The sequence below is a fragment of the Lampris incognitus genome, chromosome 3 (assembly GCF_029633865.1).
Source record: "Lampris incognitus isolate fLamInc1 chromosome 3, fLamInc1.hap2, whole genome shotgun sequence".
Classification (NCBI taxonomy): Eukaryota; Metazoa; Chordata; class Actinopteri; order Lampriformes; family Lampridae; genus Lampris; species Lampris incognitus.
The window spans coordinates 84,997,762-85,141,940 of record NC_079213.1 but is presented as its reverse complement, the minus strand read 5'-3'; the positions used below and the strand labels follow the sequence as shown (position 1 = coordinate 85,141,940).

The 144,179-nt window shown below is 43.5% G+C and overlaps 1 protein-coding gene across 1 annotated transcript; it reads left to right on the top strand.

Moving 5' to 3' along the window:
- The first annotated feature begins 42,022 nt into the window (after positions 1-42,022).
- Positions 42,023-125,661, top strand: jak3 (Janus kinase 3 (a protein tyrosine kinase, leukocyte)). Its single transcript, XM_056276841.1, has 22 exons — positions 42,023-42,322; positions 42,611-42,844; positions 59,171-59,316; positions 60,415-60,724; positions 60,870-60,992; positions 61,109-61,266; positions 62,881-62,992; positions 63,568-63,748; positions 78,764-78,888; positions 79,504-79,635; positions 94,777-94,864; positions 103,730-103,854; positions 105,679-105,817; positions 107,039-107,190; positions 114,923-115,073; positions 117,071-117,201; positions 117,520-117,709; positions 119,930-120,054; positions 122,326-122,498; positions 123,645-123,762; positions 123,900-124,013; positions 124,362-125,661. Exons 1-22 carry the CDS (start codon positions 42,023-42,025, stop codon positions 124,464-124,466), a joined length of 3,432 nt encoding a protein of 1,143 aa, XP_056132816.1. The 3' UTR covers positions 124,467-125,661.
- Positions 125,662-144,179: the final 18,518 nt, after the last annotated feature.

Genomic DNA, 144,179 nt, shown 5'->3' with positions numbered 1-144,179 from the left:
ACGTGGTCGGCTAGGTTGCTGTCGTTTAATTATGACATGCAATACAGACCTGGCACAGAAAATGTCACAGCTGACTGTCTGTCCAGGCTCCCATTGCTATCTGCTGATCAGGGACAGGAGGACGAGCTGGAGGTGGTGGCACTCATGGGCAGCTTCTCAGCTGTGTCTGCAGATAAATTCAAGGAGGCCTGTCAAGCATGCCCTGTTCAGTCACAGCTGCGCGAGTTCACCGCCACAAGATGGCCACACTCAGGTCTGGATCCAACGCTGACACCCTACTACAGACTGAGAGCAGAACTGTCCATAGTGGATGGATGTGTCCTGCGGGGAGACCACCGTCTACTGGTACCACAGCAACTGCAGCCACAACTGATACGACTGGCTCACGAGACACATCAGGGCATCGTCAGAATGAAACAACATCTCAGGGACCTCTACTGGTGGCCTGGGATGGATGCACAAGTCGAAGCCACGATCAAATCTTTCCTCACATGTCAGCAGCATGACAAGACAGCCGTTACACATACTATGCCTATGCAACCTGTTCCATTCCCAGATGCTGCATGGGAAAAAGTAGCAATAGACATTGTAGGCCCTTTTGAGTCCACAGCCCTTGGTTGCCATTTTGCTATTACCCTCAAAAGAGTTAATCTCAGACAATGGTAGTCAACTGATTTCACAGGAAATGGAATCTTTTCTCAAGGACAGGGGAATTGCACACAAACGCTCCTCACTCTACTACCCCCAGGCCAATGGGGAAATTGAGAGATTTGATAGATGTCTGAAGGATAGTCTACTGACTGCGGAAATAGAAGGAAAAGAGTGGACAGCATCAACCAGAGACTTTCTCCAGGTCTACAGGGCAACCAGGCATGCCACCACTCAATGCTCCCCTGCAGAGCTGTTGCACGGACGTCAGATGCACACCAAACTCCATGTGACAGGCCTCCACAAACCACAGCCTGTCACATCCCTACAAGCACAAAACACAGCACAGACAGTGAAAGAGAAGCAGAGGAAGATGAAGGAATATGCAGACAAGAAGAAAAGGGCAAAAGCAGTGCACTTTCCTCCTGGGTCTTGGGTCAGAGTTAGGAGACCAGGTATACTACGCAAGAGACAGTCAAAGTACTCTTGCCCCCTTCAGGTGCATGAGCAAAGAGGCCAGTAAGCTACAGACTGTCTGATGGGCGCACCTTGAATGCATCCTATCTCACGTGAGCCCTACCCCTTCAGGGTCACGCGGACCCCGGGCAGGCCCATCCTCTCGGGGGGCCTGATAAAGACTGTAGCCGAGTCCAGCCTGACGCACTACATGCACAGCCCCCTCTGTGAGAGGTCAGGGTCAGGAGGCCGCCCGCTTGGGCACAGGACTATGTTATGTTGAGGACGGTAAACTAAAACAAGAGTAGCCTATTGTTGGTATGAAACTGTTATTTCGAGACTGTTATTTCTTATAGACCTAGTACTCTCTGTATGAAACTGTTATTTCAAAACTGTTATTTTTTAATGACCTAGTAGTGTCTGCATGAGACCGTTATTTCGAAACTGTTATTTGTTTTATGGTCAAGGTATTCTGTTGTTATTGTAAGACTGTTCATAGCTTTTACAGTTCAGCATAAGCACCGCAGTGATTGTATAGTTCGTGATGGAAATGTTATCTTTTGCAAAGGGGATATGTGATGTCTTGAGTTGATGCAGTTGGAGGGCAGTAGGGGGAGCTAGAGGACAAGATAGGATGTAAGTGACTGTAAGAGGGGAGAAGGAGTGTGACGTGGATTGTTCAAGTAAAGAAGCGTATGTTAACAGACGTGTGTCTTCGAGTGGTCCCTTAGCAACACACAACCAATGCCAGTGTCAATCCCATTTTCGCGTTCTAACTCCAGTAATCCATAATTATCAGAAAAAGGCCTGTTGTTACATGCTAAATAGTAAACAGAACGGAATACGGCACATGATGTACCCTTCAGGTACGCTGCATTCATATTACCATAATATTATCACATACTTTCTCCAGGGCGGCACGGTGGTGCAGTGGTTAGCCCCAGTGCTCGAATTGAGTGACCAGTTATGGGGGGGGGGTCCTCTATTTGCAGTTGGGGGCGGGGTGTTAAAACGCTAGATATGCTAGATATGTTATCTAGCTACCTTAGCTTCACATTGCACGCCAGTTAGTGAGTTAGCTAATTTCGGAAACATATTCTAACTCTAACTCATTTTGGAATGGACTTTGTTGCCCTCTAATTATCTTGTTGTGGACCCAATATAGGTTAATTGCTAGCCAGTATTTTCTCAATCTATGCACAAAAATCACTTTCTTGACCTGTCATTGTTTTCCATTGTTGGCCTTGTAGGAGCATTGTTGAAATTCTTTCAGCCACTGGAATCTCCATCTGCCACCCCTAAGACTGACTGTAAATTTACTGGCTTACTGGCCCCTTTTTGTTTCCATCTGTTCTCTTTCTCTCTCTCATATGTATTCATATGTATTCTTTTTCTTGCTGCAGTTCTATCAACTTCCAAACAGCCTGTGGTAGACAACGATCAGCTACCTCACCATGATAAAGAGGACACCCTGCCTCCCCATCATGTCATCATCATTCCGACAGAAGGTAGGCATGCTCCAAGTCCTTTCATAATTAGATAGGCCCACCTAGTGACTAGTTGAGACAAGTGAACACTGTTACTCTCCTCGAAGAAACTCATACCTCTCTCTCTCTCTCTGTCTGTCTGTCTGTCTGCCTGTCTGTCTTTCTGTATTTGTGTGTCTCTCTCTGTATTTGTGTGTATTATTGTGTGTATTGAAGTCTGGAAGGTTTGAGAAGCAGTGCCTGAATCTGGAAAAAAACTATGAATGACATCGATGGGGAGGAGATGGTGATGGAGATTAGGCCTGCTATCCACACATTCCCTGATGAGTGTGCCTCCTCCCCAAGAGAGATGTTGGGCTACATACACTACCGTTCAAAAGTTTGGGATCACCCAAACAATTTTGTGTTTTCCATGAAAAGTCACACTTATTCACCACCATATGTTGTGAAATGAATAGAAAATAGAGTCAAGACATTGACAAGGTTAGAAATAATGATTTGTATTTGAAATAAGTTTTTTTTTACATCAAACTTTGCTTTCGTCAAAGAATCCTCCATTTGCAGCAATTACAGCATTGCAGACCTTTGGCATTCTAGCTGTTAATTTGTTGAGGTAATCTGGAGAAATTGCACCCCACGCTTCCAGAAGCAGCTCCCACAAGTTGGATTGGTTGGATGGGCACTTCTTTGAGCAGATTGAGTTTCTGGAGCATCACATTTGTGGGGTCAATTAAACGCTCAAAATGGCCAGAAAAAGAGAACTTTCATCTGAAACTCGACAGTCTATTCTTGTTCTTAGAAATGAAGGCTATTCCATGCGAGAAATTGCTAAGAAATTGAAGATTTCCTACACCGGTGTGTACTACTCCCTTCAGAGGACAGCACAAACAGGCTCTAACAGGTACTATTTAATGAAGATGCCAGTTGGGGACCTGTGAGGCGTCTGTTTCTCAAACTAGAGACTCTAATGTACTTATCTTCTTGCTCAGTTGTGCAACGCGGCCTCCCACTTCTTTTTCTACTCTGGTTAGAGCCTGTTTGTGCTGTCCTCTGAAGGGAGTAGTACACACCGGTGTAGGAAATCTTCAATTTCTTAGCAATTTCTCGCATGGAATAGCCTTCATTTCTAAGAACAAGAATAGACTGTCGAGTTTCAGATGAAAGTTCTCTTTTTCTGGCCATTTTGAGCGTTTAATTGACCCCACAAATGTGATGCTCCAGAAACTCAATCTGCTCAAAGAAGTGCCCATCCAACCAATCCAACTTGTGGGAGCTGCTTCTGGAAGCGTGGGGTGCAATTTCTCCAGATTACCTCAACAAATTAACAGCTAGAATGCCAAAGGTCTGCAATGCTGTAATTGCTGCAAATGGAGGATTCTTTGACGAAAGCAAAGTTTGATGTAAAAAAAATCTTATTTCAAATACAAATCATTATTTCTAACCTTGTCAATGTCTTGACTCTATTTTCTATTCATTTCACAACATATGGTGGTGAATAAGTGTGACTTTTCATGGAAAACACAAAATTGTTTGGGTGATCCCAAACTTTTGAACGGTAGTGTACGTATACAAGGAGGACCTTCTAGCTCTTTATGGGAATCTCAGTATTGCCCTGCGGCTCCTGTTAACACTTCCTGTCACTGTCACATCTGGTGAGAGAAGCTTCTCAAGCCTGAAGCTTATAAAGACTTATCTGAGATCCTCCATGAGCCAGGAAAGGCTTCCAGGGCTGGCTCAAATCTCTGTAGAACAGGAGGTCAGAAGATCTTTGGACCTGGAAGATCTGGTGACAGAGTGTGCTGCAGCCAAGGCACGAAGGCAGCACTTCTAAAAGGTTAGGTCAGGGTTCAGACAGAGTGATCACACTCACTGTCACGTCACGTCTGCTTGTCAATCATCACTCTCTGTTTGGAGAAGCACTAACAGTGCCCTGTGAAAAAATGAAACGAATAAAAATTTGAAATGAATGAAAACAAATGAAGACCCTAAAGATAAACCTCAAGAAAACATGAGAGGAACAGAGAGGACAAATAAAGGGGAAAAATACAAGCTTGATGATCTAACTTTGATGAAAAGAAAAATCTTGTCCAACTAGAATGTCAACAAAAAGATACTGTAATATATTGTAATGTGATATTATAATGTTGAATATATTGTAAGATATTTTGAAGATACTGTAATGTGAAATGTCAAAGCCCATTTGAGATAACTCTCAGGCACTTTGGGGCTTACAAGCCTGATGATATAACCTTGATGAAAATGAAAGAACATGAGAGGAACAGAGGGGAGAATTTTTTTGTTTTATTTAATGCTCCTATTTTATTTTACATACTGTATTTAGATGTTGTTGCTCCTTTTGTACTACTGTTATTTATTATTTTTTAATAAATGATGTTTGAACAGCACAGTTGACCAAATGCATTTTTTTGACTGAATGCATTTTTATGGGGGCGTGTGTGTGGGGAGGGGGGCCTCAATGGTCTTCTTTGCCTGGGCCCCCACCCCTCAGAGTCTAGGATCGCCACTGCCCGAGGGCTGGACCGACGGATGCAACCGAACTGGAGGGCGACCAGGACGCGGGATTGAAGGGCGGAGCAGCTCTGGCGGACGGGCAGGAGGAAGACAGAGGCTGGTGACGTAGACAGGAGTGCAGCTCGGGAGGTTGGCGACGTAGACAACCGCGGGTGCGGAGGCGGGGCCACTAGAGCCACATGAAGCTGTGCCTCTGCAGGCACGGGAAACGGAGAGCTGGAACCAACCAAGGAACCTCGAAAGCCCAAAGGCGGGAACAGGCTGGGCGTCGGCAAAGGCGCCCGACGGCTCCGGAACAGGCTGGGTGTCGGCAAAGGCGTTCGACGGCTCGGGAACAGGCTGGGCGTCGGCAAAGGCGTCCGACGGCTCGGGAACAGGCTGGGCGTCGGCAAAGGCGTCCGACGGCTCGAGAACAGGCTGGGCATTGGCAAAGGCGGCGACGGCGACGGCTCCGGAACAGGCTGGGTGTCGGCAAAGGCGTTCGATGGCTCGGGAACAGGCTGGGCGTCGGCAAAGGCGTCCGACGGCTCGGGAACAGGCTGGGCGTCGGCAAAGGCGTTTGATGGCTCGGGAACAGGCTGGGCGTCGGCAAAGGCGTCCGACGGCTCGAGAACAGGCTGGGCATTGGCAAAGGCGGCGACGGCTCGGGAACAGGCTGGGCGGCGGCAAAGGCGGCCGACGGCGTGGGAACAGATTGGGCGTCGGCAGGGACAGGCCGACCACTCTGGAACCGGAAGGGTCTCCGTAGCGTGGTGCTGGGCAGGGTAGTGCTGAGCAGCTGAGGCGCTGTAGTGCTGGGAAGCTGAGACGCTGAGCAGCTGAGACACTGGGAAAACATGGGAGACCGAAATGACAAGCTTGGGAGTAACAGGTTCAGGAACAGGGCTGATGGAGTTTTCACCGGAAAAAAAGCCAGTTCCTGGTCATACTCAGGATCCTTCATCCAGATGGCCGTGAGGAGCTTAAAGAAGACGAGCTGTTCCCCGAAGAAAGTGTCCCTCGACAAGCCGAAATCCTCTCAAGTATACGGCAGACTAAGCAGATCTGTTGGATCCATTTTGGGTCGGGTTATACTGTCACGATAGTGTCACGGGGGAGAGCAGGAAGAGGACCCAAATGCAGACAGGCTGGGATAAAGCAAGGCTTTAATAAGACAAGGTACTTACAGACAGACGTGATAGGTACAAAAGATACGGAAGACGTGAGGTACCAGGCCAACACGAGCTAAACAAGGGACACGTTTCACTTATAACCCGAGCCGGGGCAACCGGGGGGAATATATTGTAACGTGCATGGATAAGTAGACACGTTGGTCCTTGACTAACGGGTCGGACCCTTTAAAATCAAAAATTAAATCAAATCAATTTTATTTGTATAGCCCAATATCACGAATTACAAATTTGCCTCAGTGGGCTTAACAGCAACACAACATCCTGTCCTTAGACCCTCTCATTGGATAAGGAACAACTCCCCCCCAAAAACCCTTTAACAGGGAGAAAAAATAGGAAGAAACCTCAGGGAGAGCAACAGAGGAGGGATCTCTCTCCCAAGACGGACAGCGTGCAATGGATGTTGTGTTCACGCAGGTTACATAATACAACATTGAAAGAGGATAACAGAATTATAATGGACATAAAATTTATGAAGAACATGATGCACAGGATGCCAAGCAGTGTCCACATGCCAACGAAACAGTCCAGGACCCAAGCCACGCGACCAGCATCATCATGTAAAAAAAGAAAGTCGACTGGTTAACGTTGTTGCTTGCGGTGTGGGAGCCACGGGTTCACGTCCCGGCTGTGGCGGTCCCAGATTGCCCCCCGAATTCGCTGTCAGAAGTGGGATGGTGCGACCGTGACGTCATCGGATGCGTGTGCGCCCAGAGGCGTGAAGTAGCTGATATGCTGACGCGCTTCCCGAAGGAGGGGGTAGTGTAACGTGCATGGATAAGTAGACACGTTGGTCCTTGACTAACGGGTCAGACCCTTTAGTCGACTGGTTAACGTTGTCACTTGCGGAGTGGGAGACAGGGGTTCGCGTCCTGGCTGTGGCGACGGTCTCCCGGACTGCCCCCCGAATTCGCTACAATATGCTGCCGGAGAGCCAATCAGGGAAATGGGGAACAGGTGAGCAAAGCAAAGCGGGAACAGAAATCGCAAGCCAAATAAGGAAATGGGGAACAGGAGAGCAAAGCAGGGGCAGGAACAGATATGGCAAGCCAATCAGGTAATACGCCCATTTCACGCCGCGGCCATCTTGAATTTAAAAAAAGCAAGTGGTGGGAACTTAGCCACGCCCCTTCTTACTCAATCGGAAATCAATGCAGCCGGGGCCAGCAGCAAACATGGTTTGGACTACCAACCTCGAGCACCTACCGTCAATTACCACAATATGAAAACTAAGCTGGATCTTTTCTTTTTCGAGTACTTTCTGCCTCTCCTGTGCCAGTGAGGAGAGGCACACACACAGGGCTGTATTCAAAGAAGCTGTTTAATCACAATAAAATAAAAAATAAGATACATTTTACTTTTATACTGTACATTCAATATTTATACATTAGATGGTCCCATCTACAATATTTTCTTTTTTGTCCTTTAACTTTAACAAAACTGTTGGTTCATTTTAAACAAAAATATGTTCGGTCAACTGTCATTCTGTTGTAGCAATAAACTGGAACTGGCTACCAACTCAAATCATCAATTGTTTACTAATGTAACCAGGTTAAAATTAATGTTTTTATTTTATTTTGTTTGAGTATGAAATATCACCAAATCCTGTCTGTGTGCTGTTATTTGTGTTTACCACATTTTATTTTATGTCATTATTTACTTTTATGTATGTTTTATAACGACCGTCATATACTTGTACTGTCGCTTTAAGAGAGAGGTCTTGTGGGTACACGGAAGAGGGAACGCGGGAGAGGCCATTTTTGTCTTGTGGGAGGAGTCTCAAGCAGCGATCGAGCCGAGCCATGCGTGTTTCTTACCGTAGCACAGTTTTGCTGGTTGAGGAGAACGTAACCTTGAGTATCCCTGTAAGAAGATACTGCAAGCTGTGGGATAAAATACTTGTTTATCCTTTCTTACATCGGAGTCCCGTGGACGGTTTCTCCTTCTAATGCACACGAGTGAAGTCCGGGCAGTGGTTGAGCTTCAACTCCCACGTCCGTAAGAAACACCGCTCCCGCTGGAGGACTGGACGTTTGTTGAAGGGTTTGAAACCAAAATAAATGGCAAGGTGGGCCAAATAGAGTCCTGTGTGTCCCCCCTCCTTCTTTGATCATGATGATGATGATGATGATGAGAGACTGAGGGCCCCCCCCAACAACACCTGGGGCCCCACCCAAAATAGAACACAACGCAGAGCTAATGATGAGAGTGACGGGCGTGCAGCAGGCTGACCAGCATAGAACAGCATAGGACTGCCCCCGTTACATTGGTGCCGTGACCCTCCTGGATCCTGAGAGCGACATCAGTTGCTCGCCGCGGGAGGCTGCTGTCGTCACCAAGCCCCAGACGTCCTCAGGTATTTCTATAGACTGTACACTCATGTTACAGTGGACTGGAGTTGAGCTGTGTGGACACTGGACAGTCATAGCTGTGGTTACCATGGACTGGGCTTGTGAACAGGAAATTTGTATATATTGAAGGAAGAAAAACGCACGAAAAAAAAAGGAAAAAAAGTTAATGTTGATGTGATTGAAGGACTCGTGTGAATGATCTATTGATGTAAACTACTAGATATGTGCATATGTGATTAATCTATTGGTGAATTTGTTGATTGTGTGTGATTGTTTCAATCTCTTAGTGCTTTCTAGATTCAATTATTTAAATGAATTGAGCTTTTCACTTTTTTATTTTATTTTTTATTTTATCTGAGTGTTAGAGGTGGGAACATGGCGGAGGGTGGTTCGTACGTAGGTGGGGGTAACATTGCTGATCAGGATCTTTTGGATCGCCAGTGTGCTATGGAGAGGGGGTACCAGTTAGATGTGGATGGGGGTTTACGGGTAGGTGTAGGTAGGAGTTTTGGGCAGCTCTTAGAGGGCGGGGAACCAGACACCAGAGCACCAGGACCTAGAAACCCGACCACATTTGGCACTCCTCAGTTCACCTCCACACGCTACGTAGAACGGGCCAGGCCAGGTATCAGCGAAGGGGCTGTGCTAGGTAACAGCGAGCAGCCAGTGGGTGAGTTAGCCATGCTCATTACTCAGTTAGCAGAGAAGATAGGAGAGTCAATCACTGCTAAGCTGCAGGAAACACAAATGCTTAGAAACACACACACAGACAGTGCTAGGTCTGCTGAACAGTGTTCGGAGACAGTGCCTAGTGTTAGAGTAATAATGCAGACAGACGCTAGGGAGCCTCCTATTTTCAGGGGCGATAGCTCTGATAAGTTTACAGTTCATGAGTGGGAGAGCCTTATGACTTTGTATTTGAGGAAGCGAGCCATTCCAGTTAGTGAGCAGTCACATGAGATTCTAGCTAAGCTTATGAGGAAAGCAGGGGACGTGGTGAGGATAAAGCTGCGCAACACATCTGTCGACCACATAGCGAACCCCCACATTATTTTTGATGTACTGAAGCAACACTTTAGTGACCTCACATACTCGAGCATGCCCCTGGCGGACTTTTACAGTATGCTGCCCAAGCCAGGTGAGGACGCTATGGAGTATTGGATTAGGCTTAATAAGACAGTGGAGGTGGCTGACGAATGCTTGAAGTGGCAGGGCCGTAGTATTGAAGAGCCAAGCCACGAGGTAAGCATGATGTTTATTAAACACTGTCCAGATCAGTCTCTTGCCAATGTTTTTAAGTTCAAGTCCGCAGGGAAATGGTCTGCTAGCGAGATCCAAGAGAGGCTTGATGAGCACATGCTGGAGAGGAAGTCCCGTGTTGCTGCAGGTGGACAACGTGAAGCAGGCGCGGTAGAGTGTAGGTTCCATTCACAGGTTCATGTCCTTGTAGTCGACGTGGCTCCCGACTTGGAACACGACCGTGCCGTTGGTGCCATCTCCCGTCCCGGCTCATGCGTCATCTCCTACACCATTTTGTGCAAGGTCTCCTACACCGTCTCCTGCACCTGTCTCTGGCGGTGATGACTATATGAGGAGTTTGGTGAGCTTGCTAGACCGTTTGGTCACAATGCAGACTCAGGTTCCAGTTAGCGCTGCTGTGCGGACACCGACGCAGACTCAACCGCCAGCTAGCGCCGCAGGGCAGGTGCCAGACGCACCGCAGCGGTTGTGCAGGGTTTGTAAGTCTCCGGATCCCTCCACATTTTCCCACTGCAGCTGGGAGAACCGATGTATAAACTGTTTGTCTCCTGGTCATTGGAAGAGGGACTGTCCTCACCCTCAGCCGCCCAACCAGCTCCGTTCTCAGCTTGGTGGAAGAGCTGGTCATCAGTCTCGTCCGTTAAACTACTAAACCCACACCTAGAGAGGGATGGTGTGGGTAAAGTAGATGTATCCCTCACTGATGTCTCCGACCTGGCTCACTTGTATGAAGACAAGTGTGCCAAAGCACCTCGGGGTTCGCGTATGGTCATTCAGGCGACACAGAGGATTCAGGCTTTCAGTGACTTGTTCTATGCTCCTGTTCTTGTCAACCAGAGTGTGCAGCTTAATGGCATGTTGGATACTGGCTCTATGTCATGCAGTATCAGTGAAAATGCAGTAGAGAAGCTCCGCTCTGGGGGTGTTTTACCTGAGAAGCAGCAGCCTGAAGAGAACATTGTCTTGATTGGCTGCGGTGGTCTGGAGACTAGGCCTGATGGTTTTTATGACCTCAACATGCAGCTTTATGGTGTTTCCTTTGTCATACCCACTCTAGTCGTGCCCGGTCAGCATGATGATCTGATAGTCGGCACAAACGTCATTAAACATGTGGCCCATGTACTCAAGAGTGGTACTGAGTACTGGGACATCGCGTCCAGACAGGAACATCCGTCTAGTCCTGACGTTGAACAGTTCTTGTCCATGTTCATGAATGTAGAGCGCTGGAGGGGTGGTGCAGTTCCTGAGAAGATAGGTACTGTTAAGCTCACCCAGGCCGTGACACTCTTACCGAGGCACGAGCACTTAGTCTGGGGCAGACTTCCTGCTAAGGTGCCTATGTCAGCTGGAAGCACTGTTGTTGTGGAGCCGACAGACTCCAAGGCCATGCCACGCAGTGTCCTCGTAGGTCGACTTTTCACACCGCTCTGGGGTGATAGGTGGGTACCCATGACTGTTGTCAATCCATCTGACAAAGCCATCACGCTGAAAAGGAACTGCAAGTTGGCTGATGTGTTTCCATGCTTGGCGATTGAGGACTTTAATGTTTTCCAGGGACTGCAATCAGTTGCAAGGAGGCATGAGTCCAATGCCACAGATAGTGCCTGTCCCCCTGTCCAGCCGGCTAGGAGTTTGTCAGAGCTCGGACTCAGTGACATTGACCTCAGCTCCTGTCAGGTTAGTGAGGCATGCAAGTCCCAGCTCACTCAGCTGCTCACCGAGTACCATGACATCTTCTCCAGGGACTCTCTGGACTGTGGCGAGGTCACAGGATACACACATCGCATCCATCTGGTGGATGAGCGCCCCTTTCGCTTGCCCTACAGGAGGGTTCCCCCAGCCCACTATTAGAAGTTGAGACAGGTTCTCACTGATATGGAGGAGAAAGGGATTATCCGGAAGTCCTCGAGCGCATACGCTTCACCGCTGGTTATGGTGTGGAAGAAGGATGGCGGGCTTCGGATCTGCACTGATTTCAGATGGCTGAATGCTCGGACCTTGAAAGACGCTCATCCCTTGCCACACCAGTCGGACTGTCTTGCCGCGCTGGGTGGTAACTGCCTCTTTAGTACGATGGACCTCACCTCTGGCTTCTTCAGCATCCCAATGCATGAAGATGACAAGAAGTACACTGCTTTCACGACTCCCCTTGGGTTGCATGAATACAATCGCATGCCACAGGGCCTTTGTAATAGCCCTGCAGCCTTCATGAGAATGATGATTGGGATCTTTGGGGATCTGAACTTCACGAAGCTTTTGTGCTATCTTGATGATCTTCTTGTCTTCGCGCCGTCAGAGGTTGAGGCTCTGTCGAGGCTCCGCACTGTGTTTCAGAGGTTGAGGGAGAACAACTTGAAACAGGCTCCAAAAAGGTGTCATCTGCTGCAGAAGCAGGTGCAGTTTTTGGGCCACGTGGTTGATGGCGGAGGTGTGTCTGTCGATCCCTCCAAAGTAGAGGTCATCTCCAACATGACAGTGCAGGATCTCATGGAAGGTGATGGGTGCACGCCTTCTGTTCGTAGGATCAAATCTTTCCTTGGTATGGTATTTTACTACCAGCATTTCCTCCCGAACTGCTCCTCCGTGGCTAAGCCCCTGTTCGCCCTTACAGCTGGACAAAAGAGGAGGGGGAGGTCAGCTAAGGATAAGAAGCCCCATGGCAGCTTCCGTAAGCTTACCTCCGCAGACTGGACGGTGGAATGTGGGGAAGCATTTGATCTGTTGAAGACGATGTTACTGGAGTGTGTGGTGCTTGCCCATCCAGACTTTGAGGTGCCTTTCATTTTGTCGGTCGATGCGTCTTTGGACGGACTCGGCGCGGTGCTGTCTCAAGTGCCCCGAGGAGAGTCCAAGGCCAGACCTGTTGGTTTTGCAAGCAAGTCCCTCAGTGCCTCACAGCGGAAGTATCCAGCTCATAGACTGGAGTTCATGGTGCTGAAGTGGAGTGTTTGTGAAAAGTTCAGCCACTGGCTGAAGGGTCAAAGCTTCACCGTTTGGATAGATAATAATCCGCTGACTTATCTCCTAACGAAGCCGAAGCTTGACGCGTGTGAGATCCGCTGGGTGTCTAAGTTGGCGTCTTACACCTTCGATCTCAAACACCTGTCAGGGAAGAAAAACGTGGTGGCGGATGCCTTGTGTTGCGACCCTTTTTCCAAGCCCGTCAGTCAGAGGCCACTTAGGGAGCCCTACCCGGCCCTTGTTCAGGAAGCCGACGGGGTTGAGGGGGACTCTGTGCAGGATGTTTTCAGACTCAGTTGCAAGGCACTGTCTGGCATCCACGATCACGCTGGTCATCAGGGCCAGGACCGTACTCTCTCTCTTGCAAGGCAGCGTTTTTATTGGCCTGACATGGAGAGGGATATCAGAGCATATGTCAGATGCTGTCGGAGATGTGTGTTTGGGAAGACCCCAGAGCCAGCTGCTTGCGCGCCCCTGGAGAGCATTAAAACCTCCGCACGATGCAGCTTGTGTGTATGGATTTCTGGTCCGCTGAGGACAGTAAGCAGCGGTCGGTCGATGTCCTAGTGGTTACTGACCACTTCACTAAGCTTGCTCACGCGTTCCCCTGCGCCAATCAGACAGCGAAGCAGGTCGCCAAGAAACTCTGGGATCATGTATTCTGTGTTTACGGGTTTCCGGAGAGAATACATTCTGACCAGGGCACAAACTTTGAGAGCAACCTGATTGCAGAGCTTCTCAGGTTGGCGGGTGTAGCGAAGTCCCACACGACGGCCTACCATCCTATGGGTAATGGCGGGACAGTACAACAGACACGCCAAGGGCACTGTCCTGTCTGTCGGGGATCGTGTTTTGGTTGCGAACCAGAGTGAGCGAGGGAAGAGAAAGTTGGCTGACAAATGGGAGAACGGAGTGTACACGGTTGTCGGTGTCAACCCCAATATCCACGTCTACAAGATTTAGGATGCAGAGGGGCACACCAGGGTGGTGCACAGGAACCGTTTGTTGGAGGTCAACTTCTTGCCCCTTCCTGAGTTAGATCAGGGTGAGGAGTCCAGTACAACCAGTCAGTTGCTTGACTGCGCAGAGTCCGATGAGGAGGACAGTGCAGATGGCCTGACGGTCTCAGGGGATGCAGTGGGGCTAGCAGTCTCATCACTTGGAGACTCGCCTAGATCTGAGTGGGCAGAAGCGGAAGAGTTCACTCCGTCAGTCCTGTGGGGGCCACTGCTCAGTCTCCACCCAACACACACGCACCACACAACACACATGCACCACACATAGAGGCATCACACTCACTCGATGTAGGTGTTATATCTCACACTGATTCGCACACAGGGGCACCACCCTCACTCGATACAGATGTTGCAGCTCGCACTGTCTCATGCACACAAATAGAGAGCGATGGTCGGGTTAGGACACGCACAGGGAGGGTGGTGAGGTCAGTGAACAGGTTAATAGAATCTATGGCTCAGATGCCATTTCTACGGAGTGTGAGGGTTTGAACTTTGATGGAGGTTGGAGTCATTCAAACTAGTTTAATGTGAGTTATTAGGTGTCTATCAGACAGGGTTGTTTTGGGCCAAGTGCATGGTGTGGCGTATCAGGCGTCACAATGATCTAAGGGAATTCTGAGACTTGATCAACCTCATTATTTTCTGGACCTCGTAACCGAGGTAGCTCCTAAGTTGACTGGAGGACTAGGTCCTTCTTTTCACTTGTGCCAGTAGTCAGTGATGGGCTTTTCCTTTCCTCTTTCTCTTTTTATCCTGCTGTCAGGATGTTGGTGAATTTCAGGAGGGGTGAATGTAACCAGGTTAAAATTAATGTTTTTATTTTATTTTGTTTGAGTATGAAATATCACCAAATCCTGTCTGTGTGCTGTTATTTGTGTTTACTACATTTTATTTTATGTCATTATTTACTTTTATGTATGTTTTATAATGACCGTCATATACTTGTACTGTCGCTTTAAGAGAGAGGTCTTGTGGGTACACGGAAGAGGGAACGCGGGAGAGGCCATTTTTGTTTTGTGGGAGGAGTCTCAAGCAGCGATCGAGCCGAGCCACGCGTGTTTCTTACCGTAGCACAGTTTTGCTGGTTGAGGAGAACGTAACCTTGAATATCCCTGTAAGAAGATACTGCAAGCTGTGGGATAAAATACTTGTTTATCCTTTCTTACATCGGAGTCCCGTGGACGGTTTCTCCTTCTAATGCACACGAGTGAAGTCCGGGCAGTGGTTGAGCTTCAACCCCCACGTCCGTAAGAAACACTGCTCCCGCTGGAGGACTGGACGTTTGTCGAAGGGTTTGAAACCAAAATACATGGCAAGGTGGGCCAAATAAGAGTCCTGTGTGTCTCCCCTCCTTCTTTGATCATGATGATGATGATGATGATGATGAGAGACTGAGGGCCCCCCCCAACAACACCTGGGGCCCCACCCAAAATAGAACACAACGCAGAGCTAATGATGAGAGTGACGGGCGTGCAGCAGGCTGACCAGCATAGAACAGCATAGGACTGCCCCCGTTACACAAAACTAAGATAGTGATTTCTTATCTCAAGGTGTGGGCTAAAAAATGGGACTGTACTGAAATGAAGTTAAATATGTTTCAATCTATCTAAGGTTTGTGTGCACTATTTTCTTGTCAGCTGAATTTAACAAAGGTTTAAAACAGTGGTCCCTGAAAATGTGTTAGGAGAGCACACACAGTCCACAGTTGGTTGACTGTTCCACTTAGTGAAAGGGGTATGACTCCATCAAAAATGTGGTACTCCTTTATGCGTCTTATTGACTGTTTGACGTGTATTCTCAAGCCAGCAATACTCTGTGTGTCTGTGAGCTCATCACAGCTAAACTGTCCACTTGAGCCTAAAAATGCAGGGATGACAAGTTTTACATCTATTTCATCGAGCAGGTCTTTGATAAGGAAGCCCTTATCGGCCATGACCTCATCACCTGACTCTAAGAGGTCCAGAACACCGGACCTCTTAGTTATCTCCTTATCAGAAATACATCCTGTGTATAGATTACTTACCAGGCTAACTGACCCTGAGGGAGTGATCCCAATTAGGGATTTCAGTGTAGTGTTACTTTTATAATGGGAGTATGTCATGGTGTTCAAAACCTTTGAACTAGCTGTCTCGATGCAGATCTCTGTGCAGTCTAGTATCACTCTTGTGTTTGGGTAGAATTCCCTGAATACTGGTGGCATTAGCTCGTCTACTGCTGCTCTACTAGGCCATATTGGGAGGGTCCCTAACATAAAGAGCAAATAGTTGGCCCACGTCGTACAGTTCCTGCTGACTGTGGCCGGCGACACATTGAATCGTACAGACAAATCCAGAGCAAAAAAGCCCTGCCTCACACGGCACAAGAACAGGAAAAACTGATCAATCAGCGATAAATGCTCTGCATGGAAGCCAGACACAGAAATGTGTTCTAGGTTATGGCTGTTCCTTTGCATTTGAGTCCATCGCACCATGGACTCTGCAGTAGGCTGTAAAGCTAGGAAGAGTGCTTTGAGGGTGTGGTAATCCTTAAAACCAGTGTAAAACCTGATCAGATTGGGCACACACTGGAAGCGTTCTAGACCAAAACGCTCACTTTTCAGCTTTTTATTTTCGTCCTCCAGGAAAGCGATGCGTTTCTTTACTGCGTCAAGCTGGTCTTCCACAGAAAGGGGCTTCACATCGTAGTCATGATCAGGTAGAGTCGCCCAAACCTCACTGGACACATGAGGATATGTCATACATGTGGGAAGCAATATAAATCCACACATTTTCCTGTTATCAAGATGATGTGTCAGAACAGAGCTATCCACTATTGAAAGATTAGTGAATATATACACTACCGTTCAAAAGTTTGGGATCACCCAAACAATTTCGTGTTTTCCATGAAAAGTCACACTTATTCACCACCATATGTTGTGAAATGAATAGAAAATAGAGTCAAGACATTGACAAGGTTAGAAATAATGATTTGTATTTGAAATAAGATTTTTTTTACATCAAACTTTGCTTTCGTCAAAGAATCCTCCATTTGCAGCAATTACAGCATTGCAGACCTTTGGCATTCTAGCTGTTAATTTGTTGAGGTAATCTGGAGAAATTGCACCCCACGCTTCCAGAAGCAGCTCCCACAAGTTGGATTGGTTGGATGGGCACTTCTTTGAGCAGATTGAGTTTCTGGAGCATCACATTTGTGGGGTCAATTAAACGCTAAAAATGGCCAGAAAAAGAGAACTTTCATCTGAAACTCGACAGTCTATTCTTGTTCTTAGAAATGAAGGCTATTCCATGCGAGAAATTGCTAAGAAATTGAAGATTTCCTACACCGGTGTGTACTACTCCCTTCAGAGGACAGCACAAACAGGCTCTAACAGGTACTATTTAATGAAGATGCCAGTTGGGGACCTGTGAGGCGTCTGTTTCTCAAACTAGAGACTCTAATGTACTTATCTTCTTGCTCAGTTGTGCAACGCGGCCTCCCACTTCTTTTTCTACTCTGGTTAGAGCCTGTTTGTGCTGTCCTCTGAAGGGGGTAGTACACACCGGTGTAGGAAATCTTCAATTTCTTAGCAATTTCTCGCATGGAATAGCCTTCATTTCTAAGAACAAGAATAGACTGTCGAGTTTCAGATGAAAGTTCTTTTTCTGGCCATTTTTAGCGTTTAATTGACCCCACAAATGTGATGCTCCAGAAACTCAATCTGCTCAAAGAAGTGCCCATCCAACCAATCCAACTTGTGGGAGCTGCTTCTGGAAGCGTGGGGTGCAATTTCTCCAGATTACCTCAACAAATTAACAGCTAGAATGCCAAAGGTCTGCAATGCTGTAATTGCTGCAAATGGAGGATTCTTTGACGAAAGCAAAGTTTGATGTAAAAAAAATCTTATTTCAAATACAAATCATTATTTCTAACCTTGTCAATGTCTTGACTCTATTTTCTATTCATTTCACAACATATGGTGGTGAATAAGTGTGACTTTTCATGGAAAACACAAAATTGTTTGGGTGATCCCAAACTTTTGAACGGTAGTGTATATATATATATATTATACAATGTAGTAATCTACATGTTTGAAAAATTGTATTGTACTGACAGTAACAACTCACCTATCTCCCTCATGTCCCTCTTCATGTTCCTCTTCATCTTCTCCCGCTATTAAGTCACCAATGCGACTACAAACAGGAGCAAACATTTTTCAACGTCAAACTTCTGTCTCCCTTCTAATGTTTTAGTCACAGTGAAACTGGTCACCCCAATATTATTTAACTGGCTGTACATGGTGCAACCTCTGCAGCTCAATGCATACAGTAACGTTAAATGTACATGCAACCTCTGCAGCTCAATCCATACAGTAGGCCTACATGTACATAATGTCTGTTGCAATAATAGCAGGAGGAGTACACATTTAGCCATATGTCATCTTAATGTGGAATTTAGTTGTAAACATGAGTGCACAACTGTAAACGTTACTCACTCATCTGCTGACTCGGGTGTCACCTCCCCAGCAGGTTGACCACCATGAACAGGAACCCTAAAAATACAAGCTATTAATGGCAGGTATTATGTTTCATTTCATCAACATCCTAAAATCATTTGCATGACAACATCCAGCTAACGTTATTATAGCTCCGCATGACCTACCGTGATGTCTGTCTGCTAGTAAAGTTAGTAAAGTTAGCTACCTCCTTGGCGTAGGTTGATTTGACCATGGGAAAATGGTCGGTAGAGTTCCGGGTTTCAGTTTCGTCAGCCCAAGAAATGTCTTGTGCAGTGTTTTCAATGAAGTAAGAAGGGGGCGTGGCTAAGTTCCCACCGCTTGTTTTTTTTAAAAAAAAATCCAAGATGGCCGCGGCGTGAAATGGGCGTATGGGGAACAGATGAGCCTTGGAAATAACACGACAAAAAAACACAACCATGACAGTTTCGGGCTACCAAAATTACCCGCGTCGTTGCTGTTGGATGTTCCATCCATTATGTCCAGCAACTAAGGTATCTCTGGCTAGTTAGCACAGGCTAGCTAGTCAGTTAGCACTAACATTAGCAACGGGTTGTCCAATGGAAAAAAAAAACATTACTCACTGGCGAGAAGTCCGTACAGTATTCTGACACCATGTGGAAATTTGTTCACTTGTGTGTGAGTCAATGATCACACAGGATTGTAACCAGAAAACTGCTGGTTTATTAAAAACAGAAATAACCAGGTGGCATGAGGGGATAGCATTACATATCGAGTCTATTTGTATGCCACAACACATATATCCCAGAGCAAATAGAGTGATCCCAAGATACGGTGACTCATAATGAACAAATAGGGCAATCATTTAGCCGGATTATCTACAGTTATTTATCCTACCCCTGCTATATCTTCTTCTTCTTTCGGCTTATTCCATTTCCCAGGGTTCACCACAGCGCATTTTACAGTTTCCATCGGTACCCTGTGAGGGCACAGCAGCGGCCGTTGTTAACACCGTTACATTGATGTGACTCAGACATCGCTGTCGACTGAACAACCTGTTTTTTTTATTCAACAGACTTCCGTTTTCCAACTCTATGTCATGACATTATACGCACTCTGATGCTACATTTACATACATTACATCCCCAGCATGGTGGCGCAGTGGTTACCACGGTCACCTCACACCAAGAAGGTCCTGTGACCGAGCCCCGGCGTAGTCCTACCTTGGGGGCCTCCCGAGTTGTCCTTTGTGTGGAGTTTGCATGTTCTCCCCATGTCTGCGTGGGTTTCCTCCGGGTGCTCCGGTTTCCTCCCACAGTCCAACGACATGCAGGTCAGGTGAATCGGCCATACTAAATTGTCCCTAGGTGTGAATGTGAGTGAGTGAGTGTGTGTTGGCCCTGTGATGGCCTGGCTGCCTGTCCAAGGTGTCTCCCTGCCAGCCACCCAATGACCGCTGGGATAAGCCCCAGCATCCCCGCGACCCTGAGAGCAGGATAAGTGGTTTGGATAATGGATGGATGGATGGACATTACACCCTCCTTCTTAATATGTTTTCTTTCTTCTTTCAACACTGTTACTTACCCATAATAATGCCTCTATATACACCCTCTCACAGTTCAACTACCATGAAATAAAAGAAAAATATCTTAATGTCTTGTGGTGTATTCTCTTTGCTAACATAGAGAAATAAATCTTATTTCACACTCTGGAACCTATAACATTTGTGACCTTGTCTTATAATATGTGAGACTGTATGTGTCTAGTCTTTGTATCTAGCTGGAAGCTTAACTTGTATCCTAGACCGTGTGTAACACAACTGTGACTGTGCTTGTCCTTCATCAGTGTCTTGAGTGACCTCTGTGTCTTTGTGTGTCCTGTGTTACTCTTAGTGTCGCCCATTTCAATGCGCTGTGTATGTTGGAATGTCCTGCGGACCTGCAGGTGGAAACTCCCTCTCGCCTGTCTTTCAGCAGATGTTTGCTGTTCCTCCTGTGAACTCTTCCATCCGACGTGCAAACTATGAAGGATCTTGGCTGCTGATGTCTGTTCACCACCACAGCTGGCTGCCATGTGTCTCCTCTCTGTATTTTGACATTTTCACCTGTTTGCAGATCTGGCACCTGTCGTGTTTTGACTGTCATGGTAGCTCTTTTGCTTCATTTGCTTGTAGTTTTCCTTGTCATGTGCTTGAGCTTGGATGTTGGCAGTTTGGACTTCAGAGGACGTCCCATTAACAGCTGTGCAGGAGAGAACCCCACATCCTCAATCAGTGTGTTCTGGTATTCACGCAGCGCAATATAAGGGTCACCGTTGCTGCTTTGTGCCTTCTTTAGCATAGCTTTAATTTGTACAGTTCTCTCTGCCTGTCCATTGGACTGAGCGTGCCCTGGACTGGAAGTAACATGTTGAAATTCCCAGCTTTCAGAAAACAATCTGAACTCCCCACTGGCATATTGTGGACCATTGTCACTAATGACAATATCTGGAATACCATGTTTTGCAAATGTCGACTTTATTGCAGTAATGACACCTCGACTGGTCGTGTCATTCAACTTGGTGATCTCAGGATATTTTGACTAGTAGTCAACACAAAGCAGGTATTCTGCACCATTGTAGTGAAAGAAATCTGTGCCAATCTTCTCCCATGGTCTTCCTGGTAGTGTGTGGGGAAGTAGAGGTTCTCTTGGATTGCTGTTTTTGTTTTCATCACAAAGAGCACACAGACACAATGTACACTAACTGAGTTGACATGCCTGGCCAATAGAGAATGTCCCTTGCTCTTCTTTACATTTCACTATCCCCAGGTGTGAGTCATGAATTGTGTTGAACATTTTCTGTCTCATTTAGTTTGGTACGATGATTTTTGCAGTTTTGAACAGTAATCTTGATGCATAGCTGATTTCCTCTTTAAATGTCCAGTATTTCTGCATTTCCTTTGGAACATCCTTCTTTTCTGCTGGCCATCCCTTCATTGTAATGTCTCTTAGCATTTACATTTCCAGATCATGTTGCTGTTGCTTTCCTGAACATGTTCAACTTCTCTTCAGAGATGGGTAGCTGAGGTGTGACCCAGTTGACCTCCAGCTCTTCTCCTAGCAACTCTTCCTTTTGTTCTTTGAGGTAAGCATGGCTCAAAGCATCAACAATGTACCGTTCTTTTCCTGGCTTAAAGGTGACTGTGAGAGCATACCTCTGCTGCCTGAGAAAGCATCCCTTGTAGCCTCATGGGAGCTTGGGGGAGTGGCTTTCTGAAGATGCTCTCTAGTGGTTTATGATCACTTGCAACCCGGATTTCTCTGCCATATATACATATTGGTGGAATTTCTCACCCCTGTAAACTATGGCAAGTAACTCTCTCTCAATTTGAGCATATCTGCGTTGACAGTCCGTAGGTGCTCGTGATCCATACGCTACAGGCCTGCCATCCTGTAGTATAACAGCCCCTATTCCTTCCGAACTGGCATCCATAGACAATTCCACAGGTTTATTGACATCATAGAACTTAAGCATTGGTACATTGATAACCAACTGCTTCAATGTGTCAAAACTTTTCTTATGTTCGTTTTCCCACAGCCACTCAGTGTTGCTCTCTAACAGCTTTCAGAGTGGAGTGCTGACCTCTGACAAGTTGGGAATGAATTTGGCCAGATACTGTATCATGCCCATAAGCTGTACCATGGCTTTGACCTTTTCATCATCTGGTTTTAGCCCATCAGTGCTGAGTACATGACCTATGTACTTGATCTCTATAGTTCTGATTTTGCATTTACTTTTGTTCAGTTTTAGGTTGTACTCACGTGCTCTCCCCAGGAGCTTCCTCAGTCTTTGATTGTGTTCCTCAATGGTGTCACCCCATACCAGCAGATCATCGATTATGTTGACTACCCTGTCCAGGCCTTCAATCATCTGTGCCACAAACCTCTGGAATACTTCAGATGCAGAAGAAATCCCAAAGGGTAGACGCAGGAAACGATATCTCCCTAAAGGTGTTTTGAAAGTGCATAACTTGGAGCTTTCTTCATCCAGCTTGATCTGCCAGAAACCTTGACTGGCATCTAGTACTGAAAAGTACTTGGCAGTAGGCATGTGGGAGACCACCTCTTCAACTTTGAGCAGTGGGTACTGTATTCATTACAGGTAGTGCTCTTGCTTGATGGCTTGATTGAGATCTTGTGGATCCATGCATATCCTTGTCTTTTTTGTTGTAACCACTGTCACCGTACTATTCACCCAGTCGGTTGGTTTTATTTGCCTTGTTATGACTCCCATCTGTTCCATTCTGTGTAGCTCCTTCACTACTTGATCCCTGAGAGCTACTGGAATCTTTCCCGGGGTATGCACAACTGGTGCAATAGTTGGATCAACCTGGATATGGCGTTTCCCTGGTAAACATCCTAGTCCAGAAAAAAAGTAATCAAAGCCTTTTAGAATGTAATTTTCTGTTTCAACACCATAGGTTCACTTCTCCAGGCATAGCTTTATGCATGTTGATTTGCCCAGTATTGCTGGAACATGTTGCTGTACTATCTCAAACTATCTTGTGTTTTTGTCCTTTGTACAGACAGGTGAGCGTTTTTTTTCCTAATGGCGCCGTCTTGTGGCCGAAATGTGCAACAAGCTTGCAGGTGTTTTTTTTTTCTTCATTTTTCCTCTGTATATCCAAAGGAGTTGAATGAAGTGCAACTGGACTTGGTATATATCCGTGAAGACGTTTCGCCATATATATATGGCGTCCTCGATGTATATATATATATATATATATATATGGCGTTTATTCCAAAATCGTCAATGGTGTTGAGTGCTCGACTACTGAGGAGCAGAATATATATAGGCAAATAATAGAACAGTCTGGTAAATTCAGAAGATTGCAGATTTCTCCTCTATAACATCAGGAGGATTCGCCCATTCCTCACTGACAAGATGGCACAGGTGCTTATCCAGGCTCTGGTCATCTCCCAGCTGGACTACGGCAACTCCCTCCTTGCTGGTGCCCCGGCGTCGGCCATCAGACCTCTGGAGCTTGTTCAGAAAGCTGCAGCTCGTCTGGTGTTCAACCGCCCTAAGTTCTCCCACACAACTCCCCTTCTCATGTTCCTATGCTGACTCCCAGTAGCTGCTCACATCCAGTTTAAGGCTCTGGTGACTAATGACTAAATGACTAATGTAATGTAATTACTTCACTTTACTGTAATGCAGCATTTAAAACCAGGAAAAGATTACACTTATGCCATATCATAAATCTAAGGCAATATATCTAGTCTCATATCACAATATCTGATACACATGTTAACACATTGCCAATTGCTGGTATGAGAGAGAGAAGTAGCCGACTTCTCCCTCTACTAATTCCACTTATCCTTCCTCTCATAGCAGTTCACACACACACACACACACACACACACACACACACACACACACACACACACACACACACACAGACACACAGATGAAAGCAAGCCCTTTGCTTTGCCTAGTAAGTTATAGTGTCATACAGTCTAAATGGCCACAATAAAATGTCCAATTTCCAAAAACAAACTCATACAACACTGACAAGTGAAGCCTGCATGCATCCTTCTGTCCAGTGTTCCTCCACTCAGAAGTAGTGCAAGCATAAGAATATTGCACTAATCAATAACAACTGCAGATATTTAAGTCTGTTCTTACCCTTGAAACGACTTCCTCCTGGTTTTACGCGTGGCAAAGTCTTTGATTAGAGCGGTGAAGCCCAGGGTTCTAACAATGTCAATTTCCAATGACATCAATGTTAAGTGGCAGAGTCTTTCTTGTCTCATTGTAGAGCACAGTCTGTTCTTGACAAGTCCAAGTTTTGAAAACGAGCACTCTCCAGAGGCATTGGTTACAGAGAGTTAAAAAAAACCCTGAAGGCCATATCCATGTTTGAAAAAACTGATTCCAGTGTGTGTGGAATAATGTGAGCAACATGAATTCATGATACATCCTGGCTGCATTAATTCATGCATTAAATCAACACGAGTCATGTATTAGTGAAGCGTTTTATTAAGTATATGATTATTTATAAAGTGTCACCAGCACATTAATGTTAATGCTAGGCAACTAGGCTGGGACGGACGGTTATAAATACCGTAGTTAGCCCAGCACCGTAGCTAATGTTAACTAGCTTACAGATCAAATTCATAACTATCTGGAATTGCACATAATAATTGCTTTGCTAAATTCGCTAAGACCTAGCTTGCTATATACCTAACCCGTAGAAGCAGGTGGTAATTCCACCGGTGTCCTCGATGTTGTCGTTGTTTCACTTGAGCAGTTTTCAGCCTTGGAGTGGCAGCTCTGAAATATCCAGTCAGTTTGGGGATTTAACTGTGACTCCCGCTGCTCTTTCTCTCTTTGGTTTTTCCTTTTTTGAGCTCCACTTTCACATTTCTTGTTTCCAGACATGTATTTTTTCCAGACAGCAAGTTTCAAGCAGCAAGCAAGTTGAGTGGTAACGTTATTGCTGTATACAGTGGAAAAACCGCAAGTCATTCATTGGACAATAATAACAGCCTTGACAGGCATGTCATGTGTGTGATTGGTAGCCTAATGTCACTGTCAGAACCGTCAATCAACGGGTCTGACATTGTGATTTGTCAGATATTAAGCACCCCCCTGCCCCCGAGGGCGGCCAGCGGCCGCCACACACACACACACACACACATACACACACACGCACACATGACATGCACACATCAGTCGGGAGTACAGACACAGAAAACCCTGAGCCTTGTGGGCCCCCTCACGTCATCGGGCCCCGGGGCTTGAGCCCCGGTAAACCCTTGCATTAATACGGGCATGGGGACCTCAGATGTTTATCAGCGACACACTGAGCAGGGCAAAGGTGCAATACACAGGCAGAGGTACGGCATATCAGTGGCATGCCATCTGCTCACTTCTGCAGGAACAACAAGATGTTCAACAAATCAATCAGGCAGACTATTTGAACGTCACAGATCACCGCCTGGCCCAGGTCAGACAACACACGGACAAGGACGAACATCTGCAGTCACTGAAGTCCATGGTTCTCACCGGTTGGCCGGACCTGAAAGAGGAAACACAATTCTCAGTGAGAGAATATTGGCCTTTTCGAGATGAGACCAGTGCGCAAAATGGCATCCTGTTCAGAGGTCAAAAGGTCATTATCCCCAAAACACTACGACCAGAGATGCTCACCCGCATACACTCCAGTCACATTGGCGGCGACACATGCTACTGCCAGGCCAGGGAGATATTATATTGGCCAAACATGCAGGCAGAGATAAAGGACTTTGTCCGCAGCTGCACTACCTGCAATAAGTATGCGCAGGAGCAGCAAAAGGAAACCAGCACGAGCTACCCGCAAGGCCTTGGCAGATTGTCAGCATGGACTTATTCAGCCACAGACGAAAGGACTATCTTCTCATCGTTGATCACTACTCTGAATTCTGGGAGACTGAACTGCTCCCAGACTTGTCTGCAGAGACCGTCATAAAGCGCTCCAAGGCACAGTTTGCAAGGCATGGCCAGCCTGACAAGGTCATCACGGATAATGGGCCTCAGTTTAACTTCCAGTTCAAACATTTCACTACAGAATGGCAGTTTGACCACATGACCTCCTCTTCAAGGCACCCAAAGGCAAACGACAAGGCGGAGTCGGCCATCAGGATTGCTAAAAATCTTTTACGCGGGCTGCACATGATGGCAATGACCCCTAGCAGGCCATTTTACACTGGCGGAACACACCAACTGAACACATGGACAGCAGTCCAGCACAGCGCCTTCTGTCAAGGAATCTGAAGACTCCCATCCCCGTAGCAAATAAGCTACTTGAACCCTGCATCGTGGTTGGGATGACAAACTGCGTCACAGGAAACAGCTTGCCAAGTGCTTCTAGGACCGGATTGCTCATGACCTACCAGAACTGGAGGTAGGTGAGGCAATGAGGATGAAACTGCTGCCGATGAAACCACTGCCAAGACATTGGAGGCAGGACATGTGCCTACAAAAAGTCACGCCACACTCTTATCTGGTGGATGTCGGTGGCTCTCTCTACCGCCGCAACAGGGTGGCTCTGCGCATAGCAGAGCAGACATCAAACCAGGACAACACACCATGCACTCACCTGGATGAGCCAGATCATAGCCCAGACCCAAAGGCAAGGTGCACAGAACTGAGGCATGAGCAAACTGGGGGTTAGGCTCCTTCCCCACCAAGCTCACCAGTTCACAGCCCTAACCCTACGCCTGCCAGAGCCCACACTTACTCTCAGGTGGGATGGCTGTGCAAGACACTGGACAGGCTCAATTTGTAAGCAAGGACTGTTCTAAAATGTTGAATTGTTAAAACAGAAGAAGAAGAAAGCAAAGAAAAGTTAGATGACAACTTAAGGAACACTTGTTTGGTTGTTATGTTTGTGTTCAGGTTAGAATTATGTCAGAATTTATTTGTATTCTAAGAACTTAATGTGACGCTGTTGCGTTTGCCCTTTCTATTGAAAAGGATGATGTTACGGGGTCTAGGTGATAGGTAATCGACTAGCCAGGTTGTCATACACCGGAAGCAGCTAGGAAGCTATCAACCCTGCACACAGGGACTTGTATCTGTTCTAACATGGTTACTGAACTTGACACTACGTGTCTGTCTTCATTCATTATACTGAAACACAGTTGTGGGCAAATACACATCGAACTTAGTTAACAGCAGCAAAGCTTATTAATAAACCAGTCTTATCCTCACATCTTCCACTAAGCATTATCCATGTAGTACAGTGTTGTTTTGTGTTCATTTTAATATTAAGTTGCTTTATTACTTTCCAAAAGCAAAGTACCTGTGTGTCTGCTTTCCCTTGATCCATCCGTGTGTGTGTAACCTACAAAAAGACTCACTGGCCGATGTGCGATCAATCGATCAATCGATCAATCGACCAATCAATCAATCAATCAATCAATCAATCAATCAATCAATCAATCAATCAATCAATCAATCAATCAATCAATCAATCTATTTAACTTTTTTCCTCTAGTTCTTTTATTATTATATTATATTATTTATTTTATTATATTATTACCCTGTGATGGCCTGGCAGCCTCTCCAGGGTGTCTCCCCGCCTGCCGCCCAATGACTGCTGGGATAGGCTCCAGCATCCCCGCGACCCTGAGATCAGGATAAACGGTTTAGATAATGTATGTATGGATGGATAAATAAAAATCCCTGAATGAAGATAGAGGCGTTTTTTTCACATTAAGGTTCTGTTGAACTTCAGTTTGAATTTTTATTCTGTTAAGAGGTCTCATGCGTTGCATACAGCCATTCAAAACCTCTGTTGCTTTTCATTTTGATTTCGACAGGTGTCGTGTCAAAAAGTGATCGGCCGCCAAAAACTAATTGCTTTCTGCGGGAGCACACTCAGCATGTTAAAGCTGTATCAGTTTATATATTTAAATATTCAGTTTTTATATTCATTTAAATATTCATTAACAAGGTCTTGTCTTTGAAATTTAGACAAAGTTATTTTGTATGGAAGTTTTTTGGCCTCTTTATTCAAACGATAATGTACTGGGCTTTACATACCCCCTGGTGTGTGTGTAAAGCTACTACATTGTTGCCTCACACATAAGAGTGTACAGCAGCAACATGTTTCAATTTAGATGTACCGATCAGTACACATGTTAGGTCTCCCTTAATGACATGATATGTACCAATGTAATTTTATTCATTATTAAGTCCTACTAACTAAAGGATTTCAAAAAGTGGTGGGGATGAAATAGGCCATGAAAAAAAGTGGTAGGGACATGTCCCCAGCGTATGACGCCTATGGGAATATTCATAATTTACTGCTTATCATATAATGTTTCTAATGATGAGTATTTAGCAGCTTCATGATTGAAATATACATAATATCATTGTCAGTCATTTGTAGTTTTAATACCAGTTTGAGAGCATACAATCAACAGTGGTAAGAACTGACGATCTGACTGATCAGCATCACTGATTGATTGATTGATTGATTGATACGATTGGATCTTTGAGAAATAAATAAGACACAATAATCAGTCAAAGGGCGGGAATTACCAATAATCACCGAGGGGTAATAGCCAGTATTTGTGTAAAAAGAGCTGATCTTTTCTCACAGTCAGATGAACAAAGACAAGACTCATCTATGCTTTGTGCTGCCGTTTGACTACTTATTCTCTCTCTCTCTCTCTCTCTCTCTCTCTCTCTCTCTCTCTCTCTCTCTCTCTCTCTCTCTCTCTCTCTCTCTCTCTTTCTCTCGCTCTCTCTCTCTCTCTCTCTCTCTCTCTCTCTCTCTCTCTCTCTCTCTCTCTCTCTCTCTCTCTCTCTCTCTCTCTCTCTCTCTCTCTCTCACTCAGTGAATGTAGTCCTACTGGTGCTTTTGAAGTTGCTGCTTCTGTTCTAGCATCAGTCTGCTTATCAGTAATTGTTGATTGGGACAGACAGACAGACAGACAGACAGACAGACAGACAGATAGAGAGACAGGAGGTAATTTGTGTTTTGGTATATCTAAGAAGTGTATATTACAGCAGACAGACCAACTCTGTAAGGTCCATCTGTCATGATGGCATACAGGACCTCAAAAGTGTCACTGGTTACCTGCTTCAGTAGCCAAATGACAAATTTGACACAACTTTTTTTTTCAGTACTCAGCTGGCAGTTTATTGCCACCATTGCAATATTTTCCATCAATGTTGTGTTTTAGCATACCATAGAAAAGCTCCACAGAAATAACTGATTCTATAGGATGAACAAAATGAAACACAGTAGTGAAGTAGGCACAAGGGAGAGAAGAAAATGACTTATTTGTGCAGGTGTGCTAAAAAACAGCAAGGAACTTATTAAAGATTTCACCAGAAGACCAAAAAAACAAACAAAACAACAACAACAAACAACAGAAAGCAAAAGCCATCACAGCAGGGACCTTAAGCTCAGGCAGTTTTCTAACAGAGTAAAACAGGAAACTGCCAAAACCCCCTACTTCTCAACCAGGAAAACCACAGTTTCAAAGCTGCTTCTTTTTTTACTTCTATGTTGACTTAATTGATTTCTACTTGGCTTAATATGCATCATGACAGTCTCATAGGAGGGAACTTTCCCCTATGCAAGAAAGTAGTTATATTAAACATTAGGAAATTTATCACTGGCAAATGAAATGCTATTGTGCTACATCTTCACTTAAAAGCTACAGTGCACCTCTTCTCAATAAGTATCGTGCAACATTTCTTTGTTGACTTTTTTTGTCTTTTAATAGCCTTATAAATTGCATTTCATTAATCATTTAGACAGAGTGAGTTCAGTTTTAAAAAGTTTGCCAGGAAGTGTTGACGCTGTCACACTGTTGGTATAAAACAGGAAATCACCGTCATCTCTTCCTTCTTGCATGAAGCCCGAACACAAATGTGAAACTGGAAAAAAAAAAACCTGATTGAAAGAACGAACAGATCAAGACGACCATTTGTGCTAAACGTGTGTGAAGGTAATGGCACAACTATCACTATAAATTATACACTGATGATCTGTAGTTTGGTGAATGGCTATTATGTTAACATTTCCTGTGTCAAAAATGTGATAAGCAGTGTGCTTAGATGGTAAAGGTGCTGTATGTACACCTACTACACTGCTGTGTTGGAATTATTTATGTAAAATGCTTCAAAAAAGTCACTTTAACTTACGAAATAATTAAGCTCTATAGGTTTTTCAATACTGCCTCTTTGGCCATGTCTCAGTTGGATCTTTAAACTGTTCAGGGGGCCTGGGTAGTTTTCAGAGGATGTCGGTGAAATATTTAGTAAACAGCAGAACTGCTAATTTATATTTTTAATAATTGGTATAGATGACATTTTTATTAAGCTACACTTAGTGTTTGAAAAGTTTTTCTGAAATTTTGATTTCAAGCAATGTTTTCAGTAAACCCAGCAGTGTTACTTATACCAGCATGAAACAAGCAGAATTCTTCAGTAAGCTTTATCTGAATTATTTGAGTTTTACCAGTCTGACTGAAAACATACAAGGAAACGATCTGCAGAGTCAGTGACTCATTGTGACAATACCAGAATCAGAATCATGTTTATTGGCCATGTAGGTTTGCACTACATGGAATTTGACTCTGGTTTCGTGGCTCTCTCAGTGTACTTAACATAGAATAACAACACTACAACACAACAATCTTCAGATATATACACAAGGATTGACTTATACAGGCAGAATAAGAGGTGATTAAGTGAAATGGTGCAGAGAATATATCAGAGATGCTGAATACAATAATGTAATGTCCTATGACTGATACGTGTACAGCGGGATACAGTAAACTGCCTTGTCTAGTGTTTTTGAAAACTTGCATGACTTAAATTCCCGTTCATATGTTTTTGACATTTGAAAAACAGAGTTTACTGTCATGATTGGGTTTCCCCTTCCAGGTTATGACTGTGGTACATTGAATCCCGTGACTCTAACAGTAACTTTGAGATGTTGTCTGGTGACTGGTGGTTGTCTGGTGACTGGAGGGCCTTTGGTTCAAATCCCTAGACGCTGAGAATATCTGAGTGTGGAAAGTGAATGAGAAACTTTCTTTACTCTCTTTACAAATACCAATGCAATGCTTTTGAGCAAGGCCGTTAATCCTCCCCCATAGTGCCATTAGGACTGCATATCTACTTTTTGATGTCATGTAAGTTTGATTTTTACATGATCATTCCAGCCAGTCAAATCCCCTTTCTGTGCAAATCTGCTTGGCTAATAAACAGTTTATCAATTTTATTCTAATACTAAAATTCATAGTCAGAAACAAGATCATTGTACTTCCGAGGGAGATGTCAAATTTGGAGCGAAGACCTTTAATTTTTCCAGTACAGTTTCACTTGTTCTAAAAAGTTCTTATATCATGCCACATTCGTCTGAAGCGTTTCAGTCTGAAACTGAATCAAATGGGAATCACTTTTATTTGACAGATATTCTTCACTTGAAGAGAAATAGGATCCTATGGCTCAATGAAAGATTTCAATAAATTGTTGAGATGGGAGTTTCTCGTTTGTGTCTGAACAAGTGTATTGGTAATTTGTCCTCAGACGTTCCCATGGATCTAAGTGAAGAGGAGTCAGAACTACTGGTGAACAGGGACAGAGGGGCCAGCTTGAGGTCCAGCAACAGCACCTGTCCCAGTCTACAAGTCCACCTTTACTTCATCCCCACCACAAAGGATGCGACTACAATACACATAACCTCGGGCCAAATCTCGGCTGAGAACATCTGTATCCAGGCTGCAAAAAAGTGTGGTGAGACGTTTATGGAGTTTATAAGATTTGCTTTGATCTTACCTGAGCAGCTTACAGTAAATTCTATAGTGGAATAAACTTCACTTCTTAGACCTCAAATTTCACAAGGACCTGCTGTAACAGTTAGGTACCACACCCTGACCCAAGAAGAGTGAGAAACTGCAAACTAACTCTTCTGTCTCTGTTGCTTTTGGGAAATATTCTAGCTGAGAGAAGGCTGCTCAAGTCCTTTTCAGTTTGAATTTATAGAAACAGCACATAGTACATTTTTTTTGTAAATATATTTTATTGATTTTAAAATGTTTTATCTCACAAGAATTACAAAACATGTATAACGTCAAAGCAGCTATACATCCCCAGATACAAAGTATTATTCATCACATGTGTTAACAAATTGAAAACCCCATTCCCATCACTACCAACCTATCCACCCACCCACTCATAGGATCACAGGTTACAGAATAAATTTAGGTAAAGAAGGGAAAACATAAGACAATCAAATAATTGTATTAATTATTCAAACAAAAGGAAGGAAAGATGAAGGGGGGAAAGAAAAAACAAAACAAAAACAAACATAAAAACAAAACAAAACAAAACAAAAACAGAAAAAAAAACGGGAGGGGGGAATGCTCATTACTGTAATAGGACATTTATGGCTTCTACCCTACTCTTTCAAGGGGTTCCTGTAGAGAGTCATAGAAACCCAGAAAGGGCCTTCATATCTTAGCAAAGGTTCCTGATGACCCTTTTAGTGTATATTTAATTTTCTCTAAATTTAAGAAATTCATAACATCTTTGACCCAATGAGAAAAGGATGGAGGAGTGTGTTGTTTCCATTTTAAGAGGATCAAATGTCTCACAAGCAATATGGTGAAAGCTATGATCACATGGGCTTTATTTGGTAAGAGAGCACGAGACTGCTGCGATGTTAAACCAAAGAGAGCACAGATTGGGTCAGGGTCAAATTGGATTTCAAACATCTCACTAAAGGCTTTGGAAATTCTAATCCAAAAGATGGGGCGATTTGGACACAGCCAAAACATGTGCATTAAATCTGCCGGCTGGCCTCTCCATCAAGGGCATATAGGCTCAATGTTTGGATAAATCTTTGCCAATCTAGCAATAGTAAAATTTACTCTGTGTACAAGTTTTATTTGTATTAAGCCATGTTTAGCAGACGTAGACAATGTGTGTATCAAATCTAAAATAGAGTTCCATTGGTCACCTCTTAAAGCTATTCCAAGATCGGAGTTCCAGGCCAGTTTTAAATTTTCCATGGAATGTGGATTGATGTTGTTAATGAACTCGTAAATCTGGGATGTCAATCCTCTATGGTCTGAATTCAAGTCCAGGATATGATCGACATGTGATTTTATGAGTTTGTTTGGAAATGAGTTATATGTCTTTTGTACAAAATTCCTGATCTGTAAATAATGAAACAAGTTGTTCTTAGGTAGGTCGTAGACTTTGGATAACTGAGGAAAAGACGTGAATATGTCTTCTATGTATAGAATATGGGTTGATCTAATCCCTTTGTTAAACCATAAAGTAAATGCAGGGTCTGTACAGGAGGGAATGAACATATGATCTGACTTAATAGGGCAGAGGATAGAAGTTCTTTGTAGCCCAAAATGCCTTCTAAAATTAGCCCATAATCTTATTGAGTGATTGAATATTATATTTGAGCTCAGATTATTGATAAGAAGGGGCAAGGCTGCACCAACCACTGAGCCGAAATGATGTTGGCATGATGAGAACTCTAATCGTACCCAGTCTGTCTTTCCTGTAGTTGGTTTGTCTTCAAACCAGTGAATTATTTTCTGAATATTGCATTCCCAATAATAAAAAAGGAAATTAGGCAAAGCCAGGTCTCCTGAGCGCTTTGGTCTTTGGAGATGAGTTTTGCTGATTCGGGTGGACTTATTCCCCCATATGAACGAGATGATACTTTTATCAAGGATTTTAGAAAGGAATTTTTTTAATTAGGATGGAGATGTTTTGGAAGAGATGTAAAGACTTTGGTAATACTATCATTTTAATTAGGTTAATGCGCCCTATTAATGATAATGGTAGAGAGGACCAGCGATTCATATCCTGTTTACACATATTAAAAAGCAGTGAAGTTTTTTGTAAAAGTAGCTGGAAATGAGCGAGTGACCTCAATTCCCAAGTGTTTAAAATCATCTTGGACCCTTTTAAAGGGGAAAAGGCTAGGAGGAAGTGTATCTGCTTCAGCGTTTAAAGGGAAGAGTTCACTTTTTTTGCAAATTTATCTTATACCCTGAGATTTTTCTAAATTGATTCAGGATGTCTAGAATGCAGGGGAGTGATAAAGCTGGATCAGAGACATACAGAAGCAGATCATCAGCATAGAGAGAAACTTTAAACTCTATCCCACCTCGGTGTATGCCTTTAAAGTCCTTACAGTGTCGCAGTTCTATTGCTAGGAGCTCAATTGCTAATGCAAACAATAGGGGGGAGAGTGGGCACCCTTGTCTTGTCCCCCTTCCAAGGGGAAAGTAATCAGACTGAGTGTTATTAGAGATTACGGCTGCAAGGAGAGAGGAATAAAGCAATTTGATTCAGGCAATGTATTCGTCTTTAAAGCCACATTTTTGGGGGGTGAAAAATAGATATTTCCACTCGACCCGGTCAAAGGCCTTCTCATGACTTCTGGGCATTTTGACCGGTCTGAGTGGACAACATTGAATAGTTTTCTTAGATTTGAGTAAGAGTGCTGGCCTTGAATAAATCCTGTTTGATCTGGTGAAACAATATTTGGCATCACACTCTCCAGGCGCTTAGCTAAGACCTTGGACAGCTTCTTAAAATCTACATTTAGCAAAGGAAATAGGACGACATGGTGCACATAATGATAGATCTTTATCTTTCTTTGCCAGCAGAGACATAGAGGCCTGTCTCAAAGTCATAGGAAGAATGCCTGAGGAGAGTGTCTCTATAAACATAGCTTGAAGAATTGGTGCCAATTGGAGGGAAAACTTTTTATAAAATTCAGCCGTAAACCCATCAGGACCGGGCGACTTGTTATTTTGCATAGATTTAATGGACATAATTATTTCAGAGATCGAAATATCCGCACTCATCTTAGTATTTTGTTCTTCTGATACAGTGGGAATAGTCAAGTTTTCAAAGAAGGCATGTAGGGAAGCGGGGTCATCACTACACTCTGATGCATGGAGGCTACAGTAAAATTGCAAAAAGGCTTTGTTTATGTCATCATGATCTGTCAGAATCTCTCCTGTATGTGACTGAATCTTTGTGATTGAGTAGGTAGAAGCTGCTTGACGGGCTTGCAAAGCCAACAATCTATTCGCTTTTTCTCCAAATTCCTAGATGTTGTGTCTAGATTTCAAAATGAGATGTGTTGTCTCATCAGTGGATAAAAAATTAAATTCAGTTTGCAGTTTCAAACGTTCCTTATATATAGATCTGGGGTCGGGGACTGAGCATATTTTGAGTCAATATTCAGGATTTGTTGAGAAATATCATTTAATTTTGAGTTTTCTTTCTTTTTTAATTGTAGAAGAATAAGCTATGTTTTGCCCTTGCATGTACATTTTAAGAGTCTCCCATAGTGTGGCTTGTGAGATCTCTGGGGAAGTGTTTGTCTCTAGGAAAAATTGTATTTGGGCTGAAATTAAGTCCACAAATTTGTCGTCCGATAATAGAAGAGGGTTAATTCTCCAGATTCTATTTGGGGGAGGACGATTTGGAGGATCCAAATCAAATATGATGGCACTATGATCAGATATAATAATACTATTATATGAGCAAGTTTTAACCTTAGGCAGAAGTCTGTTATCGAGTAGGAAATAGTCTATGCGGGTATAGGTATGGTGCATGTTAGAAAAAAAGGAATAAGCTCTGGTGTGGGGAAACGTAAACCTCCAAATATCTGAAAGACCACATTGGTTCATGAAGTCACTCACAACTCCAGCTGACCTAGAGAGATCCTGGGGAGTGTTTGATGACCTATTTAAAGTTACCTCTAGTACAAGATTGAAATCACCTCCCACTATGAGAAATCCACTGTCGAGCTTAGGTATTGTCAGAAAGAATTTCTCAAAAAAATTACTGTCATCGCAGTTAGGGGCATATACGTTCACTAAAATAACAGGACTGGCAAAGAGTTGCCCAACAACAATAATATATCACCCGTTTGGATCACTAATGACTTCTTTGGAGCTAAAAGAAATGTTTTTGTTTATTAATATGTCTGACCCTCTGGCTTTTGCATTAAATTTGGAATGGTATACTTGACCAACCCAATTTCGATTAAGACCAGAAATATTGGCCTTACAAAGATGAGTTTCTTGTAAAAATGCTACATCTACCTTCAACTGCTGCAAATGAGACATAACTCTTTGTCTTTTCACTGGGTTATTGACCCCTTTTACATTCCAAGACTTAGTAGGGTAATCAGTCGCCTTTTTAGATTGACCTACCATGACAGTCTAAGAAAAGAAATAAAAAAGGGAGAAGCAAACATGTGGTAGCCCAAAGGTGATGTCCTGTTTGAAAGAGCACATGAATGGGGAAAAGAAGGTAATAAGAAAGCAAAGAGAAGAGGGGAGAAGAAAAAGAGGGGGGAGATACTCAAATCCCATGTACCTGTAAACCTGTCGACCCTTTCCCTTTTACTGCTATTGACTTTGTGCTTAAATCCTGCACTTCAAGCTCCGTCTTCATGGAAAATTGAGAAGAACAAAGAAATATTAATTTAAACTTACTTATATCTAAGCAATGATATAGTGAAAACGAACTTCCAACCGCTGTCTCTATCAACAGTTCTGTATCTCAACAAGATAAAGAATTTTTTTTTAAATAACATAAAAATTAGACATTTAAACCTATAATCGGGAATTGTGGTTCTGTCTAAGTCAAAGTAAGAGCCCTAAAACATTCAGTTAGACAGCTAGTTTTCTATTAACCCCCCCCCCCCCAAAAAAGTACTGAGCAATAAAGTTGTGGACATTGTAAAAGAAGGCACTCTACAAAGTGTTTGACGCAACCTCCGAATACGTGCAACAAACAACAGAGGGCAGCAACACACCGCAGCAGCCTTCGGTCTGCCCAATTCAAAAAAGAAGAAAAGACGACGGAACGTCACGTCTGTTTCTGTTCTACCTGGTCAGATTCATGTCGAAGACATAGCGAGGTGTTAGAAAAATACAATAAATAAATAAAAAACCTTGTGCTCCATGGCTATGCACAACAGTCAAGGCACACACGTAACATGACTTTGCTAGTCAGACCGAGTTCATCATCTGAGTGTTAAACCAAATAAAGGCTATTAAATATTCGGCTAGTATTGATAGCATGTGGGTAACCATTAGAGCTAATGGCTTAGCATTAGAGGCATAGAGTTAGCAATCACTGGACAACTGAACAGCGTTATGCAAACTGCTCACAATGCAGACCCCCCCTATAAACACACACATAGACTAACATCATATGGGAGATGTTCTTCAGTTTTCAAGACAGCTCTCTTTCTAGCTACCTCAGCACTATAATCTGGATAGATGTGGATCTCCGCGCCCCTGTAAAACAGGACCTTTCTCACGTGCAAGCTGCATTATTTTTTGCTTCATCTGGAAGTGGTGTATACAGGCTATGAAGGGACGAGGTGTTCCGACCTGTCTGCTCTGGATGGCTACCCTATGAGCTCTGTCTACAGTTATAGGGCGGGAGAAAGCATCGGCACCAAATATTTATTTGAGACAGGATTCAATGAAATAAGTTGATTGGGTGCCTTCAGCTCTCTCTGGTATGCCTGTTATACGAATATTGCACCTCCTGGACCTGTTCTCGAGGTCGTCAATTTTCAGTTTCAGTTGTTCATTCTCCTTCACAAGATGACCAGTTGTAGATTCTAGTGCAATTATTCTCACCTGGAAGTCATTCATTGACGTTTCAGTAGTCTGAATTGTCTGATCGTGTCTGGCAATGGTATTAAGAAGCATTAAGATTTCCCTTCACTGGAACTAAGGGGCCTAGACCAAACGCTGAAAAACAACCCCATACCATTATCCCTCCTCCACCAAACTTTACAGTTGGCACAATGCAGTCAGGCAGGTAATGTTCTCCTGGCGTCCACCAAACCCAGACTCGTCCATCAGACTGCCAGACAGAGAAGCATGATTCATCACTCCACAGAACACATTTTCCACTGCTCTAGAGTCCAGTGGCAGCGTGCTTTACACCACTCCATCTGACACTTGGCATTGTGCTTGGGGATGTAAGGCTTGCTTGCAGCTGCTCGGCCATGGAAACCCATTCCATGAAGCTCCTGTCGCACAGTTTTTGTGCTGATGTTAATGCCAGAGGAAGTTTGGAACTCTGCAGTTATTGAGTCAGTAGAGCATTGGTGACTTTTACGCACTATGTGCCTCAGCACTCGATGACCCCGCTGTGTGACTTTACGTGGTCTGCCACTTCGTGGCTGAGTTGCTGTTGTTCCTAAACGCTTCCACTTTTCAATAATACCACTTACAGTTGACCGTGGAATATCTAGCAGGGAAGAAATTTCACGAACTGACTTATTGCAAAGGTGGCATCCTATGACAGTACCACACTTGAATTCACTGAGCTCTTCAGAACGACACATTCTTTCACAAATGTTTGTAAATGCAGACTGCATGGCTAGCTGCTGGATTTTATACACCTGTGGCAATGGGTCTGATTGAAACACCTGAATTCAATGATTAAGAATTGTGTCCCAATACGTTTGTACATATAGTGTATGTATATGTATATTTATATATATACACATATACCTATACTCCCATACACATATGTATATGTAAACAGAACTATATACATTATCTCTAACAGTCGGGTGCTATATAGAACACGTTTTTATTCTATATTGACATTTTTTACATTTACAATTTCACAATTTTAATGGGGGAGGGACAATGAAGCATTAAGCTTAACTTTATGTGTGGATGGCACAGCTCCTACCTTAGCGAGAGGTCTGACCCTTGTGAGCGGCAGACAGCTTGTCTATTCTAGGGCAGATGCAGGTTGTCGGGCAGAGGGCCATATCAGCCTCAGGCTGCAGTCTTGACCTGTACTTGCTTTTCAGGTAGGTAAGGGAGGAAAATCCACTCTCGCAAAAATATGTTGTTGCAAAAGGCAAAAGGCTCCTCATTGCTTTTACTGTGGGATGTCTTTCTGGCAAGAGATCCAGTACTGGATGAGTGGTTTTGTCTCATACATGTTTCTTTTTTTGTTTTGTTTTTTGGATTTCCCCCCCGTTTTTCTCCCCAATTGTACTTGGCCAATTACCCCACTCTTCCGAGCCATCCTGACCTCTGCTCCACCCCCTCTGCTGATCCCGGGAGGGCTGCAGACAACCACATGCTTCCTCCAATACGTGTGGAGTTGCCAGCCCCTTCTTCTCACCTGACAGTAAGTTGTTTCGCCAGGGGGACATAGCCTATGGGAGGATCACGCTATTCCCTCCAGTTCCCCCTTACCCCCAAACAGGCACCCCGACAGACCAGAGCAGGCACTACCAGGACACATACCCACATCCGGCTTCCCACCTGCAGACACTTCCAATTGTGTCTGTAGGGACGCTCGACCAAGCCGGAGGTAACACGGGGAATCGAACCGCCGAGCCTCATGTTGGTAGGTCATAGAAAAGACCGCTACGCTACCCAGACACCCCTTGTCTCATACATGTTTCTGTATGTACTGTCAGTGGATAGTTCGATGAGCGGATCCTCCTCTGTCACTGTAAAGTTTGAGCCATCTGCTGCATGATGTTTGAATGGAAACCGTATCTATGTCTTGTCCCTGTGCCAGGAGTCAGCCTCAGAAAAGTATTTCCCAAATTGACCCCCGAGTGCCTCCAAATGTGCAACAATTGTGTGTGTTACGTGAGGCGAGAGCACTGCAGAATTGCCCAACACATCCACTGATGTAAACATGGAAAACATGCCCTCCACCTCTTGATTTTCTTCAGAAAGCCTTCCATTCTGTCATACAGCTGGATGCGATGTGTATTGCAGCCTTGCAAAGTACTGTTGAATCTGTTCAGCTCAGCGTAAACGTCTGCAAGATATGCAAGTTGAGTAACCCAGACATCGTCACTGAAATTTGCAGCCAGCTCTGCGCAGTTTTGGCAAAGTAAAAACTCCCGAATAGATGTACGTAACTCAAACATGTGTGACAGCACTGCTCCACACGAAAGCCATCGAATCCCATAATGGTAAAGTAGCGCAGTGTGTTCTTCTCCCGCAGCAGCACAGAGAGTGGAAAAGAGACGCGTTCGGAAAGCACTCTTCTTGACAACATTGACAGCTTTCACGACAGAGTCCATGATGTCTGGCAATTCAGCACTCATTTCTTTGGCAACGAGAGACTTCCTATGTTGCATGCAATGCGTCCAAGTCACTTGGGGAGCCGCACTTTGAACAAGCGCTATTAGTCCACTGTTTAAACCAGCTTTGGCTCTTGCACCATCAGTGCACATCGCAACAGATTTTGGCCAGGGTATGTCATCTTCTCTGAAAAAACCATCGATCACTTTGAAAATGTCAGAACTTGTTGTGCGTTCAGGCAGTTGCTTACAACACAAAACTTCCTCCTGCATTTCATTTCGTCGGCAAACCACACAAACGCCAAAAGTTGACCGTCGTTTGACACATCGGTGGATTCATCCAACTGTAATGCAAAAGCCTCTGCCAACCTCAGTTTCTCTACTAGTTGCACCCTCACACCAGATGCCATGTCATCAATATGGCAAGCAATGGTTGTGTCCAACAATGGAATGCTTTTCAGTTTACTAACATACTCATCATTCCCAAACATTATTTTGCACATATCACTGGCTGCAGGCAATATTAAATCTTCTGCAATTGTGCATAGCTTTTTGTTCTAAGTGATCCAAAGAGCAACTTGATAAGAGGCGTTCAAAGCTAGCTCACCAACTTTAGCTGATTGTCTCATCAATGTCTGTTGGCCTTTGAGATATTTGAGACGGGCCTGAAAGTATTCCACTGGTTTTTCTTTCAAGTGAGTATGGGTTGTCTCCAAGTGGTGCTGCAGCTGTGATGGCTTCATACTTTCATTCGACAGCACGGCAGAGCAGATGACACACACTGGTAATTCAACGCCCTCAGTATCTTTAAAGGGAAATCCAAACTTGAGATAATTCTCTGAATGTTTTCGGGTCTTCTCTCGTTTGTGCTTAGCAGCAGTTGTAGCATGCCTGTGAGCAGGTGCGTTAGTCTCATTCTCTGAACTTTCGTCAGTGGCTCGTGATGAATTACAGTGAGGGTCACTAACAGGCGGACCACGGTCCAGGTCCGGACCCAGAAGCTGTCCTATCCGGACCGAGTCCAAAACGAGAAATTATTGAGAATTACTACTGTAATGAGAGCTTTACTATTTTAACCTGCTCAGCTTTTCTAGCATTTAAGGTACTGGTTTATCATCTCACGTGATGCTATTAGCCAATCAAATTTGTGCATTCCGAGTCAGTCAGTGAGTGAGACAGGAGAGACGAGATGAGACAGTTGGAGAGAACAGAGAAGTGAATCAGATAAAAGAAGAATAATTTCACATGATGTGCTCGAAAATAAGAAAAGTAGACAGCGAAAATGGCTTTCAGGGCTTTCAATCAAGAATGGACAGACTCGTGTCCTGTTCATTCTTCCCACGGGCAGTTCAAAACCTGTATCTCATATGCTCCGAGACCATGGCGATTATTAAAGTGGGAACGTGAAGCGCCACTACGAGACAAAGCACAAAGCTTTTGAGCAAAAATACCCGCTGAAATCAGAACTAAGAGCACAGAAAATATATGATCTAAGAGCCCAATATGATCGATCCACAAGGATCCTAATCCATTCATTCACTGCCCAACAATGTGCTAACGAATGTTCCCTGAGAGTTGCTTGGATTTTGGGTCAACATAAGAAACCATTTACTGACAGAGTTGTTGTGAAGGAGTGCATGAATACTCGAGGGAAAACAAAAAGAAGAGTTGTGTGTAAAAATTAAGCAAATACCTATGTCAGCATCAACAGCCACAAAGAAAAGTGAAATATTAACAGAGGATGTGCTAGCACAGCTCGATGAAGCAATTCATGAGGCACCATGTGTAGGCTTAGCTGTAGATGAGTCTACTGATGTGCCCAGTAATGCTCAGCTGTTAGTCTATGTAAGATTCTTCAACAAGGAGAAGAGAGACTTCTGTGAAGACCTGTTAAGTGTACCGTCCCTTCAGACCACGACAAGAGGAGGGGACATCTACCTGGCCATAAAGGAGATGTTAATGACGAGGGGAATAGAGCCTAAACAAGTGATTTCAATAACCACAGATGGAGCCCCTGCCATGGTTTGGAGAGAGAAATGAGCCATGGCAAGAATGAAAGAGGACAATCCTGAGCTCATCTCTTACCATTGCATAATTTATCAATCGGTCCTGTGCTCCACCCTGTCGGACGAGTATGCCGAGCCTGAGGTGATGAACACAATGATGAGAATGATCAACTTTCTCAGGGCATCCTTTTCCTATCAGCATCGCGTGCTCAGGGAATTCCTCAGAGAAGTTGATGCAAATGCTGATGACCTTCTGCTGCACAATGATGTCAGATGGCTCAGCAAAGGCAGGGTGTTGGAGCACTTTTGGTCCACCCGAACGGAAATCGCAGCTTCCTTGGCACAGGTAAAGAACCAGAAGGCAAAACCATTTTCTCTCTTTTTAGAAGATGAGATGAAGATGGATATTGTGGCTTTTTTGGTTGATATCACTTCACACCTGAATGAACCGAATTTAAAGCTACAGGGCAAGGGCAATTCAGTTTGTGACCTGATGACAGCTATCCGCTCCTTCCAGAGGAAACTTGAAGTGTTCAAAGGAGACATACAGGGAGACTGTGGACACTTCCCAACAGTGCAGTAACAGGTTCAGGGTGAGAGAGCTATATCTTCTTTTGTTGACTTTGTTGACAAGTTGATTGTAAACTTCAGCAAACGTTTTGACAGCTTCAGCCTTGGACAGCAGCTCACCCTGTTCATTCAGAATCCATTCCTCATCACAGATATCAGTGTGTTCTCAAAGGAAGTCACACAGCACTTCAAATGGGCAAATGCTGGACCTTTCCAGATGCAACTGGTCGATCTCCAAGCAGTTGTGGCCCTGAAAGAGCATTTTGGAGGAACTGACCCTGCTACTTTCTGTGGCAGGGTCAGCGGAAAATACCTCCTTTTTGTGATCAACAATTTTTATTTTTAAAAAACAGGGCACAACACACAAACAACAACAACAGGGCAGCACATTAGTAACAATGTTTAAGGACCGAAATAAAGGGAAAACATTTACAGAATAAAAAAAATCCCGTATCCATAGTAGCTGTGAGTAAGAGACAGACATTCCCAAGGGAAAAACAAATAATAGTGGACTGAAAGGAAAGGGAAAAAACCCCAATAAAACAAAACTATACATTGTATATACAACTATCAATTTCTACTAACTTCCAAAGCTGGCCTGCTCCAGGTCTGATGTCACTCGGTGTGGAGGGGTGCAGGGAGGGGGAGATCCCTTCTTTTAAGGTAGTCTCTTATGGTCACAGCTATGCCTGATCATGCCTGCACAGTGGCAGGCTTAGCTCTATTGAGTCGTGCTGTTGTACACTCAAGAGACACTATGCTCTGGTAGGACGCCATCCAGCACTTAATTAAAGTAAGTTTGGGATTAAACCACAGTGTCAGTATGGTCGTTTTTGCTGCAATAAAGCCTGCCAGCATTAGTCTTCACTGATTTAAATTGAGAGACAAAGACAATTCGTCATTGAGCAGACAAAGGCAGGGATGGGGCAATATTGTTGATCCTAATAACTGACAACGTTGACATAACCTGTGTCCAAAAATCTCAGTGAGCAGTCCCAAAACATATGCATTGTTGTGCCCAGCACCTGAGCCCGGCAGTGAGTACAGTTAGGGCTGGTAATTAGTTTCATTTTAAAACATTTGATTGGTGTAGCATATGCTCTGTGAATCATCTTATAGTGTATAAGCTGATGCGCAAGATTTGTAGAGGTACTGCTTATGTTAAACCATATCGTTTGCCAATTTGGTTCCAGACCGACAATGCAGAGTTCCCTGGCCCACACCCCTTCAACTGCCAGTGTCTTAGTAGAGTGATCAAGCAGAGAGTTATATATACGTGTTACTGTCCCCCAAGTACCCTGCCCAGGACTGATCCACTTCTCCATAGGGTGCTCCGGCAAAGGCCCATTCCAGGGCACGCCATATGTTTTCATTGCAGATCTCAGTCTCAAGTAAAAAAAGAAAGCGGTGCCCGATAAATCATATTCCCCCCTAACATCTTGGAATGAACGGAGTTCAGCATTGTTACAAATATCATTGAGAGTGAAGACACCTTTTTGTGACCGTGAGGGAAATGTAAAAGGCTGCCCACCCAATTGAAGGTGATAGTTATTCCATAGTGGAGATGTTTGATGAAATAAACCTATTTTGCCCATCATCAGTTCCACTTTTTTCCATACATCAATAGAATTGGTTACAATGCTCCCGAATCGTAGATTAATGTTTTTGCGCCCCCCTGCCTGTATATAATAAGTCTTCCAGATGGTGTGGCATCACACATGCTGCCTCCATAGCCCACCAAGGGACCTCAGATTCCTGGTTTCTCCAAACATGCAGTAGTCTAATTTGAAAAGCAAAACAATAAAAATTAAAGCCGCAAGCGGCGTTGGGAGGGGTCCAAGCATTGGCACTGTTCCGCCCCCTATGGAGCAATTTGAATGGTTTTGTCCTCATGATCATATACCTTCACCCAACGTAAATAATTAACGCTATGATACGTAGGGGCCTTTTATACACCTAGCCTGTAATAGACTACTGTTTCAACATGAAACTAAACCGCTGTTGGTCCGCGGTGGCGTAGCGGTCTAAGCATCGGCTTGGTGTCGATGCAGTTGCCCACTGGGGACTGGGGTTCGCGCCCCGGTCTCGTCAGATCCGACTATGGCCGAACTCGATGAAGCAGCGATCATTGGCAACGCTGTCTTCGGGAGGGGGGCGGAGTCGGCTTGTGTTCGTCATGTGAATGCGTCTCTGTGTGTGTCGGAAAAACAGTGGTTCGGCTTGGATTCGCCTTGTCACGAAAGTGGGGAGGCGCTTTCCTTCGAGACTGCCGACCGGAGAGATGCAGTTGGCGAACGCATGCAATACGAGGGTGGGTGTTTGAATTAAAATAGGGATCAATTGGCCACTAAATTGGGAGAAAAAAGGGAAAAATCAGAAATAAATTATTAAAAAAAAGAAACTAAACCGCTGTTGGTAATGTAATAAAGATTGAAGAATCTTGCTTCAGAAACAGTAGCCTACCCGAGTTTCCAACTAGATATGACAATGTCGGATTACTTGGGTCGCCTGTGTCCTGGACGATTACCGTAATTTTTTAAAATGTCTTAACACTTCCATTGCTTCAGAAACATATGCCAGAGTTTCCAAAACTGGACCAGACAGTGTCTGATTTCTTGCGTCCTTGCCGACTGCCGTAAAAAAAAAAAGTATGTCGTTAAATCCAGGTGTCCTGGCGTGTGGTATGTAGAGCTGCAGCGCTTCCACACCAAATAAGTCAAAATAGCGGGCAAACTATATGACTGACATAGATGGTCCCAATAGTAAAGTTGTTGAGCACATTGTGATGCATGGGTCGATTAAGTTTTGTGTTGATCTGACTTATGCTGTGGGAGTTATGGCCTTTTAAGCATGACCCTTTGTTATAGCACCACCATCTGGCTGACATGGGTGATTTGTAGTGCCAGAGTAGTGGGGGGCCGTATGAATGCACCTACCAAAGTTGGTTGGTCTAGGATTTATGGTTACTGAGCCTCAGACACTTTTAGCTGAGAAACCGCGCCCAAACTAATACAAGTCAAAATGGCGGGCAAACTATATGGCTGACATATGTGGTCCTGATAACAAAGTTGTAGAGCACATTCAGATGCATAGGTCTGTGCAGTTTTGTGTTGATCTGACTTATGGTGTGGGAATTACGCATGACCCTTTGTTATAGCGCCACCATCTGGCTGACATAGGTGATTTGTGGTGCCTGAGTAGTGGGGGGCCATAGGAATCCACGTACCAAAGTTGGTTGGTCTAGGACTTACGGTTGCTGAGCCTCACACACTTTTAGCGGAGAAAAATAATAATAATCCTAACAAATACAATAGGGTTCCACCAGCTTCGCTGCTTGGACCCCTAATCGAGGTTTGGGACAGCTAAGCCTCCAGTGAGTTTGGTTCTTTGTAAGGTTGTAAATTTGATTTGTCCACGCTTTCCTCCCCAAATGAACTGTGATATGAGGGAGTGCATTTCCGTGATAAATGTAGGTGGTGGTGCTAGGGGGATCATAAAAAACAAAAAATTAATCCGAGGCAAAATGTTCATTTTGATAGTTGTAACTCTGCCTTGTAAAGACACATAAAGAGAGCCCCACCTCTTCAGATCATCTGTAATCTTCTTTTTCACAGCCAAAAAGTTTTCCTGAACTATTCTACTAAGACTGGGGTAAATCTTTATGCCAAGGTATGTAAAGGATGTACAGTTAGGGATGTCAGCAGTCAAACTGGTATTTAATGCAGTGGTATTCAATGGAAGAAGAGCAGATTTAGTCCAGTTGATTTTATATCCTGCCATTCCTTTAAATAGAAGAGTTTTATGCCCTGCAGTAGTGATGTCCGAATATTAGATATGAAAAGAAGACAATCATCTGCATATAATGAAATATAATGTCTAGGTTGGTCTATGGTTATAGGAGATATTGTGTCACTCTCTCTGATGGACTGACCCAGGGGTTCTAGGGACAAGGCAAAGAGCAGAGGGGAAAGCGGACAACCCTGTCTGGTTCCGCGATGTAAAGGAAAGGGTTGTGATTGATATGTTCCTGTGAGAACTGATGCTGTAGCATGACCGTATAGCGTTTGTGTCATGGAGATGAAGTTAGGCCCAAATCTGAATCTCTCCATAACCAGCCATCGGTAACTCAATTCCAGTCTGTCAAAAGCTTTATCAGCATCAAGAGAGAGAACAGCACAGTCCTCTGGAATGGTATCTGCAACCTCGATAACACGTAGTAGCCTCCTAACATTATCTGATGCTACTCCTTTCATGAATCCCGTCTGATCAAAGTGAATTAACTTCCCAATTACTGCCTCTATGCGAGTAACCAGTACCTTGGCATAAAGCTTCACATCTCCACAAATCAGCAAAATTGGGCGATAACGTGAGCATTCAGTGGATCTTTACCTTTCTTGAGTAAGATGGTGATGATTGCATTTCTCTGGTCCCTTTGAAAGGATCCCTGTTCAATGGCAAAATTTATAGAGTCCAATATAAGTGGTCCTACCTGATCCCAAAAGGCTAGATACAGTTCCGGAGGGAGGCCGTCCAAACCAGGACTCTTGCCCTTTTGGAGAGTTTTTACTGCTGTTTCAAGCTCTTCTAAAGAGATGGGGCTTTCTAATTTTAAGCTCTCTAAGTGGTCCAGACAAGGCAAAGCTAAATTTTGAAGAAACATCGTGCACTTCTCCATATCTACATGGCAGTCTGATGTGTAGAAACTGCTGTAGAATTTTTTTTAAAACATTGTTGATTGCACTGGGATCTGTAACAACATCACCTTCTGTTGTACAAACTGCATTAATCACTGCTTTGGATTAATTTTGTTTTAACCGGAGGGCTAATAGTCTACTCGGGCAGTCACCATCATAATAATATCTCTGTTTGGTTCTATGTAGAATAAACTCGGCCTTGCTTATGGATAAATTTCTATATTCTCCCCTTAATGCCTCGAGAATATTGGTGTTGGCTTCAGAGGGTGTTTCTCTCTGCGCCTTCTCCACTCTGTCTATCTCCTGCTCAATTTCAGAAAACCGCTTATTGTGCTCAGCTTTTAACCTAGAAGAAAAACTAATACATGTGCCTCTGATAAAACATTTCGCTGCTACCCATAATGTTTGGGGACTGTCACATGACCCAACATTCTATTGAATAAATTCACCAAGTAGTGTTTTCATTTGTAATAGAAAATCAGCATTGCTAAGCAGAGAGTCATTAAATCTCCATCTGTGTGCTTTGGGATAGTCAATTAATGGTGTTAACATGCATGACACAGGGGCATGATCACAGATTAAGATAGGGAGCATGTTAATATGGAGTATATTATTTATAAGAGAAGGGCTGACAAATATATACTCAATCCTGGAAGAGGTGTCATGATGACTAGAATGAAAGGAATAGGCTTTAACTTTGTCATTACGAATGCGCCAGAGATCCACTAAGTTCAAGTCAACCAGGAAGGATCTTAGAGCTAAGGATGAGGGAGGAGCTGTGTTAAGTGCGCCTGTAGATCTGTCAAGCTCTGGGGAGACTGTGGTATTGTAATCGACAGAGAAAATGCAATGAGGGTCTCGATAACGTAACAGAGTCGCACTGATGGAGGGCAAAAAGTTTTCATCAAAAACATTAGGTGCGTAGATACACGCTAATAGAAGTTTTATATAATTAATAGAGAGCAGCACATAGACAAATCTACCATCATTGTCATTACCATTCTCCATAACCACAAGCTGAAATTTCCTTTCCGCTATAATCAGGACACCTCTAGCTTTAGTTGACGCGCATGAATGAGCTATAATTTTATCGTGCTTGTTTTGGAACCACTGTACGTCCTTCGCTGTCAGGTGTGTCTCTTGAATCAGAGCCATAGAAACATGTTAGCGGTGTAAAAATTCCAGGCAACGAGTGCGCTTAAAGGGTGAGTTCAGACCTCGAACGTTCCAGCTCAAGATATTTAAGTTGGCCATTTAAATGGTGGTGTAGAAGTGTAGTAAAATAACATGTAAACAGTCCACTTTATATGAGTAGTAAAGAAAAGACTTAAACTGAGAATATGTCTCTTAATAGCTAATGGCCGCACAATACATTTAACATAGACAAATTTAAAGTTTACTATTACAAACAGGCAAACCGCAATGTCATTGTTACACCTAAGGTTTGCATGGAACATACACTAGTCATTCCGGTGGCACGCATACTGCAAGGCCACTCCTCACAACCCCTCTCCCCTCCTATGTCTCATGATGTTCAACAAACAACAGAAAACAAACAGAAAAAAAACCCCACAGAAGAGATGTTGAAATTGGCATAATACACGAAGTACAGTGGCTTGCAAAAGTATTCATACCCCTTGAACCTTTCCACATTTTGTCACATTACGACCAAAAACATAAATATATTTTATTGGAATTTTATGTGAAAGCCCAACACAAAGTGGCACACAACTGTGAAGTACAAAGAAAATTATACATGATTTAAAAAATGTTTTACAAATAAAAAAATGAAAAGTGCGGTGTGCAAAAGTATTCAGCCCCCTTTTCTCTGAGTGCAACCAATTGCCTTCAGAAGTTGCCTGATGATTGCTGAATGATTGAATGTTGGCCTAATGACTAAATAGAGTCAACCTGTGTGTAATCTAATCTCAGTACAAATACAGCTGTTCTGTGACGGCCTCAGAGGTTTGTTAAGAGAATATTGGGGAGCAAACAGCATCATGAAGTCCAAGGAACACACCAGACAGGTCAGGGATAAAGTTGTGGAGAAGTTTAAAGCAGGGTTAGGCTATAAAAAGATTTCCCAAGCTTTGAACATCTCACGGAGCACTGTCCAATCCATCATCCGGAAATGGAAAGAGTATGGCACAACTGCAAACCTACCAAGACACAGCTGTCCACCTAAAGTTACAGGCCGAACAAGGAGAGCACTGATCAGAGATGCAGCCAAGAGGCCCGTGGTGACTCTGGACGAACTGCAGAGATCCACAGCTCAGGTGGGGGAATCTGTCCACAGGACAACTATTGGTCATGCACTGCACAAATCTGGCCTTTATGGAAGAGTGGCAAGAAGAAAGCCATTGTTAAAAGAAAACCATAAGAAGTCCCGTTTGCAGTTTGCCAGAAGCCATGTGGGGGACACAGCAAACATGTGGAAGAAGGTGCTCTGGTCAGATGAGACCAAAATTGAACTTTTTGGCCTAAATGCAAAACGCTATGTGTGGCGGAAAACTAACACTGCACATCACTCTGAACACACCATCCCCACTGTCAAACATGGTGCTGGCAGCATCATGCTCTGGGGGTGCTTCTCTTCAGCAGGGACAGGGAAGATGGTCAGAGTTGATGGGAAGATGGATGGAGCCAAATACAGGGCAATCTTGGAAGAAAACCTGTTGGAGTCTGCAAAAGACTTGAGACTGGGGTGGAGGTTCACCTTCCAGCAGGACAACGACCCTAAACATAAACCCAGGGCTACAATGTAAAGGTTTAAAACAAAACATATTCATGTGTTAGAATGGCCCAGTCAAAGTCCAGACCTAAATCCAATTGAGAATCTGTGGCAAGATCTGAAAACTGCCGTTCACAAACGCTCTCCATCTAATCTGACTGAGCTTGAGCTGTTTGCAAAGAAGAATGGGCAAACATTTCAGTCTCTAGATGTGCAAAGCTGGTGGAGACATACCCCAAAAGACTTGCAGCTGTAGTTGCGGCAAAAGGCAGTTCCACAAAGTATTGACTCGGGGGGGCTGAATACTTTTGCACACCGCACTTTTCAGTTTTTTATTTGTAAAACATTTTTTAAATCATGTGTCATTTTCTTTGTACTTCACAATTGTGTGCCACTTTGTTTTGGTCTTTCACATAAAATTCCAATAAAATATATTTATGTTTGTGGTCGAAATGTGACAAAATGTGGAAAAGTTCAAGGGGTATGAATACTTTTGCAAGCCACGGTACATAAAGAGCTTCAACACTGTGGGCTATTCAGTCCATGATATAGAACGCGAAATAAAACACACAACAGAACATCATAAATATCAACCAACTTATCTAAACAATAGGAAAATTGCTCAAGAGTGAACACTGCATGATGTGAACGATTCAATCCCTATGACATAAACTATCAGATAACCCGCACAGCAGAATGTCATTAACTGTATCTGACTGTAAAGCTGTTATTTTCAATTGAGACATTCGACAGAAAGAAACCAGAGGAAACCACAAGGTATAAAACGTGTTCTTTGGAGTGTGTGACCCCTTTAACAGATTGGATGAAGTTAAAAGAATCTACAAGATCCAAAAAAATGCGAGGCAATGGAATGGCAAGGACAACACACATGAATATTAAAATCGCCAAGAATAAGCACCCTGTCATATTTTGGCATGACAATAGATAAAAGGTCAGAAAACTCAGAGATAAAACTAACTGAATTAGGGGGCCTATAAATTAAGATGCGGAGTAAAGGGGAAGGGCCAGTAAGTAAAAAACATAAAACCTCAAATGAGATAAAATTACCAAAATTAACAGGATTGCACTTAAGACCTAACTTATAAACAACAGCTAGGCCACCCCCTCTACCAGAGGGCCTGGGAATGTGAAAGTATGCAAAATCGGGGGGCTAGCCTCAATCAGGGGAACAGTGTCCCCTGGGGACAGCCATGTCTCAGTAATCATAAAAACGTCCAGATTATTGGAAACAATAACATCATTAATGATAAAGGATTTATTACCCAGAGATCTCACATTCAAGAGGCCAAAATCGTTTGGTGTCATAGCAGAATTAACACCAACAGGAGTACAACAAATAGGGTGTAAATTGCACTACCACCTTGTAAACCTTCCCTTTAACCCTTGCTGGTACCCTTCTGCTGCAAATCACTCCTGACACTCTTCTCCACCCACTCCACCTTGCCTGCACTCTCTTCTTCACCTCTCTTCCGCACTCTCCATTACTTTGAACAGTTGACCCCAAGTATTTAAACTCATCTACCTTCGCCACTTCTACTCCTTGCATCCTCAAGATTCTACTGTCCTCCCTCTCATTCACACACATGTATTCCGTCTTGCTCCTACTGACTTTCATTCCTCTTCTCTCCAGTGCACACCTCCACCTCTCCACGCTCTCCTTAACCTGCTCCCTACTCTCACTACAGATCACAGTGTCATCTGCGAACATCATAGGCCATGGAGACTCCTACCTGATCTCGTCCGTTAATCTCTTCATCACCATTGCAAACAAGAAAGGGCTCAGAGCTGATCCTTGATGTAATCCCATCTCCACCTTGAACACATCCATCATTCCTACCGCACACCTCACCACTGTCACACTGCCCTCATACATATCCTGCACCACTCTTACATACTTCTCTGCCACTCCTGACTTCCTCATACAATGCTACTCCTCCTCTCTCGGGACCCGGTCTTAAGCTTTCTCTAAATCCACAAAGACAAAATGTAGCTCATTCTGACCTTCTCTATATTTCTCCTTCAACACTCTCAAAGCAAACATCAAACCTATAGTGCTGTTTCCTGGCATGAAATCATACTTCTTCATCTTTTGGCTTGTTCCCTGTTTCTCAGGGGTTGCCATAGCAGATTTTATAGTTTCCATCAGTACCCTGTGAGAGCCCAGCACAAATGGCGGTCATTGTTAACCAGGGCTTCGACCAATCCGGTATGGTCTTGTCAAGCTACATGATGATTTGGCAAAATTTTATGTTGGATGCCCTTCCTGACACAACCACTAATCCTATGGATGGGGGCACAGGAAACACACTGGATGTCATCCCGGTATTCATGGAACTGCACCCATGCCATAGCATGAAACCATACTGCTGCTTGCTAATCATCGCATCCCCTCTTAACCTAGCTTCCACAACTCTTTGCCATAACCTAATGCTGTGGCTGATCAACTTTATACCTCTGTAGCTACTACAGCTCTGCACATCGCCCTTATCCTTGAAAATCAGTACTAGTACACTTCTTCTCCACTCCTCAGGAATCTTCTCGCTTTCCAAGATTGTGTTAAATAATCTAGTGATAAACTCCCCTGCCATCTCTCCTAAACATCTCCATGCCTCCACAGGTATGTCATCTGGACCAACCTCCTTTCCACTCTTCATCCTCTTCATAGCTGCCCTCACTTAATACTTGCTAATCCACCACACTTCCTGATTCACTATTCCCACATCACCGAACCTTGTCTCGCTCCCATTTTCCTCATTCATCAGCCCCTCAAAGTACTCCTTTCACCTTCTCAATACACTCTCCTCGTTTGTCAGCACATTTCCATCTTTATCCTTCATCACCCTAAGCTGTTGCACATCCTTCCCAGATTGGTCCCACTGACTAGCCAATCAATACAAGTCCTTTTCTCCTTCCTTAGTGTATAACCACTCATACAACTCACCATAAGCCCTTTTCTTTGCCTTTGCCACCTCTCTCTTCTCCTTACACCGCATCTCCATGTACTCCTGTCTATTTTCTTCATCTCTCTGGCTATCCCATTTATTCAATTCAATTCACTTTATTGTCATTAAAAACAATGTGCAGGCACATGTTAAAAATGAGATGAGGGCTGTGGCTTCACCAAACAGTGCAAGACAGACACAGACAAACACAGCAAACACAGTATAAGATATACACACATGAAGACCAAAAGCTAAAATAAGTTAAAAAAGAGCAAGAGTAAAAAATATTTTAAAATATCTACTGATCTTCGCCATCCTCTTCCTTTGTATACTTTCCTGTACTTCCTCATTCTGCCATCAATTCTCCTTGTCTGCCTTCCTTTGTCCAGATGACACACCAAATACCTTCCTAGCTGTCTCCCTCCCTATTTCTGCAGTGCTTGCCCAGTCATCCAGAACTCTTCATGATCACACAGTGCCTATCTTAGCTCCTTCCTGAACTCCAGACAACAGTGTTCCTTCTTCAACTTTCACCATTTGATCCTTGGCTCTGCTTTCATTTTCTTCCTCTTCTTGATCTCCAAAGTCATCCTACAGACCCACATCCGATGCTGCCTTGCTACGTTCTCTGCTGTCACCACCTTGAAGTCTCCAATCTCTTTCACATCGCACCTCCTGCATAAGATACAGTCCACCTGTGTGCACTTTCCTCCACTCATGTTCCTCCCTCTTCTTGAAATACATATTCACCACAGTCATTTCAATCCTTTTGACAAAATCCACCACGATCTGTCCTTCCACATTCCTCCCTCTTGAAACCATATCTACCCATCATCTCCTCATCACCTCTGTTCCCTTCACCAACATGCCCATTGAAATCCGCCCCAATGAAGAAAAAAAAAAGACATAAAAAAAGACATGCGTGTTATGGTTTATACTCCTGTCTGTGCCCTTGACCGAGGCATGGCAAGACGAACTAGAGTTGGTCCCCGGGTGCTGCATGGCAGCTGCCCACTGCTCCTAGCTACACAGCTAGGACGGGTTAAAAGCAGAGTGTAATTTCTCTATGGGGATCAATAAAGTATCTCAAAATCAAATCAAAATGACCACTCTCTTCCTTGGTTATGCTCTCCACCATTTCATCAACTCGCGCCAGAATTCTTCTTTCTTTCCATCTCACACCCAACTTGCAAGGCATCCAGTTTCATACTCATTATTCTGTCCAACACTCTCTTCAACTCCCAACACACTCTTGCTATACTCTTCCATCATGATTACCCCCACCCCTTTTCTCCTCCCATCCACATCATGGTAGAGGAGTTTGAACCCACCTATGATGCTCCTGGCCTTACTCCCCTTCCAGCTGGTCTGTTGCACAGTCAGTATAACTACCTTCCTTCTCTCCATCATATCAGCCAGCTCTCTCCCTTTACCAGTCACAGTGCCAACATTCAAAGATTCGACTCTCTCCTTCACACTCTTACCCTTCCTCCTCTCCTGCTGCCTCTGGACATGCCTCCCCCCTCTCCATCTCCTTCGTCCAACAGTAGCATAGTTTCCACCGACACCCTGCGGGCCATCAGTACTGGTGGTGGTTATTGGTAACCCGGGCCTCGACCGATCTGGTATGGAAATCTGATTTATGATCCACATATTTGATTTGGAAAGGTTTTATGCCGGATGCCCTCCCTGATTCTACCCTCCCCATTTATCAGGGCTTGGGACCGGCACTAACAATGCACAGGTTTGTGCATCCCCATTGGCTGGGTTGGAGAGTTTTATCATGTAAGGTTATAAAACAACACATCTAGTGGTCATACCTGAGATGCAGGTATGACCACTAGTTATGTTTTCAGAAAAAAAGAAAGAAACATGATACTTTCATAGCAAGAACATTTCTCTGAAGTTAACTAGTGTTCAATACATATCAATTAATTATTTTTTTAGCTTGTGATAATTACTTGAACTCTGACTTAAGGACATTAGGGGCAAACAGATAGAATATGTAAGTTTACTTCCAAAGCTGATAATCTTCTGCCATTCATCATTAATAAATTCAGGGCCCAATTCAAAGTCATAATATCATATTTCTAGTATTTATACGGAGCCCTAACATCAGCAGTGGAAGCTTCCGTTTTACTCTTTGAAAAGATGATTTCTTGGGATCCTCTTTCTCTGTCCGAGTATCTTGGATTTTAATTTCTGTTGAGTTTCTACTGAAAATCAGTGCCCTTTGAATGTGACACAATGTTGCATAACTTTGCTGGTCCTTCCCCAGGAATCCTGCCTGTGTACCAAAGCCTGTTTGCATTGGCTGCTGGTGATCTCTCATTTTGGTATCCGCCAACGCATGTGTTCAACACTGATGAAAATGTTCTGGTCCACTTCAGAGTCAGGTGGGTGAAAAATCATTGAGAACTAACACATCCAACTAACTCTATAGCTGCAGTAAATCGGATTAAGTCAGATTAGATTAAGCTTCCCCCCCCCCCCATGAGGACAGTGGTGCACTGCAAAGAATGTATTAGATACAGTAAAGAATAAGTTATAAATAAGGAATTTAACACTGAAAAAAAAATCTGACACCCACTACACCAGAAATAAGTTATGACAATAATTCAGTAAGTCAATAAATCTAAGAGAAGTGGGATTCTTGTGAAAAAAAAAAAGCAATGGCGATAATTGACACTTTTGTTAGACACAACTGCAGGGATAACTGGTGTTAGCTATGGACAGAAGATGGATGACAAAACTCAGTGAAACCTGCTGCGTCACCAGGCTATTTAAGAATTTTTTTTTTTAAAGAGGGGAGGTTAAAAAAGTTAGTAAAATAGAAAACCTAACAGAAAGAGTCACAGCTTGAAGGAACAATATAAGAAGATGGAGAATGACACCATATTCTTTGTCTTCTTTTGGCTGCTCAAGCTATTCTCCGCATAGAGTTTTATCATCTACTTTTCTTCTGTTTCTTTTCCTTCCTCCCGTTAGGAGTCACCACAGCGGATCACCCATTTCCATCTCTTCCTGTCCCTTGCCTCTTCCTCTGTCACACCAAGCACCTGCATGTCCTCCCTCACCACATCCATAAACCTCCTATTTGGTCTTCCTCTTTTCCTCTTGCCTGGCAGCTCCATCTTCAGCATCCTTCTCCCAATATTTAATTCAATTCAATTCAATTCAATTTATTGTCACTAAAAACAATGTGCAGGCACATGCTAAAAACGAAATGAGGGTTGCAGCTTTGCTGAACAGTGCAAGTCATAGACAAACATAGCAAACACAGTATAAGATAAATACAGATGAAGACCAAAGTTTAAGCAAAAAAAAAAAAAAAGCACAAGTATAAACATATTTACAGAATTCAGTGGGTAGGGGGGTTCTGACAGGTGGGTTCAGGTGGGTAACTGCTAGGGGAAAGAAGCTGTTTTTGAGCCTGGTAGTGCGGGCTCTGAGGCTCCTTCGAAGGCAGCATTTGTGATAAAGTCTTTTATGGCAGGGAGCTGGGTACCGGTGATATGCTGGGCTGCCTTGACGACCCGCTGCAGAGGTTTCCGGTCTACAGATGTGCAGTTGCTGTACCACACTGAGATACAGCTGGTCAGGACGCTCTCTATGGTGCAGTGGTAGAAGTTGGTGAGAATTTTGGGGGATAGATGGACACTCCTCAGCCTCCTCAGGAAAAGCAGACATTGATGGGCCTTTTCCACAAGGGTCTGGGTGTTTTATGTTCAGGAAAGGTCTTCGCTGATGTGGACTCCAAAGAATTTAAAGCTGGAGACATGCTCCACGTCCACCCCTTTGAATTGTATGGGGGAGTGGCTGCAGCTTCTAGACCTCCTGAAGTCCACAATCAGCTCCTTCATCTTCTGCACATTGAGGACAATATACCAAACATCTCTCCTCCGCATATGCCCAAATCATCTCAATCTTCCCTCTCTTGCTTTGTTTCCAAACCATCCAACCTGAGCTGTCCCTCTATTATAATCATTCCTAATCCTGTCCATGTTCATTGTTCCCAATAAAAATATTAGCACGTTCAACTCTGCCACCTCCAGCTCCGCCTCCTGTCTTCATGTCAGCGCCACTGTCTCCAAACTATACAACATAGCTGGTCTCACTACCATCTTGTAAAACTTCGCTTTCACTCTTGGTACACTTCTGTCACAAATAACTGCTGACACTCTTCTCCACCCACTCCACCCTGCCTGCACGTTCTTCTTCACCTCTCTTCTGCACTCCCTGTTACCTGTCCATCACCATTGCAAATAAGAACGGGCTCAAAGCCGATCCTTGATGTAATCCCATCTCCACCTTGAACCCATTGGTCATTCCTACCACACACCCCACCACTGCCACATCACACTGCCCTCATACATATCCTGTGCCACTCTTATATACTTCTCTGTCACTCCTGACCTCCTCATACAATACCACACCTCCTCTCTCATTTCTCCATCAACACTCTCAAAGCAAACATTGCATCTGTAGTGCTCTTCCCTGGCATGAAACCATACTGCTGCTCACTAATCATCACCTCTCCTCTTAACCTAGCTTCCACTACTGTTTCCCATAACTTCACACTGTGCCTGATCAACTTTATACCTCTGTAGTTACTACAGCTCTGCAAATCACCTTTATTCTAGTGAGTCTAGTCATACGTGGTCATTACATTACCCCCCCTCCCCTTCGGGAATCACGTCCCTGCGCTTCAGCATATCAGCTCCCTCACACCTCTGGGCACACATGTTTCCAATGGCCTCACGGTCTCAGCATCCTACTTCTGACACCAATGTAGTCTATTCAAGGGCAGCTGGGAATTGAACCTGGGTCACCTGCACCATGGGCGACTGCGCTAACCAGTCAACTAAAGGGCCCGACCCGTTAGCCAAGGGCTAGTGAGTCTAGTCATCCGTGGTTGTTACACTAACCCCCTCCTACAGGAATCCGTCCCCACACTTTAGCATATCAGCTCCCTCATGTCTCTGGGCACATGCGCTTCTGATGGCCTCACAGTTTTACCATCCCACTTCTAACACCAATGTAGTGAATTCAGGGGCAGCTGGGAAGTAAAACCGGGTCTGCACTAACCAGTCAACTAAAGGGTCCAACCCGTTTGCTATGGGCTAGCGAGTCTAGTCATTTGTGGTCGTTACACATAATTACAGGCTTTTTTTGTTGTTGAGTGCACCTTAGCAAAGTATGGCATTGTATTCCAACTCTTACCATAGATGCGCAGTCTTACACTGCTGTTTAAAAAATAATTAAGTCATTCACTGCAGCAGCATCATATATTTTGTAATAACCTCAGGCAAATTTGATTAATAGATTTCTCCTATCTATTTGAAGGTTTTTCTTTGGACACTGGTCTGGTCAAGGCCCAAGATCATCCTACCATTACAATTTGACAAGAGACAGAATCAGCGCAGTACTTGACTACTGTGTCATTGATTATTTCTTTGCCCAGGTAAAGTCCAAAATAATTCATAAACATGTGCTTTAAGGGTGTTCATATAAGTTTTAAATCCTCTTTTGTTTTTGTTTTTTTGGGTTGGGGGCGGGCTCAGGAGGTTTTTTTTAGCCACCGTTATTGCATCACAGCAAAAATGGTACATGCATCCATCACATCAAAAGGGTAGCGGATCTGATCCCTGCCCCCCCGTCCAGAGTCTTCATTTCCTTCCTGTGTTCACACAGATTTCTTCCCACAGTATAAAACATGAGGCTTTAGTTAACTGGAGACTACAATAGATTGCCCATTGTCATGAATGGGATGTGTATGGGATGAGTTAATGAAAGGTAGTAGGCTCTTCAATGAACTGGTGACCTGTCGAGTAGTCTTTCATCTGCTGAGTTTCTGTCCTATAACCACTGGGAAAGAACCCCCTTCGTCCCTGACCCCCATTGAGACCCTGAATTAGATTATGATGAAATGAAACATTGTGTATTACTAAACATGACTTGAAGTATGATATGACCAACATGTTAGCCCCACATAGCGACACAGAGAGCAGCCTTAACACTTTGACAGTTAAAGGTCTGATCTTTTTAGGTGCACCCATAGTTGATATAGCACTCTGAGTAATGTAAGCTGCTTTGGATGGGAAGCTGCTGCCATATTGGATCATTTTATGTTAATATTCTACAGTGTTTCAGAACCCTCTGGAGAAAAGCAGCATAATGTGTTAATCCATAAATTTAAGAACATGTTTCATGGCTCTCGTTATTTTGGCACATAGTCGCGCAATGACTTTGTGGCCAGTGAGGCAGGGGTCTCACCACCACTGAGTGCTCAGGAGGAGTGTCTCGGCCTTGCAGTGCTGGACTTGTGGAGAATGGCGAAAGAACACCACCAGAGTGTAAGAGAGCTCTGCAAGACTGTCAGGTATTTCAGTTTGGATCACAGTGTATATTTTTTGTTGCAGGAATTGATCATTTATTTTTATATGAGCCAATTCCATATGGGTAGAGTTCAACATCACAGAGGCAATAGAAGGTTGGACAGATCAGAGATTCTTGCATGATATCAATATCTGACTAGTGCCACTTCAGGCTACTCCATATGAGTTTTGATTAACTGCATGTTCATCATTAAAGGAAAAAAAGCTAGAATTAAGTTTGCTTAAAGATCCAGTTCAATGACTTTAATTCAGTCAGACAAGTTTTATCACGGAATATTAATGTTTGGAGTGTCATTTTTTAGCTTCAGAAGTATTATTTGGATAAGCAGTTTGGATAATGGATGGATGGAATAACTGTTTTAGCAACCCCTCTCTGAACACAGACAGTTCTCAGGAGGTTGAGGGGGCATTGCCCTGAGTTCCAAAGACTTTTTATTGACAGCTAGCTAGCTTGCTAACTTGCACAATGTTGCTAGGTAACTTTTTGAACAGACCAACTGACAGACTGACAATGAAAATTCATTGAAAATTGAAAATACACTGACCAATCATCCAATCAGATCAGGGCATTAGATGATGTCATTTATTACCAGCAGCAGATTAGTTTTCTAATGTTTGATTATTTTGACTATGAGGAAGAAAGTTTCTCAAGGAACTTTTTTTCACAACATCCATTCCATTCATTATCCAAGCCACTTATCCCAATTGGGGTGGCAGGATGCTGGAGCCTATCCAAGCAGTCATTGGGCGGCAGGCAGGGAAAAGCCCTGGACAGGCCGCCAGGCCATCACAGGGCACAACAGTTCTAACATTTTGGGTAACTTTACACTAACAAACCTTCTGTTCAAAAAATACAATGAGATTGGGAAATAGCCTTTTACTGGATCGGGTCTTTAAGTGTTCTGACAACTCTGGGCTTCTGAAAGTTATGACTGTATTTTAAAAAGTATTATTGTTTTGCTTTGCTCCATTTATTATTCTATGTCTTAGATGTCATGTACTAAGACATCTCATTGAGTGAAACTTTATTTGCTCCACTGTGTATTTGACAAAATCATACTTCTTTTCCCTTTCCTTTTTAGCTACAAATCATGCCTTCCCAAGATACATCGTCATGATATCCAAAAGCTCAGCCGCTTGGCACGCTACCGAATCCGAAACACGCTTAAGTATTTCTTGAAGAGGCTTGGCAGCTGCTCTGTGGACGAAGGCAGCCTTAAACTCAAATACCTGATAGAATTGGCCAGTGTAGCACCATCTCTGGGAATCGAGACCTTCCAGGTAAATCATTCTTCCTTCCAATCAACCACAGAGCCAACATTAACTTTAATCCGCGTCTCTGGAGAAGTAGGAATTCAAACCAGTGGAAATCCTCACCCTGATAACGCCCTGGTAAGAACTTTTTTTTTTTCAAATGTACGTTCTTACCAGTGAAAGACTGCAATAATGCATAATAATCTCAACAGGTGAAATTGTTGAGATATATAGATGGAATGTAGAACATGTTGATCAAACATTCAAATATTGTTTTCATTAGGAGTGGCAGACCTTCTGTGATTTCCAAGAAATCGTTGACATAAACATAAAAAGGGCATACCATGACCATGTGCTCCAAGACAGCAGAATGGTTACCTTGACCTGCAAAGATGACAGATGTTTGGTAAAAAACACATTCTGACTATTCTCAGTCAAACCTTACTGTCGATTAACAACATGCTCTCCATGTAATTTTGACTGTTTGGCCATTTTGTTTTGGTGATGATTTGCGCAAAACAGGAAGCCAAGTTTCAGAGTCTTAAAGAAGCGCTGTCTTTTGTGTCACTTGTGGATGGGTACTTCAGACTGACCACAGACTCCAGCCACTTCTTCTGTCAGGACATTGCTCCACCGAGTCTTCTGGAAAGCATAGAAAACCACTGCCATGGCCCCATCACGTGAGTCAATCTGAGATGAATTAAACCTACTAAAGGCGGTATGGGGGCTCAGAGCTCAGTACTGTTGCCTCACAGCAAGGGAGTTCTGTGTTTGAACCCCTTCTTCTGTGTGGAGTTGAATTGTTCCTCCCTTTGTTAATGTGGCTTTCCTCTGGGTCCTTTGATTTACTCCAACAGAGCTAAAACGCCCATGTTAGGTGAACTGGGACTTAAGCACCAAAAGGTTATGAAAGTAAATGTGAGTAACTCAGTGGTGAGTGGTGACCTTTGAAGCTGGGTGTGCTACCTCCAGTGGCGCCCCCAGAAATTTTTCATAGGGGTGGCCAACTGAAAATCTTGGGGTGGCACACCAAAACCAAAAGCCATGACTGAATTTCAGGAATTCTATTATGCTGTTGTAGTATACTGTATAGGCTAGATTAAAACTGTCAATATGAGAGTTAAGGAATTGCATACTGAACTAGACAATGTATATGTGTACAGGTGCATGCTCATGATTTGTCATTGCTGTATGGAGATTGTTTAAATCGCCATAACCTGCCGTGGTCCAGACTGTGCGTTCTGTAGAAAAAAGGAGACATGGCCAACAGAATAGTTTGCTAACCTTTGGGCAGCCAGCTAGCCATGTATGTTTTTCGTATGTGATAGCTTGAAAGTGACGGATGAAATTCTTCATTGAGTTTGTGATGCCAAGTTCGGGAGTTGGACGTCCTCCTGCAATAATAATCTTTTTCTCTTCAAAAGTCCTCAGAGAAAACGGGTCAGAACGTAACGATTATATAATATGCGAATTGTCGCTCATATTGACAAGCACTGAAACGTATGGCGGTGAGCTAACTGAGCAAGACAGACAAGTGCCAACTTACAGTAACTAGCTCGCTAGATGGCAGTGTTGAGCAAGTGTGTTTCCAGATAAGTTGGTTCGCAGCCAGCTTTTCTGCCCACCAAACTCCCACTCAGAAGATACTTTCAGAGCGCATGCGCGAAGTAAGCTTAACGCTTGGCAACTTTGCCATGAGCAGGATAGATGTGGCAGACTGCGGTAATGCAAGTCGGAAAACCAGACCGCAGTTGCCGTTTGAAAAGAAAACAATCAAAGAAATTGAGAAAAAAACATTTAAATGACACGTTTTAATGTAAATAATGCTGATGTTACTTATGAAAAATAGATTTCCAATTCATTATTATACTGTATGTAAATTCTCTCGTCATTTTCAAATGCCTTGGGCATGCACTGCATTTATAGCTTATGACCGCTCGCCACTGGAGTAACTGTCTGCGAACCCTTTGGTGGACTTGTGAACTGTCCAGGCCCAGGGCATTAACCTGCCTTCTCCCCACTGCCTGCTGGGATAGACCCCTGCCCCCAACGCCCATGATTTATTAATACTGAACTAAGCAGGTATAGACATGGAGTGAGTTTTATATATACTATATATATAACGTTTTTTTCTCGGAAACCGTCAATGGTGTTGATAAAAGTGCTCAACTAATGAGGAGCGAAATATCAATATAGATGTAGGGGAAAAAAAAAGTTAATATATAGCAGTACAAACTTGTTTCGTGCGTCATATATATATGATGTGTGGTTCTTTGAAACCTTTTTTTGACCAGGTCAGAGTTTGCCATTCACAAATTGAAAAAGTTGGGGCCAAAGGATGGTGTGTTCCTGCTCCGACAAAGTCCTAAAGACTACAACAACTTCTTCCTCACCGTTTGTGTCCAGGTAAAGAATCAACTACAAACTGAAGAAACACAAAAGAGCAGAGAAAAATTTTTCTTTTAAGAAGTTTCTAACGGCTGAAATATATGATGACTAGATCACAGTGTTGCAGAACAAAAGATGTTTAATCTCTCATCTTATTTTATCAATCTATGATGCCCTGTTCATTATGGGCAAAAAATGATCTTAGTTTTGTCACCTACTGAATCTGAAAATGGACATTCAATACTAAGTGTGCACAAAAGGACTAAAAGTGTCACAAGCACTCCAAAATATGACAATTTTACATGGAAATATGAAACTGGAAACAAGCTAAACATCTACTTGCAAGCTTATTATTTGATAAAGCTATTGTCAAGAATAATAAATCCCCTGCCCCGGGTGGGCAGGGGCAATAATTCTAATATGCCAATCATCCATAACTAATAGTGAAAATTAAAAAGGAAATATTCCAATATACATCACTAATTTTCCAGTTACACATCAGTTTACATCTTTGTAAACACTGTTAAAGATGTTAGCAACAATCGATTTAAATGCTTTGAAATTCAAAATGTCACAATTACATTTTCTTACAGACCCCACTTGGAATTGATTATAAAGACTGTCTCATTATTAAGAATCAGCACTACAGTCTCCCTGGTGTCCCGAAATCATTTGTCAGCCTGAGAGAACTCACCACATTCTATCAACACAACATGCTGCTTCTTGCTGAAGTTCCCGTCAAACTGGGATGTTGCTGTCCCCCACGACCCAAAGGTATATTACCCCAAGCTATAAATACAGCCACATAAACATATACTTATTCAATTAAACCTCAGTTTCACCCAGGCAAGTGTAATCATTTCCAATTAATTTTAGCTGTGCTGATAATACTAGCCATGCTTTAGGTAGATACCGAGGGACCTTTTTTGCAAGTTTTTGGTTTCCCGAGTTTTAGTCTGCATGTTCATTATGAAAGCTGTATCTTTATGCATGCTCAATAATCCAGGTAAGGAAATCATAGAAGGTGAATCAGTTCATCTGGACACAACGTTTAGTGGGAGAAACATTCCATCACTCATTCAAGTGATTTCATCAGTCTCAACTGACTGCAGATATCCCCCAACTGTATAAACAGCAGTTGCATAATGACCGAAACCAACGACTGGTTTCATATGCAAATTGGTGTGACCATTAAGTTTCTGTGACACACTAGGCAGAGGACTCAATTGCACGACACAAGAGACGAGGTCGGAGTTCAAAAGTAGTCTTTACTGAGAAGCAGGGTTCGGTACACAGAAAAGGCAGTCCAGTAATCCAAGCAAACAATATCAAAGGAGTAGGCAAAGGTGAGGTCCAGGGTCAAAGGAAGGTAATCAAATCCAAGAGTCCAAACAGATGATCCAAAGGGGTTAGGCAAAAGCAAGGTCCAGGGGCAGAGCAAAGATATACATGAGAAATACAAACACTAGAGAAAGGCTGGCACGAGTTGACACTAGGTACAAAACGAACTGGCACAGAGAGAGGGGAGCACATAGACTAAATACACAGGGCTTAACAAGAAACAGGTGCTTCCAATCTGGACAAGGCACGCAATCAGGCAGGAGGACACAGGGTAGGGAATGGCACTGCTAGGGCACAGAGTGCAGCGTGTCAGTTTCAATTGCCATGTGTACTATTCACAAAGATTGTGTCATATATATGTATTGTTAATTAGATTAACAGTGAGGCCACAGACTTCCGGTTATGGCGAGGGACTAGGAGGTCGCACATCTCAAGCTCTGCAGCTACCGTGTAAATTAATCCTACAATACTAATCTGAATCTTGTCTAAAGTCACGCAATACGTGTATAAGAGTACCCAGAACTAAAATGTCAGGGAAAAACCCGAAAGAAAAGGCAAAGAGAGAAAAAGAGACGGAGAAAAGGAAATCGCGACACGAGGAAGAGGCTAACGAAGAAGACGACCATGAGGAAGAAGATGGCGAAATGTTAGACACAGATAAGAATAGCAACCAAGATATCATGAAAGCCATAGTCTTTGAAAAGTGGACTTTACAAGAAAATTGATGGAGTGCAAGCGACAATTGCGGATGTAAAGAAACAAATACAGGAATGCATGGGTCGCATGGAACAGGCCGAACAACGGATTTCTGACGTGGAGGATGACGTGAAGAAGCTAACACCCCGAGTTAGCACGCTGGAAAGCACCGTCAAAAGCCTTACTGACAAAGTGGAGGACTTGGAATGCAGGAGTCGGCGAAATAACGTAAGGTTGGTGGGCCTACCGGAGAAAGAAGAGGGCCAGGATGCACCTGCATTTTTGGAGAAGTGGTTGCCGGAGGCTCTGAACATGGATCCGCGGGAGGGCTTGGTAGTGGAGCGGGCTCATAGAATCGGCGCTCCGGTAGACTCTCGCACGGGTCGTCCAAGGACATTGATCATGAGGTTCATGAACTTTAAGGATAGGGAGCGAGTACTAAAGGCAGCCAAAACCAAGGGACAGGTCCTTTACAAGAACACGCCGGTCCGTTTTCACATTGACCTCTCTGCTGGGGTGCACAAGATGCAGCGTGACTACGATCAGGTCCGGAAGAAGCTGAGAGACCGGGGGATCCACAAGCACAGAATCATCTTTCCAGGCTCCTGGTAACACACGACGAGAGACCCCACACCTTTCAAACCCCAGCAGAAGTGGAGAGGTTTATTCAATCCCTCGGATAAGGACTGACGCAGTAGGCTATTAAGCCCACTTTATTTTATTTTATTTCCATTTACACGAAAGATGTATGTAGCTACGTGTTCGGGCTGTCGCCATTTTGTTTTTGTTTAGGCTTTATTTTTCTACCTGGACAGGACAGAGTCTCGTTTATAGCTAGACTATTCAGCTTTTGTGGAATGCCCTTAACCCTGAATGAGAGACAATGTCCAAGCACCAGCCGAAATGACATGGGCACATGCAAGTAGGCCTAGGCCTAACGGACAGAGTCATCATCGGTTTATGCGCCTGTCGGAGGAAGGAAGGCCCAATGCATCGCGGACTCTTGTGACCAGGCTACAGACTTTTCCCTCTCCTCGTCTTCCAGTCTGCATGCACGGGTTCAAAGTTTGTGTATGTGTTCGGGTGGTTAATGTTATATATGCCTACATGTTGTAAGCGTTGCACAGTTCATTACTGATGTTATGTGTGATTAGTATTTAGAAAAAGTAAGATAGCGAGGCGAAGCGAGAAGAAAAGAAAAGGTAGAGAAACTCGTTTTAGCAGTAGTTTAACGTGGGATGGGAGGGGATGTCCAGAGTTCCTGGACTTTAGGTTCGTATGGGGTTGAGGGTGGGTTTTTGTGGTTTCATTTTATTATTTATTCTTTCATCAGTGGGTGTGGTTTGTCAAAGTACTTCTTCACTACGGTTCCTAATATAACATACCGGAATCAATGTCAGAGAGTTGCAAGGTAAAATTCACTTCGTGGAATTGTAGGGGTTTGATCAAACTCACAAAGGTGAAGCAGGTAATGAGCAGGATAAAATCCTTGAAATCAACAATCGTTTTTTTTACAAGAAACACACATGGTGGATGAGGACGTTCCCAAAATAGCAAGACGATGGCAGGGTCAAGTGTTGTCTGCTCCTTACACCACTCATGCTAGAGGGGTTATGATACTAATTCATAAATCGGTTCCATTACGGGTACAGCATGTAGTTAAGGACCCTGCAGGGAGGTATATTATAGTCCAGGGTAGGTTATTATCTGAAACCTTAACTTTGATAAATGTTTACGGCCCCAATGAAGATGACTCTAAATTCTATAATAGTCTGTTTTTGACTGCTTCAAATCATCCTGGGAAATACATAATAGCTGGTGACTCTAACTGTACGTTAGATCCTTCAAAAGACAGGTCAACTGGTTTAGATGATACCCACAGTAAGTCCAGAAAGACGATACACCATTTTATGAAGGAATTGAATCTGTTTGATGTTTGGAGGCATGGTAAACCGAACGCAGTAGAATATTTCTGCTATTCCGGTACTCATAGAACTCACTCACGCATAGACTACTTTTTGGTTTCAGCGCTACTTGTCTCCAAAATAGATGAATGTCATTATAGTAGTATAGTTCTGTCTGACCACGCTGCAGTACCCTTGACCTATGAAGATAATAACTTAGTGTGCGACCCCCCGAGATGGCGTTTGCAACCCGGGTGGCTTGCGGATCCTACATTCATAGATTTCTTAGATAAGCAGATTGACCTGTATTTTGAATGTAACAAGTCCCAGACTTCTGCTAGCACAAGGTGGGAGGCTTTCAAAGCCTTTATCAGGGGCCAAATCATTTCCTTCACTAGTTCCAAGAAAAAGGCTACACGACTTGAAATGAAGACATTAGATGAGGAAATTAAAAAACTGGAAACAGAAATATATAATAATAGAAATATACCTACAGATGTTCATACAAGACTGCTACTGCTTAGAGCACAGTACAATGAACTGGCAGCTAATAAAGCGGCTGCTGATTTAATGAGACTCAAACAGTCCTACTATGATCAGGGGGAAAAGCCCGGAAAACTTCTTGCATGGCGCATTAAACAACAACAAACAGAAAGGTCTATTAATTGTATTGAAGTCCCAAGTGGTAGAACTATAGTGGACCCGACAGAGATTAATGAAGCCTTTAGAGACTTCTACGGGAAATTATACAGCTCTGAGTGCTCTCCTAATCTGGACACGCAAACACAATTCCTAGACAATCTTAATATTCCTAAAATTTCGGAAGAGGAATGTAGAGTATTAGATCAAGATGTAAGATTGCAGAAGCAATTGGGTGTATGCAGGCTGGAAAATCAGCGGGTCCAGATGGCATCCCTATAGACATTTATAAAAAATTTCAAACCAAATTAATACCACCCCCTCTTGGAGATGTTTCGGGAATCCTTTGAGAATGGTCTTCTCCCTACATCTATGAGGGGCGCCCTAATCACTTTACTCCCAAAACCGGGGAAACCAAATACAAAATGTGAAAATATGCGTCCAATTAGTCTCCTAAATTCTGATACAAAAATAACTCTGTAAAATTCTTGCAAGAAGATTGGAGGATCTTCTACCTAGAGTAGTGGGGGAAGACCAGAATGGATTCATTCAAGGGAGACAGGGTTTTCATAACGTTAGACGAGTGCTCAATATTTTATACAGTCAGAGGGAGGCGCCTGACACGGCCTACTTTCACTTGATGCAGAGAAGGCCTTCGACCGTGTTGAATGGCCTTATCTGTTTGAGGTGTTAACACGATTTGGCCTTGGGGATACATTTATCAAATGGGTAAGATTGCTTTGTACAGGGCTTACTGCAGAAGTTTTGACGAATAGTAAGGTTTCTAAACCTTTTAACATTTGCAGAAGTTGCCCTCAAGGGTGCCCTTTATCACCTTTACTTTTTATCCTAGCGATAGAACCATTTGCTATAGCGGTGAGGACACACAGCGATATTTATGGAATCCGAGAGGGACATCTGGAGCACAGGGTAGCACTCTTCGCCAATGATGTGATATTAATGATTAAAAATCTGCACAAATCTATCCCAGCGCTCCTAAGCCTTATTGAATCATTTGGGAAAATATCCGGTTATAAAGTTAATTGCTCCAAATCATCTATAATGTTACTGAATGAAACAGAGAGGAAGAATGGTCTTGTTTATGCTTCTACCTTCAACCCAACAGACACATTTACATATCTGGGAATAAAAATTGTCCCTGAGGTGAATAAGATTGCTCAGTCAAATTATGAGCCCATCCTGGACGGTAGTATTGCTTCGATAAAGCATTGGACATCCTTACCTATTTCAATGATCGGCAGGATTAATATCCTAGAGATGAATATACTTCCCAAATTTCTTTATTTGTTCCAGAATATCCCCCTACCCCCTCCTTCATCTTTGTTCACGAAAATCAAGAAACTGTTTACCAACTTTATTTGGCAAATTAAACGTCCTAGATTATGTCTATCTTTACTTTATCTACCATATGATCGAGGAGGCCTGAAATGTCCAAATATCCAATGGTATTACTGGGCAGCACAATTAAGGTCGATTATGTTTTACTTCTCATCTGGAAGTCCCCCAGCTTGGATTGATCTGGAAGCCTGCTCTGTTAAACCGGGCTTACCATTGCACCTGTATTTGTATTCAGCAGACCGTAAATATCTGAAGAAAAATACAGACAACCCTATAATATTGAATATGATTGATGTTTGGTTTGATGCTTGTAAGTATTTGAATATAAATATGTCCCGGTCACGCTTCAGTCCTATTTGGGGTAATGCCAATTTCAAACCAGGGCAAAATGATAGGGGATTTAAATTATGGGCTGAAAAGGGGTTAAGGAAAGTCCAAGACATGTACAGGGAGGAGGATGAAGTATTCATGTCCTTTGAGGAAATATCTACCAAATATGACATTCCAAGGAATAATTTTTTCAAATATCTTCAGCTAAGGAGTTTTATATCCTGTCAAAGCCATTCATTAGACATTCCTACCATTTCTATATTAGAAGTTGCAGTCACAAAACACTGTTATGATAAAGGTTTAATTTCAACTATGTATGACTTATTTGTATCTGGATCTGATGAATCATCAGAGACAAAACTGAGATTATGGGAGGGAGATATAGAGGAGGAAATATCTTTAGAAGAATGGAGTGAGGCATGTAAAGAGGCCCAGAGACAGACAGTTAGCAGCAACCTAAAGCTTCTACAGTATAAATGGCTGATGCGTACATATATATAACTCCTGTTAAATTGCACAAGTTTAATGACAATATTCCTGATACCTGTATTAAGTGTAGTGAGGCAAGGGGGACGCTGTTTCACTGTATATGGGAATGTGTGGAAGTGAAAACCTTCTGGCAAGATGTTGTTGATATGATTGATCAAATTTTGTCAAAGAAATTACCATTGAGTCCAAAGCTTTTTATTCTTGGTTTATATCCTACCACCCCACATTTACATAGCAATGAGTTCAGATTTATAGATATGTGTATATTACAAGCAAAACGTGTAATTGCTCTTAATTGGAAAAGTGTTGATGGACCAAGAATTGGTATGTGGGTTAAAGAAATGGCTTCAAACATGTCAATGGAAAGGATAATGTATATTGTTAGACGTAAACAAAGTGTTTTTGATAAAATCTGGGGATTGTTTCTGAACTTCTTAAGACGTAATACTAATGTTGGTAACTTGCTTCATCAAGAACAAGCTCTGGGGGAGTAGAACAACTCTATCTGACTATATGCGTAAAAGCAACTGGAAAAAAACCACACCCTCTAATCAGTCTGTGAAAGAAATTATTGTTATTATTATTTTATTTTATTATTTTTATTAATTTAATTTTTATCTTTATTATCTTCTTTAACCCTGCTTTGAATTGTATTACTTGTTATAGGGACGGGGTTATGGGGGGGTAGGGTGAAAATGTTTGCTGTACTGTGCTATTACTTGTTTTGATGTAATTTGCAAACAAAATTCAATAAATATATTGCTTAAAAAAAACAGTGAGGCCACACAATAACTCAGACGGATAGCGCGTTGATTCAGCTTGGCACTTTTTACTGAATGCCTTCTTTTATGGTGTTACATGTCATTCAACAGGTGCGTTACAGCAGCAGCGCCACCATAGGCTAAGCCTATTTACTACACATCACATCTCCCTCTTTCCAGCAGAACACCTAAATATGTAAACAAAGCAAATAAACCTCAATCATGTAATAATAACCTCAATAACAATCTAAGTATTGTTAAAGCATTTATGTGCTTCATCTTACAGATGTTTATCCTTAACTTAAAGCCATTAATTTTCCGTTCTCTTTTTTTTCTCACTTGGCTTATTTTACTAATCAACAAAACATATGCAATGTTACTTTCAACTCAGTACAAATATTAAACAAGTATGTGACCTGTAATGTAACAACAAGAATCCACCATTACATTCACTCTACTTCACTTCTTCTTTTTTTTTTTTACTGTGAATAACATTGTTGAGGTTTAATCACTCTCCCAGAGTGTGAGATCTTTACTGGACCCGTTGTAGTTGTAGTCACCTCCGGTGTAACAATCTCTCTTATAGGAGAATCGACAGGTGGCATCACTGTGATGTCTGCTGGTTCAATAGCAGACGCTGTGAAGTCCTCCTGTTCCTGACCTGTTCTGTCCAGTTCTGGAAGTCTGTCCTCTACTCTTTAGCAGATGTCGCCTGTTTCTACGAAAGGTGCTGCCTTCAGGTGTTTGGCTCACAAAAGACCTTGGCTGAACATGGCAATGTTTCACAACAGCTGGTTGCCATGAATTGCCCACTCTGAATCCCACAGTCTCACCCTCCTGTAGTGCAGGCAGGTCTCTCGCGTCTCGATCAAAGTAGTGTTTGTGTTTGAACTGTATTTTCCTCATTTGTCCATGCACTTCCTTGTACAGCTGAGGCTTCAACAGCTGCGTAGTTACTGGTAGTTTTGTCTTCAGTCGCCGACCCATTAACAGTTGGGCAGCAGACAGTCTCACTCCATCCAAAGGTGCATTTCTGTACTCAAGGAGAACAAGATATGGGTCTCCTCGGCTTTCTTGATCAGGTTTTTTAAGGTCTGGATTGCTCATTCAATTTGACCGTTGGATTGTGGGAATCCTGGGCTTGATGTAGAGTGTTTAAACTCCCACTCTGCTGCAAACTGTTTACTCGCAAACTGCGGTCCATTGTCTGACATAACCTCATCTGGGATTCTATGTCTTGCAAACATGGATTTCAGAGCTACAATTACATGTTTGCTTGTTGTCTGGGGCAACTTGGCAATTTACGGATACTTCGAGTAGTAATCTACACAGAGTAGATAATCACTTTGATCAAAATGGAAAAGATCCACACCCAGTTTTGCCCATTGTCAATCTGGAATGTCATGGCAAAGCAGTGGTTCTTTCACATTGCTCTTTTTTGAAAGTGTTACAGATGCTACACTTCATCACAATGTCCTCAATTTGTTTGGACATCCCGGGCCAAAATAATACATCGCTTGCCCTCTCTTTGCATTTGACAATCCCTAGATGGGCTTCATTGATTTTTTTAAGCATTTCTGCTCTCAGTCTTTAAGGGACAACGAGTCTGGAGTTTTTGAAAACAAGTCCTTCTGAGCAGCTGAGTTCTACTCTGAACGTCCAGTATTTCTTTATCTCTGCCGGAACTTGGCCAACCTGACTGAACCGCTTTCATCATGAGCTGCATTTCACCATCCTCTGCTGTTGCAGTTTCGAACTGACTCAGTTTTCCTCTTCAAGTAGTTGTTCAGACTGTTCTTGCAGGTAAGCTCTGCTAAGTGTATCCGCAAGGTGCAACTCTTTTCCTGGTTTGTAGGTTACACACAAGTCAAAAGGCTGCAGTGCCAACAGCATCCTCTGTAGTCTGGGAGGAGCTTTGTGTAGTCCTTTTTTGAACACTGCCTCAAGTGGTTTATGGTCAGACTCCACCTGTACCTTTTTTTCCATACAGATACTGTTTGAATTTTTCACACCCATACACTATGGCTGACAGTTCTTTTTCTATCTGTGCATATCTCTTCTGTGTGTTGGTAAAAGACCTCGAGCCATAAACAACGGGTTGTCCATCCTGCATTATCACAGCTCCCAATCCTTCAGAGCTCGCAGCCACTGATAATGTAACATCCTTGTTCATATCATAATACTTGAGAACTGGGGCATTGCTTGCCAGTTTCTTCAGCTGCTCGAAGCCGTGTTGCTGCTGTGCATCCCAATGCCACTCAACATCCCCCTCCAAGAGCTTTCTCAGCGGAGTGCTTACATCAGACAGGTTCGGGATGAACTTTGAGAGGTACTGCAACATACTTAGGAACCTCAGCAGTGCAGCTTTGTCCTGTGGCTGTGACATATCCACTACTGCTCTGACTTTTTCTTGGTCTGGCTTCAGGCCATCAGCACTCAGAATGTGACCAATATATTGTATCTCTGTAATTCCAATCCTACATTTGTCTTTGTTGAGCTTGATATTTATGCTCCTTATTCTGTCCAGAAGCTGTCTCAGCCTTTTGTCATGTTGTTCCTTGTCAGCACCCCACTCTAGGATGTCATCAATAACGTTTACAACACCTCTAGGTCCTCCAGTCTCTGCACTATGCATTTTTGGAAAACCTCCGGAGCTGACGAGACACCAAAAGGAAGCCGTCTGAATCGGTACCGACCGAATGGTCTGTAGAAGGTACACAACTTAGAACTATCCCCCTCTAGTTGTATTTGCCAGAATCCATGGTTTGCGTCTAATACAGAAAATACTTTTGCATCTGGCATCTTAGCCACAACCTCCTCTATTGTCCTCAGGGGATAGTGTTCCCTCTTTATGGCTTTGTTGAGGTCTTGGGGGTCTATGCAGAGCCTTAGTTTTTTATTTGGCTTGTTGACAGTAACCATGCTGTGAACTCAGTCAGTGGGTTCTGTTTTTTTTTTCAACCACACCGAGGTTCTCCATTCTATCTAGTTCACTTTTGATTTTGTCCTTCAGTGCTAAAGGGACTTTTCTGGGCGGGTGGATAACTGGAGTTACTGCTGGATCTATTTGAATGTGAGGCTGTCCAGGCACACACCCCAACCCTGTGAACACATCATTGTAATCCTTTAGAATGGCTGTTTCCACTTCATTTTCCACCTTGTAGAGCCTTTTTATCAGTCCCATCTGAGCGCAGGAATCACCACCTAGGATAGCTGGGAAGTTGGGTTTTATTATCTGGAACTCCAACTCATGCACTTCAGTTTTGTACTCACTTTTAGCTTTGCCTTGCCCAATGGCACCACCTTGTGGCGGGGATATGCAACCAACTTGATGCTGGACTCAATTAGTTGTGCATCCTTTTCAGCCACCTGTCGATAGGTTGTGAGAGGCAAAACATTGCAATCTGCACCGGTATCCAACCTGAATGTAAGCTTTTTGCCATTTACTTTGAGTACTTCAGTCCATTTTTTCTGTTTTGTTTCTATGTTAGTTTCTTTTCTTTTCTAATTTTTCGTCTTTTCTTTCCACTTTTCTTTGACTCAAGAGCTCCAAGAAACATTTCACTCTCTTGTTCTTCAATTTCATTAAATATCGCTCCATTTTTTGATAGCCTTCTGTTGGTTTCTTTGCTTTGCACAAGCGACCATAGTGGTTTTTTTCTTTTGCACACTTTGCATGTTTGACCATAGACAGGACATTTGCAAGCCTCATGTTTGTCTCCATGTTTCGGGGTTGTGACCGAAAGGGAGCCTCATGTTTGTATCCATATTCCGGGGTAGTGACCGAAAGGGTGAGATTGCGGATACAAGCGGCTGAAATGAGTTTCCTCCGTAGGGTGTCTGGGCTCAGCCTTAGAGATAGGGTGAGGAGCTCGAACATCCAGAGGGAGCTTGGAGTACAGCCGCTGCTTCTTCACATCGAAAGGAGCCAGTTGAGATGGTTTGGGCATCTGATTAGGATGCCTCCTGGGCGCCTTCCTTTGGAGGTTTACCGGGCACGGCCAACTGGGAGGAGACCTCGGGGTAGACCCAGAACATGCTGGAGGGTCTACATGTCCAATCTGGCCTGGGAATGCCTCCCCCACCAGGAGGAGCTGGAGGGCGTTGCTGGGGAGAGGGACGGCTGGAGTGCCCTACTTAGCTTGCTGCCACTGCGACCCGACCCCGGAAAAGCGGCTGAAGATGAAATGAGATGAGATGTTTGTATCCACATTTACTGCAGTCATATTTATTATCACTGACACTGCTCTCTTTAGGCTTTTTGTTAGCTTCGTTTTAGTTAGCGTGCTAAATGCCACTTCAGTTTCTTCATGCAAAGCTCTCAGATGGCTTTGTGTAGGTTCTTTAGCTCTGCAGATATCAAACCGCTTTTGCCAATCCCACTTCTGACACCATGTCATATATGTATTTTTATTTAGATTATTGTTATTTAGATTAACTCAGATGGATAGCACGTTGATTCAGCTTGGCTCTTTTTACTGAATGCCTTCTGCTATGGTGTTACATGTCATTCAACAGGTACATTATAGCAGCAGCGCAACCACAGGCTAAGCCTATTTACTACACATCACAGATTGGGGAATAGTTCCAATCACAGTATTGTAACATGGTGACAGATTGTGAGCAATAGGACCACCCTTAACACTGACCAAGTGTGTCTGCTCCTGAAGCTGTGTCTTCAGTCCATGTACTTCACATACGGGGGGGGGGGGGGGCAGTACTATAGGCAGAGGCATGGGCGTGCTATGGGTTCCCCAGTTTCACCTATAGTGGCCAACTTTTATATGGAGGAAGTAGAAAAGAGGGCTCTGATGTCCTATCCAGGGGTACCACCTAGCCATTGGTTCAGATCTGGGGATGACATCTGTGTTAAAATTAAATCTCAGGACGTATCACATTTCACCGACCACATCAAGTTCGAGGATGTGAAAAATTACAGGTTAGCCTTCTTAGAGTGTGAAATTGCAATTGGTGATGGGATTGTTGATGTTTACCTTAAACCAACACATACTGATCAGTACTTAAGGTTTGACTCTCATCATCCACTGGAGCACAAACTAGGAGTCATCAGGACGCTGTACCACCAAGCTGACAATGTCACCACCGAAACAGCGGTCAGGGGAGGGGGAAAAATCCCACATTAAACATGCCTTGATTAAGTGTGGTTATCCTAACTGGGTGTTTGTCAAAGCCAGGAAGATGTCCAAACAGTATACCAGCCAATCGAAGAGAGAAGGACAAGAGCTGCCTAAGCGTAAACCACTGGTTATTCCGTATGTGGTGGGAGTGTCGGAACAGTTAAGACACATATTTTCCAAACAACACGTCTCGGTTGCTTTCAAACCCTAAAACAGACTGTGCCAGAAGTTGGTCCACCCCAAGGATCGGGTCCCAAACACAGCAATATAGTCAAGGCTCAGCGTTTTTGGTTTTTACAGATTTTCACCGAAAAATACCCAGATTTTTTAAAAGCAGCAGATCGGTTTAAACTGATTTTCACCTGGATTTCATGTTTCCACAGATCCAAAAGTTGTTCCTGTTCATGTGAGATTATTTAACAGTTTCCTCTTGTGGCGAAATTTGGCATAGTAGATGGCTTTGAAAAACAAAAACCGAAAACGCTGAGCCTTGAATATAGTGTACGCTGTTCAGTGCCAGGAGAATTGCTGTGACTTGTACATTGGGGAAACCAAACAGATGCTGGCCAAGAGGATGGCACAACACAGGAGAGCTAACGCATCAGACCAGGACTCTAAAGTCTACACCAGTGATGGCTGGTGGTGATATTGGGTGGGTGCGCTAACAAATATATTACACCCATCTATGTTGTTTGCATATGACATCACTAACTACAGATGGAGGGCAGGAAGTGATTTTCTACATAGGAAGCACTATCACAAACTTTCGAAATGCCTATGTTTGGCGTCATTAACTGAAAAACCACAAGGAGTTTTTATTGAGTACCAAAAGTTGTTGTTCATGAGGAGGGAAAAAATGCAAGAAATTGACCGAAAACGCTGGAAAAAATGGCATACGAACCGTCGTCTGCGGTCGGGAGGAGCGAAGTCGGATTACGTGCGTGTGTGCAGTGACCACTTTGTCAAAAAAAAAAAAATCCCTCTTCATAACAGCAGGATCATGCCCAACATATCTTACTTTTTGTTTATACCTTTCTCTCATAATATCGTCTAAACTAGCACAGTTCGGGCTAAACTAGCTCCATCTCGTCCATTCTGCTTTTCACTTCCTGCCCTCCATCTGAAACTCGCGCGTCATCAGAATCACGTGACTGCAAACAAGCTATAGTTCACACTGCAACAACAGCAACATAACATCTGAGATACCAAGTTTGAGCAACGACACTACATACCTTGTTATAGCAAGTGCTCTACAACACTATAGAGAAGTATAACAATGGCCTAATGCCAAAACTCTCTTCTCTCTCTCTCTCTCTCTCTCTCTCTCTCTCTCTCTCTCTCTCTCTCTCTCTCTCACACACACACACACACACATACACACACACACACACCATTTGACTATTTTTCTCTGTATACATTAGCACATGCCATTTTTAACAAGAACAACATATGCAAGAATGAGGGAATTATATGCTACATGATAGAACAGAATGCAGAATCACTTACCTACCATGTCAGAGAAGGGCTCACCTAAGGATGCACAACAAAACGTGTCTCAACTGAATCGACTGCCAATAAATACTGCAACTGTTTTTATCATAACTGTTTTGCAACACATTGTGTCAAACATGTCCCGAATAAAACAATTTGGTAAGCACAGCAAAAATAACAGTCATTATAGAAGACAGACAAGCAATGTGTACACAGGAAAGCTAAATGTGTCTGGTGGTCTTTTAAGAGGTCTATAGGCTTCGGCCTACCTTATCTAAACAGAAGCTTACATAGTGCGTCACTGTATGTACTGTCTGTGCTGTCATTGGTCAAAAGTCAGTGGCCTGTGGGCTGACTGAATTTAGCCAAAATGATCAGCAAATCAAGGATTTCGCAGTATAGCAGACCCCATGGCCAGCTTAATCCATCCAAAATCAACAAAAATACCTGTCTGCTCCAAATCAAGGTATGTTATATGGTTTGGAGACAGTGGCACTGATGAAAAGACAGGAGGCGGAGCTGGAGGTGGCAGAGTTGAAGATGCTAAGATTTTCACTGGGAGTGACGAAAAAGGACAGGATTAGAAATGATTATATTAGAGGGACTGCTCAAGTTGGACGGTTTGGAGACAAAGCAAGAGAGGCAAGATTGAGATGGCTTGGACATGTGTGGAGGAGAGATGCTGGGTATATTGGGAGAAGGATACTGAATATGGAGCTGCCAGGAAAGGAGAAAAGAGGAAGGCCAAAGAGGCGGTTTATGGATGTGGTGAGGGAAGACATGCAGATGGCTGGTGTGACAGAGGAAGACGCAGACGACAGGAAGAAATGGAAACGGATGATCCGCTGTGGCGACCCCTAACGGGAGCAGCCGAAAGTAGTAGTAGTAGTAGATCAGCAAATCCAGGGGGCGTACAATTGTCGCCATTTTACGATGCTGTGATTGCAAACATTCCCCAAACCTCTGTGAATAGTACACATTGCCACTGAAACTCTAGTTAATGGTCACAGAAATTTGCATATGAAACCAATCGTTGTTTTCGGTCGTTATGCCACTGTATTGTTTGTAAGTTTGGGGACACCTGCAGTCAGTTGAGACTGAAGAAGTCACTTGGATGAATGAAGAAACGTTTCTCCTACTAAAAGTTGTGTCCAGATGAACTGATTCACCTTCTGTGATATGAAAGCTGTAATTCAGAACACATGTAATAATAACTGCAATGTTATAGGACCTATACGACCTTACTGTGATAATGAGTACTTACTCATATTATGCTTACTACATTAGTTTCAATAAACATAGAACATAACTCATGCATACGTTATTGCTTAATTTAACATGCAAGTTGACTAAGGGCACTTCTTTATTTAAAGTAACTAACACAGCATACTGATTTAGAATAAAACAACAATTTAAAGGTAACATCATTACAGATTTATTTTCTTGTCAACTCAGTACAAAAACATATCACCTTAATGATGAGTTGAGATATAGGCATATCAATCAATTAATCAAGTTGCATTTTTACAGCGCTTTTCTAGCTGCAACAGCCACTCAAAGTGCTTTACCAATGCATTGTCAATACATCGTCATTCCCCCATAAGCAACTGACAATAAATGTCTCGCCTACTCTCCCTCCAGAGCTCACAAACTTGATTGTCATAAGAAACAGCAGTTCAGTAGAAAGCCATGGCTCCCCAACAACAGAAAGAAACAAATTTAACCATATTCAGTTTCACATGGTTAAATATGAGGATCTTGAATGGGTGAGTAGGGAGTAGATATATACGGTATACAACCTTTTCAAACATAATTACTCTGATCACTCGTTCACTTAATTTCCTTCTACTACTACTGCAATTTGTACCACCACTATTCGTTAAGCTATTTGTATGACAACTAAGTAACTACTTCTGGGCCTACTACCACTACTGCTATTGATGCTACTACTACTACCACCACTACTAGGCCTACTAGTGCTTCTACAACTACTTACCATTAATAATGCTACAATACCTCCACTACTAGGGCTACACTTCTACCTCCACTACTAGGTCTACCGCTACTACATGTACTATTACTGTTACTACAAAACCAACAACTGATACTGTTATTTCCACTTCCACTAATACTAAGACATTTACTGCTACTTCATTTCTAAAGTAAGATTAGTAAATGTACTGATACTACTCTTACTATAACCTTGACTACTACTGATACAACTATCACAGCTACTACTTCTGCACCTACCATTTCTACCTCTACTGCTTTGACTGCTACAATTCAAACTTTGCAATATTTGCAACTGGAAATGAATTAAAGGTGACGTTGTATTTATGATGAGAGACATCTTACTGTATATTCTGTATGGATCTCTTCAGGATGAATGCCTTGGCCAGGGATCCTTTACCAGGATTTTCAAAGGCAGGAAGGTGGACGACCATGATGGCGAAAAGCACGTGACGGAGGTCTTACTGAAGGAACTTGATGTCAATCACAAGAACTACTGGGAGGTTGGCCTCTGAGGAAGAAAATACATCACCAAACGAAGTTTTATGTGCATTATTGAAGAAAATAACCTTTTTTCACTGTAGTTCATTCATTCTAGATCCCCGGTCCCTAAGTAACTACAGACAAATCTCCAAATTGTCTTTTCTATCTATGGTTCTGGAGAGAGTAATTTCTTCACAGTTGGTTTCTTTTATGAACACTACTGTTTTTAATAGTATACAGTCTGGTTTGAGAGCACTTCATAGTACTGCGACAGCTCTAGCTAAGGTCCCTAATAACCTGTTGCTGGCTGCAGACAGAGATGACTGCTCAATTTTGGTTCTTCTGGACGTGAGTGCTGCCTTTGACATGGTCAATCACAACATCCTCTTAGATCGCTTAGAGACGGGTTGGCATCAAGGACTCAGCTCTTAGTTTATTATACTCTTACCACACCAACAGACTTTTTCTGTTGTTCTGAGTAACTTTACGTCCTCGGTGGCTGAGTTGAGTTGAGGTGTCCCTCAAGGCTTGGTTCTTGACTCCCTTCTCTTTTCTATATACACGCTGCCCCTTGGCCAGGTCATTCAAAATCACGATGGCTCTACGATTTTTATGCTGATAACACTCAGTTATACATGCCACTAAAATCCACAGATCCTAGCGCCCTAGCAAATCTCACAACTTGCCTCTCTGACATTAAATCCTGGATGTCCAAAATTTTTCTCAAAATTCTTTTTAAAAAATCTGTTTATTGGGTTTATGATTTTTTTTCCCAACATCACAAACAAACAATCAAGCATATGCATCCCCTCCCTCCCCTCCACCCCAGAGCAGAGACAAACAGGGAAAAAAAGGTAGTACTGGTGACAATCAAAGACAGAACTTCGTTCAAAGTCATGCCACCACAGCAGCACCAGGGCTCCTGCAAAACATGCATGGACCCCCAAAGAAAAAGAAAAAGGGAAAGAAAAAAAACCCAACAACAACACTGTGTGTGCATGCATGTGTATGTATGTATGCAGAATATTCTGTCTAACCTTCTGTGTCTTTAGCTATCCCCATCCTCTGGAGCAACTGTTAAGGTCTTTACATAGTCCAGAAAAGGTGACCATGTTTTTTCAAAGTTTCTCATTGAACCAACCTATCAGGGAAAATCTAATCTTCTCTAACTTGATGTAGTATAACACATCTTTGATCCATCTACTGTGGGTAGGTGGTGGTGATACATGTTTCCATTTCAAAAGTATTAAGACATCTAGCTAAAAGAGAGGCAAAAGACATAATTCTGTTCAGATACAGGGGAGTGTTTGTCCTGGGGGAATGCCAAACAGGGCCGTAAGAGGATCAGGTGGAACGCCTACACCAGATATATCCCCGAAGGATTTAAAAATGTCTGTACAGAATTTAAATAAGCAAGGGCAGGTCCAAAACATGTGAAGCAGGTCTGCAGGTGATTGTCCGCAATGGTTACATGCATCACTTATACCAGGAAATATCCTTGCTAGTCTAGCATTAGTATAATGAATGCGATGTAAGATCTAATATTGTATAAGACTACAGTTAGGTCCATAAGTATTTGGACAGTGACACAATATTTGTCATTTTTCCCCTGTACACCACCACAGTGGATTTGAAATGAAGTAACTAATATGTGATTGAAGTGTGGACTTCCAGCTTTAATTTAAGGGGTTGGACAAAAATATTGCATTAACTGTTCAGGAATTACAGCCAGTTTTATATATGGTCACCCCATTTTCAGAGGATCAAAAGTAATTGGACATTTGACTAACAAGTGGTTTCATGGGCAAGTAAGACCTTTTCCATCATTATTCCATGACAAATTAAGCAGATAAAAGGTCTGGAGTTCATTCCCAGTATTTACATTTGCATTTGGTAGCTGTTCATCAGAACTCTCAACACGAAGTCCACAGAGGTGTCAATACAAGTGATGGAGGCCATCATTAGGCTGAAAAAGCAAAGGAAATCTATCAGCTGGATAGTAAACACTTCAGGAGTGTCCAAATCAACATTTTGGGTACATTCTTAAAAAGAAAGCATGCACTGGTAAGCTCAACAACACCAAAAGGCTTGGAAGACCACGGAACACATCTACAATGGATGATCGCAGAATTCTTTCCCTAGTGAAGACAAACACATTCACAACATCTAGTGAAGTCAAATCACTCTTGAGAGGTAGGGGTATCATTGTCCAAGTCTAAAATCAAGAGACGCCTGCATGAAAATAAATACAGAGGGTTTACGACAAGGTGAAAACCACTGGTGTCACTTAAGAACAGGAAGGCCAGATTAGACTGTGTTTAAAAACATCTAAAAACCTACCCAGTTCTGGAACAAGGTTCTTCGGAGAGATGAAGCAATGATTAACTTGTACCAGAAGGATGGGAAGAGGAAAAGTGTGGAGAACAAAAGGAACAGCTCATGATTCTCAGCATACCAAATCATCTGTCAAACATGGTGGAGGTAGTGTTATGAAATGGGCATGTATGGTTGCCAGTGGAACTTGGTCATTGGTGTTTATTGATGATGTGACTACTGACAGAAGTAGCAGGATGGATTGTGATGTTTATAAGGATATAACATTTGCTCAGATTTAGCCAAATGTTACAAAACTGAGAGGTTGGCGCTTCACACTGCAGATGGATAATGACACAAAACAAGCTGAGAAAGCAACCCAAGAGTCTCTCAAGGCAGAAAAATTGAATATTCATCAGTGATCAAGTCAGTCACCTGACCTCAACCCAATTGAGCATGCTTTTCACTTGCTGAAGATCAAACTAATGGCCAAAAGACCCACAAACAACCAGCAACTGAAGGCAGCTGCCGTTAAGTCTTGGCAAAGCATTTCAAAGGAGGAAACTCAGAATTTGAAGATGTCGATGAGTTCCAGACTTCAGACAGTCATTGACTGGAAAGGATTTTCCTCCAAACATTAAATATAATTGTTATAATCCTAGTTATGTTTGTTTGTCCTATTACTTTTGAGCCTCTGAAAATGGGTGACCCTGTATATCCATGGTTGTAATTCCTGAACAGTTAATGCCATATTTTTATCCAACCCCTTAAATTAAAGCCGAAAGTCTACTCTTCAATCACATCTCAAATACTTCATGTCAAATCCAATGTGGTGGTGTACAGGGGCAAAATTACAAATATTGTGTAACTGTCCAAATACTTATGGACCTAACTGTATGTCTAGTGCATATTGAGGCGGTGTGAACTAGCCCCAACACAGTTCCCCACGTCCCATCCCTCAGCTCCACACCCAAATCCTGCTCCCAAGTAACTTTAAGATGGTTAGGAGTCTCGGACATAATGGAACCTATTTCAGTATATATAATTGAAATTAGGCTCTTTACATTGGGGTACAAAGAGAGAATGGAATCAATTTAAGAATGAGTAGGATGGTTTGGAAATTCTGGAAATTGTTTTTGTAAGAAAAGTCTAACCTGGAAATAGTGAAACAGATGAGATCTAGGCAAGTTGAATCTTTCAGACAGGTCTTAAAATGATGAGAAAGTCTCTTTGTTGTACAGATCTTTGACAGGTTTGATTCCCTTGTCAAACCAGGTTTGGAAGGTGAGATCAATACACGATGGCTTAAACAAGTGGTTCCGACATATTGGGGAATGAGAGAATGGTCTGTTACGAACAAATTGCCTCCTGAATTGTGTCCAAATCTTTACAGTGTGCGTAACAATGGGCATAGAGCTGACGACAGAGACAAGTGGTAAGCCTGAAAATATTAAAGAATAAAGAGACTGCTGGGAACAGGACATCTCCATTTGTGCCCAAAGAGGAGTGTTCTCTAGGTTGGGCCAGTAGAGAAGCTTCTGAATATTACATGACCAATAGTAATTAAGAAAATTTGGAAGGGCCATCCCACCTTTAAATTTAGGCCATTGGAGATACGCTTTCTTAATGCACCATGGTTTGTTTCCCCATAGAAAGGAGGATATAGTCTGGTATAATTTTGTGAAGAAGCTTTTCCTAATAAATACTGGGATATGTTGGTAGAGGTATAAGAATTGGGGTAGGACAACCATTTTGATAAGGTTAATATGGCCAGCCAGCGATAGCAACAGAGTGGACCAACTACAACAGACCAACTACAACATTCTAATAAAGGTAGGACATTTTCCTTAAAAATATGAGGGAATGATTTAGTGATGAAGATGCCCAAGTATTTAAACCCACTATCCCTCCATTTAAAAGGAAAGACTGAATGAGGCATTCTTGTGGCAGTTGGGTTTATAGGAAAAAGTTGGCTTTTCTGAAAATTCAGTTTATACCCTGAAAATCTGCCAAGCTGCTCCAGTACAGATATAATAATAGGAATGGGAGAGGTTAGATTAGATATATACAAGAGTAAGTCATCCGCGTACAATGACACTTTGTTGGTGATCCCAGCTCTCCTAGTAGACCCTTTTACAGTTGGTAAACAGTGAACATGTGATTTAGTATGCGCGCATTTTGGCAGCAAAAGATGGCGGAAGTGCGGTCATACCTAAAGTTGCTTAATCCGAAAGATCGCGAATGCTACCTCAATAAATTAACTTTAAGTGATGGCACCCGACTTCCCGATCCATATTCAATAAGGGAATGGGTGGATGAGGTGATAAATTGGCCAGCTATTGAGTGGCTGGATATTTATACATACTCCATTGAAAAACCTCGTGTTTACACGAAGGATAAACTGCGTGCATACAAGTCAATGGACGCATACAACTATGTTGTCTGCGGACATGCCCAGGATGTAGAGTACTGCGATCTTAATAACAATTTCTTCGCCCTGAAATCTGAGGTGCTATCAAGCCAACGACAAGGACACAAGACTGTAATGTACCAAGCGTGGGTTATTGTCAACAAAGCCAGCAGCTTCATCTCGACGGGGAATTGCACGTGCATGGCAGGGTAAGTAGACCTAATCATAAAGTTGAAGTTAGCAATTAATGCAAACGGGTGCATAGTTTGTTTGTAGCCACTAGCCAGCAAGCTAACAAGATGCTTGGACTCTTAACAGTTAAGTTAGCAAAACAGAATTAACTTAACGATACATAACGTTCAGTTTAAGCAACACCATTTTAAGTTAACATAAACAGAATTAACTTACCCGATATAAAATGGGCGCCACATACGTGTGCATTTTTAATGATGTCTTCGGTCTAGTCCAGTCGTTTTATTGCTTGTAGCCACAATCTTTTCCTGTTTGCATTGAACAGTCTTATCCCTGATGGAATGCGGTAGAAATTAATACCTTTCGTTTTGCTGGACCTGTTCTGGCAACCCACAACACAACAAGATGACATTTTAAAAATGTAAATATCAGTTGATCAAAAATCCACTTGCACTCTGCATTGATTGGAGATGGAGAAGTTGCCTCTTTTGCTGCCAAAATGCGCGTGCATACTATGCGTGACGTAGGTCATAAAGGTCTATACCCTCAAACCCTGCTTCACTACAAAGTCAAATAGCTAAGGGTTCAATGGCAATAACAAATAGCAGTAGGGATAGATGGCAGCCTTGTTTCGTTCCACGTTTGAGAGGAAAGAAAGGTGAGTGTAAGTCATTGGTGATAACTGAAGCTACAGGGGCTGAGTATAAAAGTTTAATCCACAAAATAAAATCTTTACTAAACCCAATTTTTCCCAGAAAAAAAAAGAGAAGTAAGTCCACTCTACCCTATCGAAGGCCTTTTCTGCGTCCAACGAAAGGATGAATTCAGGGGATTCTGAGCTTGGTGTATGAATTATGTCAAGAAATCACCTTGTGTTAAAGAAAGAATGTCTTTCCTAGATAAAACCTGTTTGGTCAGTCGATATCAGGCCTCGGACCACTTTTCAGAAATGGTTATAAAGGACTTTGGCTAAAATCTTTTGGTCCACATTCAGAGTGACATTGGTCTCCTGCTGCTAAAAAGAAGTGGGTCCTTATCCCTCTTAAACAACAATGAAATCGAAGCTTGACATAGTGTTTCTGGCAGCCTACCATTCAAAAATGATTCATTATACATGCTTTGTAATTCAGGGCAGATAAGGTGGAAAAATGCTTTATAAAATTCCACTGTATATCCATCAGGCCCAGGGGACTTGCCATTTTGTGATTTTATGGCTCCTTGGATCTCTAGAAGTGAAATTGATCCACCAAGACTGCTGGAAAGGGGTTTTATCTAGTACAGGGTAACATATATTGCCAAGAGGATTGTTGTGGTCCCAAATATCTGGGGCACATTCAGAAGAGTAAAGAGCAGAATAGAAGCTTAGAAAATTTTTGTTTATGTCTCTTGTGTCCGAAAGAACAACACCAGTGGACGATTTTATTTTAGTGATTCACCTACAAGCTGCAGCTGAACCAGCTTAGTACGCAAGAAATTTACTCGCTTTGTCCCCTGACTCAAAAATATGTTGTCTAAATTTAAGCAGAAGTAAGTCAGCCTTACTAGTTGATAACATATCAAACTCAGCCTGGAGGTGAAGGCATCTATTATACAGAGCAGAGGTTGGAGCTGTTGCATACTGATTGTCTTATTGTAAAATTTCATCAGAGATCTCAGACAGTTTGACTGCTTCTGACTTTTTGGCGTGTGAAATATAAGCGATTATCTGACCCCGTAGGCAGGTTTTAAATGCTTCCCACGTGGTGGACTAAGAGACATTTGGGTTTCATTAATTTCAAAAAAGAATCCAATTTGAGAGGTAATAATCTTAAAAATATTATCGGACAGCATTGGGGAATTAAAGTGCCACTGTCTTGAAGGAGCATAGCTTCTAGAAAAGTTGATCTCCACAGAGGTAGGGGTGTGGTCCGATATAACAATACTCTGGTACTTGCATGACTTAACCTTTGATAAAAGTCTATCATCCACAAGAAAAAAATCTATCCGTGAGTATGTCTGGTGTGGGTGGGAAAAGAATGAGTATGCTTTGGTTGATGGGAAGGTGAACCTCAAGGGGTCAGATAAGCCCAGCTGCTAAGTATGGGAGGCCATAACCTTAGCAGAGCCAGTAAGAGGACTGTGTGTTTAGTAGATGACCTATCAAGAGTAGTGTCTTGGACCATGTTAACCACCCCCCCTCCCCAGATAAAAAACTGTTGTCGGGACCTGGTAATGTAGAAAAGAATTTGGAAATAAATTGACTGTCATCCCAATTAGGTGCATATACGCAGGTAAGGACTACAGGAGTGTTTTGGATGAGACCTGATACAATAACATAGCGGCCATTAGGGTCAGCCATGGAGCCGAGAAGTTCAAAAGCAATGTTTTTCTGAATTAAAATGGCAGCACCCCTGGCTCTACCATTAAACATGGAGTGGAATAAATGCTCAACCCATCCCCTTTTGAGCCTTGGAACCTCGGAGGTGCACAGGTGTGTCTCTTGAAGAAAAGCTGTCAGCCTTCAAATGTTGTAAGTGGGACATTATTCTGTTTAATTTGGTGACCTTGTTTAAACCCTTGACATTCCAAGAGACAAAACGGATACTACACTGCGTAATGTTTAAATTTGCCATTTTGGATGTGGAAGAAGTAATGTTCCGTATATTGTCGTTGCAACCAAAGCCATATAGTAGCTACACACACATGTAAGGAAGAAGCGAAAAAAGAGTAAATAACAATAAAAAATACTCTGCCCCCAGTCCCACCCACCCACCCCAAGTGCCTTCCCAATTGAGGCATCGCTAACCCCAAACCCCGTCACAACAAATGCATGTGCATGTAACACAATTGTTCTCTGTCATGAAACTAACATAGTAACTCCACTGAACAACTGACAAAAGTAGCTTGAGTTTAAACATAAACGCTCGTAGCACTGGTCAGTCCTATTCTCAAGTGACAGAAAAAATAGTTAACGACATACAACTAACACAATCTGAACAAAACAAGAGCAGCCAACTTTGTGAGCAGCAGCATAAAACAAATGAAAGACAAACATTTTTTACAAGCTGCTACAAAATATGGAGTGGGCCACATCAGCAGAGGCCCCACGAAATATCCATCAATCCATTGCCCAAATTCGCTTATCCTGCTCACAGGGTCGTGGGGATGCTGGAGCCTATCCCAGCAGTCACTGGGCGGCAGGCGGGGAGACACCCTGGACAGGTCGCCAGACCATCACAGCAGAGGCCCCACGAAATATGTGGATATATAAACATTTGTTACGGGTCTTCGATGGCACTTCGCTGCCATCTGTTGGAATCTAGGTAGCGGTGCATTTCCGGCTATACGTCGCTGCAAAGGCATTGTACCCCGGATGTTTTTGTTCTCCGTGATAAGGAGTATATCAGCACATATGATTTGTCTCATTTGACACGGAAACAACCTTGACAATTTCTAAAATGGCAACAGACACAAAACAAATCACATAGTAAGCCGTGTTCTCCAACGAGAAGAATCATTAAAATATGTCCCATGTGGAATAGGATTTAAAAAAAAAAGTTACACCAAAAAATACTGCTACAGATTAACATGAGCGTCCCAAAATTTTTATAATAGACAGAAGAAGAAAAAAAATCCCTACACAGCACACACAGCCAAAGCCAAGATATACCCCTCTCCTTAGGTAGACTGCATTATCTGTTGTCCGGTCGCTCGGTCGAATTGTGGTCTGGAAGAAGAGAAGCGCCGCGTCGGGATTATCGAAAGTGTGGACGGTTCCCTGCCAAGTAAACCTTAGTTTGGCAGGATGGACCAGACCAAACTTCACGCTGGCTTGGTGGAGCAGAGGTTTCACGTCATTAAACTCCGCTCTGCGTCGGGCCAGCGATGCAGAATAGTCCGGAAATACATAGATCATTTTTCCTTTGTATGACAGCTGTCCACGTTCACGGGATGCGCGGATGATCAGTTTCTTCGTCTGGTGATTGTGCAGCCGCACCAGCAAGGCTCTCGGAGGTTTGGCTGTGAGGGTGCGATTTGCTCTGTCTATAACCGGCATATTGGCGAAAGTTGAAAGTTTCCTCGCCCAGGATTTCCTTCAGGAAGGGGCCCATGAAGGCAGTTGGGTTGGTGCCCTCTGCGCCCTCAGGTAAACTAACCCCGTATATGTTCTGTCGACGGGAGCGATTTTCTTGGTCATTCACCGCGGTTTTGAGTTTGACACTGCCGCAGCCAGGGCGGCACAACGCGTCTCCAGCTCCGACAGCCTGTCCGTACCTTCATTTTGGGAGGTTTCCAGGGCAGCGATTTTATTTGCGTGGTCAGTCACTGATGTCTGTAGTGAAGCTATTGGGGAACGAATTTCTTTTAACTATTTCTTCGCGCACAGTTAGAGCTGTTGTACGAAATTCAGCCACAATCTCTGCCTGTAGCGCTCTCACCTCTGTGCGGATGGTGGTGATCATTTCGTCCCGAGTGTTCAGCTCCGCCACATTTCCTGTTGTTTGGGTTTCTTTCTGTTCCGTTCTTTACTTGACCCTATAGAATGGACGGTTAAAGCTTAACTTGCTTACTTATCACTTTATTAACAGAAATCTTTAAGTCATACAGTTCAGTTACTTTCATCTCTAGCCAGCGTCACTCGCGGTCTGTGTCACACTCTAATTGCTCCCCGGAACCACAAACTAGGAATAACAATCCTATTTGTTACATCTTTTTTTCTTTGAAGCAAAGTCCCTTAGTCAACACATCATTTACTCTAAGTGGTCCATATTATCAATAAACAAAATAATTATTTTATCAACACATCAGTGAATAAATAAATCAACATATCACTCGTAAATAACTAAATTTATACTGTATTCTTATAATAATTTATTAACAACAGTATCTATTCAAATATCCATAACCAAACATTTTAAACTGTATAAACATCCCACTTCTATATCTCTTTCCTTCTTTTCTTTTCCCTTTTTTTTTCTTCTACCAAACCTTACACTATTCTCAATCTTTGCCAGAGTCCCAAACCCATATTCTTATCACAGAGTAAAGTCTTTCAGGTAGCGAGGTCTGATAATCTGACGACCCGACCTTGTAGTTATAGTGTGTTGGTTCCCTGCTTGACTCTGATCTACCCCTTCCACTCTTGGTGTGTGTCTCTCAGTCGCTATCTATGTAGACATGGCAGATGTGCAATGGTTGCATCTGAGATGACGACGATTCCTTCTCAGAACACCTCCTGACTCCAGCTCCACCTCATACGAGCTGTGGCCCACTGCTTTTATCATCTTTGCCACTCTCCAGACCTTATGTGGTTCAAAAGGTTGAACTCTCACACTGTCACCTTTTTTAAGAGGGTCCAAGTCCTTTGCTGTGCAGTTGTAGTACTTCTCCTGTCTCTGTCTGTTGTGCATCAGTCCTTGTGTGTTGTCCATTATCACCGGCTCCAACAGAGTGTCTGTGGTGGGAAGAAGGGTCCTTGTCCTCCTATTCAGTAGTCTCTGTGCTGGGCTTGTGTTAAGACCTTGACTTGGTGTGTTGCGATGGTCCAGTATAGCCAAATATGGATCCTGCCTTGCAGCCATAGCTTTGGCTGTTTTTACAGCTGACTCAGCTTTGCCATTGCTCTGGGCGTACCCAGGTGAGGATGTCCTGTGTTCAAACTCCCACATTTGACTGAATCACTGAAACTCCTGAGACACATATTGCGGTCCGTTGTCTGAAATGACAACATCTGGTATCCCCTGTCGTGTAAAGTGGGCCTTTAGCTTTCTGATCACTGTGCTGCTCTTAGTGTCTGGTAGATAATCAATCTCCCAAAAGTTGGAGTAGTAGTCTACAGTTATCAAGTAGTCTTTGTTATTAAATGAAAACAGGTCTGTCCCTACCTTGGCCCAAGGTCTGTATGCCATATCATGAAGGTGTAGTGTCTCTTTGTTGCTTAGGATCTACTGACCTGCATATGTCACATTTGGAGATGAAACTCTTTATGTGCGCATTCATTCCTTGCCAGTACACACTTTCCCTCGCTCTCCTGAGACATCCTTCTACTCCAAGATGGGAGGAGTGGAAAAGATGAGTGATATCAGCCCTGAGTGCATCAGGTATCACTGCTCTCTCTCCCCTGAATACTATGCCATCCTGAAAACTCAGTTCATCCTGGAATGAGTGGTAGTGCTGGATGTCTGCTGGGATGTCATTTTTGTTCTGTGGCCACCCTGTCAGAATCATGTTTGTCACCCTCTGTAACTTTGTGTCCTCTTTTGTAGCAGATCTAGTTGAGCTCAGTCTCTCTGTAGAGATGGGAAGGTAGTTAACCATGTTCATAGTCTCTAACTCTGTCTCAATTTCTCCCTTAGTGCTCTCTGGTAAGTATGCCCTACTCAGCATATCTGGCAGCAACATATCTCGGTGTGGTACGTAGATCACTCTGATGTCATACTTTTGCAGCCTCAGTAGCATCCACTGCAGTCTCTTTGGCGCACTGAGAAGTGGCTTACTGTGAATATTCTCCAGCAGCTTATGGTCGCTCTGTACAGTCACCTGTCTGTCATAGGTATATTGGTGAAACTTTTCCATCCCAAACACTATTGCCAAGCATTCTTTCTCGATTTGGGCATATCCCCTCTCAGTAGGTGTGAGTGCCCTACTACCGTATGCTACTGGTTTACCTCTCTGTGTCAGGGCTGCTCCCAGTCCTGTTTCTGATGCATCACACTGGAGCATCAACTCGTCGTTCTGGTTGTAGTATTTCAGAACCGGTGCATTGGCTATTTTGTCTTTCAGCCTCTGCAATGCTTCTTCCTGTACATCTGTCCATTCCCACATTCTCTTTGTGTGTGAGTTGTCTCAAAATCTCACAGTCATCTGACAGGTGATCATAGAATTATGACAGTTAGTTTACCATACCCACCAGTCTCTGTACCCCCTTTACATCTGTCGGCCTCGGCATCTCCCTGACTGCAGGTACTTTTCCTGGGTCAATCCGCAGTCCCTCAGTTGTCAGCAGGTGTCCAATGTAGGGTACTTCAGGTCGCCGTAGCTTGAATTTGTCTATGTTCAGTTTGATGTTTCGCTCTCTGCACCTGGTCAGAAAGCGTCTGAGTTTCTCGTTGTGGTCCTGGTTTGTCTCCTCCTGTGTCGCCCCTTCACCTGTGATCAACACATCATCCGCTATGATGTATACTCTAGGTAAGCCCTCAAGTGCCTGCATGAACTTCCTTTGGAAAACTTCTGACGCTGCACTTATGCCCATCGGCATTCTCAGCCAACGGTCTTGGCCAAATGGGGTGGAAAATGTGGTTAGGTAGCTTGACTCTTCCTCTAAATCGACATGCCAGAAGCCGTGCTTTACATCACAAACTGTGAATACTTTTGCCTTTGACATCTCTGGGAGGATATCATCTATCGTAGGTAGGGGAAAATGGCTCCTTTTAAGTGCTCCATTCAGTGGCTTTGGGCCTATACAGATTCTTGGCTTCCCATTCGGTTTTGTCACTGAGACCATACTACTTATCCAGTCTGTGCTCCGCTCTACTGGTGTGATGATCTCTCTTTTCTCCAGATCCTTCAGTTCCTCTTTAAGAGGTGCCATCATAGCATCTGGCACTCTGCATTTTGGCAGTTTCACTGGTGGTACACTGTTGTCTATTTCAATGTGATATTCCCCCTCCAAACAGCCATCCCCAGTGAACACATCTTCGAACTCTGTTTTGATTTTCGCCATTGTCATGTGTCTGCCACATCTCTCCTCACATGTTACATGACTCAGTTCTTTTTTCACTATGCTGTCAATGGCCAGGATATTTTCGTACTGTACCTTTATTAACTTCATGGCTTCGCTGGCCTTCCTGCCCAGTAAAGGAATTCTGCCTTTCTGGTCCACCACTTGAAACTCCAGTCTGTACAATTTATTGTTTCTGGGGTTTCTGACCTTGATCTTACATTTACCCAGTGGACTAAGCTTGGTTTTATTATACATCACAAGCACTTTCTCTGTGTGCTCCAGCTGTGTGTCTGTGTTTAGGAGATGTACTGGAATCACATTGCAGGTAGCACCACAGTCTGTCTGGCAGTTAACTAGTTTCTTGCCTATCATCATTCCTGCATAGATTTGTTAGCCTTTGCTGTGACTCCGTTCTACTTGGTTTAAAGTCTCCTCTGTTATGGTCATAATGTCCTCATATGTGTCACTGTCCTGCTCTGAGACAACATGCACTGGTTTATATTTCCTGATGTTTTCTGCTCTTGATTTGCATTGTAAAACAAAGTGATTTTCTTTCCCACACTTCTTACACTTTTTTTCCAAAAGCTGGGCATTTGTTTTTGCTTCTCTCATGTGTTTTACCACAAAACTTACAGCAGATCTCATTTTCTTTGCTTTTCATGGCCGTCTGTTTCAGGGCATGCACTTCCTATACTCTCTGTCCTTGTAGTGGTTTGCTGTTCTCTTTTGACAGCTCTGTAGCTCTACATATTTGCAGACATTTTTCAAGTGTCAGATTCTCTTCCCCGAGTAATCTCTCCCTCATTGCAGAGCTATCTGTGCCACACACAACCCGGTCTCTTATTAGCGAGTCTTTAATGTCTCCAAAATTACAACTACTGGCTAGCATTCTCAAGTCTGTGGCGTGTTTGTCAACATTTTCTGTTAATCCTTGGTTTCTCATAAAAAAACCTGTATCTCTTAACAGTCTCGTTTACCTTTGGATTGCAGTGTCCGTTCTCCTCGCTGACGTCCTGTCACCTGCCAGAGTGTTCAACAGCGCTCTCCCACTCTCTCCTATGAGATAGTAGAATAGCTTGACTCTTGTACTTTTCTCTGCATCGGGCATGGTAAGGTCCGTGTACAATGTAACCTCCTCCTTCCAACTCTTCCCTGCCTTTGCTAAGCTGTTGGAGGTTTCAGTCCTTCCATCGCGACGTCAGCTGTTTTTTTTCCTTCCTTTTTTCGTTCCGCCGTTGCATTGGGTGGTTAGCCCTCAAAGCTAATTAGCTAGCTAGCTGCACTGCTACACTCGACTGCATCAAACGTCAACTAAAACGGTTGACACCGTTGCCACCAAGTTTCTTTCTGTTTCGTTCGTTACTTAACCCTACAGAATGGACGGTTAAAGCTTTACTTGCTTACTTATCACTTTATTAGCAGAAATCCTAAGGTCATACAGTTCCGTTACTTTCATCTCTAGCCAGCGTCACTCGCGGTCTGTGTCACACTCTAATTGCTCCCCGGAACCACAAACTAGGAATAACAATCCTATTTGTTACAGTTTGGCTAACTACCACAGAGCTGTCGGTCGGCTTTGTTGACTTGCCGTTTCCCACGCGGTTCTTATTTCTTTCTTTCTATTTGTAGGAAATATATGAACGTTCAGTGGAGAGACTTCGGAACACGTCCTCGCTTGGTCATGTCGAAACCGGAAGTCATTTCTAAATTTAACGAGATAAACCTGAGGTCATTCTGTTCGGTCCTACAAATTCCACCAGCCCTTTTGTTACTAATCTTGGCGGTCTGTCGGGAGTCTTAAACCGGCTGCTACGAAACTTTGGGTAATATTCGATGCTAACCTCAGTTTTGATAATCAAATCAAATATGTTGTTCAGTCATGTTTTTTTTCTTTCTAGCTCAAGCCTATCTCCAAAATTAGGTCATTTTTATCAATTGCCGATCTGCAAAAAGTTGTACATGCTTTTGTCCATTGTCGGTTTGACTATTGTAATGCACTTTATCACACCTGTGCTTGCCTCTCTACACTGGCTCCCTGTTATATTTTGAATTGATTTTAAAAATTTACTGCTCACTTTTAAGGCTTTAAATGGTCTTGCTCGTTCATACATTTGTGATTTATTGACTTGGTATAGGCCCCTCGACCGTTAAGCTCTGCAGATGCTCTGCTAGTTATTCCCAGGTCTCGGTTGGTTACAAGGGGTGATCGGGTTTTTGCTATTAGAGCCCCCATACTATGAAACTCTCTTCCTGTTGAACTAAGACAAACCAAGTCTCTACTAGCTTCTTTTAAATCTCGTTTTAAAACTTTTCTTTTTATGAAAGCTTTTTACAAATGTTTGATATTTGTTTGTATTTATACTGTTTCTAATTTTTACTCTTGCTTATTTGGTCTTACTCTTATTTTTGCATGCATTTATTTATTTATTTATTTATTTATTTAGGAAGCACTTTTAACATTGTTAGAAAAGTGCTATGGAAATAAAATTATTAAACATTTTTGTTTCTCTCTCTCTCTCCCTCTCCCCATTTCCTTTCACTCAGTCATTTTTTGAAGCCGCCAGCTTGATGAGCCAGAATTCTTACAAGCATCTCCTCCTGATTTATGGCGTGAGCATTCACGGAGCAAAAAGTAAGTCTTCAAAACAAATCTAACAGCTTTATCTTTAATACCTTCATCTCAATGACACAGCAACAATAGGGTCCTATTGAGGGCTCAAACTCATAAATTTATATTATCATCCATTTAAACTTATTTGAATTCTCTCTTGCGCTTAGCAGGCAGGTCCTTTAAAGCAGTTGTAGACAACCCTCCAACTGTTTTTATTGTTTGCATCGCTGACACAAAGACGACCAGATTAGCAGCCAAATTACTGTCCAAAAGAAGAAACAACCATAAGAATCCCAATTTGAACTAGAAACCCCAATCTCAGTGCTAAAATAAAGGCAGAGTAAAACAGCAAGTACTATTAATAAGTAAGCAGGTTGTGTTACTTACTGATTGAATCGGACTCGAGTTGAGACAGACAGCAGGTTAAACTGAACAAGATTGAATGAACTGCTCTCTTGAACTAGGGCGTCTGCTACTTGCCCCTCAAAAAGAACAACAGATCATTAGTCAGTGACATGTCTGTAACATTGTATTGAGCTTACATAGCCTACCTACACACAAGTGGGATACTGAATCAATGCATTAAAATGAATATTTTATCTTTAGTAATGTAAACTTATACATGATGGCTGGTAATTTAAATTTAAGCTTCCTTTATTAATCCCCTTGGGGAAATTCAGTTGCTGCAAATTAATCCATCCTAGCTGTGATCTGTGAAGCTAGGAGCAGTGGGCTGCCGCCTTCATGCTATGCCTGGCGAGCAACTCTAGTTCTTTTCCCATTGCCTTGGTCAGGGGCACAGACAGGAGTATTAACCCAAACATGCATGACTTTTTGATGGTGGGGGTAAGCGGAGCACCCAGAGAACCCACCGCAGACATGAGGAGAACATGCAAACTCCACACAGAGGACGGCCAGGGATGACCCCCAAAGTTGAACAACCCCGGGGCTCGAACCCAGGACCTTCTTGCTGTGAGGTGACAGTGCTAACCACTGGACCACCATGCTGCCCATAATGCAGTGAAGATAAGTTTTGTGGGGTGGGCAGCACTCGCTGTCAAACATGCATACACTATAATGGAGTGTCATGGAGAAACTAATGCCATATTTTGCAAAAAGTATCAAAACTTCAAGTTGATACATTTGCATGTATTAACCCGAAGTTTTGATAGAATCACAGAATTGGTCCATCCAACAGTACTCTCAAGTCCCGGGTGTGTATCGAACTCAGAGTGCCAGAGTTCGATACAACACCGGGACACTTGATTTACCTTAACCTAGCCTCAACCTCAACCTAACCATAACCTTAACCCACTTCAACCTAACCCTAAACTTAATCTAACGCATACCTTACCCTAATTGTAACTAACAGCTAACGTGTCCATGGAAACACTTTCATCGAGCTAGGAGGAAACAGATCTTGACAGGGAAACAGAGTTTGATGCAACACTGGAGCTCTCTCCATCATGTGAATGCCCATCCGAGGTTCACTCTTGTTTTAGCTCTGTTTCTATCACTCTCCCTCTTCAGCTTCTTTGCCTCCTCCGTCAACGGGGTTCTTTTTCGTTTGCCGGGTAAAGTTTCCACTGTCACTTCAGTTGTTCCACCATCCGCCATTTCTACTCCTGGGGATAGCTGCTAATAGCTACCAGGGAAAACAAAAGCGCTATCCTCTGCGTATTTTGGTTGTGCAATGGTTGACACAATTCGTCTCGTCTTGTGCCGTCTCATCTCATCATCAACCGCTTCTCCGGGGTGGGTTGCGGTGGCAGCGAGCTAAGTAGGGCACTCCAGATGTCCCTCTCCCCAGCAATGCCCTCCAGCTCCTCCTTGGGGATCCCAAGGCATTCCCAGGCCAGACTGGACATGTAGTCCCTCCAGTGAGTTCTGGGTCTACCCTGGGGTCTCCTTCTAGTTGGACATGCCCAGAAAACCTCCAAAGGAAGGTGCCCAGGAGGCATCCTAATCAGATGCCCGAACCACCTCAACTGGCTCCTTTCGATGTGAAGGAGCAGCGGCTCTACTCCGAGTTTCCTCCGGATGTCCAAGCTCCTCACCCCATCTCTAAGGCTGAGCCCAGACACCCTACAGAGGAAACTCATTTCAGCCGCTTGTATCCGTGACCACACCCTTTCAGTCACTACCCAAAGCTCATGACCATAGGTGAGGGTTGGAACGAAGATTGACTGATAAACTGAGAGCTTTGCCTTCCGGTTCAGCTCCCTCTTCACCACAACGGTCCAATACAACGTTCGCATTACTGCTGATGCTGCACCAATCCGCCTGTGAATTTCCCGCTCCATCCTACCCTCACTCGTGCGCAAGACCCTGAGATGCTTAACTCCTTCGCTTGAGGCAACAACTTGAGGCAACACACTTCGTTTGTGCTATAAATTGAGCTTTAATTTTTGCGCAGGGTCATACCTGCTGGTAGACAGAATTGCAAAGTGAAAGGGAGGCTTATAGGAAACCAATCTAAATGCTGATGGTGTCATTTACACAGTGCAATCAACATTTACTTCACAATGATAAGTTAAAGCAAGAAAGATGTCTACTGCTGCTTTAAAGTGAAAGACAAACATAACTAAAGGGGGGTAAAAGAAAAATATACAGTTCAGTATGTTGAGTGAATAATTGAATACATTTTCATCTCTTCAACGAGTACACAAATTTAGTTTAAAAACAGATCTGGTATGAGCTATAGCCGACCTGATCTCACAGAAATACGTGAAATGACCACGACCTCTTAACACTCGCATTACGTGGTGGTAGCACATAATGTGTTAAAATTACATGCTGGCACCACGGAAACAATGCCAATGGAAAGTCAATTAGGATCCTTAATCGTGCTGGACACACAAATTCCCTGATTCAACAACATCATGCAATGAGCGGTAGTTTTTTTTTCTCACTTAAGTTTTCAAAAAGATATAAACAGAACAGTACAACAGCAACAACAACTACTACTACTACTACTTTTGCCTGATCCCGACAGGGGTCGCCACAGCGGATTATCCGTTTCCATTTCTTCCTGTCTTCTGCATCTTCCTCTGTCACACCAGCCACCTGCATGTCTTCCCTCACCACATCCATAAACCTCCCTTTTGGCCTTCCTCTTTTCCTCTTCCATGGCAGCTCCATATTCAGCATCCTTCTCCCAACATACCCAGCGTCTCTCCTCCACACATTCAATTCAATTTATTGTCATTAAAAACAATGTGCAGGCACATGTTACAAATGAAATGAGGGCTGTGGCTTCACCAAACAGTGCAAGACAGATACAGACAAACACAGCAAACGCAGTATAAGATATACACACATGAAGACAAAAAGCTAAAAATAAGTTAAAAAAAGAGCAAGAGTACAAATTATTAAAATATCTATAGACATTCAGTGGGTAGCCAGGTTCAGGTAGGCAACAGCTTGTGGAAAGAAGCTGTTTTTGAGCCCGGTAGTGCAGGCTCTGAGGCTCCTGTAGCGCCCCCCAGAGCACGGGGGTGGAGGACAGTCCATGGTTGGGGTGGGTGGGATCTCTGCTGAGACCCCTTCGAAGGCAGCGTTTGTGATAAATGTCTTTTATGGCTGGGAGCTGGGTACCGGTGATATGCTGGGCCGCCTTGACGACCTGCTGCAGAGCTTTCTGGTCTACTGAGGTGCAGTTGCCGTACCACACTGAGATCCAGCTGGTCAGGATGCTCTCTATGGTGCAGTGGTAGAAGTTGGTGAGCATTTTGGGGGATAGACGGGCGCTCCTCAGCCTCCTCAGGAAATGCAGGCGTTGTTGGGCCTTTTTCACAAGGGCCTGGGTGTTTGATGGAAAGGAAAGCTCCTTGCTGATGTGGACTCCAAGGAATTTAAAGCAGGAAACACGCTCCACTTCCACCCCATTGATGTGTAAGAGGGAGTGGTTGCAGCATCTAGACCTCCTGAAGTCCACAACCAGCTCCTTCGTCTTCTGCACATTGAGGACAAGATTGTTGGTAGTACACCATGATGTGAGGTGCTGAATCCTGCCCTGTAGCCCGTCTCATCATTGTTGGTGATACGGCCAATGACTGTGGTGTCATCTGCAAACTTAACTATAACATTTGAAGCCATCTCAATCTTGCCTCTCTTACTTTGTCTCCAAACCATCCAACTTAAGTGGTCCCTCTAATATAATCGTTCCTAATCCTGTCCTTCTTCGTTACTCCCAGTGAAAATCTTACCATCTTCAGCTCTGCCACCTCCAGCTCCGCCTCCTGTCTTTTCGTCAGTGCCACTGTCTCCAAACCATATAACATAGCTGGTCTCATAACCATCTTGTAAACCTCCCCTTTAACTCTTACTGGTACCCCTCTGTTGCAGATCACTCCTGACCTCCACCCACTCCACCCTGCCTGCACTCTCTTCTTCACCTCTCTCCTGCACTCCCTGTTACTTTGGACAGTTGACCCCAAGTATTTAAACTCATATGCCTTCGTCACCTCCACTTCTTGCATCCTGACCATTCCACTGTCCTCCCTCTCATTCATGCACCGGTATTCCGTTTTGCTCCTACTGACTTTCATTCCTCTTTTCTCGATCAACATTCTCAAAGCAAACATCCCATCTGTGATGCTCTTTTGTGGCATGAAACCAAATTGCTGCTTGCTAATCGTCACCTCTCCTCTTAACCTAGCTTCGATTACTCTCCCATATCTTCATGCTGTGGCTGATCAACTTTATACCTCTGTAGTTGCTACAGTTCTGCACATCACCCTTGTTCTTGAAAATCGGTACCAGTATGCTTCTTCTCCACTCCTCAGACATCCTCTCACTTTCCAAGATTGTGTTAAACGATCTAGTTAAAAACCCCACTTCCATCTCTCCTAAACATCTCCATGCCTCCACAGGTACACTACCGTTCAAAAGTTTGGGATCACCCAAACAATTTTGTGTTTTCCATGAAAAGTCACACTTATTCACCACCATATGTTGTGAAATGAATAGAAAATAGAGTCAAGACATTGACAAGGTTAGAAATAATGATTTGTATTTGAAATAAGATTTTTTTTACATCAAACTTTGCTTTCGTCAAAGAATCCTCCATTTGCAGCAATTACAGCATTGCAGACCTTTGGCATTCTAGCTGTTAATTTGTTGAGGTAATCTGGAGAAATTGCACCCCACGCTTCCAGAAGCAGCTCCCACAAGTTGGATTGGTTGGATGGGCACTTCTTGCGTACCATACGGTCAAGCTGCTCCCACAACAGCTCAATGGGGTTCAGATCTGGTGACTGCGCTGGCCACTCCATTACCGATAGAATACCAGCTGCCTGCTTCTGCTCTAAATAGTTCTTGCACAATTTGGAGGTGTGTTTAGGGTCATTGTCCTGTTGTAGGATGAAATTGGCTCCAATCAAGCGCTGTCCACTGGGTATGGCATGGCGTTGCAAAATGGAGTGATAGCCTTCCTTATTCAGAATCCCTTTTACCCTGTACAAATCTCCCACCTTACCAGCACCAAAGCAACCCCAGACCATCACATTACCTCCACCATGCTTAACAGATGGCGTCAGGCATTCTTCCAGCATCTTTTCATTTGTTCTGCGTCTCACAAACGTTCTTCTTTGTGATCCAAACACCTCAAACTTGGATTCATCCGTCCACAACACTTTTTTCCAGTCTTCCTCTGTCCAATGTCTGTGTTCTTTTGCCCATCTTAATCTTTTTCTTTTATTGGTCAGTCTCAGATATGGCTTTTTCTTTGCCACTCTGCCCTGAAGCCCAGAATCCCGCAGCCGCCTCTTCACTGTAGATGTTGACACTGGTGTTTTGCGGGTACTATTTAATGAAGATGCCAGTTGGGGACCTGTGAGGCGTCTGTTTCTCAAACTAGAGACTCTAATGTACTTATCTTCTTGCTCAGTTGTGCAACGCGGCCTCCCACTTCTTTTTCTACTCTGGTTAGAGCCTGTTTGTGCTGTCCTCTGAAGGGAGTAGTACACACCGGTGTAGGAAATCTTCAATTTCTTAGCAATTTCTCGCATGGAATAGCCTTCATTTCTAAGAACAATAATAGACTGTCGAGTTTCAGATGAAAGTTCTCTTTTTCTGGCCATTTTGAGCGTTTAATTGACCCCACAAATGTGATGCTCCAGAAACTCAATCTGCTCAAAGGAAGGTCAGTTTTGTAGCTTCTGTAACGAGCTAAACTGTTTTCAGATGTGTGAACATGATTGCACAAGGGTTTTCTAATCATCAATTAGCCTTCTGAGCCAATGAGCAAACACATTGTACCATTAGAACACTGGAGTGATAGTTGCTTGAAATGGGCCTCTATACACCTATGTAGATATTGCACCAAAAACCAGACATTTGGAGCTAGAATAGTCATTTACCACATTAGCAATGTATAGAGTGTATTTCTTTAAAGTTAAGACTAGTTTAAAGTTATCTTCATTGAAAAGTACAGTGCTTTTCCTTCAAAAATATGGACATTTCAATGTGATCCCAAACTTTTGAACGGTAGTGTATGTTATCAGGACCAACTGCCTTTCCACTCTTCATCCTCTTCATAGCTGCCCTCACTTCCTCCTTGCTAATCCACTGCACTTCCTGATTCACTGTCCCTACATCATCCAAACTTCTCTCTCTCATTTACTTCATTCATCAGCCCCTCAAAGTACACCTTCCACCTTCTCGGCACACTCTCCTCGCTTGTCAGCACATTTCCATCTCTATCCTTGATTGCCCTAACTTGCTGCACATCCTGCACATCCTTCCTTTGTGTCTAACCTGTCATACAACTCACCATACGCCTTTTCCTTTGCCTTTGCCACCTCTCTCTTCGCTTTACGCTGCATCTCCTTGTACTCCTGTCAACTTTCTTCATCTCTCTGACTATCCCACTTCTTCTTTGCCAACCTCTTCCTCAGTATAATTTGCTGTACTTCGTCATTCCACCGCCAAGTCTCCTTATCTTCCTTCCTCTGTCCAGATGACACACCAAGTACCTTCCTAGCTGTCTCCCTCACTATTTCTGCAGTGGTTGCCCAGCCATTCGGCAACTCTTCACTACCACCCAGTGCCTGTCTTAACTCCTGCCTGAACTCCACACAACAGTCTTCCTTCTTCAACTTCCACCATTTGATCTTCGGCTCTGCCTTCACTCGCTTCCTACAGACCACCATCCGATGCTGCCTAGCTACGTTCTCTCCTGTCACCACCTTGCCGTCTCCAATCCCTTTTAGATCACGCCTTCTACATAAGATATAGTCGACCTGTGTGCACTTTCCTCCACTCTTGTACGTCACCCTGTGTTCCTCCCTCTTCTTGAAATATGTATTCGCCACAGCCATTTCCATCCTTTTCATAAAATCCACCACCATCTGTCCTTCCACATTTCTCTCCTTGACACCATAGCTACCCATCACCTCCTCATCACTCTGTTTCCTTCACCAACATGTCCATTGAAGTCCGCTCCAATCACCACTCTCTCCTCCTTGGGTACCCTCTCCACCACGTCATCCAACTCACTCCAGAATTCTTCTTTCTCTTCCATCTCACACCCAACTTGTGGGGCATATGCGCTGATAACATTTAGCAATACACTTTCAATTTTAAACTTCATGCTCATCACTCTGTCTGACACTCTCCTCACCTCCAGCACACTCTTGACATACTCTTCCTTCAGAATTACCCCTACCCCATTTCTCCTCCCCTTCGCACTGTGGTAGAAGAGTTGAACCCACCTCTGATACTCCTGGCCTTACTCCCCTTCCACCTGGTCTCTTGCACACACAGTTTGCCCACCTTTCTTCTTTCTATCATATCTGCCAGCTCTCTCCCTTTACCAGCCATAGTGCCAACATTCAAAGTTTCGACTCTCATCTCCACACTCCTACCTTTCCTCCTCTCTCTCTGCCTCTGGACATGCCATCCCCCGCTCCTTCTCCTTTGCCCAACAGTAGCATTGTTTTCACCGGCACCCTGCTGGTTAACAGTACCGGTGGTGGTCGTTGGTAACCCGGGCCTCAACCAATCTGGTATGGAAATCTTATTTATGATCCGCATATTTGATTTGGCAAAGATTTTACGCCGGATGCCCTTCCTGATGCAACCTTCCCCATTTATCCGGGCTTGGGACCGGCACTAAGAATGCACTAGCTTGTGCATCCTCAGTGGCTGGGTTAGAACAGTACAACAACATCAACACAAAAAAGAATACAGTCAGATATACAAACAGATAATAATAATAAAAAACAAAACAAAAAATAATAATACATTGTTGTCTGGATATAAATATTCACACAAATAAAAGCGGACATGCATTTTGAGAGTCCAAGAGAATCTATTTAAAAAGAACTGGGAAAATTGAACATTTATATGGGAAATGGCAGAGTGGTATTTAATATTTTATATTTAACATTTTATTTTATTGTTATTTTTATTGTCATTTGACTGAATTTATTATAGTGCCTTAGTTACTATTTTTTGTTCTCTAAAAACCCTAACTTCAATACATCAAAATGAGTTATCACACACAATTCAGTGTTTTTAGAGAACAAACAACAAAATAAAATTGAGTTAGCTAGTAAATATTAAACACTGCTCATTGCATGATGTTGTTGACTCAGGAAATTTTTGTGTCCAGCAGGACAAAGGATACTGATTGACTTTCCATTGGCATTGTTTCTGTGGTGCCGGCATGTAATTTTAACACATTACATGCCACCACCACGTAATGCAAGTATTAAAGCGGTCGTGGTCATTTCACGTATTTCTGTGAGATTATGTTGGCTATATCATGATCTTCCTCATGCAGGCCACAGCTCTTTTACACAAGATGTTGAGTGCTGCTGACTCGGTATTTGCTCTTGTTTGCTCTCTCTGTGCTGTCGGGATGGTGTGCACGCCTTACAGACATCATGGTGCAGGAGTTTGTTAAGTACGGGGCCCTCGACGTGTACTTGAAGAAAGAGAGATCTGTGTCAGTGAGCTGGAAACTTGACGTAGCCAAACAACTGGCATCTGCACTCAACTTCCTGGTAAATGAAAAGTTGCAGATTGATTAATATATACATTATTTGATTGAAAAGACTTTTGTTGGGAGTCTGTGGCAGACTTGCCGCTCCTACCATGGTGCTTGAATCATCAAAGAATCATCTGGATGTACAAGAAAATGTCAGTATACATTTGGAAAAAAGTTCTATTAAACGGAGGTGTCTGTTTTTGGAGTTTTAAAACATTTTGTGTTTTCATGTGGGGTGTTCTCATGGTGATTTTTGTTGCCAGAACATGGGTGTAATAAAGTTAAAGTGTTATTTGGTTTTCAAAGTGTTGCTGAATTTTTCTAAAACCATGTAGTTAACAGTGACCCAAAGATCATCTTTTGAAATAGGATTTTATTTTCTATCAATTTTTTCTGTATGTTGAAACTTAAAATGAAAAGTTCAAGAAAATTTTTTTACTCCATGTCTTTACTAATCACGTCTCTATCACACGTGATCATTCCTGGGAAACATGGCAGATCTGTCAGCATGCTGGGGCTTTGACAGTTTTTCATGTTAATAGCTGACTTGTAACTTTGTAAATGTAAAATCTTTTGGCAGCAGTAGTGAAGTAGATTGTTTTGAGAAGGCGCACTCCATTGAGTTATATAAAAGTTGACATAAAACAGTCATTAGGTGAAGAATTTCTCTTTACCTTGTCATTCCCCAGTGAAAAACCTCTTGTTCACTGTCAAAGCTTTATCTTGTTGGATTTATTTGAACTTATTTTCAAATCAGAAAACAACAATTTGATTCTGCGCAAACTTTTCCCAAGGTCCCCATAATTTGAGATTGACTTCAAGTCTGTCCAGAGAAAATGAACACCGGTGTCCAGGTAGCGTAGTGGTCTATTTCGTTGCATACCAACACGGGGGTCACCAGTTTGAATCCCCGTGTTATCTGCGGCTTGGTCAGGCATCCCTACAGACCAACCCGGTATCACGCCAAAGCATGTAATACACCTGCCGGTCCAACGTGTCAGTGTCACGGTTTGCCTTGCTCAGGTGTGAAAAGTACACGTGTGTATGAAGATACAGTGCCAGCAGGGGGCGATGATTTAAGCGGTGAAGGCAGGTTAAGGTTAGGGTCAGGGTTGGGTTAGGGTTAGGGGAAGGATTTTGGAAAATGCTGTATGCTTCTTCTCCTTCTTGGAGAGTTGCTGGCATTGAGTTAATCATCGGCCCCTGCTGGCACTGCACCTTCATACACGTGTGTACTTTTCACACTTGAGCGAGGCAAACTGCGACACTGACATGTTTGACAGGTGGGTGTATTACATGCTTTGGCGTGATACTGGGCACAACTGGCCGTGTCTACTGGTGGGAAGCCAGATGTGGGTATGTGTCCTGGTTATTGCACAAATGCCTCCTCTGGTCAGTCGGGGCACCTGTTCAGGGGGGAGGAGGAACTGGGGTAAATAGACCCAGGACTGTCTTGCTATGAGGCGACCGCACCAACCACTGTGCCACTGTGCCACCTGGCCGGATACAATTGGGGAGAAAAAAGGAGGACAATTCAAAAAAAAAAAGAAAGTGAACACAGTGAGACAGTTTAGAGGTTACAGCATAAAATTAAACAGATATATATGTAATGCACGATTAGTGTCTGAGAATTTGTATTCCTCTTGTTTTTGAACAAACTAAGACAAGAAGCAGGAAGAGTACCAGTCTGAAAATTCAAACATTGATCACTTTGAGATAAACTTGTATTTGTTTCTCAGGCGATTGATTTATTTGAGATGAATGTGAAAATGCTCTAAGTGTTGAAGAATAATAAAGCAGATATCTGATTTGGTGGGGTTTTTTTCTATGGTTCTTACAGGAGGAGAAGAATATCGTCCATGGAAACATCTGTGCCAAGAACCTGCTGTTGGCAAGAGAAGGTGACTCGTCTCAGGGAAGCTCCCCCTTCATCAAGCTGAGCGATCCAGGCATCAACGTGGTTATGCTGGGAAAAGATGGTAAAACAAAGAGAGGAGGGTTTTCACTCAATCCACCTTCCATAAACTCCCTTCTGAATTGGGACAGTACCAAAAAGAATAGACGGACAGATCGAACTTCTCATCGCTCAGTTAAAAGTGAAGCACATTGTATCTCTACAGGCACAAAGGCTCTTCATACAGCAGAAAATGACATTTTAAAGCAGGCCATGATACGTACATGGGTAGCCTTCTGAGGAAATGCAGTTTTTGAACAACAATAGTAACTGTTTCTCAATAACCACTGGGATGAGACACCATAAAGATTACTTTGGAGGTCTTAAAAATGTGATAAGGTTAGAAATGAGCCAAAGCAAAATAGTATCTTCATTTTAAACATTCATATGAGATTCCTCTTGTACAGTATAACTCAAAACCCACAGTTGACCAACAATTAACCAAAGATCCATTGTACTGAATCAATATCCCATATCAGGCTCTACCTTCTAAACACCGACAACTCTTTCTTCCCTTTTCACCAATATTGGTCTGAGATCAAGCAATCAGACCTGCAGCAGGGTGGCAACCACCTTGGCTGCCCTGCTGCCTGTTGGTGCTGTAGTCCATTATGGGGTGGAATGTAGTCTTTGCTGGAGTCATCTAGTGGGGATATATTGTATCTCCCCTCTGTGACTATGACTACAACTAATGACACCACACCATAAAAAAAAAGATTAAAATCTCTATAGAGGGGTCTGTGGTGGTGTAACAGTCTAAGCATCAGCTTTGTGTCGATGCAGTTGCCTACTGGGGACCGGGGTTTGCGCCTCGGTCTCATCAGATCCGACTATGGCCGGACTCGATGAAGCACAGCAATAATTGGCAACGCTGTCTTCGGGAGGGGGGCGGAGTCGGCTTGTGTTCGTCACATGAATGCGTCTCTGTGTGTGTCGGAAATAGCAGTGGTTCGGCCTGAAGTCGCCTTGTCACGAAAGTGGCGAGGCGTCTCCTTCGAGACTACCGGCCGGAGAGATGCAGTTGGCGAACGCATGCAGTACAAGGGTGGGTGTTTGAATTAAAATAGGGAGCAATTGGCCACTAAATTGGGAGGAAAAAAAGAAAAAAGAAAAATCAGAAATAAATTTAAAAAAAAAAATCTCTATAGCTATACTATAACACTGTGGATACACTGATCAATAGCCTGTCTAACCAACTATCACAACAGGTAAATTATTGCGTGCATGTGTGTGTGTGTGTGTTTAGTGATCCTGGACAGAATTCCCTGGGTGGCCCCTGAGCTGCTGGAGGCCCCTGAGAACCTGACTCTGGAGTGTGATAAGTGGAGCTTTGGCACCGCTGTGTGGGAGATCTTCAACAGTGGAAATACTCCGCTGCAGGGCTGGGACCTGGACAGGGTGAATAGTGTCTCAGTCAGCTATCAAATACACATGCACTGGGACTGCATACAGACCCCCATACACTGAAGTGAGAAGTTTTGTAACAAAGCTCCTAAACCAATGATACAGATCACATAATATGATATTGATGATAATACTCCATTTTTATTATGGCCTGTTCATTACAAAAACAATCTCAGAGTGCAGCATATTGAAAGCAGATTCTGAAGGGGTAGCAGTCCAACAAAGTAGAGAAAAGTCCTCCCATATGGAGCTAATCTGTATGGAGAACAAACCTGCAGAGAACAGTGACAGATTTGTACTTACACAAATGCATCGGTGATTACCCATAAAATGGGTGTTGTCTTCCATAATTTTATTTCAAGAGTGCAGAACTTTTCCAGGAATACAGAATCTGAACTAAAGTTTCAGCCATTCAAAAATGTTTCCACATCCATATTTCTCTGAGTGAGAATATTTTATGCCGTATTTAAAAAAAAAAGGCGGGGCGTGGCCGGGACGTCGAGGATGTAGCACACGTTTCTCTATTGCTCCTGAGTTAGTGACCAAATTTATATATTTAATCTCGCTAAATCGTGCATGTCTTTGGTGGTCAAGCGTCTAAAGAGTCCTTTAAACGATTCACACTATATTTGAGGACTTTGAAGGTGAAATGACATCTAATCGACCGAAAACGGAGTCTGCAAGAGCAGGCCGCAATAAGCCTGCGCCCTCTCCTGAATCTGATCCGCTCCCAACATCGGGTGCTACAGCTAGTGCTGACAGCATGACAGTACTGACCGCGGAAATGCTACAATCCATGATGGGCTCCCTCAAAACCGATATTTTCGGTAAGATTGACACTTCAGCTACCACTCTCAGATCAGAGATGATACTGGTCAAAGACGAGCTTAAAAGATCTATCGAGAGGATCCAGAATAAACTCGACGCACATGGAGTCGTTTTATCAGAGCTGGAGCGCAGTGCTACAGATCACAGCACTCGGATTACCGAGCTAGAGGCGAACGTCGGCTCACTAACAACTAGGGTGACATACCTGGACAACAGATGCGAGGACCTGGAAGGTAGAATGCGGAGGAACAACATCCGTCTTCTGGGAATACCGGAGGGAGTGGAGGGCCCGCGACCGACAGAATTCGTAGCCGGGCTGCTTCAGGAGCTGCTCGGCCTGGATGAGAAGCCGCTGCTAGACCGGGCCCATCGCACCCTGCGGAGCCGACCCCGGGAGGGTGAACCTCCGCGACCATTTGTCATCAGGGTGCATTTCTTTCACGTCCGGAACGACATGCTGAAGAGATCTGGAGATGCGTCTCCTCTCCTCTACAAGGGCAGAAGAGTCTCGATATTTCCGGACTACACCACGGCTGTGGCCAAGAAGCGGGCTAGCTTCGGAGATGTTAAGCGCCAGCTGCGCGCCTGTCCCGGCGTGAAATATGGTCTCATCTACCCTGCGGTTCTGAGACTGACCCTGCCGGACAGCTCCACACACAGGTTTGAGGACCCGGCTGTTGCGGCCGATTTCATCAAAAACAGGGTGAAAAAAGCTGTCATGCCACCGCCGGGTCTGTAGCTCAAAATATCAGTTGGCTGGTCTGGTTAGCAGGCTAGTTAGCGGGCTGGCTGGTAGGCAGATTAGCTAGTGAAGTTGGTCTTGCAGTGCTCATTGTTGACATTTGAACGCAGCTGTTTTTTTTATTTTCAGTACATGTTGGAGAGTGAAGCTAGCCTTGCAGTGTTCATTGTTGACACTTGAATGTAGTGGGTTTTTTATTTTTATTTTCAATACATGTTGATGAGTATACAGCGGACTACTCACATTAAGGTGATATAATGTGGAGATATATTTTATTCCACTTACATTACTGCCTACTATTTGTGTCATTCTCATTTCATTTTGTTTTGATCTGAGCTGCCTGCACTGCCAGTATTTGGTTGTTTACATGGTTGAAGTTCAATTTTGCCACTTTATAGATTTTGTACCTCTCTTAACTGAGTTAGTTTTCCTCGGGTCCTAATGTTATTGGAGACCGACTTATGCACATTTGCTTTATTCTAGTTCAATGGTCACAAATCTCAGGTAGCTAAGAGTAAGCTAGCTAAGTTGGTATGCGTTGCTCTAAAGGTTTTTTGTATTTAGGGGTTTGCTTGCATCTCAGTTGGGGAGATGCTTCGGCAAGAGGGATTTTGTGGGAGGGTTTTTTTCCTTCTGTATTTGTGTTTTGTTTTCTTGTGTTTTGTCACTTGTTTTTGTTTTTTGAATTTGCACTATTGAGGTCAGCCAAAATATTTAATTTGCATTATGCCTTGTCCTTAACATGTACTCTCTCTCTTAAGACATGACTCAGCCTGACGTAGCTCATCCTGCTGGAGGGAATGGTTTTAATTTTCTCACTTGGAATTGTAGGGGCATTAACAACCCAGTTAAACGCAGTAAGGTTCTCCACCACCTCCATCAGTTGAAAGCTCACATTATCTTCCTCCAAGAAACTCATCTCAAGGTACCACAACACTCAATACTTAGGTGCAGATGGGTGGGTCAGGTGTTCCATTCCTCATTTCAGAGTAGGTCAAGAGGGGTGGCTATCTTACTTCACAAATCAGTACCTTTTACATGTTCTAATGTGATAGCTGATCCCAATGGTAGATATGTAATTGTCAGTGGTAGGTTATTCGATACGAAGGTGGTTCTTGTTAATGTTTATGGTCCTAATTGGGACAATGGGGATTTTTTCAAATCGGTTTTCTCCACACTCCCTGATATGTCCTCCCATATGCTGATCATAGGCGGTGACTTTAACTGCTGGTTGGACCCACATTTGGATCGATCCTCCACTAAATCTACTACTTTATCAACCTCAGCTGGGGTTGTCCGTACCTTTATGTCTGATTTCGCTGTTTGAGACCCTTGGAGAACATTTAATCCATCTGGGAGGGCATACTCTTTTTTCTCTTCGGTACACCACACTTTTACGCGCATAGACTACTTCCTTGTAGATGATAGACTTCTCCATTCCATATCTTCGTGCTTATATAATCCAATTGTGGTTTCGGACCATGCCCCTGTCACTATGGGAGTAGTCTTTCAAACAGCTAATAATCAGAGACCGCCTTGGCGGCTTAACACTCAAATACTCAGTAGCGAAAATTTTATTAACTTTGCTTCGGCCCAAATTGACTTTTTTATGGATACAAATAGAACCCCAGGTATCTCTGCGTCTACCCTATGGGAAACTTTGAAAGCTTATCTTAGAGGTGAAATTATTTCCTACACCACATATGAGAACAAACTTAAAAAAGATAAATTGTCCATGCTAACACGCCGCATTGCCCAATTAGATAACGCATATTCCGTTTCACCATCTCCAGATATTTATAAGGAGCGCTTAACTTTGCAAGCAGAATTTGACACTTTGCTAACAGATCAAGTTACTGAGCTGCTTGTCAAGTCTAGGAGCACCTACTATGAACAGGGAGACAAAGCCAGTAAGTTATTAGCACACAAGTTGCGTCAAGTTTCATCATCACATCAAATTCCCAAAATTCATACATCATCCGGAATATCATTAGACCCTAGGGAGATAAATGATGAGTTCAGAAGTTTCTACCAGTCTCTATATACTTCTGAAGGTGATGCTGATTTATCAGAATTTGATGACTTCTTCCACTCCCTTGATGTACCTTTAGTCAACCAGGATTTGGTTAAAGAATTAGAACAACCAATCACTGTTGAAGAACTGTCTAGAGCTGTCAAATCCCTTCAATCCGGGAGAAGCCCAGGGCCTGACGGTTACTCGACAGAGTTTTATAAAAAGCTTCTCCCCAAAATAGCCCCTATTCTAATTGAAATGTATAATGAAGCATTTGTTAATGGTATTCTTCCACAGACTCTCACTCAAGCGACTATCTGTTTAATTCTTAAAAATAATAAAGACCCTCTTGAATGTGCATCATATCGTCCAATTAGCCTGTTAAATGTTGACTATAAGATTTTAGCCAAACTTCTGGCAACACGCCTGGAAACAGTTCTCCCATCGATTATCTCTCCTGATCAAACAGGATTTATTAGAAATAGACATTCATTCTTCAATCTTAGGCGACTATTTAATATCATGTACAATTCCTCTGACACCAACACCTCGGAGGCCATTATATCCCTGGACGCGGAGAAGGCGTTTGACAGGGTGGAGTGGAAGTACCTTTTCTATACACTAAATAAATTCGGCTTTGGTTCAAAATTCACTACTTGGGTAAGACTTCTGTATGCGTCCCCCCAAGCCTCTGTCAGGACTAATAACACTCAGTCAGGCTGTTTCCCTCTGCAACGGTCAACACGCCAGGGTTGCCCTCTAAGCCCTTTATTGTTTGCTCTCACCATAGAACCCCTTGCAATAGCACTTCGTTCCAACCCTCTTATCAAAGGTATAGTTAGATACGGACATGAGCACAAGGTGTCTTTATATGCAGATGACTTATTGCTATACACATCTAATCTTTCTGTTTCTGTTCCTGCTGCCCTTGCTACTATTACATCCTTTGGTCATTTATCAGGGTATAAACTGAATCTCAGTAAAAGCGAATTGATGCCGCTTAATGTGACTGCGGAAAAATTCCCATTACATACCTTGCCATTCAAAGTTGCTCATAGTTGTTTCACTTATCTTGGTGTACAGGTCACGAGTCGATTTGAAAACCTTTTTCGGGCCAACTTTTCCTCGCTTTTAACCCGCACTAAGGATGATTTTGAACGCTGGTCAGTGATGCACCTCTCTTTAGTAGCGAGAATTAATTCTGTTAAAATGAACACACTCCCTAAATTTTTATATCTCTTTCAGTGCCTACCGATTTTTCTTCCCAACACATTTTTCAAAAAAATAGACGGCCTAATTCTACCTTTCATATGGGATAAGAAGACTCCTAGGATACGAAAACAGCTCTTGCAGAGACCCAAGTCAGACGGAGGTATGGCGCTACCAGATTTTAGATTTTATTATTGGGCGGCTAATCTTAGGGTCATTCAGTTCTGGTTGCGAGGTGGAGAGATGTCCCCGTCCCCAATTTGGTTAAAGATGGAAGCTGCTTCGTCTGTACCGGCATCATTGTCTTCCCTCGCTCACTCCTCCATTACAGGCCCTTATTCCTCTTTCACCAAGAATGTGTGTGTCAAAACAACATTGAGGATCTGGAATCAATTTAGACGCCATTTTGGGTTTCGGACAACCTCTCTTTCTGCTCCGATGGCCTCAAACCCTGCTTTTGCCCCATCTATGGTTGATAGTGCTTTCTCAATATGGTCTAGTCTTGGTATAAAAAGGTTTAAAGATCTCTACATTGACAATACATTTAGTACGTTTGAGCAACTAGCAGTTAAATTTGGTCTTCCCAGGCATCATTTTTTTAGATTTTTACAGATCCGGAGTTACGTCCGCAATTTGGATCCTCATTTCCCCACCCTTCCTGGTGAAACACAGTTTGACACCTTTCTTACCCCGCTCCCCACTCTGAAAGGTACCTTGTCAATAATTTATAGACAAATTTGTTCTTTAAGAATTGCCTCACTTAATGACATTAAATCCTCATGGGAGGAGGAACTGGGGGAGGGAATATCTGATGGGCTGTGGGAGAGGGCACTCGGAAGGGTACATACCTCTTCGGTCTGCGCCCGACATGGTCTCATTCAATGCAAAATCATTCATAGGGCTCATTGGACCAAAGCGAGACTAGCGAAAATTTACAAAGACATAAATCCTAACTGTGTGAGGTGTAACCAGTCTCCTGCTAACCATGTGCACATGTTTTGGTGTTGCTCATCTCTTGATGGTTTTTGGAAAGATATTTTTAGCACACTTTCAGAAGTATGTGACACACAGATCAAGCCAGACCCTTTTATTGCGCTATTTGGGGTGCCCTCGCCCACATTGCAACTGACCAATATTAATAAGGATTTTATTGCCTTTGTTACCCTGTTGGCGAGACGATTGGTTTTGCTTAGTTGGAAATCCTCTGCACCCCCTTCTCATGCTCTTTGGATTAAGTCTGTTTTAAATTGTATAAAGCTGGAAAAAATTAGGCACACCCTCAAAGGGTCCCTAAACAAATTCTGGGCAATGTGGACCCCCTTCTTTTCTTATGTTAAGCGACTTCATTTCCCTGTTATTCCAGAGTGATGTGTGTGTATATATATATGCATATTTTTTCCTTTTTATTGATGTCCTTGTTGGATGGAGGTGGGGGCGTGGCAAGCTCCGGTGATGAAGGAGGTAGGGTGTATGTGTACATGATGTCTGTGAGGGACTGTGCTGGGTTGGCTGGCCTGCGGACAAGTGCATTGGAATATGTGTACTTGTATTTATTTAGTTATTTTTATTTATTTTTTATTTTTTTAATTATTTTAGTTAATTTGTTTTGATTTGATTTGATTTTTTTTTCTCCTTTGAGGGTGTGTTTTTATTCCTCATTGTATTCTGGTGTGTTAGTGTATTGTTGGATGTGTTTTGTGTTCATGCTGTACAACTTACGAGGACAATTATTTTGTAAATGTTGATTATGCGGAAAATTCAATAAACAAAGTTATAAAAAAAAAAAAAAAAAAAAAGGCCAGAGCCTGTCGAACCTTTGGGAGTTTGAGAAGGTGGACTAGAAACATAATTTGCACTTTAGCCGACTCTCTTATCTGGTGCAGCTTACAGTCAGGAGGGCAAACAGGGAATCTGTGTCTCACGTGGGACAAACGACCAAGACACAGGTCTGTTGTTATGGTTGTTATAGAAAAATCTGGACTAGTGCCAGTATCACACCAATGAAATGTTGTTAACAAGTTGGCAACTTTCATCACAAGGCTGATTTTCCTTCTTCTTTTTTTTTTGTCGAACCTCACCACATCAGTGTCAATATGATTTTGGTCAATAACTGAACTCTGCACGATGGAAAATGAGGATGGTTGTAAAAGTTTACTACTAAAGCCAAGTTTGACTTTTGGATTTTGGTTTAATATATTTAGAACCTCAATATGAATCAGTAAGTCTTATATTTCAAAAGAAAAAACAAAGAGAACAAGAAAAGAACAGCAAGTACAACATTAAAACTGTGAGTCAAAGAAACCTCTTGTTTTTGAAAAAAATACATCTCACATTAAGAGAAAAGACAACAAGACAGACAGCCAGACGGACAGACAGACAGACACAGATGGACAGACGGATAGACAGACAGACAGAGAGACAGACAAATAGACAGCCAGAGACAGACAGACAGACGGACACAGATGGACAGACAGACAGACAGACAGAGACAGATGGACAGAGACAGGCAGACAGACGGACAGACAGACAGACACAGACGGACAGACAGACAGAGACAGACAGAGAGAGAGACACAGACAGACAAGCAGAGTGAGACAGACCAATGGACAGACGGATGGACAGACAGATGGACAGACACGGACGGACAGGACAGACGGATGGACAGGCAGAGATACAAACAGACAAAGACGGACAGGCGGATGGACAGACGGACGGACGGACGGACAGACAGACAGACAGACAGACAAAGACAGACAGATGGACAGATAGACAAACAGGTGAATTTGGTTGGTTAAAACAGGTCAGTGTGAACAAATTCCCTGCCAAGCACAAGGAAAAACAAAATCATGACTACACAATTAAAGTGAAAATATCGTAGCGACTGGTTGTGTGTGTGTGTGTGTGTGTGATCCTTTTATCGTTGATGTGTGCAGAAGCGCTGTTTTTATGAGAGCTACCAGCAGCTGCCTCCCTCCCAGTGGACAGAGCTGGCTGAACTGATCAGTCAGTGTATGAGCTACCAGCCAGCTTTCCGACCCTCTGGCCGTAGCATCATCCGTCAGCTCAACAGTCTGATCCTTTCAGGTAAAGCTGCTCATCTAACCAATAAACAATACATTTACTTTTCAATTTGCTCAAGCATTGATGACTTGGACAAACTAATGACAAAGTTTTGGATGATTCAGAGCAGCACACACGAGAGTGGAGAGGTGGAGTTGCAGAGTAGGGGGCTAGAGAAATTTAGGATAAAGATAAACATGACATAATCTCAGTTTTCATTGACACGTTATTCATCTTCTTTTTTTTTTCATTTGCTCTCCCATAGTGCAGATGTTAAAACCTGCCCTTTTCATGCCTGTTAAAGAAAAGAAATATGTAAGAAACATTTCACCAGGAAACATGGATGACACCTGACTGTCTATAGGGCAGTTCTCAGGGTATCAGGCTACATCACCACCCAAAGTTCGAGGGAAATGTGGTTCACAGAAACTAATCACAGAAACCCACCCTTTCCATAAATGTTAGTGCATTGATTTTTTGCTTTCGAAATGAAGATATTACTTTATACAACCACCACTGCTCAGCAACGCTGTCAGACCAAAAACACACAATTTAAAAATTTCTCTAAAGTAATACTGTGGTAATCCGTACCTGACTTAACTTAAGAGTAGGTGAGAGGGGGTAGGAAAAACCAAGTGTATATTTCCTCTTACTCCTTTTCCAACATGTAACAAATAATCTGATGCATACGGAGATTTGTATGCTGAGTTTGATGTGTGGATTTGTTGATCACTTCAAATTATTGGCAATGGCTTATCTGTATGTTATATCCTGCTTATTTACACTACCGTGCAAAAGTTTGGGATCACCCAAACAATTTTGTGTTTTCCATGAAAAGTCACACTTATTCACCACCATATGTTGTGAAATGAATAGAAAATAGAGTCAAGACATTGACAAGGTTAGAAATAATGATTTGTATTTGAAATAAGATTTTTTTTACATCAAACTTTGCTTTCGTCAAAGAATCCTCCATTTGCAGCAATTACAGCATTGCAGACCTTTGGCATTCTAGCTGTTAATTTGTTGAGGTAATCTGGAGAAATTGCACCCCACGCTTCCAGAAGCAGCTCCCACAAGTTGGATTGGTTGGATGGGCACTTCTTTGAGCAGATTGAGTTTCTGGAGCATCACATTTGTGGGGTCAATTAAACGCTCAAAATGGCCAGAAAAAGAGAACTTTCATCTGAAACTCGACAGTCTATTCTTGTTCTTAGAAATGAAGGCTATTCCATGCGAGAAATTGCTAAGAAATTGAAGATTTCCTACACCGGTGTGTACTACTCCCTTCAGAGGACAGCACAAACAGGCTCTAACCAGAGTAGAAAAAGAAGTGGGAGGCCGCGTTGCACAACTGAGCAAGAAGATAAGTACATTAGAGTCTCTAGTTTGAGAAACAGACGCCTCACAGGTCCCCAACTGGCATCTTCATCAAATAGTACCTGTTAGAGCCTGTTTGTGCTGTCCTCTGAAGGGAGTAGTACACACCGGTGTAGGAAATCTTCAATTTCTTAGCAATTTCTCGCATGGAATAGCCTTCATTTCTAAGAACAAGAATAGACTGTCGAGTTTCAGATGAAAGTTCTCTTTTTCTGGCCATTTTGAGCGTTTAATTGACCCCACAAATGTGATGCTCCAGAAACTCAATCTGCTCAAAGAAGTGCCCATCCAACCAATCCAACTTGTGGGAGCTGCTTCTGGAAGCGTGGGGTGCAATTTCTCCAGATTACCTCAACAAATTAACAGCTAGAATGCCAAAGGTCTGCAATGCTGTAATTGCTGCAAATGGAGGATTCTTTGACGAAAGCAAAGTTTGATGTAAAAAAAATCTTATTTCAAATACAAATCATTATTTCTAACCTTGTCAATGTCTTGACTCTATTTTCTATTCATTTCACAACATATGGTGGTGAATAAGTGTGACTTTTCATGGAAAACACGAAATTGTTTGGGTGATCCCAAACTTTTGAACGGTAGTGTACATGTTCAAAATAAATCATCATCATGCTCTTTGATAACAGACTATGTCATACTGCACGCCGCGGAGCCCCTCCAACAGAGAGATGGATTTTGGCGAGTTCTTGGCCCTGTCTGCCAGGACCAGACAGTCTATGAAGAGAGATACCTGCGCTACATCTCCCAGCTGGGAAAGGTAAATATGCTGGGAGGAGAACACTGGAGGGCAGTTTTTCTCTAGGCAATGAGTGTGCCATCGAAACAGGAATCCAACTACTGCTGTCTGTGTGGAGGAGAATAGCTACGACTCAGTATTTGTTGACTGGCCCATAGTATCATTATAGGACTTTCTTTAGGGGAATGCTCCTCATTTTGAGAATACATTATCTCCGTGGTCATGAATAATCAAAGTAAAAAGTATAGATGGAAAGTGTAGAGTTTCTCTACAAAAAATGAACTGGTTTGTCTATATATCTATCTATCTATCCATCCATCCATCCATCCATTTTACTAGGGGAACTTTGGCAGTGTGGAGCTGTGTCGGTACGACCCGCTTGGGGACAATACAGGTGAGCTGGTTGCTGTGAAGAAGCTGCAGCCTAACAAGCAGTCCACCCCAGAAGACTTCCAGAAAGAGATCCATACCCTCAGAGTCCTGCACTGTGACTACATCGTCAAATACAGGGGTGTCTGCTATAGCACGGGTAAAAACCAAATAGATTACGAAAAGTAAATACTTTAACCGTAAATAGTGTCACAGTTAAAGAGTAGACAGCAAATTATGTGCAGCTTCCTTATCTATTATTAACCCTCATCTGTAACGTTCAATGGATGGTGCAAGGCATATTAGGCTGAGGGGTTTCATTTCGCTTTTGCAATGTCAACACAATTTGTATAAGATCAAGGCTACTCTGCCAGATAGGATCAGTCCTGTGGCTGCTACCTGGTCCGTCTCACCAATCTAAAGAAGTCTTACCAGAAGTGGGGTTCGAACCCACGTGGGCATATGCCCATTGGATCTTGAGCGCCTACTGCGGGCGGATCATCCGGGTGAAATGTTGACAATGTTGAGCGACGTTGAGTTTATCGTCAAATCACATTTCGGTACCATCAACATTCATCAACAACCTCTGCCAATCGTAACACCCATATCTCCCCCCTATCTTCCCCTCATGAAGATTTAACCAATCAGTTCAGAGGCAGGCGAGGGATGTTGATGCGGGCATTGAGGTGAACATACAACGCGTAGCCTATACGATCGACAGTCTCAATTCGTTTGAGCTGTCAAATATATAAATCCAGTTTTCATAACGGTGAGTATTATCTTCCCCTCATGAACTGAACATCCAACGCGAAGCCTATACGATCGACAGTCTCAATTCGTTCGAGCTGTCAAATATATAAATCCACTTTGCCGTAGCATTGAACGCCAGCTGTGTACGGTACAGTACAGTACAGCAAGGTTATGAAGAGCTACCTATTGCTCATGGTAAGCAATACTTTTCACAACATGATATATCTATTAATTTTGGTTATTGGAGGGGCTGCTCTCATACTGATGGGATGCACACGATCTCTCACACGGTCCCTATTTAGAAGCGTAGCCCCGTTGTGACTGATGTGTCGTGTTACGTATATTGACCCACTCCATAGCTAGCTAGCTAGGTGAAAACGTAGTAGTGACCTACGGTCAATTTCTCCCACATTATATAGCGGTTTCTTATGGATATGTGCACATTAGAGGATGTAACTGAAAGTATGAATCATTACAACAATTCTGGTATGGTGTCATGTCGATTTATTCAGCTATTCTATCATAAAACTAGGCTACAATTTCGCTAGCTTGCTTGCCGTTGCATTGAATGCCAGCTGTGTACGGTACGGTAAATATGTGTATTGTAAATAGTTACAGCCTACTGCCTGTGACGTCATTGTCAGCTCTGGAAACCCAGGTTTTTTTAAGGCAGCTTATATGACGGTCGTCGGATCGAATCCCGTCCGAAGTGTAAAAAACATAAAAGTTTTCTGACGTCGTTTCAACAGCTAACAACGCATTTATCAGAAAGATGCGGTTGGAAACAGTCATACTTTTCCTTTCTTTCTCTCCTTTTCCTCCCCCTTCTCTTCCTCCCTTTCTTTTCTTCTCCCCCCTTCTTCCCCTTTCTTCCCCATCTTTACCTGGACGAATGTTCCCCAGCCTGCGCTCAACACCCTAACCACTCGGCCATTCTGGTCAGTTGTACAGTGCATGCTGGAATGTGTGTATTGAGGCACCAACTCCATCAGCACTTGGGGCTCCACCTACACTGGGACCAATCACACTAAAATATGTACACACACAGTACTGTACAGTGTTTCAGATAGAGTTGTCCACCAAATGTCATGATTTATGTCAAGCCAGCTCTGACACGATGCACATTGCACGGAGGATGAGCAGAGCATTGGATAGTTGAGAACAAAAACACTGATGAGATTTATCTGCATTGTACAATACACATTGGAGCCTGTCACAGAAACACAAGAGGATACCCTGGACACACATCCAGTCTATCATAGTAATCACACAATCATTCTCATTCATAATCATGGGCAAAATTAAGCCTTTGAGTCAACATTGCAGAATAGGTTTGCAGTCAAACAATAGTACTGGTCAAAGGTCAGAGCACCATGACAAGAGCTTTACCCCATTGACCTCAGGATGGATGGAGCGTGAATGATATTGAGGTACTACAGGAAATAACAATGGTCATGAAGCTCTTCTCATATTATGTGAGAAAGGGTGATGCAATTTTGCAAATTAGTGAGGAAGGGTACATAAGGAATTGACTTCCCTCAATGAGTACAGACATGACCTTGCTTTCCTTGCCAGGTAAGGGAAAGTATTTTCCTCTTCTCATCATAAAGCTGTTGTATGTGTTTGGTAGGCCGCCTCAATGTGAGCTTGGTGATGGAATACCTTCCCCATGGCAGCCTGATCTCCTATCTGGAAAAAAACCGGTATAAAGTCAACACCAGACGCCTGCTGCTCTTTGCCTCTCAGATCTGTAAGGTAGGAAAGACAAATATGTTGTTTTTCATTGTTTCTAGGTTTTCTATTACAAATGCCATATCTGCTGTTTGTCACTTACTCTTGCAGAATGACTGCTGGCACAGAATTATTATCAATTATGGATCTCTTTATAGAACAGTGGGTAACTTATGGACAATGCTGTTTGCTCTTTAATATTTCATAGTATTTTAATATTCAAGTTAACTCAAATGATGTTTTCCCTCTCAAATGGATAGATAGTATTCCCTTAAATAGAGAGGAAAAATTGGCCAAAGGTCAAAACCATGCTCGGAAAAATGTCTGACTGCATCATGAAGGGTGGAATAAACATTTATTTTCACATCTCTGTTTCTATTTCCATTTTGGCAGTTAGCTAAGACTTAAATTTGCGATGGTAGAATAGGCTTACATAACCAACATGACAAAGCACCCATAACAATGGAAGTATGTAGTATCTGTTGAGTGACCTGACAGCAGATAGAACAAATGCTTCATATCCTTTTAGGGATGCCCCCCGAAACCCGGTTCTAAACGGGAACCGGTTCTAAATTAGTAAAAACCGGAGCATTTTTAAGATCTGACGTTTTCGGTTCTGCTATCGGTAGTCGGTAGGTACTCGAGAAATCATGGAGTGAGATTTATATTGTGGCAATTGTGTTTTTCGAGGAATTTAAACGTCGCGAACATAATCTTGTTTGCCGTTTTCTCCATCTCTCTGTCTCTCTCTCTTACTGCGCGAGGGGCGGGGCTGTGCTGTGCTCCACACACTCGCTCACACACGCACAGACAGCTCTGCTCAAGTACTCATCATGGCGGAGAGAACTAAACGTTCAAAAGTTTGGGGATATTTTTCAAAAGTCGATGACAACAACGCTCGTTGCCACAAGTGCAACAAATCATTTGCCAGTAAGGGTGGCAATACAAGCAATCTGTCGAAACATCTTTTGTTGAAACATGGTATTAATCTGCAGAAACGCGGAGTGTTCCACTGCTTTGCTCGTAGTGTTCCATCCACGTCCACTGCAGGTAAGCCGTATGAGCCATAGATACAGAGTTAGCTAGGCTAATAACGAATTATTACGAATAGGCCAATAAATAAAATATAATTGCTTAGCTAATTGTTTAGCTACAAATATATAAGCCATAGATACGGAGTTAGCTAGGCTAATAGCTGGGGACACTATAAGTCAGGAGAGATCACGACTCCTGCCGGAGAAGGCAGATGTGTTGATTTTTCTGCAGAACTGTTAGGATAATGTTCTAGGTTCTTGTTTGTTTGAACTTCCGTTAGCCTTTTGCTGTAAAAAATTATTTTTAATATATATTTTTTTCTTTATCTTTATCTACTTTTATTTTCTTATCTTATTTGTTGTTGTTGAATGTTGATTATAAAGTCTATAATTCAGATGCATTTAAAACATTGCTGCTGCTGTTGCTGCTGAATAAATAATATTTGTTTATATTTATATAAAGTTATATAATAGAATAATAAAGCAATGTCGATTCTGTTCTTAATTAAGTGTCTTTTTTTCTTGCATAATAATCAAAAAGAACCGATAAGAGTATCGATAAAGTACTGAACCGATAAGCAGTACCGATAAGAGTAGTAGTATCGATAAAATCCTAACGATACCCATCCCTATATCCTTTAGTGTTATACTGTATTACTATGCTATCTAAACTATATTGTAGTCACATATGATGCTATTTTATACAGGGACTATTAATTCTGATCAAAATTATGTTATCTTGGCGGTGTGGTGGCGCAGTGGTTAGCGCGGTCGCCTCACAGCAAGAAGGTTCTGGGTTCGAGCCCCAGGGTAGTCCAACCTTGGTGGGTCGTCCTCTGTGTGGATTTTGCATGTTCTCCCTGTGTCTGTGGGTTTCCTCCGGGGGCTCTGGTTTCCTCCCACAGTCCAAAGACATGAAAGTCAGGTGAATTGGCCATACTAAATTGTCCCTAGGAATGAATGTGTGTGTGTGTGTGTGTGAGTGTGTGTCAGCCCTGTGATGGCCTGGCAGCCTGTCCAGGGTGTCTCCCTGCCTGCCACCCAATGACTGCTGGAATAGGCTCCAGCATCCCTGCGACCCTAAGAGCAGGAGAAGCGGTTAAGATAATGGATGGGTGGATTCAGTTATCTTTGAGCAGATAGGCGCCAATAAATAGACTGTCTACCTCTTTTCTCCTCTCTCTCTCTGTGCTTTGTCTGTCAAATTTCCTACGGGCCAAAATGATTGTGAATTTTTAGCTTTTTTCCGTCTTCTCCCCAGGGACTGGAGTACCTGCAAAGCATGCGTTACGTGCACCGGGACCTTGCTGCCAGGAACATCCTAGTGGCCAGTGACGTTCAGGTGAAAATTGCTGATTTCGGCCTGACCAAGATCATTCCTTTTGACAAGGAGTACTACCGAGTCACGCAGCCCGGGGAGAGCCCCATCTTCTGGTAACCGTCTTTATGATTCAAAATACAATGTTAAGCACAGGTCAACATCAAGGTTTGAAGTGAGGGGGAACTGGTGTGGTCTCTTACCCCCACCAGAAGAGTTAGTGAGAGAGAAATTTCAACTTGTGGAGTCCCATGCCATTTTATCATATGAAACCTGAATTTCCTGCCTAAGTACATGCTTGACACAAGTCTCCTTGAGTGTTTCAAATTTCTGGAGTTCCCTTGAATGAATGCAGCCAACCCCATTACCATAGTTATTTTAAAGATGCATCAACCTGTGGGTGTGTGACAAGTCTCTGAAGTCTCATCAAGCATTTTTGCCAATTTAGCAACTTTATCATTAGAAATAACAACTTTTGTCCTACAAACACAATGGGCCGTGTCTGCAAGTGGGAAGCTGGATGCGGGTATGTGCCCTGGTCGCTGCACTGGCACCTCCTCTGGTCAGTCAGGGTACCTGTTCGGGGGGGAGGGGAAACTGGGGGGAATCAGTCATTCAATCAAGTTGCATTTTATGTAGTGCTTTTCTAGCGGCAACAGCCACTCAAAGTGCTATACATTTCTGGTCAAATCTGAATAGCGTGATCCTCCCATGCGTTATGTCCCCCTGGTGAAACTCCTCACTGTCAGGTGAAAAGAAGCGGCTGGAAACTCCACATGTATCGGAGGAGGCATGTGGTAGTCTGCAGCCCTCCCCAGATCAGCAGAGGGGGTGGAGCAGCGACCCGGACAGCTCGGAAGAGTGGGGTAATTGGCCGGATACAATTGGGGAGAAAAAGGGGGAAAATTTAAAAGCGACTAGCTGCAAATTTAACCACTTGTTCTGATTGCAGGAACATGTGTTGCTCACTGATACGTTAAGGGGTGAAATGGTATGACTGATGCCAGTTGAAGTAGATAGTGTCCATCCATCCATTATCCAAGCCACTTATCCCAATTGGGGTCATGGGATGATGGAGCCAATCCCAGCAGTCTGCAGATAGTGTATCTCGTTCAATTGTGAGAACTAACCGATATGTTCAGTAATGTAGGCTGTGAGTGTTTATACTGAACAACTTGGTGTTAGCCAATGATAAAGTCATTTGGAGATAAAATTATAGGCCGTACCCCCACACCCATCCCAAAACTTCTCATGTTATTCAGGTATGCTCCAGAGTCCATCACTGCATCGAAATTCTCCCACAGTTCTGACGTCTGGAGTTTTGGAGTGGTTCTACATGAGCTCTTTTCCTTCTGTGAGATGAGGTGCAACCCTAAAAGAGTGAGTTGTTGATGAGAGCAGAGTGACGGATAGATAGACAGATAAACACACAGACACATGATGTGATTCCTTCATTGAATTGCCATGCAGTTGCATTCCATTCCTTCATTTTTATCATGTGTGGTTTCATCTTTCAGTTGTACCTGCAAGCCATCGGAAATGAAATGCAGGGTCCAACCACCTCAATGCATCTTGTTAGTATTCTAAAGGACAACTGGAGACTACCTGCCCCTCCAAACTGCCCCTCCAAGGTGTGTCCAGTTCACATGTACAGTAATTTAACTAATCCATTCCAACAATGTTCATTTGTCAGTATTTACAAAAAATGTATTTGATGGCATTATATGAAATGCACATTTTTAAATGATTTGTTCGATAAAAAAACTACCAAATGAAGTTTTTAGTTTCCAGCCCTCAAACACGTTTAAACAAACCTGCAAAATGTTTAAAATCTAATTTAGAGGAGAAAATCTTCAATAAGACACCACAGATTTTATGTTTTCTTTCTATGGGAAATGATGCTAATAACAGGCATTATACTGTTCTTTTCATCCCTTCTGGCATGATAACATTTTGTATTATTCCGATTGTAATACCAGGTATACAGTTTGATGGAGCAATGCTGGGCATACAACTCTGAGGAACGGCCATGTTTTTCCAGCCTGAGCGATGAAATTGAAAGCATCACACCGGAGGAGAGGTAAAACCTGGAGGGCTAAGGCAGAGCATCTTTGGGCCCTGGAGTTCGAGCTCGAGGATGAGCACCACAATACAATACAAAAACCATTTATTGCCAAGGGGAGCAATTCAGTTTTCTCTGCCAGCAACAGTGAGAGTGCTTTTTGCAACGCTGAACAACATCCAACTTTAACACACAAACAGCAGGGACTGCATTCCAGGCAGGCAGTGAGGTTACTCCTAAAGATTTAGACTGCCTGAATTTTAATCTTGATTTATTTTAAAATGTTTACCCCTTTTTTCTCCCCAATTGCATTTTGGCCAATTACCCTGCTCTTCCGAGCTGTCCTGGTCGCTGCTCCACCCCCTCTGCCGATCCAGGGAAGGCTGCAGACGACCACATGCCTCCTCTGATACATGTGGAGTCGCCAGCCGCTTCTTTTCATCTGACAGTGAGGAGTTTCATCAGGGGGACGTAGCGTGTGGGAGGATCACACTATTTCCCCCAGTTCCCCCTAGTGCAGCGACCAGGACACATACCCACATCCAGCTTCCCACCCGCAGACATGATAAATTGTGTCTGTAGGGACACCCGACCAAGCCACAGGCAACACGGGGATTTGAACCGACGATCCCCGTGTTGGTAGGCAACAGAATATACTGCTAATCTAATCGGACCCCCTAATCTTGCTTTATTTGATCGAAAGTAATTCACATGGTTCTATTTCAGATGACAGATAATAATCTACACAAATGAGCACAAGTTATAGTACAAGCTTGTCCATAGATAGTCATGTCTGACATCCATGAACAGGACGGGAAGTTTCAGTGAAAGTTTATGGCTGACTCACATTTTCACACAGGTCAATAACAAATAAATGATTGCATCCTGTGAGCGAAGTGTTTTAGGACTCATTTATATATGTCGTAGCAGGATGGATGACTGTAAAGGCTTGCTTTTATATCCACAACTGTCAGTGAAGTGTCCTTTGGAGCCACCACAGAGGACGAGCTGAACAGCATAACATATTGGTGGCAGATGTCAATGAGAGCAACATGAAATGAAATCATTTTGATATTGTGATTCCAAAGCTACTATCTTTATGATGTTACATTTTTTATATAATTTTCTTTCACAATCAATAAATCCACCTGAGTAGTAGTTAATTATTTTGATAATCTGCTTTTTTTTCAAGACTGATTTTTGAAGAAAAAAAATTCAAGATGTCAGTGTTTTTCTTCTTTCTTTTGAATAATTTTTTGTTTTTGCTTAATAAAAAAGATCATTGGATAAGATGCACTTTATCTGCACTGCCTCTTCCTAACCAATGGAGAGCAATGTTACACATGCTAAGGAGAAAGGTCTGCTTACCTTGGATCTCAGGTGCAACTGCATGTTAGGTTCTGCTGTGCATCCCACAGGGTCAAAATATGGGGAAAAAAATCCTAATTTTTTGCTATACAGAAAAGCTTTGCAGTATGGAAACTGATACCTCCAAATTACCAATTCTCTCTATGAAGCTTAAATAGACCCTGGAGGTTGATATTGGAGGCACTGGGTCTATCAGGAGACTGACAGCGTATAACTAACACTGGATATGGTGTTTAATCACCAATGTTACAATTTCATTTAGCAGACGCTTTAATCTAAAGCAACATACATCTGACAGTTAATACAACACAAGCAAGGATCTAGTCAGGAGACAAAAAGGCAAGTAAGTGCCAAAAAAAACTAGGTTCAAGTCCGATAGGAGATTGGTGTCAACATATGGTGCATAGAAGCAATTTTTTCACCACGCATTTGTTTCATGCTCCTACCTTTTATCTTCATGATAACCTCTCTCTCTCTCTCTCTCTCTCTCAACATTTTTAACAAACATTCAGCTTGGTTAGCTTTTATCCAGTGAGTGCCTCTCCTCCTCAAACAATGGCTGTCGATGTGCTCCGGAGCAAGGCACCCCACTGGACAACTGCTCTGTGGTTAGAAGGCTGTGGTGGTGTTATCAAGGCAGCAGTTGATGATGTGTGTAGCTGAAGTAGTGTTAAGCATGCATACGCTCCCTCTGGGTAAATGAGGGTTTAAAAAGTGCAACTGGACTTGGTATATATCCGTAAAGACGTTTCGCCTCTCATCCAAGAGGCTTCCTCAGTTTCTTTCTGTTTCCTTTCTGACTATTCCAAGCTAGTAATAGCTCTGACAACGACTCCTAGAGGATACATTCTGAGTCTCATCACCAGCCAGTCAGACAGACTAGCTTGGTCTAGTCAGAAAGGCACGAACTGAGGAAGCCTCTTGGATGAGAGGCGGAACGTCTTCACGGATATATACCAAGTCCAGTTGCACTTGATTCAATTCCTTTGGATAACCATGACCTGGATGAATGTGAACATTCACAGACACGAGGGTTTAAAAAGGGAAAAAGAAAATACATTGTTGTTGATTAGATGTGACCAGACTCAGACTCCACTACCAACTCATTGACCACCCACCCACCAGGAGAAGGGGAGGGGGGTGTCAAACACACACATCTTTAAAAAGCTGGTTTAGAGTGCACACATCAACGGTAATAACAGGTGCAGGACGGACAGAGAATCAAATTGCACAAAGCAGAGTCTACACCCTTGGTATATTTGCTCCCCATGTGTATAATGGAAAGTTCATTAACATTCCACAAGGATCTTCATCCAGATAACTCATGAACAAGGGGCACAAGCAAAGGCTATATAAAGATAGGTGGAGATATTGACAAAAGCATAGTGAGTTCATGATATGACCGTATCAGCACATTATGCCATCAAAGTGTCAATTTCCTTGATCTGTCAAAAATCAGTCAGTTAATCAACCATTGGATTCACGGTGTACTGTTACCTCAAACACACTAAGTACACAATTTTTTTCTTTTGCAATACCAACAGTAAATTTGAACAGCTCCAAGAAAAGGGTGACCTGATTTGCACAAGACCTCCCCTAAGGATAATATGCAACAAGTTTTCTCAACTGTATAAGTAAGTACAAGGGGCCGTTCAGATGTTGCATCTCTGCTAGTCCACACGTACATGGGTATTTTTGAAAACAAGGGTTTTGGCTTGTTGTGGGCTGTTTTTCAGGCTTCTGATTGGCCAACATGGCTTTAGGGTTATATCGCCACCTGTTGGTTTGGCATGCTCTTGACAATGCATTTATTGTGTTGAGTAGCATGTGTTTTTGCGTTTTCGTTGGGACAGGGATTCTTTTTAAAGTGTGAGATTTTTTTTTTTTAAAGAACGAAGAAGGAAAAAAACTCAGTTTTTCCTGTCTACACGTCAACACTGTCTGACTTTCTGTCAGTTTGGAGGAATCCGATGACGACTTTATAATTCAGTGTCTTTATTTCCACGGTGATGGTTACAATCATACAGTAGCTAGCTCCACAGTAGTGACTCCTCTGAGTGCTAAACATAGACTGACTATTATGTGGTCCCCCTGCGTCCTCATGCGTCAGATGGACCAATCAGCTTGCAGCTAACTTAACAGCCAATAGGAGTGCTTGCATCACATCCTTATAGCCAAACGGGCTATTATATTCTAGATGATATTACATCCCCCTTCTTAAGAAATTGAAATCAAACATTAGACTCCCAACATTAGTAGCACATGTCCTATATCAAAAATATGAACAATCCAGACAAAAGAAAACACATTTTATAGTAATCACTGATAGAGTCAATACTCTTAATAAAACAGGTAATATCATTCATTCAATATTACTGTATGCATATTAAACTACGGCAAGTAATCAAACACTTAAGAGGTAATACAAGTCACAAGAACATTTACAATATTTTTTTTTTTTTTAGATAAGGGCAGCGATCCGCCTACACTCTTGTACATTACAGGTCCAGAACCTCTCTGGGCTTCACTGCTCGTCCATACCTTGTCTGGTAGGGGACAGTCTCTGAGGCTGTCTCAGCCGCTGCATGTGAGACGTGTGGTGTGTTGTGAATTGTGAGTTGACCATATTTCTCGTCAGTGCCTGTGTTGGTGTGAGTGTCAGTGTGTGTTTCTTTTGTGTCCAGGAGGTGACGTCTGTTTCGTCTGTACTCCTGTCCTTCAGCTGTGCGGACGTGGTAGGATCTGTTGGTATCCGCTGGCTGAATGACAACTGCTGGTTTCCAACAGCCATGCTCCTGGAGTCTGATGTGTTGTCCTTCGTGCAGCTGTGACATCAGCTTCGCTGACCTGTCGTAGTACCTTTTCTGCAGCAGCTGACGTTGGACTCTCCTAGCGTGCGTGTCTCTGTGACTGACGACCTTGGGCTGAAGCTGCTGGTGTGTGTTGGGTAGAATTGAGCGTAGACGACGACTCATGAGCAGCTGGGCTGGTGATCTGAAGCTGTCGACAGATGTGTTCCGATACTCAAGCAGACTCAGGTAGGGGTCTCTCTGGTCAGCCTTGGCCTTTTCCATCAGCAACTTGTCGATCTGTACTGTTTTTTCAGCGAGGCCGTTGCTTTGGGGATGATGCGGACTGGTAGTCATGTGGGTGAACTCCCAAGTCTTCGCGAAGGTCTCAAACTCCATACTTGAGTACTGAGGTCCATTATCCGAAATAACAGTCTCAGGTACGCCGTGTCTGGCGAAGGTTGCCTTCAGCTTGTGTATCACAGCTGAGGATGTTGTGCTGTGTAGCTTGTCGAGTTCGAAGTATCTGCTGTAATAGTCCACTGTGACGATGTAATTGTCATGATTCCAGGTGAACAAGTCAGTAGCGACTACTTGCCATGGCCTGTCCGGGATCTTGTGGTTGATCATGGGCTCTTTAGTGTTTGACGGTCTGTAGGTGAGACAGGTGGGGCACTGTCCAACCATCTCCTCGATCTGCTTGTTCATACCAGGCCAGAACACTATGTCACGGGCTCTCTGCTTGCATTTCTCCATGCCCCTGTGTCCTGTGTGTATCCAGGATAACATCTCTGCGCGGAGCGAGGTAGGTATGATGATTTTCTCGCCTTTAAACAAAATGTTATTCATCTCTGACAGTTCATCTCGGTGGTTCCAGTATTCTGCAACTCTCTGAGGGCATCTTCTCCTCTCCTCAGGCCTTCCTTCTCTGATTGTCTCTCTCAGCATTGTGAGCTGTGTGTCTGCGGCAGTCGCAGCTCTGATCTCTGTCAGTTTCGTGTCACTGACCGGCAGGCCACTGTACACTGTATGTACCTGCATGTCCATGCCTTCTCTGAGGCTGTCATCTTGGTCTGTGAGCGACTTGCGGGACAGCGTGTCTGCCACGTGGATCTCCTTGCCTGGTCTGTGCACGATGGTGAAGTCATACCGCTGTAGCTGGAGGATCATCCGCTGTAGTCTCGGAGGCGCTGCTGCGAGTGGTTTTCTCATAATGGACTCAAGCGATATGTGGTCACTCACCACGATGACATGACGACCATAGATGTATTGGTGAAAACGCTTGCATCCGAACAGAATAGCATACAGCTCTTTCTCTATTTGTGCGTAATTGACTTCACTGTCATTTAGTGATTTGGATGCATATCCGATGGGCTTTTCTTCCTGTAGCAGGACTGCACCTAGTCCGTACTTCGATGCGTCGACTTGTAGTCTGAGCTCTTTACCAGGGTCATAGTAGGCTAAGACTGGTCCTGGTTCACGTGTGATCACTTCTTTCATCTTCCTGAAAGCTTCGTGATGCTGCGCATCCCATCTGAATTCACTTGACTTCTTCAGCAGATGACGCATGGGTGCGTTGATGTCTGAGAGCATCGGGGCAAACTTGGACGGATAGTTAACCATACCGAGGATTGTCTCCAACTCACCTTTGTCCTTGGGTGGCTCCATGTCTCTCACAGCTGCAATCTTGGCTGGGTCAGGCTTGACTCCATCCTTTGTGATGCGATGCCCAAAATAGCTGACCTCGGTGGCACAGATCATGCTCTTCTCCGGGTTGAGTTTCATTCCTCGCTCTCTGGAGCGCTGCAACATGGCTCGGAGATTGCTGTCGTGCTCCTCCTTGCTCTTTCCATATACGAGGACATCATCCACTATGGCTGTGACTCCATGTAGACCTTCATAGGTCTCATCAACCTTCCGTTGAAACTCGTCCTGGGCGGAGATCAACCCAAAAGGTAGACGAAGGAAACGGTATCTTCCGAACACCGTGTTGAATGTTGTCAACTTGGACGACTCTTCTGCGAGTTTTATCGCCCAGTACCCTGGGCGAGCATCCATGACACTGAAATAGCAGGCCCCTGCCAGTTTGGAGGTGATGTCGTCGAGGGTAGGTAGAGGATAATGAGGTCGTTTCACAGCCTTGTTCAGGTCCTTCGGGTCGAGGCACACTCTGAGCTTTTCTGCTGCCACCATTGAGTTGACCCATTCAGTCGGTTCGGTGACTTTCACAATAATCTGTTGCTTCTCCATGTTCTGTAGCTCCTCTTTGAGACGGTCGCGTAAGGCTACTGGAACGCGCCTCGGTGGGTGGACCACAGGTGTTACATTTGGGTCAACGTGGATTATGCATTCACCAGGAAACAGTCCTATTCCTTTGAAAACATCTGAGTACTCCTCAATGAGTGATACCTCGGGTGTGTTGGATACAGACAGTATGAGCTTGATCAGTCCAAAGTCTAGGCATGCTTTTAATCCTAGCACAGGTGGTGCCTGTGTGTCAACAACATAGAACTTCAACACTGACTGTGTGCCTTTGTACTGGCATTTCAGGTCACATTTACCTTGAATGACGAGCCGCTCACCACCATAGCCATATAGTGGGCGAGTGGAGGGCTGCAATGCACTCTGTATTCCCAGTCTTCTGAAAGCTTGTGTGGGAATGACATTAGCTGAGGACCCAGTGTCTACTTTAAAACTGAGTGTGTTTTTGTTTGGACCTACTTGCATATCCGCGAAAACTTGATCCATATTTTTATTGTCTTTACCTTGTGTCAATGCGTCGATGAACAGTTCTTCATTGTCTGAGCATCTGTCAGACTCATTTTCCTCCACAGTGTGTACGCCTTTTCCTGGTCTGGAGAGACACACTTTAGCGAAATGGTTCCATTTGCTGCAGCTTTTGCATTGCTTGCCTTTTGCTGGGCAGGTTTCGTTTCCACTGTGAGTCTTGTTCCCACAGTATTTGCATCCTTTACTGCGGTTGTTGTCTCTCGCTCTCCATGAGGCATTGTCTGACGCTGCGCGCCATTTTGTGTCGTCCTCGCGCCTTTTCCAATGCTTCTTCTTTGTTGCATTCCGACCGATTGCATGCACAGCCTGTTCGCGCGTGCCCGTGCTGGTGCTAGCAATGGTTTTGAGCTGTGCTTGTGATAGTTCATGAGACCTAGCAACGTCTATTGCTTTTTCCAATGTTAGCTCGGAACCGATGTTCAGTAGTTTCTCTCTCACTCTCGGTGAATGGACTCCAAAAACTATACGGTATCTGATCTCCTCTTCACTCTCTCTATAATTACAGTCCTTCACAAGCAGTCTCAAATCTGTCACAAACTGTTCGAAAGGCTCGCTAGCTGCCTGTGCCCTTCCATGGAACTTATAGCGCGCGAAGATCACGTTTGCTTTGGGTTTTACATACCGTTCAAAACGACCGTAGTATGTTTCCAACAACTTTCCTTCCGCTTCTGAGAGCGTCCATGTATTGTAAAGGTCCCGTCCATTTTCTCCTACCCAAATCAGTAAGTAGCTGCATTTTTCTTCCTCCGATTTCCTCTTTAAAGGTCCAGAAAACATCAACTCGATGTGCAGTTTAAACTTGCGCCATGCTTCGGGCAGACTGCTAGCTTCCCAGTCCATGCGGGGTGCAGGAACTCCAGCGACGTCCATTCTGACTTTTTTGTTTCTTCTTTCTTCTCCTTTTCACGCTTTTACTCTGACAGCATGTCTGACTTTCTGTCAGTTTGGAGGAGTCCGATGACGACTTTATAATTCAGTGTCTTTATTTCCACGGTGACGGTTAAAATCATACAGTAGCTAGCTCCACAGTAGTGACTCCTCTGAGTGCTAAACATAGACTGACTATTATGTGGTCCCCCTGCGTCCTCATGCGTCAGATGGACCAATCAGCTTGCAGCTAACTTAACAGCCAATAGGAGTGCTTGTATCACATCCTTATAGCCAAACGGGCTATTATATTCTAGAGCAGTGTTTCTCAACCGGGGGTCCGCGGACCCCTAGTGGTCCGTGGTGTAATTGCAAGGGGTCCGTGAAAATAAAATATCTTTAAAAAAAGATCCTATGACATTTATAGAAATAGGATTATTTTACTCAAATGTGACTGAGACCTTTATCTACCTAAACCATAAAGGGTAACAGGACTTTTTTCTCTAATTACATCTGTTTCACAAGTGTAATTTATTATATTTTAATAAGAGATCTCGCTCCCATTTGCATTGTTAAAAGTTACTGCATACAAATTCTGTTCTTACATATATCTGAAAGTTACTGCATAAGAATTCTGTTTTGTTACATATATTTGAAAGTTACTGCATAAGAATTCTGTTTTGTTAACTATATCTAAGTTACAACTGAAAGCTCTTATTTTTGCCCCAAAGAGTGAATAAATGCTATAATGCAATTTAAAATGCAGTTTCTACTGTTTCTATCAAATTGCAACCCCCCTCCCCCAAGATCAGGTGGAGGGGTCCTCAGGGTAGATCAAAAATACGCAGGGGGTCCAGGACCCCAAAAACGTTGAGAACCACTGTTCTAGAGGATATTACAAACACTGAAAACGGAGTTTCTGAAAATCTTAACCCTGGAAGGAGTTTTCCAAAAGCTCCGTTTTCAGTGACCTAAAGCGCAGATTACGCGTGGACAAAAGGCCAAAACGCAAAGAAAATGCTACGTTTTTAAAAATGCCAATGTACATGTGGATTAGGCATGAAAATCCTTTTGTCATCCTTTTATCCAAGACGACGGGTCGGACCCTTTAGTCGAGCGGTTAGCGATTACTCGAGGTACGGGTTCGCGTCTCAGTCGCGGCAGTTCCTGTGGTTGCCTCCCGAATTCGCTACTATATATATATACCCACACACACAAGAACCACCAGAAACTACTATAGTAATCACTTATTTTAGGTTAAACTTTTTCTTATCTTTCTTATCTTATCTTTCACCACGCTTCGAATACCAAAAGGTACGATGAAGATTGGAGAACGGCTGAACTGGTGTTCTCTGATTGGTTAGACGGGTGTCAATCATTTTCAGGTCGAGGAAAGACTAGATGAAGCACTGTTTCACTGAGTGGGCATTAAAATGCGTCATAAACCATAACTGTCCACTCAACAACGTGTAAGGTACTACTCAACTTAAATTCACTTACATTGGGTTAGTGAAGCGGAACACTCCCCTGTTTCACCTGAGGAGGGCGCCCGTGTTGTACAATACCACGACACTTTTTTTTTAACAGTGACACTTTTGTTTGATTCACAGAGGAAATAGTCTTTTTAATGAAATGTTGGCATCTAAAAGAGATGTTTTATGTGATATGTGTTATGTTTTTTGTTTGTTTTTTGGCGAAGCACTGCTTCACCTGTTGTCTTATAGAAACCTGCTCTGGTACATACACACTTAAAGACTATAGCTTTGAGAATCAATGGGGGAATCATACACAGTGTTACAAAGTCAAAGAGGAGACATTAGAAAGGTATAACTTTTTTCTTCAAATTAAGAACTCCAAAGGCCCCCCCCCCCCAATATCTTATAGCCCCATCAGTTTGGTCTAGATCCAGGTCTTAAAGACCCAGTCACGTCTGGTGCCTTAAGACTTCATTTTCCATTTTGCAGGAGACCGTTCTGTTTGCCTAAGGGTTGAACATAGACTGTTTTTTATTTGAAATTAAATTTTATTTGTTAGAATGCTTTAAAATATTTTTAGAATGTGGCCTATTGGACTATTTTTGTTTCATTTACATTTTTTTTAGCATTGATTTCATTCTTTTTGCTTGACTTAATTTCCTTTTACTGACAATTAATACATTTTGGGATATTTTGCCCTTCATGAAGTATTAACAAACTCCCCCAAATTTTGTTGTTTGCCTATTCTCCCGTCAGATTCAAACAAGTGACATTTTAATTACTGGGCGGTAACTTGTTCAATATACCACAGTGCTAAAGAGTGAGGTGACATGATAACTGCTGCCAGGCAACTCAATACAACCGCTAAGAGATGACGTGCCTCTAAATGACTAGACATTACCGAAACCAACTGGGACATTAAGTAATGGAAGCTGCGGTGTGTGTGCGTGCGTTAGGGGAGGAGGCAGACAGCATGCGTAAGAATGAAAGAGGAAGTGTTTATCCATATGTGTATGTGTGTGTGTGTGCACATCCGTATGTGCGCATTTGTGTCTAAAACATAGTATGTGTCTGTGTATAGGTGTGTCTATGTGGCATGAACCAAAAAGGCAGGCTTTGTGCATATGAATGTGAAAGAGAGTATGTGTATGCATCTTTGTCTGTGTGTGTGTGTGTGTAGAGAAAGAACACATGTCATCAAATATGCAAATGTCTGAGACATGAAGTGGATATGGGGGAGACATGACGGGAACGTAGCGCGTGGGAGGACCATGCTATTCCCCCCGGGTTCCCCATCCATCCTCAACAGGCGCCCCGACCGACCAGAGGAGGCGCTAGTGCAGCGACCAGTACACATACCCACATCCGGCTTCTCACCCGTAGACACGGCTAAATGTGTCTGTAGGGACGCCCAACCAAGCTGGACGTAACACGGGGATTCGAACCGGAGATCCCCGTGTTGGTAGACAACGGAATAGACCTCCACGCCACCCGGACGCCCCCGGTAACATGAAGGAGACATGAAGTGGGCATGGAGGAGACATGAAGTGGACATAGAGGGAACATGAAGGAGACATGAAGTGGACATGGAGGGAACATGAAGGAGAGATGAAGGAGACATGAAGGAGCTTTGAAGGAAATTGTTCACATGCTTGTGATCCATGATTGTCGGATCACCTTTTTCTCGTCACCTATCCCTCACTAGGGAAATGAAGGGCACCACAGCGGGGATGGTTTGTTTACTGTTGCAGACGCTTCAACCTGGATCTTGCAGTTGAACACTTGGGTGTCCCAACAACAATCTGCTGGGCCGAAGCGACATTAGAAAAGAATTTATCTGTTTCAAACAAAGTTCTCTTTTCATCTCAGTTCTTCAGAGGTTAGGATCAGTGACAAAGCAGCGTCACACGCAGGTGGCAGTTGTAATCCAATATCTAAGGATATCTGATCTCGAAGGTTAATAAGCAACATTCTCATTTTACACAGTTACTATCTAGGTGTCCCTGTGCAACCAGCTCCACCTCAATAACCTTCTTGTATAGTCATCCACAGGTCCACCAAAAGGACTGTTTGCTCAAGAAAACACAGATGCCAGTCTGTTATGTGTTATGAGCGTGAAGCAAGTCAATAAACGTCCCTTGGCTAAATATTCACTGAAGAGGATTCTTAAACGTATTGCACATTATCAAGCATACATTGGTGACAGAACGAGGGTTGTGTAACCTACAACACACACGGAACTAAACGTCAGACTGATGAGCTTGGAAAACACCTTTTACAGCTCACAGCGTCACAGGTTACTTAAATAATGGTTTTGTTCCAGGAATGAGGAAAAACACCCCAGCAGGACTGTGAGCTGGGGGCGTGGTTTAGCCTCTAGTGTCCGCCACAGTTTATTGTTATAGGTTTCACTTTATCACGTGATAGCTGTAATGGAACGGTTTCCTTTATTTTTAGACCCTCCCTGCCGCTAAGGGCATAGTTCCATTATCTTGAGTCTGTTGCCTTCTAGTGGCATAGATAAGTACCGCAGTTTCAGCTACTTCCTTTTCCTGTGACAACACAGCAATATTCAAGCTCCATCATTAGCCAGCCCATCACCTAGTTTCTACCCCTTTGAGTGGCAATATCTGTAAGTAAAGCTATTATCCATCATTTCTAGAATCTTTATTTTGAAGTATTTTTTACATATTTGCTACAGTTTGTATAATTTTGGTAATATGTATGACAGCACATTTTAATGATGGCATTCAGGCTATACTTTTGATGCTAGCGTAAATACAGTGTTCAATGCTATACGTGATTAGTTACAACTTACATTTTATTCCTGCAAAGAAAATGTTAGTTTTATACTTACCTTTGTTTCCTGAAAAATAGAGGATTAGTTATCCTAACTGTAACTCTAGATTGAGTAAGCTATTTTGTATCGTATACTGATGTATGCTTTTCTGTATGTTTATTTTCAGTTTCACACTTCCTTGTTATTAAATCCCGTCCATATACAACACTGGTCTGTTCCTTGGAGGATATGATGCAAGGGAGAGATTAGCTGGCTGTAAAACCTAATATAGTAGGACAAGAGTCACATTGGGTGTAGCAGGACAGTGAAAATATAGCACTCTGCGAGGGACATCAACTAGCTGTCGGACTCAGCCAGAGGTCAGTAACTGACAAAGCCTTTTCAAGTCAAGCACTCATCAACATAATGGAACATTTAGAGGCTCAAGGTCAAGACAGTGAGGAGAATAAGTCACTCTCCGCTCACTCCTTAAAGTCCTCACAATCTTCAAGAAAGCTGAGTGTTAGATCGTCAGCAGGATCTTCAAAAAGATCGTCTGCATCAACTAGAGCCAGTATGGCAGCAGCACTAGCACTGGCTGAAGCACAGGCTGCTAAAGCCAGAGCAGCCTACGCTGACCAAGAAATGAACATTAAATTAGAAAAGCTCACATAGAAGCTAATGCAAATGTTGAAAAGGTCCGCTTAGAGGCAACTCTTGATGCACTTCAAGCCAAGAAAGAAGCTGACGCTTTCACGGCAAAAGCAGAGGTAATGCAGTCTGCTACTGCTCAGCTTATTGCAGAGCGAAGTGAAGAGTTAGAGTTCTTGCCCATCCAAGTAACCCCAGAGCAGAGAGTGAGTGAGTACATAAATAAACACTCGATCAACTACACTGAGCTCACTTAAAGACAGAAAGACATGTCCACTCAGCATGATGACGTCACCCCTCAGCAAAAACAAGTGAAACTTTCACCAGAGTTCACATCTTACTTCAGACAAGATCCAAATCAGTACCACTCATCACCACCAGAGGGCAGTAAACCGGCTCCGCAAAGAGATACACCTCAACAATGTCTTTCCTACAGCGAGCCACAACCACAGTGGAGGTGTAACCCAAACCTTGCACCTGCTGAAAACACCACCAGTGACCTCGCCAGGTTCCTAGCAAAGAGCCAGCTGGTAACTGGAGGACTGACTAAGTTTGATGACAAGCCGGAGAATTATCTCAGCTGGAAGGCTACCTTTCAGAGTACCATTGCAGACCTTGGTCTTACTGCCAGTGAAGAAGTAAACTTGTTCATCAAGTGGCTGGGCCCAGAGCCTTCAGAACATGCTAGAAGGGTCAAAGCAGTCAACATATGTCATCCATCTGTTGGTCTAGGTATGATCTGGACAAGACTCGAAGAATGCTATGGCTCAACAGAGGCAATAGAAAGAGCCTTGTTCTCTAGAATAGAGAACTTCCCAAAGCTCTCCAGCAAAGAGCCTCACAAGCTCCGTGAGCTATCAGACTTGCTGTTAGAGCTGTCAGCTGCAAAGCTAGATGGATATTTATCTGGTTTAAGTTACCTCAACACAGCCAGGGGAGTAGGTCCAATTGTGGAGAAGCTACGCTTTCACCTCCAAGAAAAGTGGACAACAGTTGGGTCAGCATTTAAAGAAGAGCATAGAGTGGCCTTCCCACCTTTCTCTGTCTTTTCTGAGTTTGTGCAGAAAGAGGCCAGAGCAAGGAATGACCCAAGCTTTACAACAGCTTCTATCTCCTCTGTCAGCTTCAAGAAAGAAAAGCCCCTGGGTAATTACAACAGAAAGCCATCAGTTACGGTGCACAAGACAGACATGTCAGCAGAGGTAACCACAAAAGTAGAGTTGAAGATCTAAACAGACACTGTCCTATACATCACAAGCCGCACCCACTGAAAAGATGTAGAGGTTTCAGGATGCTGCTGCTTGGAGACAGAAAGAAGTTCATCAAAGACAACAACATCTGCTACCGTTGCCTTGCATCCACCAGTCACCAGGCAAAGGACTGTAATGTCACCATCAGGTGTGTGGAGTGTGAGAGTGAGAGGCACTTGACAGCTCTTCACCCTGGCCCAGCACCACAGACAACTGAGCCCCTCTCTGCCCCTAAACAGCATGGCAGGGAGGAAGCAAGCTCATCAAAGCTGGATGTTACAGCAACGTGTACAAAGGTATGTGGAAATGGATTCACAGGAAAATCCTGCTCGAAGATTTGCCTTGTGCATGTCTTCCCTGAAGGTCAGCGACACAACAGCAAGAAGATGTATGCAATTGTGGATGACCACAGTAATCTGTCCCTTGCAAAGACTTGAGTTCTTTGACATGTTTGACATTCAAAGCACAGTTGAACCATACACCCTGAAAACCTGCGCGGGCATAGTAGAAACATCGTGTAGAAGAGCTTGCGGCTACACAAGAGTCAGTAAATGGGAAAACGAGTTTTCCTCTCCCTACGCTCATTGAGTGTAATGCTATCCCTAACAACAGGGAAGAAATACCTACTCCTGAAGTTGCACTACACCACTGCCATCTGAGGTCAATAGCTGCTGAGATACTGCCCCTCGACCTAGATGCAGACATCCTCCTGCTCATTGGACGGAACCTTCTGAGCGCTCACAAGGTGAGAAAGCAGCTCAGTGGCAGAGACAATGACCCATACGCACAGAAGCTCGACCTGGGCTGGGTTATCATAGGCGATGTGTGCCTCGGCAGTGCTCACAAGCCAACTAAAGTGAGTGCTCTAAAAACGCATGTATTAGATAATGGACGCCCAAGCCTTCTCACCCTCTGTGACAGCCCCATCAATGTGAAGGAGAGGTTCAGTCTGAGTTACTCGAAAGCCACTCCCCATCAGCTTCAAGCTTCAAGCCCATACTCAAGAGCCACTGAAGAGAGTTTAGGAGAGACAGTCTTTCGCTGCACTGATACCGACAACCAGCTTGCACCATCTGTTGAAGACATGCTCTTTCTGAAGAGGATGGAAGGAGTCTTCAAAGATGAAACTAACAGCTGGGTCGCCCCATTACCGTTTCGCAGCCACATACGTCTACTCCCAAACAGACCCTATGCCTACAAGTGGCTTATGTCTCTTTGAAACCAGCTGGACAAGAAGGAAGACATGAGAGAACACCTTGTCGAGTTCATGCAGAAATTGCTCGATAACAATCATGCAGCGCTGGCACCACCTTGTGACAAAGATAAAGAGAGATACATTCATGTGGTGTTTGACTCGAGTGCACAGTTTAATGGAGTGTCTCTCAACGACGTGCTGCTTTCGGGGCCAGACCTCAACAACACCCTTTTGGGTGTGCTTCTCCGCTTCCGAAAGGAACCTGTTGCTGTCACAGCAGACGTAGACCAGATGTTCTACTGTTTTGTTGTTCAGGAAGATCACAGACATTTTCTTCGCTTTCTCTGGTATCAGGATAATGTCCTCAGCAAAGATGAGGTAGTCAGGAAAGTGGAGGTCAAGCTTACCCGTCACAAGACTACTAAGACTTTCTCCAGACAAATCTCAGAGTGTATTCTTCTATTGTCTCCAGAAGATTAGATTATGTAAATGTTTATTGTGGCATTTTAAATAATGCCAGACGGGGATTGTAATGGAACGGTTTGCTTTATTTTTAGACCCTCCCTGCCACTAGGGGCATAATTCCATTATCTTGAGTCTTTTGCCTTCTAGTGGCATAGATAAGTACCGCAGTTTCAGCTACTTCCTTTTCCTGTGACAACACAGCAATATTCATGCTCCATCATTAGCCAGCCCATCACCTAGTTTCTACCCCTTTGAGGGGCAATATCTGTACGTAAAGCTATTATCCATCATTGCTAGAATCTTTATTTTGAAGTATTTTTTACATATTTGCTACAGTTTGTATAATTTTGGTAACATGTATGACAGCACATTTTAATGATGGCATTCAGGCTATACTTTTGAGGCTAGTGTAGAGGAGCTCAATCAGGAGTCGTGACGACTTTCTCTTTTGGCTACACAACGTGCACCATTTATTCCTTAACCATTACAACCACACAAAAAACCCGCGCAGCGGAAGTGTACCACTGTAAACCCGAACCGAGAAAACAGCAGCTGTAAACAAAGGTTCCTACTAGCTCAATAAGGGGAATTATGTATCCCTATAACCACTACACACGTCCCCCCAGAATTCACCTTAATACGAAAAGTCAGTGTGGCGAGGGGGGCGGATCACTTTGCCCCAACGGCTCCGCTGAACAGGAGTTGGGGGCTGGTTAACCGCAGGCAAAGCAGCAAAGTCCTCACAGCTGGACCGGGGAAAGGGAGGGGCTGGGGAAGCAGGGGATGGCTCGCCGGGGGAGGGGGGCAGGGCCGGGGGGCGCCCCCGCCGTTGGGGAGGGCCAGACCAACAGGGCGGTCTAAGTCCAGGTGAGCAGGCTTGAGGCGGTCCACAGAAACCCGCTCCAGCCTGCTGCCAACGTCCACCACAAAGTGCTTATCTCCAGTGTCCCGTACCCGAAATGGGCCGTCGTAGGGTGGCTGCAGAGTTGTCACAGCCGTTTTGGGGACATCAGCGGGATGAACGGGCACCTGGTGGTATCCACGGACGAGGGCCACCTTGGAAAAGATCACTTTCCCAGCCAGGTGGGCGGAGAAATCTTGGATGTGAGGGACCGGGTTGCGGTCCGGTGTTGTTGCGTCATTGAGCCGACGGTAGTCACCACAAGGACGCCACCCACCGCCAGGCTTAGGCACTATGTGGAGGGATGAAGCCCACGGGCTGCTGGAGCGACGGATGATGCCGAGGCGCTCCATGTTCTCAAACTCCGCCTTGGCGACAGAGAGCTTGGTCGGGTCGAGGCGCCGAGCTCGGGCGTGCACCGGCGGGCCAGTGGTGACGATGTGGTGCTCAACCCCATGTTTGGTAGTAGATGACGAGAATGTGGGCAGAGTGAGGTCAGGGAGCTCAGAGAGAAGACGGAGAAACACGTCCTCGTTGGAGAGCATGCTGGACAGCCTGACGGAACCTGTATTGCTGAGTGCACACGCGTGTGAAGCGAAGGGGACGGCGTCAATCAGGCGTCGATTCCTGACGTCCACCTGCAGCCCATGAGCACAAAGGAAATCTGCACCGAGGAGGGGCCCTCTGGACTCTGTATGTACCACGCTCGATTTGGTGCGAAAGCTAAACGGTGCCGTTCCCCCTGCAACTACAGGCCGACGGGAAACGGGAGGGCCAACACTCAGTAGTGGCCATGAGCGTTGGCGATACGAGCAGGCTACTCTTCATCCTCGACACCATCTCCGGTCGGCGATTTCTCTGTGACACGGGCGCACAGAGAAGCGTGCTCCCTGCTACTGACGTCGACATCATGGGCGGGGAGCGGGGCCCCCAGTTGGCGACGGCTGACGGCAGCCCTATCCACACCTACGGCGTGCGGTATGTAGAACTGTGTTTTGGTGGACAACGTTTCACCTGGGAGTTCGTCATGGCCAATGTAACGCTTCCCCTCCTCGGAGCTGATTTTTTGTGCGCTTACGGTTTGCTAGTGGACATTCAGAACAGCCGTCTGGTCGACGCCTTAACCTTCTCCTCCTTCGCATGTACGCGGGGGGAAGCGGCCTATGCAGGTCTAGCCAACTCTCTCTCAGAGGCAGACAAGTTCAACCGCCTCCTCGCTGAGTTCCCTGACCTCACCCAGCCTACCTTCTCTGCACCCACCGCCAAGCATGGGGTGGAGCATCACATTGCTACGAAGGGGCCCCCGGTCTACGCCAGAGCCAGACGTCTCGACCCCGCCAAACTCGCCATTGCCAAGTCTGAGTTCGAGCACCTGGAACGCATGGGGATCATCCGCCGCTCTGACAGCCTGTGGGCGTCCCCACTCCACATCGTCGCTAAGCCTGATGGAGGTTGGCGCCCATGCGGGGACTACCGCCGACTAAATGACGCCACCACGCCCGACCGCTATCCTGTCCCGCATATCCAGGACTTTTCTGCAAACCTGTCTGGCAAACGCGTCTTCTCAAAAGTCGACCTGGTCCGTGGTTATCATCAAGTTCCCGTGCACCCCTCGGACATCCCCAAGACAGCGGTGACTACCCCATTTGGCCTATTTGAATTCCTACGAATGCCATTTGGACTCAAAAACGCGGCCCAGTCCTTCCAGCGGCTGATGGATTCAGTGCTCCGTGGCCTTCCTTTCATCTTCGTCTATTTGGACGACATACTCATCGCCAGCGCCTCCGAGGAAGAACACCTGTCCCATCTTCACGCCCTCTTCACACACCTCAGCCAGCATGGGCTGATCGTCAACCCGGCGAAGTGCCGGTTCGGGCTGACGGCCATTGATTTCCTCGGGCACCGCATCACTGGGGACGGGGCGGTCCCCCTGCCCTCAAAGGTGGGAGCGGTGGCGGCCTTTCAGCGCCCCCAAACAGCTCGTGCGCTCAGGGAGTTCATCGGGATGGTGACATTCTACCACCGCTTCATTCCCCGAGCCGCCTTTATCATCCGGCCACTGTACGAGGCGCTGAAAGGCAAGTCCCCCAACCAGGCGGTCGACTGGACAGCAGAGCGGGACCGTGCGTTCACCGAGACTAAAGCTGCGCTCTCCCAGGTGTAACGGGGGCAGTCCTATGCTGTTCTCTGCTGGTCAGCCTGCTGCATGCCCGTCACTCTCATCATTAGCTCTGCGTTGTGTTCTAGTTGGGTGGGGCCCCAGGTGTTGTGGGGGCCCTCAGTCTCTCATCATCATCATCATCATCATCATGATCAAGGAAGGAGGGGGGACACACAGGACTCTATTTGGCCCACCTTGCCATTTATTTTGGTTTCAAACCCTTCGACAAACGTCCAGTCCTCCAGCGGGAGCGGTGTTTCTTACGGACGTGGGGGTCGAAGTTCAACCACTGCCCGGACTTCACTCGTGTGCGTTAGAAGGAGAAACCGTCCACGGGACTCCGATGTAAGAAAGGATAAACAAGTATTTTATCCCACAGCTTGCAGTATCTTCTTACAGGGATACTCAAGGTTACGTTCTCCTCAACCAGCAAAACTGTCCTACGGTAAGAAATACGTGTGGCTCAGCTCGATTGCTGCTTGAGACTCCTCCCACAAAACAAAAATGGCCTCTCCCCCGTTCCCTCTTCCGTGTACCCACAAGACCTCTCTCTTAAAGCGACAGTGCATGTATATGACGGTCGTTGGAAAACATACATAAAAGTATATAATGACATAAAATAAAATGTAGTAAACACAAATAACAGCACACAGACAGGATTTGGTGATATTTCATACTCAAACAAAATAAAATAAAAACATTAATTTTAACCTGGTTACATTCACCCCTCCTGAAATTCACCAACATCCTGACAGCAGGATAAAAAGAGAAAGAGGAAAGGAAAAGTCCATCACTGACTACTGGCACAAGTGAAAAGAAGGACCTAGTCCTCCAGTCAACTTAGGAGCTACCTCGGTTACGAGGTCCAGAAAATAATGAGGTTGATCAAGTCTCAGAATTCCCTTCGATCAATGTGACGCCTGATACGCCACACCATGCACTTGGCCCAAAACAACCCTGTCTGATAGACACCTAATAACTCACATTAAACTAGTTTGAATGACTCCAACCTCCATCAAAGTTCAAACCCTCACACTCCGTAGA

Coding starts and splice junctions, on each gene's coding strand:
- jak3 (XM_056276841.1), top strand. CDS start 42,023: ATGAAAGAGGACAATCCTGAGCTCATCTCTTACCATTGCATAATTTAT. Junction 79,636..94,776: donor ATCACAAGAACTACTGGGAG/GTTGGCCTCTGA, acceptor CCTTTCACTCAG/TCATTTTTTGAAGCCGCCAG. Junction 107,191..114,922: donor AGGGCTGGGACCTGGACAGG/GTGAATAGTGTC, acceptor TGATGTGTGCAG/AAGCGCTGTTTTTATGAGAG.